This window comes from Quercus lobata, chromosome 2, assembly GCF_001633185.2.
Source record: "Quercus lobata isolate SW786 chromosome 2, ValleyOak3.0 Primary Assembly, whole genome shotgun sequence".
NCBI lineage: Eukaryota > Viridiplantae > Streptophyta > Magnoliopsida > Fagales > Fagaceae > Quercus > Quercus lobata.
In genome coordinates, this window is record NC_044905.1 from 61,794,171 (window position 1) to 61,938,349 (window position 144,179).

Here is a 144,179-nt window from a genome sequence, read left to right on the forward strand (position 1 = left end):
CCCCTTTTTTAAAAAAAGGCCATATTCAAAGTATATGTATAACTTTAGACTCCATTTGTAATTCTCTCTGCACAAAACTAATTACAATGATGATTAATTGACATTTTCTCTATAGTAAGTATGTGGAAGACTGGGAATTTTATTTGTAGAACCCAACAGATGACTTGTGGTTACTTCATGATTGGATCTGAGTTGTTGCTCAATGTGATTTCAGCCTCTGCAATACCAGCACTACTAGTAAGCAGACCCTGCTTCTCCATGCTGAAGGAAAGAAGCACAAGGCAAAAGCCCGAGCTTTCCATGCCGCAAAACAACCACCTAAGCAGGCAGAAGAATCTGCTCCAGAGACAAAGCTTCCAACTGAAGATACTCAAAAAGATGAATTGCTTGACAATAAATGCGCAAAGGAACCAAATTCGCAAGATCCACCCAAATCTGATACTGAGCATAACAAGTCAGAAACAGATAAAGGAACTTCACCATTGAAGAAAAAGAGAAAACTTGATGCATCTGCAAAAGATGATTCAAGAAAGAAGACCAAGGATGATACTCCTGGTGACTTAGGTGATGGGGAAGCTATTCACAGCGAAAAAGCAGAAGCAGATGAAATAAAGAGTCAGTTGAAGAATGATACATTGGCAGAACGTAGCTCAACCAGAGAAGATACGAAACGGAAAATAAAGTGGAAGAAGCTGATCACATCAGCCTTGAAATCTGTATGAATCTTGAATAATATCACTCTTTTTATGTTCATTTACATATTTTCTTTTGGTTGTGTATATATTCCTCTGCTTAGCTACATGTTTTTAGATTGTATAGGTGATATAAAATTGACAGCAGGAAAAAGAGACCCACTTCCTATTCCCCAGTATGGGGATTAAGATAAAAGGCATACTTCAGAGTCCTTTCTGAAACAGCTTATTTTGATATTGCATTTGTGCTCTTTATCAAGTACACACTTATGTTTCCTATTTGTGTTTTAATGAGAGGCAGAATCCTGATGGAGTTCTGAAGATGAGGAAATTAAGAAAACTTGTTCTCAAGGCTCTCCATCAATCTGGCACAACAGAAGATGAAACCAAACTCAGTGATACGCTTGAGCACAAGGTCAGCCCACCTTAGGATTGTGCTTTTTGTCTATTTATTATATGATTTATGATATGAGTTGAACCTGGAACTGGCCTTTGATTATTTCATGATTTTCTTGTTTAATGCCAGATCAATTCAAGCTCTAGATTCACAGTAGAGAACAAGTATGTCCGGCTGGTGGCTAAGGATTGAAGCACATTTTGGAGAGAGCCTAGAAAGGAAGTCCTTGCATCTCTTGGTGTAATCTTTCTAGTCCAGTCTTTGCAGGCATTTGCTTGTCTCATTTAATTAAGAATGAAGCTTAGCTGCTGCTCCTTTTGTACGTGGCTTCCATATCTGTGTCTTGTTGTAGTTTTTCTCTCATTTCTTCTGCTAGAAAAGTTTTCAGAAGAAATATTTTGATCTCCATTTTTTCGAGAAATTGAACTTTGTGATTTTATATTATCTTATAGAAGACAGTCATTTTTTATTAAACTACCTGAGCAAGAGAAGAGTTGTGGTTTTGTTTCTACTAAAATTTTCTCTTTATTTTTCAAACAGAAAAAGGAAACGACCCCTTTCTATGCTGCTCTTTGACATCTGAGTGACATGCTATATGCAAGTATTTTGGAAACGTCAAATTCTTGGCTGTTAACTGACCTCTAATCATATTATTGTGAATTTGTATTTATGGATCCATTGTATTTTCAGCCTCAGATATCCATTTTGAAGACTACCAAAAACAGGTGATGGCAATTTTGGTACAGGCATCACAACCACCATAGGAGAACACAATCTGGTACTATTAGTTAAAAGGGCCCATCACAATCACCATTTGTAAAATAAGATTTTCATATCTTAACATCCAGAAATGGCGTAATTTATAAGTTATCCAAACAGAACATCAGTCTATATCTATACCAGACACAAACTATTTAATTCAGCAAACACGGGGCTTCTGCATCGGACTGGTACATGGTCCCAATGGGCATCCATATTGGACAAAGCCATTTCCCTGTCGGTGAGCCAACCCCATTGTTCTGGATCGTTGGATTGCTTTATTTTTAGGATTTTACTAATGTATGCCCTTGGGGGACACATTAATTTACATTTTTGGAAAAAAATTTCTCGAGAATTGAAAATGTAATGACAGCTTTTTTAATTTCCGAGAAAATGTTTCCAACAATAGAAAGCTTAATGTGTGTCCTAAGGGCACACATTAACCGGACCCTTATTTTTAAGGCGTGTTGATGATTTTATGGTTGGCCATGGATAATGTCTCTGGAAGGTATGGTGTAACTATCATTATAATGGCTTTCTCCTCTGTGTACCATCGGGACCCTCACACATGAACGGGAAATGAATGACATCCCAATTGACCCATTGGGTTCCTTGCCCATGTTCCGAGCTTCAAATGAACTATCAAATATATATTTATGAAAACTTGTGTCTAGTTTACATGTAAACAAATTCTCTTCTATTTGTCCATATAATTCAAAACATTTTGAAACAAGTAGTATTGGATTTTATCATCTAATCTCAATTTTTCTTGGGGGGCAGTCTTGGGACTATCTTTTTTCCCCTTTCTCTTCTGCTGTGTTATCTACATGTCCTCGCAATCCCACTTCAGTTATTGATGCTCGCAAAGGTGTTTAGTAGCATTTTGAGACTGGAGCCACCGGGACTAAAAGAAAAGAATAGCTGCAACGATGAACAACACTACAGTAAAAGCCAGTGCCTGCAATGACGAAAAAAAAAAAAAAAATCCCTTCTTTAAGATAGAGAAACTTAACACCACAAAGAACAAAGAAAAGGAGAAACACAATGAATTTTAACAACTCAATTTAAAAGCAGTTGGATGCTTTGACTTTTTAATATAAGGAATACCATCATAAGGTTGAGAGAGAGAGAGAGTAATTACAGCAATTGCTGAGGCTGCTAGTCCTGCTCGCTCCCTAGGATCCCTGCGGTAGTAATTTCCAAAATAGAGAATCGTCGCATAGTACCAAAGAAGTGGGAACACAAACCCTAAAAGAAATCTGCAACATAAAATAAAGCCATTAGACAACTACATATGCACTATGCAGTTGAAGAAGGGAGAAGGAACTAGATGATATACTTACGAAAACCATCCAATCCCACAGCCAAAGCATGGAAGGGGCTTGTCATAAGTCCCAAGTTGGGAGTGTTCCAAATCTTTAACGAGAGTATATTTGCCCTTTTCACGGCCCATAGCATCTGTTATTTGCCCTAACATCACCACAAAAACACTTCAACAAAAAGAAATGCTTGCTAAGAAGATTTTGTTATATCAACAATCAAGAGATCTCATATTATCAGATCAAGCAGAAATTTAAATGAAAATGACACAAGCAACAAGATTTGAAAAAATTAATGCAATGAAAAATAAGAACTTCCATGTCCTCATAAATTACATTGGGCACATTTGGTACATTGAATGGAGATTATGATAAAAATGGTAGTCTTTATTTTTGGCAATAAAATATGTTATAACATAAAAACTATTACCACCATTCATATGTTTCGTTGTAAAATTAGAATAAAATTAATTGTTTTTATATCTATATTATAATTGTTATTTGCATATGTAAATTTTGTATTTTTAGAAATATATTAATTTTAAAAGTTATTACACCTGCTAAGGGATACTATTACAACCCTTTCAAGAGGAATACATATTCCTCAATCTAAGGAATAACTATGCCCAGTAATGAAGATGCAATCAAATAACCAAATAGTTATTCCACATGAATAACACATTCCATTACCATTACAACATACCAAACATGCCCTAAGAGAAGTGATGAAAGTAGATTCTACTTGGAAACAAATCCAACAAATATCTAAGTCCTTGAGATTGATGGCCCTAGTGTGCTATAGCTAGATTTAGACAAGTTAAGAACAATACCAATCCAGCAGGGGAGCCAACACCAAACAGGGAGAAATTAAAAGCATAATGGAACATGAACAAATTACCCAAAAGAAAAAGGCACAACAACTGGAACATGAACAAATTAAAGGGGAGGTATTTAAACATGTACCACAAGAATGTATTTAATCTCCTAATTGAGTATGCTTTTAGTCCAAGTAGGATTAATACCTTTAAGTAGAGAAACATATCGAGCGGATGATCTCAAAAGATCAAGATGCTTATTAGAGATTGATCTCACCAATTCAAGGCCAGTTCTAGTAGCATCTGTAACAACAAGAAGTGCCAATTTATTGCTAGAAAGTAAAACTGTCATTGCATTTGTTAATTTTTCTGTTAACCATGTTTTACATGCATCAATATTCCTTTTAAAGGTCACAGAAGACTCATGTTGAAAGGCTTCAAACATGGCAACTTTCCAAGTAGAAAGTGCCAGCCTCTGGACGTGTTTTGTGGGCATCATTCGCACCCTCATCAACCCTGGCTTGCATGAGCAAAACCAACATTTCTAAAGGGGTGGGTAAAAACAATGAAGAGGAACAAGAAACAAGAAGGGATAATAGATTACAACTCTTTCCAATGCAATGAACATTTGTCTGGCTATAGACATGCAACTATAAGCACAAAAATAAGAAAACACAAATGGTTAAGAAAATTTGAGTACTTTTATCCATTGCGCAAGCTCAAATGTATTCCACAAGTTGAAGCCCTCAGTTGTATTGTGACCCTAACAAGATACCTGCTTTGCAAGTTTAAAGGAGCATGTCAGATTTAATACTATCATAAAACTTTGTGATTATGCAATCACTCTTCCTCCACTGTGTTTCAGAGAGAATAGAGGAAAATAATTGAAAAGAGGGAATCTTGAATTCATTATATCATTGAGAACTTCATTTGCTTTTTCTTAGGTATTTTATGTAAAATTGTGCCTCATTTCCATACCACATGTACATTAACAAAAAACACACTAGAGTTAATAAAGGGTGCATGAAGTCCATAAAGGGTTTTCCCCAATTTTATGCACAACAATAACAAAAACTTAGTCCCAAGAACCTTCAACAAACTAATCAGGATCAGCTTGCACTGAGGCACAAGAAGGAATGCATATTCTGATGGCATAAACTCTTCCTTTACACTTTGTTTGGGAATTCATAAAGGAATGGAATGGAATGGAACAAGCAAATCATAAAGGAATAGCAAAACTATGAATCATTCCCATGAGATGTGTGTTTATAAGGAGTAGAGGGTGAATACCTAACAAAGAGCTGTGCCTTTTATCTTTATCTTCTTTTCCTTTTTCTGTGGGTGTTAAAAAAGTCAAGTTTATTTACTTATAGCTTCTCACGATTGCAGCATATTACAGAGACACAACACAAACATCACCATGCTCCAATCAACACAAGGGAAATGTTTGACAAATATCTAGAACAACAACCCAATTTGCAGACTAGAATGATAGTTTCCAAATCCCATTAAGTCTTTAAAAAAATCATTTAACTTGATTTGTAGGCAATAAAGTGTAACCCTCAAGCAGAGGGAGCTGAAACAAAGTGTACCCTGATGCCTATCTCATTACCATCTAGAGTAGACTATCAATAAGACATATTTTGTTGTCTTCTGTTATTTCCTTGGCACTTCTTTCAACCTTAAGAGCTTAGATTGCCGCATATAGAGGCAGTGCACACAAATGAATCTATAAAGCCTAGTCTATATTGTAACCAATTAAAGAGATCAAAGGTTAGAAGCAGGTGCATGTATATCTATCTTAGTACTTAGATCCTGATAAATTTAACCCCGCCCAATTTACATTGGAATAACCTTCCATACCAAAACCCATCCAGAGCAATGAAATTTTAATAAGTAGTAGCTATAAATATGCCACACACAACTAGAACAAGTTTCCTTTCAGTTCATAAACCACCCAATATCATTCATAAACAACGAAAACGAACTAAACTGTACATAAATTGCTTACACCCATCAATCACTGAGCCAAAAGTTCTCCAAAATACACAAAAAAGAACAGCAATTCATAACTTAATTTACACTAGCACATATACCCAGAACATAAAAAACAAATTTCCATCAAAACAATCAAGAAAATAAAGAAAAGAACAAGAAAACAAAACAAAGTGCAGCATATAAGAAAGAAACTTGCCTTTGAAGAACAAGAACTGAGAAATGAAACTTTTTTTTGAATTTCTGCTTCTTCCTGCAGATCGGAAATAGAGAAGGACTAAAACTATGGGACCTTTGCAGTTGGGTATAGTTTTATGTGATACATAAGGATCCCCTTCAGCACTAAACAACTGAAAGCTAAGTAAAATTGACTCCCTCCCTCCCTCTCTCTCTCTTTTGTCTCTGGCACAGAAGAGAAAAGTCAAAGCCTTTCAAGTTTACTCAACTCACTATTTTTTTAAAATTCTTACCTCTCTCAAAAAACAAGAAAGCCATTCTTAAAAAAAAAAACACACACCCCCAAAAGAAAAAAAACACTATTTTTTAGGATTATGAGTTTGTTTGGATCTATTTATTTTGCTGAAATTAAAAAGAAAATTATTAAAAATATTATAAATAAAAATAAAAATTAACTAAAATAATATAATAAAATCATAAATAATACTAAAAAATATAACCGGACTTATAAATAATAATAAAAATAAATTAAATAGTAAAATAAATTAAAATTTAAACTAAGCCAAACACGCACTCAGAAGTTAAGGCAGGTAGGTAGGTAGCTGAGAAGTTTGATTGGGTAAAAGCTCCAAAAGACAGGTATACCCTTAGTTTGACTTTCATTTTTCCTATAGACTAGATTTTTATTGGTAGATGCCTCCACTAAGTAAGAAATTATTTTCTTTTGTGCTTTTAATTCCTCTTTCTTTCTCTATTATCATTACTTTTTTAATTTGGGATATTATATTCCTCCTGTTGTTTGTACTTGGTATATGGAAGAATTATTGCCGGCAATGATTGGATTGAAAGTTTGGGTGGTATCCCATATTTTAGAGTAAGGTTAGTGTTACACATTTTGACATAATAAATATCATAATTCGCGATATAGTAAATTGTGGTTGGTGAAAGGGTGATGGTAGGTACATGTGGGGACATCTCTCTATCAACCATAACTCATCATGTGATAAGTTGTGGTATTTTTTGTGCCAAAATGTGTGACACTAGACTTATTTCATATTTTAATCATACTTTTAACCCTTTGTCAAAATTATAAAAATATGGGTCTAGTTAATTGGTATATTTGGGACTTTTATTAATAAACTATTTTAAAAAAATGATACTACTTTTATGATAAATATAAATAATTGTCAAAAAAATTAGTTTTTTTTTCTTTTTTCATAAAAAAATTCTAAAAATATTTTCTAAATTAATACTGTTAGGATATTCATTAAATTTTTTCTCAAAATATTTTTGGAACCCTTTCTTTTTTGGTAGGTTGCTTTTGGGATTTAGTTAATTGAGGCCATTAATCCCATTTTTGTAATAGTATTTTTATTACCGAATGGTTGAAAACTTGTAGGAGAATAATGTACTTAGGAGTTAGGATAATATTTTTATTTTAGTTTTTTTTTTTTTTTTGGGGGTAAAATGGAAACTTCATTCAACAAACTAGAAAAAGAAATAGGAGTCTCAAGACAAAGCTTGTTAGAGTACAATTCACAAAGGTTTGACAAATATACATCCAAAAGATCAAGAGGAGAAATTTTATCTATTAATTTTTATTTTTTGAGAAACAAGAGGAGGAAAATTAAAATGAACTAAATCAGTATGCTGACTGTAGGGATAAAGGCCCAAGATCATATATTGGGCCTTAGGCTTTGTTTGAGGATATTGATAGGTCCAAGGAGGAACAAACAACTATTAGGAGTTCCCAGTTAAAGTCTCATAAGTAGAGGACGAGTGGAGGATGATCCAAGGAGGAACTCCTCCTCGGATATGATGAATGCAGCTTAGATATGTATTTCGGCAATTAAAGTGACCCTCCAAGAAGCTCCCATGATAGGAACGTGCCCTACGAACATACTAGAAAGAAGGAAACCCAAAAATATCTAAGGGAAAGCTGCTACCATCGCATTGCAGCTACTTTTCTGGCCGCATTTATGTGGAAAAGACCTTCGAACAGTGCTGCATTGGTCACCACAACTCACAGAAAGCCAGAGAGGGTGTCTGATGAGACGAGTACTTAAGTAGGGGTTCAGATGATCAACAAGTGTAAGACCAAAATGAACCAAAGAGAGCTATATAATGTGAGAGACCCTCCATGAGAGAAAGGGGGGAGGGGAGTAGAGATAGAGCACTATAGCAATCTAAATTAATAAATTATATTTGTATCCATCTGTGATTAACTTATACAAGGGAGACCTCCTCGGACTGAAAGTATATTAAGATCAAATTCTCTTATTTGTGTTTGATTGTCATTCAATTTAATACTAGCCGTTGTTCAATTCATTAGGGCCTAGTTCTTCGACCCACTATCTATAAATTTATTGTATCGGACTCATTAGGCCAATATCCCATACGTTTTGGGCTTGGACTGTAAATCAAGACCCTACACTGATGACTTCCCATTCTAGTTAGAGCATCAACACATCCATTCACCTTTTTGATAGCAATGGCTCACTTTCTGGAGAATTTGAGGAATCGATTGCCTGCAATCAACTACAAAAGAAGAGTTAGTCATGTTTACGGTAATAGAATTAGTAATTACTTAGGCATCAAGCTCAATCTCAATCGCAACAAGACTAAGGTTTCTGCATATGATAAAATCGTCTCTAAAGGCCTAAGGTTCAGCTAAGAAGCTAGTGGTAGACCCAATACTTTGAGAAAAGCCCATAATGTGGTTTTTTTATTTATTTATTTTTTATAGAAAAAGATTGTCATGTTATTTTATTATGGAAAAAATTAACAATTGTCCTAAGGACATTGATTTAGGACATATTTTTAGAAACTTTTTATGGAAAAAATTGACTTTTTTGACAATTTTTTATATTTATCATGAAAGTGGTATTAAAACTTTCCTAAAATGATCTATTAACAAATGCCCTAAGGACACCTGTTAATAGAATCTGATGATGCTAAAAATCGTCAGTAAGTCGCACAGTCTTCACGTACTTTAGACAACACTTGCAAAACAGAAACAAAGAAGACCTTGTAGAGGGTACCCGTGTGATACCGGTCAAATACCCCCCAAAAGTCAAGTTAGAGAACTTTCACAACTCTAGAATGTCAGAGTTGGGGTAAATTATGTGTACCTTGATTTGTGAGAGTTTTGAGGTTTTTATAGTAGCGTAGAGTTGACATCCATTTATTGGCAGAGAGGGTCTTTCCTTGTAGGGAAGATCCTTGTTAATGCACGTATCTTAAGGGATCCTTTCCTTATAGGGATCTTCTTGATTAGGGTTAACCGTGGGGCACAAGATGTTTCCTTATATACACATGCGTGGAGGCCAAGCAAGGCCATGCTGGACCTGTTACAAGTTTCTTTCTCCCTGTTAGTTTCCTATCTAGGTGTCCTGATTGTCTTACAGATGTCGTCGGGTTGGAGGTGAAGTTGTCAGCTTTGAAAAGGACTCGTCGGCCTTATAATATTGTCAATTTCTTCTCTGAAGACCGAGTATGGCTGATGGGTTCTTTGAGACCAACGGCTTCGCCTTATATGAACAAGTTTAACACCTTTTTTGGAATTACCTTTATCAACTGCCCCCTACTCCATGGCTTCATCGGCTTTAGCTGACGGGTTATGGAATTTAATTTGTAGCTTTTCTTGTTATTTTTACTTATTCAGGACAAGGGGCGTTCATTAATGGTTCCCTGAGTAGCTATCATTAAATGCTGGGACATATGGCACAAGTTGGTTGGTCTCGTTTCTGAACAAAAGCGTTGCTTCGTTTCCCGTGTATTTTCGTCCTATAAATATTTCACTTCCTCCTCTCATTTTTTCTTATTTCATCTTTGCAAACCAAGAGAGAGCTGTCATTCCGTCATCTTTGCTGTCGTCTACTTGCTAATCCCATCACCTCTACAAACTCGTCTATTAATCTTGTAAGTTCTTTCCTTTTCATTCCTTTTCTATTTCCTTTTTTTTTGTTGATCATTACTTCTATAGAGAGACCCGTCAACTTAGGTTCTTAGAATACCTCCATTGCTTGTAGGTGAATAGATGTTAGGAGGTAGTGAAGCAACGAGTGAGCAGTCGTCAGTCTGTGAGAGAGCGAGCTACGACGAAGTCTTCCCATTAGGTCATGGGCCCAAGAAGGGCTTGTCCTGATCGTCAGAGAAGGAATCGTCTACCCATTCTCTTATCAACGAGGAGGAAGATTATGATGGAGAGGAAGTAGAGGAAAGAGAAGGAGATGAGGATAAGTACAACAAGGGTGAAGGAGAGAATGGGGGGAGTTAGAAGGAGAAGATGACGAGAATAAGGATGGAAGCAACGAGGGAGCTTTTGTGGAGGGAAGTTCAGGAAGCCCAAGGGATGGTCATACCCGTCCCTTAATTCTTCCCACAATCTAGACCGTCAATGACTTTAAGCCAACAATGACGACCAAGATTTTTAACAACTTAAGGGACCATTACCAAATCCTTGATAACATCCCAATCCGTCTGCCTGGAAAGTATAAGAAGTGCTACTCTGGGAAGACCGCGGACGTCAGCATGTATGATGTCATGTTCGCGGCAGGATTGAGACTGCCTCTGAAGGCGCTACATAGTTAGTTGTCCATTTTCCTTGGTCTGTCCATCAGCCAAATCGCCCCAAATGCTTGGAGGATATTCATAGGGGCTGAAATCCTTTGGGGTCGTTTTAGTAGAAGGAACCGTCAGCTTACACTAGACGAGTTCTTTTGGTGTTACAGACCGCAACATATCTCCTCGTCTCAAGGGATATATCATTTTGTAGCAAGGAAGAAGACACTTAGGCTGGTGTCTGACATGCCCGACTCCAATAGAAATTGGAAGGGTAGATACTTCTTTGTTCAAAGGACGAACTGGGTTGCCATCAGGAAGAGTGGATGACGATGCCCTATGGTTTTGACAATACTTGGGGTATTGTCAAGGATTCAGGTCTAGTATCGTCTGCATTTTCACTTTTTCTTTTATTTATTTGTTCAAGTGTTTAATGTCGTCTGCTTTTTTCTTCTTTAGCTAGTGTTTGTCCATGCATAACCGACGAGCAGAAGGCTTTCATTCATCGAGTTCTTAAGATCCCATTCGACGAGTGGAAGTACAGGGACCTAATCACCCTTGACACATTGCACGCCTACTGCGGTGGTCTTACGCCAACGCTTGCAGCTCGCAAATTAAACACCTATTCTTGACAGTGTATGCTTGTATTTTTTTTTTATTCCATCCATCTGCTTCTTCCCGTCTGCTTATTTAACGTCCGTCTCTTACCCTTTGTAGAGATGGAGGCAGTGAGGTAGAAAGCCCTGGTAAGGGCATTAGCTGGAGCTCGAAAATAGAAAGAGAAAGAGGGGGCCTCCTCGTCAGCTCCCAAGGGCGTCACCAAAGGGTTGTTCCAAAGAAAGAACGAGGGGAAGGACAACCGCCTACTCAAGAAAGGACCTGCCCTCCCTGCGAGTGACAAACCAAAGAAGTCGTCACCTCCCAAGCCTAGCCACGGAGCAGGCAAGGGTTTAATGATGATGACTAGTCCCATCATTCAGGGAATCGTCCATCGTCTTCTCACGCACAAGGAACACACCGTCGAGATGGTTGAGTAAATCATCAAGGACACGGACTTGGATCCTTATACCGAGCAGACGACAGAGGAGTTGGGAGCGTCGGGTCTTTTTGACCTTTCTAGGGTACGTCTCCCTTTTTTTTATTTTTTACTTTTTTAACTTCCTTTTACTATTGTTTACTCATTTGCTTACGGTTGTCTTGTTTTTAGGCGCTTGTGCATATGAAGGCGCTTCAAGATAGGAGCATCACTTAGAAAGGGGTGATCAGCCATCTGTGCAAGCATAACGAGACCCTGACCAATGAGCAAGAGCAGTATAAGGGGGCCGTCCGCACACTTAATAAGGAGGTGATGACTTTAAATGAGAAGCTAAAGGAGGAGGCCCATCTCTAAGAAAAGGCGCAAGAGGAAAAAACGAATCTAAAGGTGGAGTTGACGGCTATTTGTGGGTAGGTAAAGGCGGCTCGAGCTGATGCCATAACAGAGTTCAAGGCTTCCCAGCCTTTCATCGATGCATGTGCCGTCTACTATGGTGACAGGTTTTGGACTGCCTGAAGCAGGTTAGGTCTATTTACCCAAACCTAGATCTATCAAAGGTCACCATGGACGACCCACTACCGACGACCCCTGTAGGCAGCGACACCGTCAGTGATGAGACCAATGACTCCACTAAGTCAAAATGGGATCCGAAAGATGACGGTGTGGTTCTTGCTCACCCTGCTGTTGAAGGGCCCGTCGTTCCTTTCGCTCCATCTGCTGATGATCCTCCTGCACATGACGCCCCGAACTTCGTTGCCCTGGACGTCCCGAACTCCTCTACTCAAGACGCCTAGGACCCAATTACCCAGGATGCCCTGAACGTTTAACTTAGTTTTTCTTCTTCTCTTTTTTTATTATGTATCCACTCTTATTTCCAAACAGTAGTAAATGCCCTTGTCTTTAGGCTTTGTTTGTAAACACTTATTTATGACGTCTATTTAATATTTTACATCCATCACTTTTAGTATTTTTTGTTATGTGTTGATTTTTACTTTGAGATATGCGCATGTCCATTCATCTTTGTGCATACATGTTAGGATGTACTTGTCCCCTAAGATAAATAATTAGGACGAACCCGTCTACTTTGATGTATTTGTCCACTTATAGACTTAACAATGGATTCGTCCACTTAACAATGAACACGTCCGTTTGGACTTAATAATGAACTTGTCAATAATTTCAAGGTATCCCCATGGGATGAACTCATCCACTTGTGGACTCAATAATGAACTCATCCACTTGTGGGCTTTAATAATTTCACGACATCCACATGGGATGAACTCGTCCACTTGTGTACATGATGATGAACTCGTCCACTTGTGGATTTAAATAATTTCAAGGCATCCCCATTGGATGAACTCATCCACTTGTGGACTTAAATAATTTCAAAGCATCCCCATTGGATGAACTCGTCCACTTATGGACTTGATGATGAACTCATCCACTTGTGGACTTGATGATGAACTCGTTCACTTGTGGACTTAAGTAATGTTAAGGCATCCTCATGGGATGAACTCGTCCATTTGTGGACTTGATGATGAACTCATACACTTGTGGACTTGAGTAATGTTATGGCATCCCTATGGGATGAACTCGTTCACTTGTGGACTTAGTCACAAATGTAGTTTTGTAGAGACATATATATACACAGGTTATATCTAAATAACTCCTCTTATTATGATAAATGCGTGCATAAGTAAAAAATTGTCCTTGAAAAAATAAAAAGCTGCTTTTATGGCTTAAAAAGTATTGTAAATAGCAAAAATTAACTAAAGGGAAGTAAACTAGTAGCAAAAATTAACTAAAATGAAGTAAATTTGAAATGAGTGTTGTTCTTTGTGCCTTTGTCTACTGCTAGTATTTCTTCAAGTGCTCCACATTCCACGGGTGGTACAACTTTTATCCATCTAGCGTCTTTAGGTGGTAGGTGTCTTTCCTCTGCCATGAAGCGATCTTATAGAGTCCTTCCCAATTAGGTCCTAGCTTTCCCTGGGAGGGATCTTTTATAACGCCCATCACTTTTCTTAGTACGAGATCCCCAACCTGGAAGTCTCTTTGCCTAACTCTTGAGTTGTAGTGCTTGGCCATGAGGTTTTGGTACCATGCTAATCTTTGTTCGGTCGTTGCTCTAACCTCATCCACCTAGTCAAGCTGCAGACGCATAGCTTCATCGTTCTTGCTTTTGTCATAGTTTCCCACTCTGTAGCTTGTGAGCCCGACCTCAACTGGGATGATGGCCCTGCTCTCGTACGCTAGTTGAAACAGCGTTTCTCCTATAGGTGTTCTCGCTGTCATCCTGTATGCCTATAGTACACTTGGCAATTCTTCTGGTCATATACATTTTGCTCCCTCGAGCCGAGTCTTGATGATTTTAAGCAAGGATCGGTTTGTGACCTCAACTTGTCTGTTGGCTTGAGGGTGGGCGGGGCAGGAGTAGTGGTTCTTAATAATCCCCAATTATGAGCAAAAGTCCCTGAAAGAGTCATTGTCGAATTGCTTTCCGTTATCTGAGATCAAGACTCTAGGGATCTCGTATCTGCAGATGATGTTCCTCCAGACGAAGCTTCGTACGTTCTTCTCTGTGATAGTGGCCAGGGCTTTAGCTTCTACCCATTTTGTGAAGTAGTTTATGCCTACCATTAGGAACTTCAGCTATCTTATTGCTATTGGAAATGGACCTATGATGTCCAATCCCCATTAAGCGAAAGGCCATGGGGCCATCATTGGGGTGAGCTCTTTTGTTGGCTGTATGATGACGTTGCTGAACCTTTGACATTTGTCGCAGGCTTTGACATAAGCTTAAGCATCCTTCTGCATAGTAAGCCAGTAGTATCCAGTTCGAATCAGTTTGTGCACCAAAGACGGCAACCCTGAGTGGTTCCCGTAGATCCCTTCATGAACTTCTTTCATGACATAGTCTGCTTCTTCGGGGCTTAGACACCTTAGGTGGGGGCGAAAGAAGCTTCTCTTGTACAAGACGTCTTTTATCAGAACGAATCGCACCGCTCAACTTCCTTGCGGCCTCCTTACCATCAGTTAGCGTGTTGTTTTTCAAGTAAGAAACCATCGGTGTAATCCAGTCGCTTCCCGAGTCTATTTCCTGCATATTGACGTCATCTATTAATGGTAAAGGCTGGATAAAAGAAAGTACCTTAATGGGGAGGAGCATGTGTTCCACTGAGGCAGCTTTGGCAAGACGATCATCTTTCTCATTCTCTTCCCTAGGAATTTGGAAAAACTTGGCCTGCAGCTTGCCTACTCGTCTCCTCACCTGCTCTAAATACTTCTTCATCTTTTCCCCTTTGTATTCGAAATCACCGTTCACCTGACTGGTGACCACCTGGGAGTCGCAATACACAATCACACTTGTTGCTCCCGCGACTTTTGCGAGATTCAGCCTTGCTACTAAAATTTCGTATTCTGCTTCATTGTTTGTTGTAGGGAAGTCGAGACGAACCATGAATTCAATCTCGTCCCCTTCTGGGGAATTGAGTACTACACCAGCTCCACCAGCCTGTCTATTAGACGACCCATCCATGTGGATGCTCCACTGAGGGTATTCTTCTACCCCCTAGCCTTCCATATTGGTGAACTCTGCAATGAAATCGGCAACTGCTTTTCCCTTTATGGCAATACGTGGGTAGTATTGTACGTCAAATTCACTTAATTCTATCGTCCATAGTGCCATTCGTCCAGCAGCTTCAGGGTTACTCATTGCTCACCGTAAAGGCTTGTCAGTTAGAATGGCCACAATGTGGGCTTAGAAATATGGCTTGAGCTTACGAGCTGTGGTAACTAAAGCGAAGACGAGCTTCTCCATCGGTGGGTATCTTTCCTCTGCTCCACGGAGTGCTTGACTAGTGTAGTATATGGGCTTCTGCACCCTGTCTTCTTCCCTGACTAAGACAACACTGACGGCAGCCAGGGATACAGTCAAGTAGAGGAATAATTCTTCCCCCAGTTTGGAGGGACTTAGCAATGGTGGGCAAGAGAAGTAGACCTTCAGATCCTCGAATGCTTGTTGACACTCGGCCGTCCACTCAAAAGAATTTCTCAGCGTGGGGAAGAAAGGTAGACACTTGTCCGTTGCCATTGATACGAATCTGTTCAGTGCGACTACTTTACCGTTGAGGCTTTGTACTTCTTTCATGTTCCTTGGTGGTGCCATCTCCATTATGGCCTAGATCTTATCTGGGTTGACATCGATACCTCTTTGAGACACCATAAACCCCAGGAACTTTCCAGCCGTCACCCCGAACGCACATTTGCTCGGATTGAGTTTCATGTTATAGGAGCATAAGGTGTCGAAGGTCTCCTTAAGATCGTCCAAATGGTTATCCTCCCTTCAGCTCTTCACTAGCATGTCATCAACATAGATTTAGACATTTCTTCCGATCTGATGTGCAAACATCTTATTCATGAGCCTCTGATATGTTGCGCCTGCATTCTTGAGGCCGAACGACATCACTTTGTAGCAGATGAGGCCTTGGCTGGTGACGAATGAAGTCTTCTCCTGATCAGCTTCGTCTAGTTTTATCTAGTTGTAGCCAGAAAAAGCATTCATGAAACTAAGCAACTGGTGTCGAGCTGTAGAGTCTACTAAGACGTTAATCCGCGGGAGAGGGTAGCTATCCTTGGGGCACGCCTTATTCAAGTCCATAAAGTCTACATGCATCCTTCACTTCCAATTGGCTTTCTTGACCATCACCATGTTGGCCAACTAGTCGGGGTAGTAAACTTCTCTAATGAAGTCTGCATCTTGCAACTTGTGGACTTCTTCCACTATGGCTTGGTCTCGTTCTTGGGCAAACACTCGCTTCTTTTGACGGATAGGGGAAAAAGTGGGCGACACATTCAACCTGTGCACCATGACTAAAGGGTCAATCCCGGGCATGTCTTCATGACTCCAAGCAAAGACGTCTTGGTTTTCTCTCAGGAATAACGTGATCACTTAACGGATTGGCGGATTGGCAAGGGTGTCGATCCTAGTCGTTCACTCGAGCCTAGATTTATCTAGATGAATCTCCTCCAATCCTTCAACGGGATCTGCGACCGCCCTCTGTTCTTCAATGTTCGTGGTCTACAAGTGGTTGTCTATCTCCAACATTGCTATATAGCACTCTCGCACTGCCACTTACATAGCTCTCCTACTCCGTACTTGGTGGGGAATTTGGTTATCAGATGGTAGGTCGAAGTCACGGCCTTCCATGAGTTGAGTGTAGGTCGACCCAGGATGGCATTGAAAGTAGATTAGTAGTCCATAACAAGGAATGTAACATCCTTAGTGATCTACTGAGGGTAATCGCCAATTGTTACGGGCAATATGACCGCGCCGAAAGGGTATACTCTTATTCCTCCGAACCCCACGAGTGAGGCATTGGTCGAAACTAGCCGTTCTCTCTCAATTCTCATCTGCTGAACGTCGGGTAATAGAGGATGTCAACAGAGCTCTCGTTGTCAACTAAGACTCGATGAGTGTTGTAGTCCCCTACCCGTATGCTAACAATGAGCGCATCGTCGTGTGGGTGGTGGAGACATCAAGCATCTTCCTCTATGAACCTGATTACAGGGTTGTCAATTCGTGCTATCTTTGGGATGAAGCCCATCAGTCAGACGTTCTGTACCATTCATAGGTAGGTTTTGCGTGCCTTCTTGGACGAACTGGAAGCTATGGTTCCCTCTACGATCATCCTTATTTCTCCTAGGGGGCCTAGGACTCTCGTTTTCCCCCCAAGCAGCCTGCTCTTGTGGTGGGTCCGTCCTCTCCTTGCTAACGAACGTTTGCAGCTTTCCTTGTCTGATAAGAACTTCTATTTGTTATTTTAAGTCGTAGCAGTCAGATGTATCATGATCGTAATCATGGTGAAAACGGCAGTACTTGTCTCTGGACATCTTACTAGGATCTTCTTTCAGCTTGCCAGGAAATGCCAAGGCTCTTTCATCTTTGAACTGCATCAGGACTTGGTCGATTGGGGCAGTTAGCGGGATGAAGCTTTTGAACCTCCCAGTAGGGGGTTCAGAGCACCTGTCCTCCCGTCGATCTCCGGTCCTAGCCATCTTCCACTCTCTATCGTGCTATACGTCCTCTCGTCTTTCCTTCTTCTTGGGCATCTTTTCTCAGGCCAGCAATGCGTCTTCCATGTTTATGTACTTGTAGCCTTGTAAAGTACATCCGACATGGTTTTTGGGTCGTTCTTGTATAAGGAAAATAGAAACTTCCCCTTCCATAACCCATTGGTAAATGCTGCCACTAGTATCTTGTCGTCAATTTCATTAATCAAGAGGGTCTCCTTGTTAAAGCGAGTTATGTAAGACCTTAGCATCTCATCCTCACGTTGCTTGATGTTCATCAGGCATGCAGTGGATTTCTTATACATGTGCCCTTGATAAAGTGCGAAACGAATTATGCGCTCAACTCCTTGAAGGTGTTGATGGAGTTTGGCGTCAGCCTGTTAAAACATACCCTTATGGGACCCTTTAGAGTAGTTGGAAAAGCTCGGCATATGATCTCATCTACCACACCCTGCAAGTGCATCAAGGTTTTGAAAGATTCTAGGTGACATAAGGGATCCTTAGATTTGTCGTAGGCCTCTACTTGTGGCATGTGGAACTTCGGCGGAAAGGGAAATGAAATGACGGATGCAGTGAAGGGCGAATCTGTCCAATGGACCAAGTCATCGAGGTAGTTAGACACCCGTCCCCTAAGGGCTTTCATCATGAAATACATCCGTTTCTTCATCATTTGCATCTCTGCGACCATATATAGTGGAGCCGTATTTGTGACGGATGGACAACTTGTATCCTATTGCTCTTGTTTGCTTAGGGCGTTGCTACCCTTTAGCCCTTCTTGGTCTTTTCTCTTAGCGCTGGTACCTTCTTGGTCCTCCTCCTGAGTGTTAAGCCCTACGTTCTTTTGGTGCAGTTACTTTTCTAGGTCATGGTTTTGCTTGGTGAGGCATTCCACGACTACGGCGAGAGTCTGAACCTTTCTTTCGAGGGCGATGGTACATGGTTCGTCTCCTTGATTATTATTGGTGGTCACCATTGACCGAGTAAGTACCATGCAACTCTTTGTTTGGGAAGTGGTAGTATGGCTTACAAGTCTCTTCTCACAGACAACGCCAACTGATGATGCCAAAAATCATCAGTAAGTCATACAATCCTCACGTGCTCTAAACAACACATGCGAAACAGAAACAAAAAAGACCTTGTAGAGGGTACCGGTGCGGTACCAGCCAAATACCCATTGAAGGTCAAGTTAAAGAACTTTCACAACTCTAAAGTGTCAAAACTGGGGTAAATTATGTGTAACTTGATTTGTGAGGGCTTTGGGGTTTTTATAGTAGCGTAGAGTTGACATCCATTTCTTGGCAGAGAGAGTCTTTCCTTGTAGGGAATATCCATATTAATGCGCGTATCTTGAGGGATCCTTTCCTTGTAGGGATCCTCTTGATTAGAGTTAACCGTTGGGCACAAGATGTTTCCTTATATACACATGCATGGAGGCCAAGCAAGGCCATACTGGACCCCATCACAAGTTTCTTTTTCCCTGTTAGTTTCCTATCCAAGTGTCATGGTTGTCTTATAGATGTCATCAGGTTGGAGGTGAAGTCGTCGGCTTTGAAAAGGACTCGTCAGCTTTATAATATGATCGTTTTCTTCTCTGAAGGCTGAGTATGGCTAACGAGTTCTTTAAGACCGACGGCTTCACCTTATGTGAACGAGTTTAATACCTTTTTTGGAATTGCCCTTATCAAAATCCTTTTATTAACTTATTTTCACTTTTTTATTTTGCTTAAAAATAAATTATATCTAAAAAAATGAAGTTTTAAAAGTTGCATTTAAATTTGGATAACTGAAATAAACCAAGAAATATGCTAATCCAAATAGGCAGTACAAAAGGGATTTTGAAAATAAAGATTAAATATATATTAAAAAAAAAAATTCAATAGCTTCAGTAGTTACTTATTTCACAATTTTTACAAAAAATTAATGGAGAAAAAAGAATCTTTTTATGAAATGATGACATGAGTTAGTGAATTTTACTCTCTTTTTTTTGGGAAAATTACAATTTACTGTCCTAAACTATGCATCAAATTACACTTTACACCCTAAATTATCCGAATGCACACTTTGCACCCTAAACTAATACACTTGTCACACTTTGCACCCTGGTGTTACTTTTCTGTTATATTTGACAGAATTTTACTGCATGTGACAAACACATATTTTTTACTTAGGTGGAACAAACTTAAAAATCTAAAATACCATTCTTTAAAATCAATTAAAACAAAAACCAATTTTTTCTACGCATGAGTGCCTCTTCCCAAATTCAGAGCTTCTCAAAACCTCAGGTCCCACCCACCCACCTCACCCATCGTCCTGTCCCTCTCTCTCTCTCTCTCTCTCTCTCTCTCTCTCTCTCTCTCTCTCTCTCTCTCTCTCTCTCTCTCTCAATTCCAATTCATTGATTTTAGTAGCAATATCACTGTTTAATTGCAAAGGAGCACGAGAGGACTTGACAATCAGCATAAACCTTAAAAGATCTCTGATTGTCAATAGCTGGGTTTCACTCATATCTCTGCAATGACGAATTATTTGCTTGATTTCTTTGTATTGATCTATGTTACTAAAATCTTGGATAATTTTGTCAAGTTCCAATGAGGTAAGAATTTCAATAGCTTTATTGTAATTGTGCTCTGTCACTCCAAGCTTCCACGACAAAATCTATAACCCCATCTACCAAACCAAGAATGTCCATAAGCAACCCCATACAACAATTTAAGATCCATTGACCTCTTCTTTGACATCCTCAACTATGATTTTTCTACAAAAGAAAGAAGACCACCCTAAATTTAGAGTTTTCATAAATCAAAAACAGAAAAACCGAAAACTTTGTGTGGAATTTTGGTTACCGAGTTTGTAGATTTTTAAAAATCCTATCCCACAATCAAACAATGCAATAGATGGGTATGAAGATCAATGACATGATTTGCCAAAGGTGTATTCTATGTCCTCTCTCTCATATTTCAAGTTTTGACTGTGCTGTCAGCAAAACGTGCATGTTGATTTCCAACACCAGCAATACTTTTTGTACGGTCAGTTTAGAGTTCCTCTTTTTGTAATTTCTGCCTCTATTATGGTCCTTTTTCTATCTTTGTTTTCTTTCATGGATCTTTCTGGCCAAAGAAAGAAAATTTGAGTCTTTTCTTTCTCTTTGGACGATGGGTGAGTTGGGTGGGTGGGACCTGAGGTTTTGAGAAGAATCCAAATTTGGGGAGAGGCACACACGCGAGACAAGAGATTTGGAAAAATATGGCCTTTTGTTTTAATTGATTTTGAAGAAGGGTGTTTTAGTCTTTTAAGTTTGTTCCACCTAAGCAAGAAGGATGTGCCAAGCACATGCAGTAAAATTTTGTCAAATATAACAGCAAAAGTAACACCAAGGTGCAAAGTGTGATAAGTGTAATAGTTTAGGGTGCAAAGTATGCATTCGGATAGTATAGGGTGCAAAGTGTAATCTCATGCATAGTTTAGGGTAGTAAAGTGTAATTTTCCCCCTTTTTTTTTGTAATAATAAAAAGTGAATTTTACTGTTAATTTGATTACAATGCCCTTATTTTCATCATTCTTTTAATCAAATTAAAACTTCCATAAAATACATGGATACAAACAAACCACAAAAATAAATACGTCGGATGAGAGGATTCAAAATTTTAATTATAATCATCAACTAAAATTTATGCATAAACCAAGTAAAAAATAAAATTATCTATGCCAATAAATCTGACAAAAACTGTCGAATCTTAAAAATCCATTGCAAATAACGTTAATCCGCCATGTGCACCCACTGACCTTTCATAAGGGGTAAAAAAGAAAAAGAAAAAAAGATGTTCAACAAGGTTTTAATTTTAAAATTGCCATGAATTCTCAACAAACTAATAAAAGGCAATTACATATTCTTCTTCACCTTTATTTTTTGATTTGAAATAGAAATTTTACTCAAATCTAATCTAATTATATGTGTATAAAAAAAAATAAAAAAATAAAAAAAAATCTCTTAGAGACTTAAACCTCAGTCATTACCTCTTCACAAAAAACAAAAAACAAAAATTATATTTATAGAGCAACCATTACATAAAAAAATGCACTATAGTAAAAAGCAAGTTACGATTTGTCATAAATAACTAAATAAGTAGGGTATTCATCGGTTTACCCATCATTTTGTGTAATACACTAATAAATGAATGCATTTCTCCCACTCGATAAGGGCATCCCTCATGATAGGTACCTAGATTTTGAGGCCGATATTGCATGTTTCATAATTTCTTTCTTTAACAATCTCATTATTATTTTTTAGTACTGGCAAGCAGTAATTATCATATAGTTGTGATTGCCTTAAGTCATGATTCAACATGTACATGATTTCTGTCGCTTTTGATTTCAACAAAAAAAGAAAAAGCATGTACACATGATTTGATTACTTCAAAACATTGGAGAAAGTTTTATATCCAACCGAACCATTGATTTAGTGGTTGCCTGCTTGCTTGACTGACTTGACTCTAAATCTAATCAAGCCGTGATATAAGGATAACAGTCTATAAGCATATATGACTTTATAAAAAGGTCTTCAGTTGTTATAAATAGTAATTGACCTTTTCTTTCTCAACGAGATGGTGACGCATTCACAAAATGGGAGGTTGCGACGATGATTGCTTAAGTGTTAGTGTCATCTGTTGAATAGCAAGGTGCCAAAGCCAAGGACAAGGTGTTTCTATTAATCAAATCAATGAACCACTTGACCTCCTTGTTACTTTTATCATCTTGAAGCAAAGTGAACCAACCAGCCATACCCTTTGCTTAGCTTGGAAGAAAATATTAGGATACCCCCTCCCCCTCTAAAAACAATATTTTTTCACATACTTGTATATGGTGGGTAAAAGTTTGATATTCCTATTCTTTGGATCCAAGCTTACACGATTAAAACATTCCACTTTCTAGGCTTCTAAGTTCTAATCAACCTGAAGACTGATCAAAGGCACTTCAAATACTAAGTTAATTGAAAGGATTTCAAAGCTTTGAGTAAAAATGTTGAGAATAATTGTTTTGGTGAACATCTCTCTCTTCTTTGAGTTGTGAGGGTCTATAGTATAGTTTTTTTGTTTTCTTAGGGTGAGTTGGTGATCAGCTCCCCATGATTCTGATAATAAACCATTCCCTCAAGCTAGCTAAGGGGACAAGTTGATAGGGTTTTCACCCCAAAAATGTGTAGTAGGGGCACTACCACTTTGCACATAATGCAAAAGAAGTGGCGAGAGAGCAAAGTATTAAATGTTGATTGGAAGGGGGGACTTTTTATCCGATGTATTCAGCCAGCTCTAAAGGAGTTCATTTATCAAGTTGTGGCATGGGGGCTCTTTTGTTGGCGGATGGGTGTGCTCCCTTGGGCAGACAATCATTCGCCTTTGTTCGAGCACTTTCGTCGATGGGTGATTGGCTGTTATCTTTATTATTTTTAATATATGATTGAGTTGCGACAAAAAGGAATGAAAGAATTTCGGCCTGTTTGATAGAAGATTTCATGTATTGTTGTTTAAAATGATGTAAAAACTGTGATTTAAAAAGTGTTGTGAAACAACGTATTTAAAGTGCTTATAATGAAAAAAATGTGTTTGGTAACATATTTTTAAAAGTAAAAAAATATAATCGTGTGTTTGGTATAAGTGTGTATTTTTTTTTTAAAAGTGAGTATTTATCTGACATGTCAGTGATTTACTATTATTTTATTTGATGAGAGAGAAATTCCCTCTCATTAGAGCACCCACAGCAGGTGTGGTAAATGTGCCAAATGCCAAATATTTGGCACATTTATCACACCAAACACAAAAATGATGCTTTATGAGATGTGCCAAATCTCAAAAATTATACAATATAGTTACAGTACCGTTGCAAATTTGCAACGGTACGGACAAATGTGGCAAAATTTTTTATTGTTTTATATTCTTTTTCTCTCTCCTCTCCCTTCATTTTTTCTTTTCTCTTCTCTCTCGCTCTCCGGTTCCCTTTCTTCTCCCTCAAACCCCAATCCTCTCCTCTCAAACCTCACTCTGTCTCTCTGTCTTCCACTCCTTGTTTCTCTTGACGCCGTCGCCCTGCTCGACCTCGGCGCCTCCATGCTCACCAAGACGCTGACGTTCGCCGCCTTCGGAGATCCGATCCCGTGGCTCATCACGCTCGCTTTCTTCTTCGCTCGTGGCTCATCGCGCTCGCTTTCTTCTTCGCGCTCGCTTTCAACACGATCGGGTGGACCGATTAGGCCAAGGTGGCGATCGTGCTTGGGTTGGTATCGTTGATTGTTGGGGTGATTTGTAATGGGGTCCGGCGTGGGGCCGTGGTTGTTTAGGGTGATTTTGTAATGGGTTGGTGTCGTTGATTGTTTGGGTCATGGTGGTGCAGTGGCGGCGTGGGGCCGTGGTTGTGGTTGGGTATTGATCAATCAAAGATCTCTCTCTGCCTCCAAACCAAAACAGATCCAAAACTTAAAATTTTTCAATAATGGCAGATATTAACGGCTGTGGTGGGTTTGTTTTGAATTGTGTTTTGGGTTGTGGAGGATGTGGTGGTTGTGTGGTGGTGGCTGTTGGTTGTTTGCAGTGGCTGTTGATTGTGTTTGATGAGTTGTAGATATTATTTTAATGTGTAGGAAATATTATTTTAATGTATAGAATTGTATGATAAAACATCTGATAAATGGGATGTTGTAAAATGGTGTGATAAAATAATAAAGTAGGTCTTTGATGTTACAAAATGGCATAATTTTTGCCACATCTGCTGTGGATGCTCTAACGTTGCATTCCTTATTCTTTCTCTTCTTTTTGGTTCTCTTCTAGTCTTATCTGATTCATCCTTCTCCTTTTCTCCCTATCTCCCATCTCTTCTGCCAAACTCTTTTGTAGAATCAAATGCCTGTCAAGATTGAAAAAAATAAAGGCTCAGATTTTTTTTTTTTTTAAGAAGATAAGGTCAAACACTGTTACTTGAGGTTGCTTATAGTTATAGGATCAGTGGGCCAAAAGATCAAGGGAATGATAGCGGGATAAATCATGATCTTAAATTATTAAACAATAATCATAAAATCTACGTTCATCTAGAACGTTATACACTCCTACACACCGAAAAATTTTAAAAAAAAGGGTTAGGTAAGTGTGGAGAAAGAAAGAGAGAGAAGATAAAGATAAGTGTGAAAGAAAGATAGAAAAGACAGAGAGAGAGAGCATGAGAAAGAAAGAGAGAGAAATGGTTTAATGTACTGTTAATTCTATGGTTCCCATGCTTTTTAAAATATTTACAATAATGTTATTTAATATTGTTAATTAAAAAATGAAAACTGGTAAGAGAAATTTTCTAAATTCAATATTTAAATACCCTAAAATAAGAAATGTAACTCAAATACTTTTAAATGAAATCTTCTACCAAATGCATTATTTTTTTTTTGGCCCATAATTTTCGGTGTCTAAATATTGAAAACGGTTGTTTGAAATCTTACCAAAGGCCCTTTGTTTCAATTCAAACCAACCCTACAATTGGAGAGAGAGAGAGAGAGAGAGAGAGAGAGAGAGAGAGAGAGAGATAGATGTAATTAGAACTAAGGCCCAGAAATTATAACAGGCCCAAATACACACAATCTTTCCTACCTCACCAAAAAGCCCACAACATCCTCGCTGACACAACATCTTACGCACATATAGTACTAACTGTCCAAGTCTCTGGAAGCGCCACGTTCCAAACCCAAGCTGTAAAAGCAGAGACAAAGTTCGCACCTTTTTCTTTCTTTCTTCTTCTTCATCAAAGTTTACTTTTCTCAGTGTGCTTGCTTGAGTTTCAGGGCAATGGGAGATGAAGTCCGTTCAAACGGTAATGTCAGTCAAAGTAGTGGCAACAGCGATGATCAGAGTCATGCTACTGTAATAGACATATACTCTCTGAGTAACTATTATTTTGGATCCAAAGAAGTCATACCCTTTAAGGATGAGACCTTGGCTGATCGTGTTCAGAGGATGAAATCCAAGTATACCCATCCATACACTCTCACTCACTATGTGTACCCAATTGGGTTTGCTTTGTTTTGGATTAGTTTATTGGTCATTTATTTTATTTTTTTGTTTAATTTGTCTAGCTATGCTGCTCATGGGTTAAGGACTTGTGTGCAAGCTGTTATTCTGGTTAGTCATTTAGTCTTTATCAAATTATCATGATGATATTATATTATTTATTATTATTAATTATTTGGTTTGCAAATTGCAAGTTTTCTGTTAAATTTTATCATAAAGTGTTTGTGTGTTAATTCCTAATTTCTTTGTTTTTATGTTTGTGAATGAGTGTAAATTGCTGTAATATGAGGAAGCCAATTTTGCTTGTTATCAGATTAGAGGTTAATAAATTAGTATGTGTTTATTCATCAGTGACCCCAGCTCTTTTTAGAGTGCTTGCTAATTATGATATTAGTGCTGGTTACAGTACTTGTTAAGCATGATATTGGTTCTGCTTGAAATTGTTGTTTATTATGTGAAGTAAAATGGCCGAGAATATATGAATCGTGAAACACCCACATCATCTACTGATATGGCATTCTAAAAGTGTGACAACAAGCAACTCTTCATAAAATTTTGTGTTATTTATAACTGCTTATCATTGAGTGCGCAAACTACCAGCCATTGATTAGGGTTGATTGGACTGAAATTACAAGATCTGCTTGAATATAATAAAAATTGCAGTAGATAACTGTGTATCAATCATTGAAAGTGTTTATGGATGTTGCTAAATTTGACATTGAAGACACAGAATTATTAGTTGGTGTTGTGGACAAAAGAAATTTTTTCATTTGTATTAGTTGGAAGAAAATTGTAAAAGCAATATGAGTGAATCATTTGAATTACAATTTCATTCCAATGTATAAGCAAGCAGATATGGATCGAAGGAAGAGACTATGAGTTGTTTTATTCGCTATAAGAGAGCCAAGGCATAAGAGTTTTTAAATCTTGGTTAGGATGGCAGCTATATATTGAGGTGGGGCTGGAGGCCTAATTCCACTTTATCTATGCTTTCTTACATATTGAGGCTCTTTTTAAACATGCACAGGCTGATTTTTTTAATAAAAACATGTTTGTTGGGAGAAGACCCACATTGAGGCCTCAATAAGATGCAATACCATATGGATTTGATTGAAGAATTTAATGGTATGTATGAGTTGTTTTATTCGCTATAAGAGAGCCAAGGCATAAGAGTTTTTAAATCTTGGTAAGAGTTTTTAAATCTTGGATGGCAGCTATATATTGAGGTGGGGCTGGAGGCCTAATTCCACTTTATCTATGCTTTCTTACATATTGAGGCTCTTTTTAAACATGCACAGGCTGATTTTTTTAATAAAAACATGTTTGTTGGGAGAAGACCCACATTGAGGCCTCAATAAGATGCAATACCATATGGATTTGATTGAAGAATTTAATGGTATGTATGATAGAACTCTAAATTATAAAGACCATATTATATATTAATCTTCAAGGAAATTTTTATTCACGATTTATCTTTTATTATTCAGCTTTTTCTTCTTTTGAGGAGGGGGTCAGGGATATGGAAATTGATATCTTTTATGTGGATTCTTTTTTCTTCATTAATAGTTTTAAGTATCCTTGAGGTTTCTCCTAAAATAGTATGATTTGTGTAACATTTAGTGAGATATTCTGGCATATTAGACTATACTGAAAAGATGCATCTTTTCAGGTTGAGTTGTTCAAACATCCACATTTGTTGCTGTTGCAAGTAAGGAATTCCATCTTTAAGCTTCCTGGTGGCCGCTTGAGACTGGGTGAATCAGGTAGATGGACAGATTATCATACATCAAATAGGAAAGGTGAATCATGTTCAGTCATGGGTTATTTTTCTAAGGGTTTGCTGAACTGGGAACCTTTTGAATTGAATGTACAGATATTGATGGATTGAGACGTAAGCTGTCAAGAAAGCTTTCTGCCAATGAAAGTGGTGATGAGATTGGATGGGAGGTATTAGAAAGGTCCTTTAAGTTTATCGCTTTCATATCAGTAGTCTCATTGCAATATGTTAATGTGAATATTGTATTTGATAGGTGGGAGAATGCCTTGGGATGTGGTGGAAGCCTGACTTTGAAACATTAGTGTATCCATACTTGCCACCTAATGTAAAATGTCCTAAGGTAGTTGGTTTGCTTTAAACCACTCTGGGTTTTGATGTCTTTGGAAATTTACTTCTTATGATTTTATTGTTTGTAGGAGTGCACGAAACTCTTTCTTGTGAGGTTGCCAGATAGTCGGAAGTTTATTGTACCGAAAAACCTTAAATTGCTTGCAGTTCCTCTATGCCAGATTCATGAAAATCATAAGGTATTGAACTCCATATTCCTTCTAAAGATTGATAATCTCCCATGGCGATTGAAGGCCTGTTTGGATCACGTCTGCATCTGCACATTTCTGTGTTTCTGCTTTTTTTTTTTTTTTTTCACTAACGCCTCTTGCACTGTTCATGGGACATAAACAATGCATTAAGGCAAAACTACAGTAACCCAGTAGTGAACAATAATCCAGAAATTCTTTTTTTATTGTTTTCAGTTTTTATTTTTTAGCAAAATAAGTGATATCCAAACGCACACTAAATCAACATTGTGATTCACATTATATTTGAGAAAATTCCAGCTTGTTATTTGTTGCATTCAATTCCTTTTTTAATTTCTTAGCAGTTTTTTGACACATGAACATTTTCAAATTTCAACAATTGACCTTCTTTCAGTATTTTTTGATGACCTTGCATCACCAACTTGTATTAAGATTCCATCTAAAATGAAATGGAATAATAAGATCTTCTTGGATATCCAACTTCCTGTGTAGAATTTAGTGGAAATAAGTTTATCAGCTGGGTTTGAAGCATTTTTTTGTTGCATTGCAGACATATGGACCAATCATTTCAGGCGTGCCACAGCTGTTATCTAAATTTTCATTCAACATCATTGAATCTTGAAGTTAATCCATTCATCATAACAGAGTGATCTATTTGGTAAGTGTGTGCAACCAGGATGGATGTGTGTGACAGTTTTTTTTTTTTTTTTAATTCTTTTTACTGTGGCATAATTTTATGCAATATGGACAGATACTTGTATATATTTTAGTTTTCTATGGGTAATCTGAGGTGATTAAATTTTAATGTTGAATACAGCAATATAAATGTTATTTTAATTTTTGGGTGTGAAATTTTTATCTTTGAATACATAAATCCTTAAATTAATGAGAGTGATTAAATGTTATAGCTTTAGTACTTCTGATAAATTATATCCACAAAAAAGGTACTTATGAGAAATTTATTTTAATTATAGCAACATGGTAAAAAGTTGGTGAAAACATACTCTTTACTGGCAAAGGATGTTAATGGCAACAGATTGCTTATTCTATTGGAAGCATGTTTACAATGCTTAGATAAGGAAGCATTGAGTGGTGAGAGACTAGGTAAGCGTAGATGGCTTTGAACTCCACTCCACGTGTATGAGCCTGTGTGCACATTTGGTGCACAATTTTATCTGACTTTGCTACCATGACTGATACCTATATTCAAGCATTTCTAGTCTTGCTTGTACTGTACCAATGACTGGACTGAAAATAGATGTTTCTATGGTTTCCGTAAAGGCCAGGAGCAGAAAAGCTGTGTCTCATGGTTGCAGGTGTGATACTCAATCGCAGGCACTCAAATGATGAAGTTCTTGTTGTATATGCATTTCTTGGTTTGTGGCTTTATTTAGGGAGAGAATGAGGAAAACTGTTTCCAGATATTGACTTCTTTTCTTGCAACCAAACGTGGTTTTTTTTTTCTTTTGTTTCAACAAAACATGGGTTTCTTCTGCCTCTCTGTGTGCATATCCATGTTAGCTATTTTCCCTTTTGTGAACTTCTTTCCCCTCGCTTTCTCCCAAGAGTGTGTAGTGAATATTGTGAAGGTTGTTTTGTGGGTCACATCATTCAACGCTAATAATGGTGATTAGGATTGAGAGTGAAGTAATAGATGGATGTAATAGTGGAGGTAAATGCGTAAGTGGTGATGACAATGGCGACATCTCCGACATGTATGGGGGGAGTATGGTGCCATAGCTTTGATAGTATTGCACAATTTTTGGAAGTTGTGGTGGGATGATAGGCTGATGCTAGTGGTTGTGGCTATCCTTATGTTGGCAGCATTCTGTTTTGAGAGTATGATTCCCAGTCTCGTTGCTCATTCTATTCTGTCTTCTTTCTGATGGCAAATAAGTTCCACACTACCCTCCCTAAACTTGCCCATCAAAGTTTTTTTTTCCTCGATAAGTTTTTCTTGTTAGATAGTATAATTGTGATACTATTCTTTATTTTTTATATGGTGGGCTCCCAGTGTGTCAGTCTTTTGCTCTGTAGAATAATTGCAACTTGCTGATTTAGGAAGGTCAAGGTCAAGGAAGCACAGGGTGACCACATCATCCGAAAAGTAAAATATAGTACTGTTGGAATATTATTACAAAAATCATAATTTTGATTAAATGGTCATTCAAGTGAAATGATCTCCCTCAAAAAAAAAAAAAAAAAAGTGAAATGATGAAATCGGTTTTATACATTTAAAATTCAATCAATATTATAATGTCTCTAATAATGGCATTGGTTTTCTTTTATCGTTTTCAAAACTTTTTAATTTGCTCCAACGCATAGCTTAAAATTGTTTTTGACCACAAACTTATATGTCATAGAGCTGAAACTTTTCAAATCAGGATTTTGTATCCGCTTCATTATTATGTTCAAAAAGGCTAGTATCTTAATTATTTTTATATGCAATTCAATAGCCACACGTTGCTATCCATTTTAAGGATAATCATAACAGTTTTCTTCTCAAAAAAGAAAAAAAAAGAAAAAAGATAATCATAATAGCAATAAAGTAAATGTTTTTAAAACCCAAAGTAACATGATTTTTATAGCTTGTTTGGATGGAGAAGGAGTAAAGGGGAGTAGAGTGGAAAGAGGGAGAGTAAGTTAAATTACCTTATTTGGATGTTTTTTAAGGGTGGAGAGGGGGGGTCGGGATTTGGAGGGTTTTAACTACTTCTAATCCCTCATTTTTAATTCCTCCAAATTGGACAAATTTGAAGGAAAAGTAGAGCATAGAAATACTTGACCAAATAAATTACCAAATTTACCCTTACCATATTAACAAAATTACAAATTATGAAAATGCTAATTATTCCCCTCTCTCTTACTTAATTTTAAAAATATTCAAACAATGTGGAAGATAACTATTTCCTTCTACTCTCCTCCCCTCTCTTCCCCTCTATTCTCCTCTCCCTCCAAACGTCCAAACATAGCATTATTGTACGTTTCTTTAGCCTATATAATTATGTAACCTATATCCGGCTAGAAAGAGAGATATAGAGAATAGAAGCTTTTTTCCATATATATTTTCATGTAATAGAAAACTATTCATATATTTACTTTGTTAGTTTTCTCATTTTTTATGAAAATAATATATCCTTGTATATACTATATTTTTGGGGTAAAAGAAAAGTACTATTGAGAGCTTCATATCCTACAGGCAGTATGGATTTGTAAGGATAATCAACGAAAATGGTTGGGTTGTTGTATTCCGAAGGCAGCACATACAATGTTTAGTCTACTACACCGAAAACCCTGTAGATGCGTGTATCGTCTCAAGACAGTGACTTGATCTACACCTCAACCCTGTCATCTAAAAACATATATGAATTTACGATAATTTGCTTTTCTTATTATGAGATTAATTTGAAGATCATCAAGTTAATATCTCTCTATTGTCCTCTAATTTTATGGTAAATTCTAATTTATGTGAATTTTAATCATTTATATCATATGTTGAATATAATGAAATTCAGTTTATTTATCAATTATTGTTCTTAAACAAGAAGTACTCCCACACAGGCATCCAAATTTGACTGTATGTTTGCATTGTGTCCTGTCCACTGACATGACAGTACCGGACTTTTATTTTTCATCCTTTTGTCTTTGCTGCCGACATGCATAGACCCATGCATGGGGACTTCAGAGTCATTTAGGAAACCAGAAAAGATGGCTGCCAAATTGCGAAGGAAAGGTTGATGACGCCCGTTAAGAATGATTTATTGTGTGATTTATCTATTAAAAAATTGATATAAATGGATGAAAAGAATAAAAATAGTATTGAAGTAATAAGAAAAACTCAAAAAATTAACTTTATTAAATATACATCATATAAAATTAGTAAAAAAATCTAATAAAAAGTTGAGTTTATTGATATAAAATTGTTTCTTAACGGACACTTCTGAAGGTAGAGGGGCTATATTAACTAGGTTGTACATACTACATACTCGGTGGATTGGTTTGTATCACAGTGCTATGCATGTAATAGGTGTATTTATTTTTAGTGGGGTCATAGTTCTGACAAAGCTGACACTTCCTATTAATGTTCATAAAGAGTGGTTTGTCAATTCAAAACTCACCTGGTTTATGTTGATCAATTCAATCCACCAGTGACAAAGTTGATCTTCACACTCTCTAGATGCCTGAGAGTTAAGATTTATACATATCACTCTCGTCCATTTTTTATGTTTTACTTTATGTCCTATTAATCACAATTTATTATATATTTAATTATATTTTAAATAAATATATGATAAGATATGATTGGTAAAACATAAAATGAAACATAAAAAGTGAGATGGAGAATTCATGTTCGTTAGAGACACAATGCAAAAATTAAAAATTAAAAAGAGAGAGAGAGAGGACTGCATGGACCATTTAATAATACTGGCTAGCCATTTCTGTCTAAAATTCTAGTGCTTGTTACTGTTCTGGGCCAATGTTTAGGAAGCTTGAGGAAATTACAGTTGGTGTTTCTCATAAGTGTCACTTCTACATGGGTCCCCGTTTTTCTCTTTTTGTGTAGTATAAAGTGATCAACTTCAGCTCCTTTCATTGAAAATGTGACACTTGAACATGGTGGAACCAATCATATAATCCCCATGTCTTTCAGAAATACTCCTGCTTGTTCAATATGCTAAATGATTACTATCGTTAAAACTTTTTACCATTCAAATTGACAATTATGTTTATAATTATATAGCTCCTGCAATGAAAAGTTTCCTAATTAGACAGGACAGGACAGGAGCGGAAAATTCAAAAGCATAGTTTTGGCTTTGGATAAGCATCCAGTGTCAGCAAGGGTCATGATACGCAAACAGATGTACGGTTGAGTGTTGTGCATCGCACTATAATGTTTGTTCCTATGATTTTCCTTTTTCTTTCTTTCTTTCTTTAAGCAATCCGAAAAGTTTGATTCAATGACATAAATTTATGTTTAGGGCCGAAGAGGTTCATGAATTAGTTAGTCAAAAACACGTGCACATGTCTAGTCATTTTCATTGGCACCATTTTTCCATCAAACAAAACCCAAGTGTGAACGAAGACCTCTCACGATCTAGGAAGTTGCTGACTGACTTCGGTGGTCAAGTCCGAGGGTCCAGCCGCTAACTATTATTTTTCTTCTAATACAAATGACAAGCAAAATTTAGTCATTTACGTAGTGTTAGACTGTTTGTTATAGTTGAGGGAAGGAAAGAGAAAGGAAAAGAGGAAGGTAAGGGAAAGAGAAAGGTAAGGTTGTTAGGATAATTAGGAAGGAAAGTAAGTAAGAAATAATCAATATTTTTTTTGCTTTTGATAAACTACAATATTTAAGGGGGCACAAATGTGTCTTTTTACATTTGTGCCCCATGAAAAATTAAGTAGTAAAATACTTTTAGTAATTTCATGAGATAAAAGTTAAAAGTTTTGACATGCATCTCTTCCTTTCCCTCTCTTTCCACCCAATTTGGGCTGACAGAAAATGTTGGGCTCCACAAAAAAATAAAATGAGGAAAATTAGGGAAAAAGAAAGGACAAGGGGAAGGTAAGGGAAAGAAAAAGGAAAAGAGAAAAGAAAAGTTTTTCTTTTGGGGTGTTAGGATAATTGGGAAGGAAGGGAAGTGAGAAATAATCAACATTTTTGTTTTTTATTTTTTATGAACTTCAATATTTATCAATATTTTTGTTTGGTTTACAAATAGAAGGGAAAGAAAAATGTGTGTTTTTACATTTGTGCCCCTTAAAAAATTAAATCGTAAAATACTTTTAACTTATGACAAGCATTTTAGTAATTTCATAATATAAGTCAAAAGTTTTGACATGTCTCTCTTCCTTTCCCTCTCTTTTCACCCAATTTGGGCTAATAGTAAAATGTTGGGCCCCACAAAAATTTCACTCCAAATTAATCTATTTTCTCTTCCCTCATCCAACCAATCTAAGGAAACTAATGTTATATTTACTTCGCTATAAAATGTTTTACAGAAAACATTTCGCAATTTACCGTCTTTGTTTCGTTGTAAAATCTGATTAAACTTGAAATTTTTTTTGGTTGAAAAATCTTTTATAAAATGTTATAAAACTTTTTACTTTTAAAAACTTGGTAAAACATTTTACAAAAATACACAATGGCTCTTTCACCCATCTGGTGGTTGGGTCATCAGATCTAGTGATTTGGTGATCGCAGTCGATAGTCCGATAGCCAGTGTTGGCAGTCCAGTTGCCAGACTTGCAACTCTAGCGACTAAGTTTTTAGTTTTGGTGGTTTGTATTTGAAATTTTTTATATTTTACATTTGAAAACATTTTATAGTTAAACAAACAAAGTTTAAATATCTTCCTTCAAATCCTACATGTATTATGGCTCATCTACCGCCAATTATATTAAATGCAAGGTGATAAAGCCTTCCCCCTTGCGACCATAGGGAAGGTGCCCATCGCTTAGTTCCTCTTAAGCATCATGAAAGGATAACATGATGTCAGATTTACCCCATAACAATATGGGGAATTACATACCTACTGCAACTGAAAAAACTCTACATAAACTCCAAAGAGAAATATATACATTCCATCATCTTGACACCTTGTCATTTTCTTTAACCTTACTTTGTTAACTTCTTTACTAACTAGACCGTCAGCGTACCTCCGACCAACCCGATCGATTGGCCTTTGGCCTAGTGAGCAAAACTTTCTTATTGTAGATTTCTAACTAGTGAGACCTTGAACATCTAATGTTTATGTTCATTGGAATCCTTATTACAATTCTATTAAGCATTCCACTCACCTACAAATATAAAAGAAAATGCAACAACGATGTTCTATAATTAATAAATTTTAAAAACACAATCTTGCCTTTAAAAACTATACACGAAAAGATGTTCACTCTAATATTAAAAAAAGGGTATATTACAAATTACACCCCTAAAGTTTTGGAGTGTTTGAATTTTACACCCTAAAGTTTCAGAATTTAGATTTTACCCCTTGAAGTTTGGTGGTGTTTGGATTTTACACTCCGATGTTTCAGAATTTGGATTTTACCTCCTAAATTTTAAGGGTGTTTGGATTTTATTCCTTAAAGTTTGAGAGTATTTAAATTTTACACCTTTAAGTTTCAAAATTTGAGAATGTAAACATACTGTTATCCTAAAAAAAAAAAAAATTGTAATTCTTTTGAGAGTGCGCCATTCTCTTTGAGTGAAAATATGCTAATCCAAACTACAAATTTGACAATTGTAATTTCATAGGTAAAAAATAAAGATGAGGAAAATCACCTAGAAATTTCACAAACCTACCAACCATCCACTGGTGACAAACCGGATTTTCCACTTCCACTATTGCGGTATTTTCTGATAGCTGGAGATACAATGCTTGCCTTTTGCCAACCTGAGAGAGAGAGAGAGAGAGAGAGAGAGAGAGAGAGAGAGAGAGAGAGAGAGAGAGAGAGAGAGAGAACAAGACTGCATGGTACATTGGTAGTTTGGTACTAAATTTCAGTAATAGACCAAACAAAATCTTCAACTGGATACTTAAAGTTAACTGAGATTCGTGTGCAATATCTTCATAATTGAAGAAGTTCGTGGTCTTAGAGCTACTTTGGGCAACTATAGTAAGTTTTACTATGAATAGGGTTATTTGGTATTATCAAATTTCTATCCAGTTAGTGGATTTAGTTTTGCCTCGGGGTTTTTAGACCTAACCCTCCTAGTGGTTTTCTACCATTATTTTTCCATTAGTTTCCCCTAGGTCACCATAGTGTCATGTTCTCTATATCCACTGTTTTTATTTGCAGGGGTAGAGCCACACATGTCATGCCGCCACCCCCCCCCCCCAAATGTTTTTCATGTTTTTCTAGGAAGTAGCTAGAGAAAAATGACATGGCCTTCCTAAATAAATATCCGCCCACCCCCAAAAAACAAAATTTTCCCAAACTCTTTAGTTCTTTTAGTTCATAGAATCTTTTTCTCAGACCAAAAAAAAAAAAAAAAAGTTCCAATAGACATCTATTATTGTACTGAAATAAAACAAAATGGGCCCAAAACAATATGCAAGGTAGTGGGGGTGTTGCTAATTTATTTTGTTTAGTTGTATTTTAGCCAAAAAAAAAAATATATATATATATATATATATATTTGGTTTAGTTGTATGTTTATACTTTTGTTTAATTTGTTTATCTAATTTTTTATCCTAAAGGGTCATTATTTAATTAATGGTGTATTTATATTTCATGCAAGAATTAATTTTATATGATAATTTATTATATCTTTCTCCCAAGTTCATTTATGATTTTTTGAATTGGATTTGAAATTAGGTTCTAAATAATGAGCAAACAACAAACAATTGATGCATTCTTAAAACAAACAAAAAATAATAATAAAAAATAATCATTCAGAACTTAGGACACTTGTAGAAACAACTATTAATACTTCAATGGCAGATGAGCGTCCCTCCAAATGTGCAAGAATTCAATCCGAAGAGATAGACTGTGATCTAGGATCACGTGAACAAATATATAAATTTATTGTCAACAAACAAAATGAAATCCGATGTGCTTATCTCATAGTCGGTCCATATCAACCTCTAAAGATATAGAGTATCCATATACAAAGAACCGAATAATCATCGTCATAGTTTTCAAGCTTTGTGGTTTAAATCACATTCAAATTGGTCATAATATTCACCTTCAAATCATGCAATCTATTGTCTACCTTGCAATCTATTATATTTAGTATATTGCTACTACAAATCGGTCCACCCAAGTAATAATTCCTGGCTACGCCCCGGATTACACAATATTAGTGATTGATTGCATTAACCAAGGACCATTCATAACATGATTAGGAAACTACTTGTACTTAGAACTTGATTAACAAGGGTTTAAAATCCAACCAACTCACACTTTAAGAACTAAAAGTATAGTTTAGCAAATAAATTTCTTACGGTCAATGTATGTCTAAAAATGAAAAAGAGAACCATGAAATGACAAGTGTGGAAAAAAGAAAAGCATAGTTTGGACTTTGGATAAGCATCGCATCAATTACCATAATTGATCATTGATGCAATGTCTATCTAACATTGTTTTGTTTTGTGAGTTTTAGTTAGCTCAACTGGTAAAGTTTCTGATGGTTGTATAAGAGATCTGGGGTTCAATCTCCACCTACACCAAAAATTAATTGGTGTCTTGATCTGATGATAAAAAACTATCATCAGAAGCGAATGCCATAAGTTGAAACTCTCTTTAAAAAAAAAAAAAAAAACATTGTTTTGTTTTGTTTTTTTTTATGGAAGTACATCTAAGATTGTTTAACACAAACTAATACATGTTGAGTGCATCTCGGAATAATGTTCGTCACCTTTCTTTGTTTCCTTTATTGTGGTCCGCTCCATACGTTTGATTCAATGACGTAAATTTATGTATTGAGCGGAACGGATTTTATGTTATGAAATTCAAATAGATATAAATACTAGTCAAACTCAAAAACACGTGCCCCATGTTTACATGGGAAGTTGATAAATTTTCTAACCAAACAATCTAATCCTAGTGTGAAAGAAGCCCTGTCACGATCTGAGAAATTTCTGAGTGACCTTCATGGTCAAGTCCGACGCTCAAGCCTATTAGTATTACATCAACGTATACAAAATTAATATATTCACACAAAAATAAAATAACAATAGGAATTAAAAAGGTGTAAAGCTGTTTTTTGCTTCACCTTCTAGAATAAAAACACTCCTCCCCGATAATATAAAATAACAAGAACATTAGTTTTTATAATAAATAAGTAAATAAATACAACTTTCAACACCAATCCCACGCTTAAAAACCATACACCAGATAATGTTTTCACATTACTATTTAAAATAAATTTTAAACACAAGAACATTATTTTTAATAATAAAATACATTTTCAACACACAATCCCAATTCCCAACCATACACCAGATAATATGTTCACTTTAATATTTTAAAATAATGTATCCATTCACACACACAAAATCATTCACAACCCTCCACTATTATCATATTTAATATATGGTGAAGAGGTTTATGACATGGCAGTTGGAGACTTGTACTTGATCCAAATTTTAGAATTGATAATATAGTTTTGCCTAAAAGGAAAGGCAAGAAGCCAACATTTGCTTATTTAGGCAAGAAATTGTGTCTATTTCATGATTTAGATTAATATTACAAATTTTAAAGATGAATATAATGCTACATCACTTAAAATTTTAAATGATGTAACATCATGTATTTTGTTGAAAACAAACAATTACCAAACTTTAGCCCCAAAATTTTGAATGTCAACTACTTACTTAGATACATAAAATAAATTAATTCCTTTTATGGATTAGGTTAATTATTATGAGTCCTGTTCTAAAAATAATAATAAATTTAAAAAGTCTATCTAAAGAATGAATAGAATCTAAAAGTCATGTTATTATAGTTTTAAATGATGTGATCACTATTAAATGCAAGGAATAAGATGTGAATAATGGGATACATGACTTTCAATTCATTTTTTTTTTCCCTAAAACATATGATATGTTAATGAATGCTTGATTGCATAAATAAAGAAAAAAATCAAACAGATTCCACCGCATTAAAAGTTGGTATTACAATTAAATAATAAAAAATAAAAATAAAAAATAAAAAGCTTAACCTTAATCTATGCTTATTATTCGATAGACTCTTAAAATTTTTGGTCCAAGTCTTTCAAATTTCACGTGAAGTAGTAGGAATTCCATTTTGCATATTTGGGTAATCTATCATACAATGTGTCGTGAGTGGATTAGAGGACAAGAAAAGGAAGAAAAGAAAGAAAGAAAGACTTTGAAAAAAAAAAAAAAAGTGGAAGTAGAAAAAAAAGGAGGCGCGGGTAAAGGTAAACAAAACAACACTATATACAAATACAATACACAATAGTGAGAAGAAAAGTAAACGGAAGTAAAGTCAGTGTGTGTGTTTATTTTCTTTGCTTTGCTTTTCTTGCTGGTTTCATAGGTGTTAATGATGTTGGTGGTGATTGGTGACTGCCAGCCAATACTTTTTATATAAACTTCGTACTATCCCAACTCCAAAACTGTATTTTTATTTTATTTTTATTTAATTTATTCTCTCAGAACTCTCTCACATTATAAAAGACTCATCTCACAAACCCTTACTCTTCTTCTTCTGCTCTGTTTTGCTCTGCATCACAAAAGTTGGAAGTAGAAGAAAGCAAAAGCAGAGATAGAAATGAAGAAGGGAAGCTTAATCCCTAACCTCAAGCTTTCTCTCCCTCCTCCTGATGAGATTTCCTTCTCCAAGTTCCTGTAACTCTCTCTCTCTCTCTCTCTCTCTCTCTCTCTCTCTTCCACTTTGTAAAGTTTTAATTTTTTGTTTTGAGTAATTGGGGTTGTGGAAAATTGGTAGGACTCAAAGCGGAACGTTTATGGTTGACGATCTACTGGTGAATGGAGATGGGGTTCGAATTGTTACTCAAAGCGAAGTTGAAGCTGTAAGATTCATATATATATTTCAATTTTTCAATTTGGGTTTCTGGAAGTACTTAATTTGAAGAAATTTTTATAAGCTTTCAATTGAGAACAACTGGGTCATCTGGTTTAGATCGGTATTTTAAATTATTTATATTTTGTTCTCTGAATTTTAGCTTCTCTATGTTCAAATCAGCAAAAAAAAAAAAATTTGAATCTTGAAGTTTGCAGTGTTAGGAGCATTGAGGGGTTTTGGTTTATTGGATCCCAAATAGTTAAAATTACAGGCTTTAATTGAATTTTCATTCTTTTTTGTTTAATTTAAATTTGGAAGCCAAGTTAAGTGATTATAAAAATGCTGAAGACTTTAGCACTGGCTTCTCAAAGCTTGTTGTGCCCCTCTCGGGTGAGAAGTTGTTAGTTGAATATTCAAAACCTTCACAAAGCACTAATAACCCTGTTGAATCCATGGTTATATTAGTTTGTGATAGCTTGAAGCTTTATAATGAAAGGCTGATTGTTTTTGGCTCATTCTGATTTGTGGAAAGTTACAAAATTTTCATATAAAACTGAACCTTACATTGTCTTGTCTTCAAAGGGGACCAGTTGAGCTATAGCTTGCCTAGTTGCCTCAAAGAATTGGTATGCTTTGGTTTTTGTGATACCCCACCTGGTTAGAAAGAAATTGATCGTGGCTTGCTTCGGAATATACTTAGTAATCTGACTATTGGGCTAAAGAAAAATGAGATCCACCCACCGAATGTCATTTACTCATTTATTGAAATTTTATCTGTATTTCTAATTTGTCAAATGATAGATTTAAAATATGTTATGCCCTGAGAAATTTCCTCCATGATAGGTTTTATCATCTTGACTATGTTCTGACTTCTCTATGTTTTTTTCAAGAATACCTTGTAATTTGTTTTATGCATATGCCTATGTGTTCAGCCACCCCCTATCAAGCCATCAGACGACCAGTTGAGTTTAGCGGATCTAGACACAATTAAAGTCATCGGAAAAGGAAATGGAGGAATTGTGCAATTGGTGCAACACAAATGGACTGGCCAGTTTTTTGCATTGAAGGTAGTGCAAAATTTAACACTATTTTACATTAATCATGCATTTTCTTACTTCATTCTTTTTTTAAAAATTTAGTCATATATCTTCTAATGCACTTTAACAAAGTCAGTGTCCTTATCGTTTTCCTGTAGTTCTAATTTCAAGCAGTATCAATACAACTGTCATAGTTTTACATGTCTCATCTTCACAAGATAACATATTGAGCATTATCGCTATGGCATTGGGCATCAATAACTTAAAAACTTTGTTTAGTTGGGAGTAGAAGATAGATCAAAGAGTCCTTGAAGCTATATCTATTTCAGTCATAATCTGACACTGGTCTTTACATCATTCATCCTCTTTTTTTGGAGTCAAAATATCATCCTTCACTTCTTATTACATTTTGACATTTAAAACCACATTTTCAAGATGAGTGAGGTTGAGAGCTTCTATATGTTTCTACCACCTGATGTAATCCATTTGGATTGCTTTTTAAAAGATATCAGTGCAAGATTATTTTATCAGAATTTAAGGGAAACAATTCGATAGTTCTTGCAGTCCTTAAAAGAGCTATTTAGTTTTCCCTCTAAATTTTAACAGGTTAAGTTTCAAATCGTGCTATTAAGTCAGGCAAAAAAAAGGGTGCTACTAATAAATCCTGTCAATTGATGTCTCAAATGATACTCTTTTCTTTTGTTGCTATCTGGCTTTGCAAATCAACATTCCTGTCAACCAGCATTAGAGGCTACTTCCATGCAGAATTGTTTATCTCTAAGCTTTCAGATATTCAATCCAACTAACATTTGTTCACATTTTACTATATACATATCTCTCCTTGCTTCAACATTAGTTCTTATGAATTCTCCCATATCCAGGTAATTCAAATGAATATTGAGGAGTCTTATCGCAAGCTAATTGCTCAGGAGTTGAAAATAAATCAGTCAGCTCAATGTCCGTATGTTGTTGTCTGTTACCAGTCTTTCTATAATAATGGTGTCATTTCAATCATATTAGAGTACATGGATGGTGGATCTCTATTAGATTTTCTGAAAAAGGTCAGAACAATTCCAGAGCCATATCTTGCTGCCATCTGTAAGCAGGTGGGAAATGTAAATATCATATACTTATATGAAATTCTATCTATAGCAAATATTAATTCAAACATGTTATTTTCCTGTTCTTCCTTTTTATTCATTGATGCAGGTGCTGAAGGGTTTGCTGTATCTTCATCATGAAAAACACATTATCCACAGGGATTTAAAACCTTCTAATTTGTTGATAAATCATAGAGGGGAGGTCAAGATTACTGACTTTGGTGTGAGTGCAATAATGGACAGCACTTCTGGCCAGGCTAATACTTTTCTTGGCACATACAACTATATGTCTGTGAGTAATTTGATAAATCTTATAAATGTCGTACCTATCTCTTGTTTGTCACTATTTTCTTTTTGGTAGCTGCTAATAAGCGTCTATTTGGCTATATATGACATTTACCAGTTGTTTATGTGCAATGTGTTTTATAGCCAGAGAGAATTGTTGGAGGCAAATATAACTCCAAAAGTGACATTTGGAGCTTGGGATTAGTATTGCTTGAGTGTGCAACAGGCCAGTTCCCATATTCACCATCAGAGCAGAGTGAAGGATGGGCTAACTTCTATGAGCTCATGGAAGCTATTGTCGAGAAACCGCCACCTTCTGCACCTTCTGATCACTTTTCTCAAGAATTCAGCTCATTTATTTCTGCATGGTAAAGATTAAATTTTGCTTGTTTAAGTTATGAAGAATCAAAGACTTCATTATTCTTCATTATAGGCTCAAGATCCATTGGGTGTGTGTGTAACCTACCAATAGTTGGCTAACATATTTGTCATCTGGTTGTTTTATTTTTATCCTGTATGTTTGCAACTTCTGATATCATGAGGTTATATCCCTATCCTGGGGATCTTTTGTTTATTTTAGTGTACAGAAAGAACCAAAAGATAGACCGTCAGCACATGAACTTATGGTATGGATAATCCCTGCAATTCTATTCCAGCTTTATAGTTAATGTTGAACAAATAAAGTAGGATGTTTGTTTAGTCTAAATCTGATGCTATTTTACTTTTTTGAAACACAGACCCACCCTTTCATTGCCCTGTATGAAGACTTGGACATCGATCTCTCATCTTACTTCACCAGTGCGGGATCTCCACTTGCAACCCTATAAAACTTGTATGGTATGTCCAAGTCTTGATTTTCAATGCTGAACTTGAAAGCATAAATCTCTTGCTATTCTGTAATTATCATATGAAACTGAGATTTGAAAGAACAGCTTGCCAGAAGTTTTGAAGACATGGTGAATGATTTTTAGTATTCAGTGCAACTGAAATAAAGTGGTTTCTTGAGCTTATGCCGGCAAGCACTAAGGTAGATCTTTAAAGATTGGCGGTCAGGGTGTCTCATCCAGAAGAGTCGGAATCTGAAGAGAAAATGTATCATAAGGTCAAGGAAAGGCGGCGTATGTGCAATGATACAAGGAATAGGACTTATTGTTAAACCTATAGAAATAATAATTGTATGAAATTATCCTTGAGGAACCTGCCAAGATTTGTTTAGTTGCCTGCCTAGAGTTGCAAATGCATCAGACTTAGTGTTTGAATATTGCAATTTTAACATGTTCTAGTAACTTTTTTTCATGAATGTGCATTTGCAAACAAATATATATATATATATATATATATAGCCTCTTCCCCAAACTTTTGGTTTGGTGGTGGGCTAGGAAGCACATACACTTTATTTAAAGTGTCGTACCCGTGTAGGACACTCGATACGATTGAGACACTTATGCATACATGTGCCAACCGTATCATTTAAATAATAAAAAATTAAATTAAAGGACATATTCGGGACATGAGAACAAGAGGAATCAAATACCATTTCACAAAACAAAAGGAGCATCCATGCTCTGGATAGTAATAGCGTATTTGAAAATTAATAAATATATTTATTCTTTGTTCTTATTCTAATTTCTAAACATCCTTTAATAGTTATGAATTTGCTTTATTATCCATTATTATTCTTAATTTGATATACGGCATCACATGAAAAATAAATGCTTAATAATATATATAAAATATAAATATAAATATATTTAATAATTATTTAATAGATGTGTTCCGCTATGTTCATGTCCTATTTTTTCAAAAATTGTCGTCTGTTATGCATATCTGTGTCCATGCTTCTTGCATGATGGTTTTTTATTTTTTAGGGTATTGGGGGGGATTATTATTTGTTGAACTCTCTTTGAGCTTTTCGCACAAACCTTTGTGCAAGCAGAATTTCGATAATCTTAACTTGGTTTGGGTTTCGGAAAGATTGTGGTGGAATTTGATTCCTGGATAATTTTCCTACTTGCTGCAAGAGGAAACTAAAACATAGGGCAATTAAATTACAAATTAAGTCCCTGCCTGGACAACAATGTGCTGTACGAGTATATATTCATATCAAGATGACAATAAAAACTGCAAATACTCGCTATTAACTTAGTACCTAAACCAACTCAGGAAGGTGGTGCATGACAAATCTAATTAAAATGTACTCTGAGTCTGTATTGCAACTTTCAGCATACAAAACTCTATCGTATCACAATCAGCCCATGTAAAAATTGAAGGGCTGGACCATATTACTGATCTATTATCTCATATCTCAAATACTCCAGTAGATGGGTGAACCTCCTACTAGAGTTTTCTCTTAAACTTCCTTTTAGCTTTCAAGTCTACCACTATGACAGTGATGTTGTCTTTACTTCCCTTTTGGAGAGCAAGCCTTGAGAGGTATTCTGCAGCAGCTTGAGCTGCAGGATCAACGCCATCATTCCTTTCTGCGGGTAGGGTATTACCATGCTTTTTGTGCCACACAAGGATCCGCTTTCTTGCAATATCACAAACCTCCTCGTTTGTCATGACATCCCATAAACCATCACTGGCCAAAACCAGGCATTCATCTTCCTTCGACCGGGGAACAAACATCACTTCTGGATCTGGAATGACCCATGGTTTCATGTAATTATCACCTGAGGACGATAGAGCGAATCAGAAGTCAGATTGATCACCTTCATCAGCATGGAATTAGGACATTTCAATCAAAATGGTGTAGCATGTTCTCTATATAAATTAGGAGGATCTCTAGAGGTTTTCTGATTGGGAAGTTCATTAATTAACTTAAACCAAATGTTCTTGTGCATGAATAATAGTTTCAGTGTTAGTGGCAACTAAAATATAGGAAGCTATCAGCTCAGAAATGCTGGAATAGCCTACATGAAAAGGAACTCTTGTTAAACTGAGCAATGTTATGGCATCAACATGATGTCATTATGATATTGACACTGTATGTAGCCGTGCATGTGTATACAATGTGATCCCTTTATGGTTGTCTTTGGTGTGACGAGATCATTGTTTGCTTTCTGCAGCTAGTTCATATACTTTTTTTGCCAGTCATTCACTCTTACATGTTTATTTCTAGTTTTGAACTCATAAAAATAATCAGACAACTGAGATATTTATAGTTGATTTCTTTGATCTAATAGTATAGAGAATGTGACATGACACTAAATATATATTTAGATTTATAATATTTAATTTAAACAATAAAATGGATCAATTTCAAACGAGATGATCATTTTCCTGAGATCAAGGATCAAAGATGCGTACCAATGGACCTGGACATTGCAAGAACACCAAAAACACGGGACCCTTTCCATTCTATGATCTTGCCTCCTGCAGCTTCTATCCTTGCAAGTTCATCATCTCTATTTGGCTGAAAACAGCATAAAGGTAACTAGAAAGATTAATATCTCAGGGAGGGACTCTCTGTGACCAAGTGCAAAACTACAAAGACATGCCTTACTTTGTGATCTACTGACAATGGAATAACCACTTTTCCACGGGACAAAACTGCTCTTGAATCCCCACAATTTGCAACTATTAGGTGGGTTGAACACAAAATGGCAACCACAGCAGTAGAACCAACAGTTTCAGGGGCAATAGGTATTTGATTAGTCTCAGAGTTGCTTCCACTGTTGCCACGGTGAACTCCCCCAATCTCTTCATCAACTTTGACAAAACAATTGACGAAGGCTTTCTTCCACAGCTCCTGACAACTAATCCCAGTACATCCATCGGACAAGCTCGCTTTGGAAATTTCTATCTCCTCAGTCAAAGCCAAATGAAGACGTTCGTGGCAATAATTTGCAACCTATAAAAATAAAGCCCCTCCAATGAAATCAATAAACTTGAACACGTATAATCTAATGAGAAATTAGAAGAAAAGTGGCATAACCATACCTGACAGCCGCCATGACCATCATAGACACCAAAGAAATGGGCGGTTAAAGGACTTGAATGATGATTCACGCCATTAGGAACATGTTCCTCCAACAGCATTCTAGCAGGAATATGCAAGAATCGGGGTACAACCGCAACATCATCTTCCATCTGTGGCCTCATTCCACACATGGATGTGAAACCCCAAAGGGGATGAGAATCCAGTTCAAATATATTTTTGCTACTTGTTCTACATATCTTCTTTTCCTGCAGCACCCCAGGCTCAGAAGGGTCAGTAAATAATTTTGGATCAGATCCATTACATCCACTGCCTTCCGTACTCTCAAGATCCAACACCATTGCAAAAGGATCTTGTGCATGCTCCAACTCAACATTTGATTCTTTCAGTTTGGACTTGTCAACAATCTCAAAATTCATCACAGTTGTACTTATCTCAGAACTATTCCCATCTAATGACATGAGCACATCTTCCTGGCTTCTCCAATCAATCTTATCACCTCCATTTTTAGTAACGAAATTTGACACAGTGGTTCCTCCTGCTTCCCTGTTCTCTACTTCTGCAGATTGTGATACTATACTAATTCTACTTTGTGGAATATTACTACCACAACCTTCTTTTCCACCTGAAATTGACTCATAAGATGGATTTGGCTTTGTTGTGGGTTTTGACAACAAGAAGGTTGTGTTCGCAAGAAACTTGAGCCCATTGATTTCCTTGTGGGTTGTTATCAATGAATCATTACAGATCATATTATCTAGCCTAAATGGAAAGGAAATGGGTGGAGACATCTCCTTCATGATTCACTTTTGCCTTGTAAAAATAAAACTTCAGACTTTCCTAACCCTCTAGAATCACATAAACTACAATTCTTCAACTACTTCACTTCTATTCTCATATAGGTTGGATTCAGTGAAACATATGATGGTTTCAGTGTGTATGAATTGACTTTGATTGGAAATATCCCTATACTCAACAAAAAGTAAATAAAAGAGTTTACTATAATCTGAGATAAAAAAATAACCCAGATGCATGAGCAAAGTGAAGGAGCTAAGGATGAATGAAATAAAAATTGTTAGACAAAAGGATTTGAGTTTCCATTTTGTGAGGATCTAAGAATATACTGAAACTGCGTGCTAGAAATATATACCTGTAGACCCTATTAAACCTTTCCAGTTCTGGACGCTTCTCTATTTAACCCCATCAACCAGAAGGAGACAAAAGACTAAAAATATGATACAAAATCGTTTCTTTCTACCGCTTCAACCAACCCTTTGATCCATAGACAAAAAAAAGAAAGTGAACCTAATCAGACAGTGAAGCCTAGAAAAAACTTTTCCCACCATCTAACAAACCCAAGAAAAAGAAAAGAAACAATCAAAACAAGATAGTGAAGCCTAGAAAAAACACAGGTCCAAATAAGTTACCTGAATTTGAGGCAACCCATTTTAGTTACTTTCATGTTTCAACTAAAACACCTTCTATAAATCTCAGTGCAACAAAAAAACAAAAAACAAGTCACCACCTACTTTGTCATTCACATCTCTAGAGATCTTTTATTCTAGAGTTTGTCAAAACAGTATCGACTCAACTATCAAGTATCAAGAATATACTAGCATTTGCTGAAACATTATCAATGTATACTTTCCAAAAACAATGAAAACACAGAATTAAAGCAAGAATGGATGTGTGAGTTGCTTTGCTTACTGTTTCAAAATACTGATATTAAGGCATGAAAAAGAAGTGGACAAAGACAAGAAGAGGAACCTTCTCATAAAACATACAAATTACGATTACATTTTTTTTTTTTTTTTTTTATGGTAAAAGATATATATTTTTTTTTAAATCATACAAATCACGAATTCATGATTACGTTAGACTATTATAAAAAATAAAAAAAAATAAAAACAGAAATAATACACGTGTCCAATAGGCAGAGTCATATCTTTGTTAGAAAAATAAAGTAGTTAACCTTTGTTGGCACAATTGGACTTTTAAAAGAAAGAAAGAAAAAACCTTTGAGCAAATAATTTAAGTAATCAGTTCCCCAATTATATTTAATCATATTATTTATTGATTAATGTAACACAATTATATGGATATAATATTGTCTTATATGGTTACTATTTTTTAAGATTATATGCTTGAATTTAATTGAAGAATTTAAAATATTACATATTAATTATTTATTGTCAAAAATCTAACAAGCACATACAATAAAAGATTTGGCTTTATTTTTCTTTGAGGTTCCTTCCATCATAATGTCAAAAAATAAAATAAAAAAATAAAAAAAATCAGCTAAACAGCTATATTCCATGACAATCACAGTTATTCTTATTTTATATATATTTAGATCAATTATACTAGTACATCTTACATGATTAAAATTTAATACTTATTTTTCAGGTTTATTACATGAATCAAGAATAATCTGATGCACTAATTCTCATGGAAGATTCAACCTCCTACGTGTGTGTCATGAGGTTGTGACATCTGTGTAGAATTAATCATAAAATATATCAAATATTATATATGAAAGACTACATAGTATACATGGGGGCGACCTTACAAGATAGTTTGATTTTTTTTTATTTTTTTTTAATGAAAGATGTTTCATTTTTTAAAACGTAATGCAGAATATATCTAAGACAGGTAGAGATTCGAAAGTCACTGTCAACATGTTTTGAAATTCAGGGAGTCGGTGACCAAAGTGACGTGATAAAGTAAGAGTGAGAGTTTTAAGGGAGATGAACAAGTGTATCGTTTGTTTTTTTGATCTCGTTGTAACACCTGTGTTGTGTATCATTTAGGTACATGCATGCACTGACAAATTAACCTCCCAAGTAAGAGAAAACTATCTTTTGTGATTCTTTTCCTCACAAATTTGCATGCTAAAAAGCCTGCTCCAACCTCAATCCTCTTGTTTCTCGCCACATGTTCAACCGACCTTTTTGCATGGTTTTCTTAACCCAAACATTATCCAACAGATCGAGGTCTTAAAAAGTCTAGTCACAGCTCACAACAAAATTTTACAGTATTTTTAATGATCGAAAAAGTTGATGTTATTAATTTAAAAAATATTTTTAAAAATTTTTATAAAAAAAGAAAAAAATAATTAATTTTTTTGAACTTTTTATATTTTTTAAGAAAGTGATGTTAAAATTTTTCTAAAATAATTTATTAGTAATTACTCTAAAAGTATTTGTTAATATGACATTTTATGATATCTTTGTTTTTGAGTTATAAGCATTCATATTTGAGTTTGTAAAATAAAAATTTTGAATAAAATAAAAACTTATTTTAAGTTTTTAACACCCTAAAATGCTTATTTACCTATCTTAAAACACATTATTTTATAACTTACGCTACATTCTATTTCTTATTTTTCACATCAATACTGTTAATTTAATTTCTCTCTCTCTCTCTCTCTCTCTCAACACTTTCTCTTTCACAAAAACCACCAAATCCACTATCGCCAGAAAACACAAAACCCAAAAATCCCAACATCACCAGTGACAAACACAAACACAAATCTCCACCACAACCCACAACCTCCTCCACAAATGCCAATCTCCACACAGATTCGAGAGAGAAAAAGAGTCCAAGATTAATTGAGAGAGAGAGAGAGAGAGAGAGTAAAAACCAAATTATTCAAAAAAAAAAAAAAGTAGGACTTGCTATAGTGAACTCTTACTAGTAAAAGTTCATTGTAGCAAAGTTGTAAAAAGTTAAGACGAAATAAAATACAAAAAGATGGAGTAGGAACCTACAATGAAATATAATAGCACTACAACTCTACAAGGGTAATAAGAAGTGAAGAACAATAAGGCATTATGGGATGTGAGCATCTTAACCATAGATTTGACTTTTATCTCAATAAAGATCATACTGATGTAGAGGTTATGAGTTAAACTAAGTCCATCCCAAAGTCCCAAAAGTTTAATCACCATAGAGTGTGTGAAGCTTATTGTGAGAGATAGAGCTCCCGACCTATTTTGAATTGATTGGTTTGGGCCAAATCCATGTGAATGGGTGAGTTCACGTTGGTGCCTCTCAAAATGGAGGTTCGATTGATTACATTTCTCACCTAGATTAAGGGTTTTACAATAGAGTCGTCATTTATTTAATTATTGGAAAAAAATAAGAAAACTACAATTGAAAAATTCATCATTTTATTGATTTGAGAATAAATGTACATTGATCATAAGAAATTACATAGCTTTGGTCCTAAATACAATCTAATATAAAGTACACGACTTTTTTTCCTAGTTACAATTAGAGCATCACCATCAGGCCTTCTATAAAAAATGTCATTTTGACAAACCAAAAGCCTACTTTATTATTTTAACACACCATTTTACAATTTACCATTTATTAGATGTTCTATTCTACAATTCAATACATTAAAATAATATATACAATAAATTAAAATAATATTAACACAATACCAGTCCAAACAACCACCAACAAAACACCACTGCCACGACCAATTGCCACCAACCGAACACCACTGCCATAACTAGCTGCCACCACCCAAAACTACCAAAATAAAACCCCAAAATCAACCCCCTACCACACACAGCCTGCCAGCAACACAACCACCACCACCATCACCACCCACAATGCACCTGCAACCACCATCACCTAAAACTTCCAAATTAAAGCCCCAAATCAACCCATCACCACAAACAGCCTACCACCACCATCACCACCCACAGCCCACCTGCATGATCGGCCACTGCTGGCAAGATCAACCTCAAGGCATCATCGGCCATTGCTGGCGAGATCGGCCTCGAGTTGAGCAATGGCGGGGAGATCGGCCTCGAGGATAGGCAGCAGCAGCTTGGTGAAGTCTGTTACTCGATGAGATCGACGATAGATGAGGACGGCGGTGTGCTCTAGAGAAAGGAAGAGAGGAGAAGCTGAGAGTGAGAATGAACGAGGAAGAGAGACTCAGCGTAGATGGGAGAGAGAAAAGACAGGTGAGAGAGGAGAGAGAAAAGTAAGAATAAAAAAAAATTAAAAATTTATACTATTTTTGTCCGTACCGTGCCAAACATAAGAGCATTCTCATTAGGTGTGCCAAATGCCAAATATTTGGCATTTGGCACACCAAACCCCAAAATATGAGCCTCATGAGATGTTTCAAATGCCAAAAATTTTGGGACACAGCTACAGTACCGTCTCAAATATGAGACGATATGGACATCCATGCCAAATTTTTTTATTATTTGTTTATTCGCTCAGACTTTCTCTCTCATATATTCACTCAGACTTTCTCTCTCTCTTTTCTCTCATCTTCGTTCTTATCTCTCATCTGTGTTCGTTCTTTTCTCTTTGCATCTTTGTTCTTCTCTCTTGCCGATCTTGCCAAAGCCGCCAATCTCGCCGAAGCCACCGATCTCACCGGAACCATAGTCGTCCTCCACAGCTCCCTCTTCACTCTCATTCTCTTCCTCTCTCATCCTCAAGCCGCTGAAACCGATCTCACCCGAAGCTGCCTGAAGCCTATCTAGCCGCCGATGTCTCCCGCCTGAAGCCGACCTTGCCGCCTGAGTTGTGGGTTTGTTTGATTTGGGATGGGTTTTGAGGTTTGTGAATGTGGTGGGTTGTAGGTTAGTTGTGGCAGTGGTACTGTGGTTGTGGCGGCAATTTGGTGGTTGTGATGGTGATTATTGGGTAGTTGTGGTGGCTATTTTTTGGGTTGTTGTGGATTTCTTTTTTCCTGGTTGTGTTTTTTTTTTTTTTTTTTTTTTTTTTAAAGGTGCCGTTTGTGGACGTGGGTTTGTGCCAGTGGTGGCTATCGGTGTTGTTGCGGTAGTGGTTGTTGGTGACCATTGTTGCGGCAGTGGTGGAGGAATTGTTGTTGTTGTTGTAGGAGTTTAATATATTATTTTAATGTGGTGTAAATATTATTTTAATGTATAGAATGGAAAAATAAAACATCTGATAAATGGTGTATTGTAAAATAATGTGGTAAAATAGTAAAGTAGGTTTTTGATGTGTAAAATGACATTTTTTTTATGAGAGAACTGATGAGAATGCTCTAAGAGGGTACTATAACATGTCTCAAAATTTTGACACATTTAACACACCTGATGATGCTCTGTTTTTTATGTTTGGTGTGCCAAATGCCAAATATTATAGCATTTAACACACCTGATGGTGATGCTCTTAGAGATTGAAAATTACATGGAATATTTGATCTACTAATCTTTGATTTAAGCTTGAAGGCTATATTTCAAGATGGGTAGGTGTTGATTGAATCCTATCCTGAAGCTGTTGCTCTCTTTGTATCTCGTGACTCTTTGCAGTCTTTTTACCAATGAAATGTTCCTCCTCTTGATTGTTTTTCCTTTTTTCTTTTTTTAAACCTGGATTATGAGTAGTTTGGGCCTGATCATTGTTCTAGGCCCAGCTTGGTCTTAAAGTCCAGGTCCGAACCAGTATTTTATGACATAGTGGAGGCTCAAAGCTGGTCCAAACCTGGCCCGGACCATGATTGGGTCAAATAAATACCACTTAAAAAAAAATGGGAATAGTATGCAAATTGCGAAGGACGATGGTAATAAAGCATTTGGAAAAGTGAGCGAGGAGAAACAAAACAAAAACAAACAAACAAAAGTTTGAGAGCATTCTTTAGGTTGTTTAAAGCACCTTGAGAACAAGGGCTGGTGTTGCTTACACGAACCCTCACATTAATTTGACTTATTTATAGCTTGACATATATATGTATTTTTTGATAGGTATGGCTTCATATGAAGTTAAAAGAAAATTTGAATACTTGCGCCTTTGTTGGTGCGACCACAGAGATATTTTTTATTCAATTTCTACTTCATTCTATTTCTTCATTTATTTTGCTAGCTAAATAGGAAGGACAAGAGAGGTGATATTTGAACCAAAGACACAATGGACACGTCATAGAGTGCATCAGTGCAATACCACTGCTAGAGTTTTACTTTTTCATTTTTCTTTTTTTTTGGGAAGTGGACTTTTACTAATGTTATGTGTTTGAATATCGCTTATTCTACTAAAAATTTATTACTAAAAACAATAAAAAAAAATAATTTATGAATTACTGTTCACTGCTGAAAACACTGTAGCTTTATCTTAATATACTGTTCATTGGACGTGAACAATGCAACAGGCGCTGGTAAAAAAAAAAAAAAAAAAGCAAAAACACAAACGTAATCCAAACAGACACTAAATACTTTAAAGCCAATTTATTTCCAAAAACGAATACCATTTCTTAGCCTACATTACTAAATTTCTTTTCACATTTTTATTACATTATTTCTCTTACTCATTTTTTAACACAAAGTACGCGAAAGAAATTGGTTCTGACTGCCAACATATCCAAGCACGACACATGTTTGTGCAACAAAAGAACCCAATGACACGCGTTCACAAAAATATTTTCACAATCAGGCAATTGGCTCACTTCGTCCTGTTTGTTGATATAGTGATAGTGATTTTGTTTTTGTTTTAGCCAATTATAGGGGGAGAGAACTGGCAGGATTAATGCAAAATCACTGCAAGAGATGCTTGAGCCTAGAACCACTGACCACCCCTCAAACCCCAAGCACCCTCAGAGCCCGTTTAGATGGAGGAAGGAAGGAGGGGGAGTGGAAGAGAGTAGAGTAGAGTTGGTTAAAAATTGGCTAATTTTGGACCAAATCTACTCTACTCCCCCTCCCTTCCCTTCCCTTCAATCCAAACGGGCCATTAATCTGTGCAAGTGAAAGCTTTTATAGTATACACCATACTTTATCACTATAACTATATCCCATTGCTTGATAAATCGCAATCGCAATCAACTACAAGCAGGATGAGCACATGTATCCGTGGAGGCAATCTATTCCTATCACCACACCAAAACAACAAAATTACTACCTTTACCATCTTCACATAAATTCAGCACTATTGAATTTGTTTCATCACCTGGGCATTACATGGTAAAACTCAATCTATAAAACATATTTGATAAATTACTAAAATTTATTGAAGGCAGCAAATTTATATTTCCTTAGCCAACAAGCCGAGACATACATAGGGTCCTTGTACAAACGAGACACGCACCAACAAAAATAAAGCATTTGATCTGATTGCTTAAAAGCCAACTTATTTTGGTAAGGGGCAGATATACAGCACTGCATTATAAACTTCAAAAATTACCTACCAGCATAAATGGAAAATGAGAGCAGAGTAAAATACTTCAATATCCTGTGTCATGCAGTGGTTTTGAGATCTCAACTGCATTAACAACATAAAACTGTAATTATGAAATGACTAAGAAAATTTATGTTTTCAATTGGCAACCTATATAAGGCCTGTAAATGAACTGTGCTAAGCTCAGCTGGATTAGAACATTTTATTTTTTTTAGTAAACAGCCAAACTTAAGCCTAGGTTTAGGCTCGATGACTTGACTATTAAATGAGCTAAGCTCAAATATAATAATGTGTTCATGAGACTAGATTTAAACATATAGAATATTATATATGTATATGTATAAATGTATAAATCGCATTAATATAGACTCAATATTGAATTGTGTAAGTTTGTACACAAGTTCATAAGATATTAAAATATTATTTGTAATTTGTTGATAATATAAATAGTCCATTTCGTAGTAAAAATAATATATAATTTTTAACAAAATGTTTTTTTTTTTAATACAATACATGGTTGGTGAATCTAATTTTCATGAGTTTTTAAACAAAAATAATATTATCTAATTTCTGCAAATAATTTAATTTCAACTATAATTTAGTTATTAATTATTAGCATAGATTTGTGAAAAGGTAAAAAATTCTAGTCGTGGTGTTTACTATATATTTACTATATATTGAAAAATAATAAGTTGATCAAGTAGCTCATAAACAAGCTCAAACTTGTTCGAAAATAAAAAGGAATGAAACTTTAACGTGCAATATAGCTTAGTGATGAGCTCAAACTCAACTTGTGTTCCCAAAAAAATAAAAAAATCTATCTTGAACTTTTAATTTTCTAAATACTTGGCTTGGCTCAGCTCACCTCATTTATAGCACTAAAGGCTAGCCTCGTGAGCATCAATGCCATGTGCCAAGGCATCCTCGTGTAAAATTAAATCATAGAATGAATCTTTTAAGGAAAAACAGATAAAATCATTAAAACAAATGAAAAACTTGATTATGTCAACCAAAGGCCAGGGCTGAAGTTAAAAGACATACCTCAGCCATACACAACTGCGTGCAAATTAATCAGGGCTTAGGAAAAGGACACCCTGGCAAATCATTCCAGGTTAAAAATAAATCCTGCCAAGAAAATCCAAGGTAGATGACTAATTCTTGACATGCTCCCTGCAATCATCATAAGGTTTAGTTCAAAAATAAAATCCCTAAAGTCATCATCATTTAAAATGGCATATGGGACTTCCTGCCACTGAGCATGACCACCTACCCTTAAGAAATAATATCACAAAATTATAGCTTATTAACAGTCCATATATACAGTGTATGACTTTCAAAGAATAACAACAGAACAAAGATTGGTAAGAAAGATCTTACCATCTGCTAGCCTGAGAGACTACAAAAAATCAGAAACCTGAAAATACAGCAAAAGTATGAAGTAAAAGAGCAAAAACCAATTTGTTTGATGAAAACTTGAACCTTGATTATATTCAGATCACTACTTAATGAATCCTACTTTCTCAAAGAAAAATCCTTGATGCACAAAACCTAGAATGAGATTAATGCATTACCACAGCATCGACAGTAACAGACAATAGGTTCAAATTGTCCATAAGGAATCATAAACAGAAAGGCATGGAAAGAAGGAAATACCTCAAATTTGAGTAAGCCAGCCAGCAGATAATAGAACAAAAAGCTGATTTTATTAGAAATATAAAATGTATGTACAAGAGGCGTTGTTCTCTCCTTTGTGACAGCTACAGCCAGATACAGTGTTTGCTAAGATATAATTTCTAGGACATACTAACTTGTACCTTGAACAAAAATTTACAGTCGAAGTCACCAACTTAATACAGGAGCAAAATCCAAAACATCCGAAAGGTTCACTCGAAAATCAACTTGTGCAGGAGTCTACAAAAGAATTTATATAACCTAATTGTGAACCGGACAGCCGAATGACCATCCCTGTAACGGGTCATTTCTTGACAACAGCAACTTTGTTTTGTTTGTCAATGGTATAATGAACAAGACTATACAAAGAAAGCAACTTCAAACTATCATATTTAAATCTGAAAGGTCGTCCATTGGAATTTCAAGGCCCATGAAGTCATCATCTTGCAAACCATCTTCATCAATGTTCAGCCATGAACCCAGATCCTGCTCCTGATCATCAAGATCATCAGGCACACCTAATACATCCATTCCCGGTAATTGTAGATGGGATAAATCAAGAGACTCAGAGTCATCCAATACCTCCAAGCCAAACTCATTTTTTGCCTTGACATTGCCACTCTTAGTAAGTTCATTTGACTTTGATACTGAAGGCAACGCTGGTTTAGGTTGCTCTGACATCTTGCCAACAAGACCATTTACAGACGCAGATAGCTGAGTTGTTTTCTTAGGCTTTGTTTTAGATTTCCTTTCCAGCTTAACATTGGATAAAGCTGGCCGACCAATTTTAGTATTCCCATTTCTAGATATGATCTCTCTGCTGTGTCCCTTTCCATCTCTGTCCCTCTCACTTCTCTTTCCTTTGGCACTACTTGATAGAGAACTACCAATGCCTGATGGGGAACTCGAAGTACCTATAGTACCACCGACATCATCGAGTAATAATTCCCTCTTCTTCACCCTATTTGACCATGTATCTTCTCTACTAGTAGTTTGTTCGGATAAGTGATTCACAGGTGGAAGCACATCCAAGGAGTTAATATCATGGTTGTCTGCATTTTGACTAAATTGTGAAGGGCTTTTCTGTGAACTCAAGGAACCTGCAAAAGAAACAAAAGATAACAGTCCACAACTAAATCACATCACACTAACACAACAAAAAAGACGGAATAAATCCGAAGACTGCAAATCCCCACAAAGAACTTTTCCCAAGGGATCATACTGGATGTAAAAAATAAATGTTCAAAGATATATGGAACATTAAGCAGATCACAATTATTTTTCCCATAAGGCAACAGAGAAAATACCAGAAAACCTACCTTCCATAGAACGGATGGAGGCATATGGTTTGGTTGATTCACCCTCTGTGGTAGAATCAGATGGACGTGCACCATTAAGGTTGGAAGACCTAGAAAGAAACATATCCTTAAATAAGGGCTCACTGAAGCAACTCTTTCCTGTATCTTCAAATTGATGACATCGTTCTAATGTCCGTTTAACAAATGCCATCGCAGCATGCTTGGCCACTTTGTTACTGGAACTCTTCCCACCAGTGCCATGAGGACCCCAACATGTCTATAAAACAACAACTGTATTAAATTCCAATCCACCACATATGCAAATAAACTTTCAGAAATAGAACTCCAGCAGCATTTCACCATGTGATAGCCTCAGACATGATAATCAGACGAGGCAAAAATAATTTCCCAAGACAATCTAGATGCCCTCAATCAGAATTATGTTAAATTGAAAAAAGAAAGAAAAGAAAGAACACATGAAAGCAAACAGTAAAGAAATTGCAGGAAAAACATATAATGAAAATCAAGATGAATATACAAATGAAATACACACACACCGAAATCAATGCAGACAGGGAGCACGCTTAAATAGAGTCATCCACCATGGTCAGAATTTTTGGATCAAAAGCTGTTGGTGCAAACTTAGAGACACTCTCCATTTGATATAACAACTTTGCAACTAAACAGCGATTCCTATAATTTGCAAGATTTTAGATTTTTTTATTTACCCCACAGAAAATATCTAAAGAGAATCAAAAGAAGAAATCCTCCATGGAAGCATGTGTTTACAGACCTTAACTGCCAAATTTTTTTTAAAAGTTGGTTGACGCATACAGTTTTCTCATAAATTTGTTACAACTTACAAGTACCACTCCTTAATTGAGTCTAAGAAAAGCCTAACTATAACAAGACTGCCAGCAATACACCATGATCCAGTAGGCCTTGTAACTAGGACTTTTAGGGCCCGTTTGGTTGGAGGAGAGGAAAAGTGGGAGTATAGAAAATGGAAAGAGGATAGAAGAAATTTAGTTTTCTCTCATTTGTGTTTGATTGAGAAGATGGAAAAGTGGAGATGGAAAACTTATTTGTTTGGTTGAGAAGAAAAATGAGAGGATGGAAAATGAAGTTGGTATAAATTTACAATTATATCCCCCATTAAATAAAACAAAAAAAGTAAAAAATTTGTTATTAAAAAAATTGTGTATGGACACTTCTTTTTTTTTTAAATAGCACAAGTCAAAGCAAGATGAGCACCAAAAAATAAATAAATAAAATACTGAGGAGTACAAGAAAAGCCAAAAAAAAAAAAGTAGTAGAAAAAACAGAAGAAAAAAAAAAAAGCAAATGGCAAGAACATGCCCAGAAGAAGAAGAAAAAGAAAAAAAGGCAAGAACATCACCCATGTGCACTGTGCACATGGGCATTTTGGTCAGCCCAAATTGAGCTTTTCTCCCCATTTTGGTGAGAACTTTTTGGTGGGCCCAGGGAGAAAACACCCGGGCCCCACCACTTATTTTCCCTCCTCCCCTCCCAACCAAATAACCACTTAAAATGCTATCTCTCCACTTTTCTCTTCTAAATTTTCCATCCTCCCTAAAATCCCTCTAAATAAACACACCATTAAGGATGGGGCAATGTGGCCATAGGTCTTAGCTCCATATCTTATCAAAAATAACAAAGAAAAAGAAAATCCAGTTGCTTAACACTTGTATACTGGCCCAAGATTCCTCATTATTAGATTTAAATCCACTTAAGAGCAACAATAGAAACAGGTAACAACTTGGACAAAAACCATAAGGTCTTGACCCATTTCAGTGGACATGGTTTTCAATAATAGTCGTCTATAATGACAATCAAACTTGAAGCAAATCTTAAAAGAAGTCATTCAGGAAAGCCATCATAAATCAGAATATTAAATACCAAGGTTTAAACTTTAAGGGTTCCTTGAGACCTAGAATATACTGCATTTTTCACTTTCTCCATCCTTTTTTTATTATTTAATTGATGCACCCCCCCCCCCCTTCTTCTCTCTCTCTCTCTCTCTCTCTCTCTCTCTATCTCTTAACAGTAGAGATTTTCATCTTGAAGAGAGCAAGGAGGTTTTTTTTTTTTTTTTGGGTTGGGGGGTGTGGGGGGGGGGAGGTAGTCAACAATATTGTCCGTCTAAAGAAACACCAAATGGAAACTGATAAGATCATCCTTAGTCGATAATTTTAGGAAACCCTTCCAGTTGTTGATGTTATGTACTTAACAAACATGGACCTGAAGAATTGAGGTGCGCAAACCATTACCATCTCCTATTTTCCTCTTCTTGTTCTGTATGGTCCAGCATTACACCTACTCTGCTTCCTGGCCCTCACTGGAGTAGTTACAAGAAGCTTTAGGGGCTGCTAATATCAATTTTGCTACAGTTTTATTTTATTTTATTTTTTTGTCCATCTTTTTTCCTTTTTCCTTTTTCACCATGTCATTTTAGCTCTTGGTTATGCCCCACCAAAGTCATATCAATATTTTCAAACAAGGAACATGGGAGCTAATTCCAAATTAAAGACAAAAGAGGGGGATACAGAATACTGAACATTAAGAAGATTACCATATACTTCTCATAGGCCATTCTCACAAGTCTGTCAAGGGCACGTTGTTCAAACTCCCTACACAAGAATAGAATGTTTTGTTTACACCATGCTGAACAAAAGCTTAGGTTAAACATAGCATGGAAGATTTTCAGAAAATAAAGCATTAAATCTTACTTTTCTTGAAGATCTTTCATGGCTGAGGAAGACTTCAACAGTCTATCTAGCAAGTCTTTCTTCTTGGAAAACTAGCGCATCAACAAACACATTCATATGATGAGAATCTTATAAAAAGAATCTAGCTCATTGTAAGATGGAAAGTTCAACTATAAATAATGTCAGGATACATGCGAAATGAATATTCCTTTTCCATTTCCAACTCCATTTTTTTTCCCATTATAAATACATTTACTTGAAAAAAATTTCAACTAAAATAGGTATATCCACTACATAGACTATTCCATACTAACCATAAGCGGACAGGAGGTTGTAAATGAACACAATAAAGAAGAGAGAATATAAAGGCTTTTGCAAAGGTTCAAATAAGGAGAGTGATCCACTATCATCACTTTTATTTGTTCTAGTGATGGAGGTGTTGAGTAAGACACTCTCAAAAGCTGTAGAAGGGCGGTTTATTCAGGGGGAGGAAGGGAAAGTGAGCCTCTAATGATTTCACATCTCTTGCTTGCAGATGACACGGTGATTTGGTGTGGGAATGATCTAGAAGAGATTGGCTATTTGGAGTTCTGTAGTGTTTTAAAACTCTCCTTGGGTTAAAAAGTAATTTAAGCAAATCCGAAATTGTTCCCACTGGAGAAGTTCCAAAAATATCAGAGAGCTTGGCTGAGATTCTTGGTTGTATGATATTGACTCTACCTATGAAATAATTGGTACTACCATTGGGGACTAGTTATAAATTCAAAGCAATATGGGACCCAATTCTGGAGAAGATGGAAAGGAAGTTGGACGGTAGGAAGAAGGTTTATTTTCCAACTTCATTTTGCTTAAGAGTAAACTCTCCAACAACTTACCCTAAAGTTTTCCTAAGTGAATTGGACAACAATCTATAAGCCAATTCAATACAGTGGACTGGGGGTCCGAAGCCTAGAATGATTTAACAGTGCTTTGCTGGGGAAAAAGTTGTGGTGGGTATCCTATGGGCTATGGATATTGATACATTATGGAAAACCATGGTGGCTACAAGATTTGGCAATATATTGGGAGGTTGGACTTAAGGGGTCTTAAAGGTCTCTTTTGGAAACATATTCAAAATGGGTGGGGGAAATTCACTGCTTTTATTGGGGTTGAGGTCAGTAATGGCTACCGCATTCAGTTTTGGCTAGACTTATGGTGTGGGGATGTCATTCTTAAGAAGGCCTTTCCGGCACGATTTCACATAACTCAGAATAAAGAGGCTTCTGTAACAGACCATATGAACTGGACTAATGGTGTTTTGCATTGGGATGTTTTGTTTATCTGGGTTGTTCATGATTAGAAGTTGGGGATTCTACAATCATTTTTGGCTCCTCTCAAGTCCGCCAAGGTTACTAGGGATAGGGAAGACCGGATGTGCTGGATCCCGTTAGGAGTGGTATTTTTGCAGTCAGGTCATATTATAAGGCTATTACTCCTGGTAGTTCACAAAACATTTTGTGGAAAAGTATTTGGAAAGTCAAGGTTCCTGCTAAAAGTAATTTTTTTCACTTGGACAGCAGCTAGGGGGAAAATTCTACGGATAATCCAGAGGCCTCATATTTGTACTGTCGAGTGATGTTGCATGTGCAAGAACAGTGGGGAGACTACAGACCATTTCCTTCTTCATTGTGCTTGCGCACAATTTACTCTCTTTGATTTTGTATGTTTGGTATACATTGGGCTTTGCTCAGGAGTGTAGTGAATTTTCAGGCTTGCCAGAAAGGGAGTTTTGGTCAACATTGTTTTGTGGATATATGGGATGGTCATTCCCTTAAGTGCTATGTGGACTATTTGGCAGGAAAGAAACCAGCCTACTTTTGAAGGGGTAAAACATTCATTTTTGGAGCTAAAATAGTTTTTCTTACCACCTATGTATGGTGATGGCTGCATTCAGTGGTCACTCATTTTCCCCCTTGGAGGAACTTCTAATCTATGTGATTTCCGATAAATATTGTGGTATCCCTAGTACACTACCTGTGTACAAGGGGAGCCTGACTGTTTCGAATACTTGATAAAATTTACCTAAAAAAAATAAAAAGGTATCAAATACCTGTCCTTGGGACTTCTCTTCTAATCTACTGATTTCGTCACTGATTCCCTCATCCTCCATCTGTGCCATGTCAGGCTGAATAACAAAGAACATGCAATCAACATACTACAGTTAAAACACCTCAATAACAAAGGTAAAAGAGCATGATATAAAGCATTCAAGCATAACTAGGAAAAAATAAAACCCCATAGCCCCTACACCATCACCCCCCCCCAAACAACACAAAAAATCAGAAAAAGAGCAGAAGCTTCAAGGGGACATATCAGAACAAGAGTAGAAGCTTAAGGGGACTTCTTTTTCATAATGATACAGAAATCAAACATTTGATAAATATAAGCAGCCAATTATGTAACTGTCAAAATAATCTCTGAGATCGTATTTAACAATAAAAAAATCTCCACCATCTAATGGAACAAAAGAGAATGTAAAATTAGTACTAGAGTGCTGGTAGAAGTGACTTACCACAGGTTCTGGAAAAATACCAATACTTTGAATCTCCAGGAGAAGTTTTTCATTTATATGCATATTATCATACAGATATTCTGAACAGCCCATGCTAGGCATCAATGCTTGATCTGAATGTAAACCATTTGGAGAATGACCAAAGTTTGAGTTCATCCCTGTGTTCAGGAAGCCCACCATATCACTTTCGGGTTCATCGTGCTCCATCTTACCAGTTATCCTATAGCCGTTAAAAGCAGTAGGCCCAGCAAACTGAAAGTTAATTAATGACTGGTGGTTCAAACTATTTGATTCCAAATCTCCATCCATCTCATATGCACTAAATTTTAGGTCTTCAATTCCATTACTACAATCCTCCTCGGAAATGAGAGCTGCTATGAGTCTCTGATATAAAGGAATCACACTATGATCCCCTATACCTGGTACTAACTGTTCTGAAAGAAGTTCGATGCTTCTTGCTTCAGTAGCAGGCTCCATCTCTCTCTCATGTTCAATAAACCCAAATCCATTAGGAACGGTACTGCAGCCATTAACATTAGAATGAACTGGGGTTGATGTAGGAACCAAGTAATCAAGCTTTCCCTGACAAATTAAACGAAAATAAATAAAATATTATAATTGCTCTTAAATATGAAAGGATTTTAACTAAGAAAACTACGACACTCCGAACTATATATAGATAGACAGATAAAGACCATACCTTAATTTGCACTATTCAGAAACCACAAAAATTTTAAAACATTATACTCCAAACTACACGAAAAAACTTTTAAAAAAATTTTAAGTGACCAAGAAATATGATACTGGCTAAAAAAAAAAGTACTTAAACATGTAGCTAGTAAGCTTCAAATTCATTATAAAAAGAATAAAAAAAGTGTGTTTCAATTCTCAATATTAGGTTCAAGGCTCTAAGAGTTGATACTCACGGACTTAATAATACAACCTTAGTGCAGTGACACAACTTCATATAATAAAACAAATAAACAAAAGAATAAATAGTAAACTATAAAAAAATAATAATAATAATAAATAAAGAAGATGGGAAGGGAGAAGATAAAAGGACAAAAACAGTAAAATACAAGATAGAAAAACATGAAGAACTCCAAATTGGCAAAAACAAAATCACTTATATGCATATAACCATTTTTCTTTATGTCATTTGAATATCCTATGATTAACAAAGACTGCATCCACAAATCTGAATAGAGCAAGTAAATCTGCCAAAGCAACTACAATGTAAAGAATTTACTTCTTTTTGTCTTATTTTAATTTTAGGGTAAATATCAGGTTGCTTGTTAATTAATTAAAACAACAAATGGATTTCTGATCCTATAAATCATAGAAACAAACACGAAAACCTGATAAGTTTCCACCAAGTCAAAGAGATAACTTGTTATATGAAATGCAATTATGCTGCCAACTTTACCTATACCACTTTTTTTTTTTAACACAGTGAAAACAAAGTCTGCAAGATATGATTATATATCTGATATAAAATTTAGCAATAGAAAGGGTGGGCCATTACTTGTTGCTTTAAGAAAGCAATGTCAGCATCAGATATAAATCCAAAAAGTGACTCCATCTGCTTCCAAAAGGAGCTGGAAAAGGCACGAGCTGCAGCAACAATCAAATCAATTAACCCAACAACTACAAGTATTTTGGCAACAAGACGAATGCAAAATTTTCAGTGAGAACAATACCAGGATTAATGACAGCAGTTGCCGCAGCCAATAGCTCCTCATGCCCATCATCTGACCCAACTAAATAAAATAAAACCAAAAGTGATTAAGAGGAAAAAAAATAAATAACCACAGAAACTTAAGGGTTTATAAATGTTCTCTTAAACAGTTGTAGTTCAACTACCAAGAAAATCTGCTGCATTGATCGCAGTATGCTTTTGACGAGCATACGGCTTACGGTCAGAAAGTTTCCTAGTTGGTGGACGACCTGCCTTGCTGAATGAAAGATTTCATAAAACTATTAGAAATCAATCCAAGTGGCCCAATATTGTTAGACAACAAATTTGGGAGAAATTTATTAGACAACCAGAAAAAAAGATATTTGATGAAAATGTCTAACCTTTCAGTCTTATCAAGACCAAGCCTGGCACTCCTAAGCTGTTTAGCTGTTCCGACATTACCAAGCTTCTCAACTGTCATTGGCATGAGAGATCTTGTGGAAGTAAAACCACGCCCAGTTCTCCCTTGTCTTCGAACACTATCTCCAATTTCTTCCCCAGTAATTGGCTTGTTCTTTCTTGACGGCAGGACCAAAGCGGACACCTTTTGTACATTCTGCCCAACCTTCTCATCTATCTCATCAGACTTTTTGCACTTATCCCTGGATTTAGTTTCCACAGCCCCTGACTCCTCACTTTCAGATAAGGCGGCTGAAGACAAGGTTTCACCTTTTAATTTCACTTGTTGAGGAGAACTGCCAGGCATGCGTCTGGCAAATCCCAACCCAATGTCATTACCAACAACATCAGATCCAGTATCCAGAGCAGGAGTTTCATCATTACTTGAAACAATAGGAACAAGATTTTTTCTTCTTGCAGTACGGGAGATCTTCTGTGGCCTCTGGCCAGCCCAATGGGCAACAGGTGGGGATGAAGACTGTGTTGAGGCCATTCGTTTGCGATTATTGGATCCAACAGCAGCAGGGGGCTTGTTTGTGCAATTAGATAGTTCCCAGTCATTAGGAACATTCGCTCTCTGGACAACAGGGGACAACTTTGGTGCAACACCAGAACCTGATCTTGGAGCCCGAACAGATGCATTCATTTTCGTGTTTGAAGTAGGACTAGCTGAATTGAAATCATCACGAACATTTGTCCTGAGCATTGCACAACACAAGGAAAATGAAAATTATTATTAAGAAAAACAAAAAACAAAAGAGTCAGAGAAAAGGGGGCTTTCAATATCAAACTAAAGGCTCCTCCAACAGAAAATAATGGAACACAAGCCTCCAAAGAAGAAAATAATTTTCATAAGAAACAATTGCAATTATAATATGGTCAAGAAGACAAAGTGACCAAAACTCAAGAAAATAAGGATGCACATACTTATTAATAGCTCTAATGTTCACCCTTTCCTTATCTGAACCAATAGGACGATCTCTCCTATCATTGATCAGGGAACTATTGTCGGCATCGGTCCTAGGGACAGATGAACGCATGCCAAAGCCAGTCTGTTGAGAGTTACCATCTGATTTTCCAACTCCAACAACTCCATTAGGGACTCCTGGCCTATATAAAGACACATTTCAATATTACCTCTCAAATAAAGAATTATTAATGATAAAACTTACCAAAAAAAAAAGAGTTATAAATGATAATTATTAAAATTAAAATTAATTAAAGTTTGTTTCATAAAATGACAGTCAATTCCTCCCCCCAAAAAAAAGACTTAAATGTTCAAAGAAATGTCACTTGAAACAGATGCCCTAACATCTAAGTTTCCCCTACACTTACTTAATTCTTTGAGTTAGGGTAGCCTTTTCCCATCTATACTACAAGGCTAAATCCTAAAGAAAAGTACTCTTTCATTCTTCACAATTCAATTTATGGGCTTGATTCTAATTAAAACTTGCAGAAAGTTAACCAATCAGCATTGCTAGGCCAAAAAAGAAATTACACAATATCTAAACAGAGATTTGTATCCTTAGCATCAAGTGCTTTCACCTTTTAAGCAGTATGTGAATATGATATAATAGACAAAGTGTCAGTTTCTGGATATTTTGAAATATAAAAATGAATATTGTAAGTTCAAAATTGCAAATATATTTTCCTGGACTTCATTAAACTTTGAGTCCTATAAACCAAATATGCATCCATAAGGCAATAGTTGCGTGCCTAATGCAATGAGGTGAAACCAAAGGTTTACTAACCATTAATATCACACATTGAGGTGTTTTCCTTAACTTTTTACCTTGAGTGTAGCCTATATAAGGATAATACAGCATTGAATGATGACACAGAAAAAATAATAAATGAATTTGAATATAAAAGAATGAAACCCAAAAAAAAAAATTTACCATTTATGCGTGTCTTTACTTGCCCTCTTGCCTAGTTAATACATTACTACTTTAAAAAGATGCTAATTTGTACTTCCTTACTACTCTCAATGTTAGCAGTAAACCTATCTCTTAAACCATAAAAATTAAGAATAACATCCAACTAAACCTACATGGTGTAAAAACCTCAGATGCATAAAGCAGAAACTCTACCCCTTTTAAAAGTTTAGATCTCCTAAGAAGAATAAGAGTACATACTATTTAATGGGGAATACGCAGAAAGGAAAAAAAAGATAATAGAAGAGAGAAACAATGCAATTACAGTATAAGGAACATCATCTTTATCAACAATCATATCTACCCCCACAATATTTTTTAAGTGGAGGCTTCAACATATGGACCCAAGTTTATCAGCCATCAACAGCATTCTTTAGTTTTTATGCTATTCAGTAAAGGCTCTTAATGATTACAGAGGACACCTGTATCCTACAAAGTGCTAATTGTTATCAAGTTTCTCTCAGGGAAAAAATAAATAAATAAAAAACTACAACAAAATGGCAACTAAAAGAACCTGCATTGCCAAGTGGGTACTTTTAATAGATGCTATTATTAGAATAGTCACTATGAGATGTATGAATACTAGTAAGAAGTCAAACCTGAAACCATGGGATTCATTACTCAACCTCGACCGGGCATCAGCAACAGGTCTTTGCTGTATTCCCTGTTTAGGTTCCCGGTAGCCATCAATTGGTTTAGTTGACGTTGTACCTGGAGAAACATCTGGCTTAATACCAGAACGCTTCTTCTTCATTTTTGTCTTTTCCCAATCGACACCAATATTTAATGATCGATCCTCAGCCTGAACTGCACCACTATTTGCAAGCCTTAGCATTTCTCTGTCCCTATCTATAGCCCCAGATGGCCTGACAATGGCATTACTCTGCACATCCATCTAGATTTATCAGAGTCTATGTCAGACACCTCTTAGAGGAATAATAACTCAGGCAATGGGCATGTCACACAAAAATTTAGGTAGACCAAATAAAAACATATAGAGCAAGAAAATCCAGCATGCCACCAAATGCATAATATAATATAAGAACAATAACCTGAACAGGTGCACAAACACATATACATATAATGTAAGAAACTACAAAGTAAATAAGTTACCTGCTAGAACTGAAATGAATAAAAACATATAAACAACAATAAATACCATATCGTCTCACACAATCTAGACAAGAAGAAAAAAATTTCAAACTAAGTAATAACTGTAAAGGGAAAATTTAACTGAAAGAGAGCTTTCACATTACATGGCAGCAATGTATATACATAAACACAGTTGTCAAAATGTGAATCATATTATGAATCAGTTTTGTTTTGTTTTATTTTATTTTTTTCATGTATCATATCTTGTATCGTAAGATACACAAACACCTAAAAAAAGTATAAATATATATATAAAAGGTATATTCATTATAAATTTCTAATATATTCAACTAATGACTAATTTAATCATTAATTATGTAATAATATTTAGCAAAGCTAACTAAACAAATCAATTTAAAATGCGTTTATAACATCCATGTTCAAATTGATTTGTAATATATAACATATGAGCCAAAATTATCATTTTTTTCTCATCATATTCGTCATCTTTCCCAATCAATTCCATCTAATTCAATGTTATCATCATGTTCATCATTTTGCAAAGTTATTTCTTCATTGACATTTTCTTCCTTATCATCAACATTTACTATTTTTTCATTTTCTTTTGTTTTAATTATTATTTTTATATCAAGGCATTCTAGCTTCTTAACAGACAACTCAAAATGAAAATCTTAGAGAAACTTAGAACTTTAAAATAGAAGAACAATATGTGAAACCCCAAATCCGAGACCAATCAAAAAGAGTAAGAGCAAACAAATCCTTCAAATGATCCAAGGAGCTCTCCCTATCTTCAAAAGTAAGACCATTCCACTCCTTCGAAACTTATAACAAACATAAGATATAACAAAAATAAATACTAATTATATTTTCATTTAATACCTTATTCATGGAACAGAAATGCAAATATGAAAGTGAAGTGTCAAGTGAGTAGTCCAAATTTTTATTATGCTCAATCAAATAGCCCAATAATTTTATGTTAAAAACAAGTCTAACAACTTGTTGACTTGAATTAAAGCATAAATCTTAACAAAAAACTCAATTTAAGCCCACATAGCTATGTATTGTGCGATTTTACAATATGACACAATTCATACAATGTATAGTACAATTCATGAGCATGTTCGATAAATATCAATGATACAGTACTTTTTCACTCAAAACAATATGTATCAAGTATTGTAAGGTACTAAAAATTATGCATAAACATAAAAAATCATGTTATCCACAAGAACTATAACGTCATATGGTGATCGTCAAAAGGCAGCAACAAACAGAAATCAAAAACTAATAAGGAAAAACTTAGGTACAGTTCCGTAAGTGTGGTAGATTAGATTCCCCAATTGAATTCAAACACATGATTGCATTGACCTATAAAACAAAAATAGTGTTATCTTTTCAAAGGACAATTAAATTCAACTCATAAATGTGTTTGAATTTAATTGGGAAACCTAATGTACTACACCTAAGGTATTGTGTAGTTTTACCCAAAAATAATCCAAAAACCAATATGATAATTATAATAATTGTTGCAAGTTAATTAAATGAGACATTCATCCAAAGTAACATACCCTCACATCCAGCAAAGAAGTTCGAGTGCGCTTGTTTGGGACAGCATTTTTAGTCCTTTCTTCAGGTTTTTGCTGCTCAAGTTCAAAACCACTGGCAATGGCATGACTCTGAATTCCAATCTTACCTACATTTGTCCCCAAGACTGACCGATCATTTGATAACACACTAGACCGGTCATTAGAGAAACCATCTGATCGAGATCTCTTCTTTGATGGTATGCTTGGGAAAAATTTGTTAAATACAGATAAGGCTTCATTGAAAATTTTCATACGTTCCCTGTTAAATATTACAATGTTATAACTAGTTACAACTCCAATCTAAAATGCAAAGTAAATAAAAACTACCTCGCCTTGACAGAGCATTCACGAAGACCAGCCTTTGCTCGTTTGATTTCGTCTGCTAATGGTAGCAGCTTGCCTTTCGAATAAGCAGATGGAGAATCATCTGGTGAAATGCCAAGTGCAACACTAACATGTCGTTTAAACTCCACTTGGCGCATAGACTTATAATCTGCAACCACTGTCTTCGGATCAAAACGCATGCATTGGAAGAAGTTCAGCACATCTCCTTGTGTCACTGTGGAACTGCTTCTAGACATGTTTGGAAGAGAAGACAGAATTGGATTCTCCATGCTCTCACGAAAGCTGCTCGACCTATCCAATTGAGCAGCTATGTGGGATCCACGCTGCCCACTGGTGTATAATGGTCTATCCGGGCTACTAGAAGGCAAATCAAATTTGCTAGATGTTGCCATTGCATTAATTTCCACACATCCACTGTGTCACAAACCCAGAAAACACAGTGGTGCATGACAAATTTGAGATAATATAGCACATAAAGGCTGAATTTATGCTACTAACAATGACCAGCTGATCCAGACAGTTCTCCTGCAATGGAGAAACCAAATATGCAAATTACATAACATATGTAGGGGCTTCACATCCTATGTTTCTTAATGCTTGTAACATATATATAACTTGAAATTACAAGTAGATTGAAGGTCCAGACAAATCACTAATAGTTCATGACAAAACATGTTTGAGCATGCACATGTGCGCATCTCTTTGTGGATACACACAATAAAATAAACCAATATGCATAAACTATAGAACTTTAAAATCTATAATATTCACCCATTTTCACACTTTTGAGATCCAAAACAGAAGGTACTACAATACCCTCCATAGAGAAAAGATTTTTTTTGTACAGATGAACAACTTTGTCGATAAAGTGGATGGATGAAGCCCCCACAAAACGAAACTGCTATTTATTAATTTGTTTCAGTTGGTGTTACCTCTAGCTTCTACAAATTCATTTCTTTTATATTTTCTTGTACTGCCACTTGTTCGTCTCAACACACTCTATGCTTTTTGATAAGTAAGATTTAGTCCCAAGGAGAGGAGAAAGGGGAGATTCGAACTAATGACCTCTGCTTCATGAGGCGTGGTCCCCAGTCAATTATGCTATCACTTGGGGTTACACTCTTTGCTATACACTTTTTTCTTGAAGCATGTCATTTCCTTGGTCAAGGAAATTTAATTGCATCTCTCCATTGTTCTAACTAACTAGTATCCATGAAATGCAAAGCCTCATAATCTAAGTATCTCCCAAAATTATCAATTAGGATCAGAATGTTTATGCTCCAGTGATTTCCTAGTCTTTGCAAGCTTGTTTGAAGATTTTGCCAATCAAAGTAAGCCAACATATCTTTAGGAGAAAAAAAAAAATTAACAAGCTACTGGTCAAAAACCAAGTATCAATATCCTAATATTTTCCTTATCCTTAGTGAGGAACAAGAAAAAAGTGACATGAAATTACAATCTTCCTTGAAAACTTAAGTAACTAGCCCCTGCTAAAATTACACACAGAGAAGTGTTCAATCATTAATGCAATGGGTTGTCATAATTATAAATTTTAATTAAGACTAATATAATCCTTTTTTATAAGTAACATAATACATAATCAAGTTCAGACACAAGGACTTACATGCTGCATTAACAACAAAGTGAATCAACAACCTGGACTCCAACCTTGAACTGTTTTATAATAAATAACATTGCCAATTTACAACCCATGCCCCCTCCTGAGTAAGGACTGCATAGAGAGAGCAAGAATAACAAACAATTGTGCATTTGATTAATATCAGTCACAAAAAAATCCAACTTTGCTTATACTCAGGAATAAGGATCTTCTCCATTTACTTGTGAAATTAATGGATTCCATTTTACGATGAAGACTTAGCTGTCACAATACTAAAGATGTAAATAATGCAACATCATTTAAGATCAGTTATTATCCTTTAGTTAGTCGATTGAGATTTTAGATGACATGACATCATATAAACTTTTAGATTTGTCAAAATTACACTTTATCCTAAAATGGGCAGAAAAGCAAAATGGCTTTCTTAAATAGAGTAGTTAGTAAACTAAGTTTATATAAAAAAATAAAAAATAAAATTTTAAAAGGGACATATATGATATTGCCCGCACCCAAACAATGGCTGAAATTTTACTTGCACATGAAATAAACCTACATGGTAAAACTGTCACGACTAACATAGCTGGTCATACTCTTTTAATTTAAGGTAAAAATTATTGGATTAAGATCCTCTCCATTTCATATGGATCTACTTCACGGTTTCAAATTAAATATTACAAATCTAAACACGTATCTAGACCACCACATTTAAACGTCATCAATTTTTAAATGACGTAACAGCATGCACACTGTTAGACACAATTAGAAAGAAACAAATTATATATAAATATGTGTGTGTGTGTGTGTGTGTGTGTGTGTGTGTGAACAAAAAAATGGAGTCTCCATTTCACTTGGAATGAAGACAATCCGTGTCCAAAATGACCACCATTGATACATTAATTTCAACAGCAACTTTCCCAAAATCACTTGAATAACTTTCTGTAAATACCAGCCAGTAGGGGTAACAATTTTTTTCAAATTACATTCCCCTGTATAAAATTTTTTTTTTTTTTTTTTTTTAAACCCACTCTTTTTTTTTTGTCTGGTATTTCTCTGAAGTTCACTTTCTCAGTTAAATTATTCACCATTAAATTTTCCACCAATGACACAACATAAATTATCCTCTATTATATCATTCTAATTTAATTTAATTTAAATAATAATAAAACACACACACACACACACAAATTAAATAGACTGACACATAAATTTGGCTACTATAAGCTTAAAATTACTGTTTCTTCTTAATTATTCGATTTTTGTCTCAATCTCAGTTCATCAAACATAACCTAAGAGAAAAATCGCAAACAAAAAAGGAAACCCTAGAAGTTGAATCACAAGCAAAAACCCAGAAAAGGAAACCAAAATCCATCTTCAATTACCCAAAAATAAAAAAAAAATAAAAACTTAGAGCAAACCACAAAAAATAAAACCCTAGAAATTAAATCAGCATAGATTTTTTTAAAAATTTTAGAAAATTTTTAAAAAAAATAAAAAAGAAAATTGTATACCTTTCGAATTGTAGTATCAGTGTAGGTGCTCGCTACGATTGAGAGATTTAGGGAAAATTTAAGAGTTCATTTAGGTTTCGAATTTGGTATTTTTGAGGTTTGTTTTATGAGTTGGAGCTCGAAATCGAAGGTTCGTACAAACAAGCCATGGAGGACGAAGCACCCTGTGTTTTGATCGGCAATGAATTTGGGCTGTGTCCGAATTGCCGTTTTTGCCCATGTTTTGTTTTCTTTCTGATTTTTTAGCTGCTTTTTAAGTAGGGGTATTTTGGGAATAACACTAAAAGTGTTGAGCCGGCTTAAATGAAATCCAGCTTCAAGTTTATACTACCAAATCATATGTATTTTTTTTTTGTATATTTTAAGGTCATATGTAGTAAGAGAAATGATTGTGTGTTATTATTCCATTTGATTAAAAACAAAAAAAAAAAACAAAAAAAGAGTGAAATGATTGTGTGATTTGTAACAATATAAGCAATTGTTGATGTTAATTATTCCTTAACAAAAATCACATTAATTGAGGATTAAGGATGTGTTCAACTATTCATTACATAGAAATTTAGTATTTGCGGGTTTTGATAAATTCTCGAGATTTATAGTTTTTGTGAATTTCTCTATTTAGAATTTTAACTTTTTTATTTTAGTTCATAAATATTTCTTTTAACAGATTTTGTTTTCTTGATAATTATATTGTAATGAGGTATGTGTACATTATATTGTAGTGATAATAAATTGGAAATTTTGATTAGCAATGGTTAAAAGCATTGGTTTTCATTTAAAAAGTATAGTTCAATTTCCTTCTAAAAATAAAAAAGTACAGTTCAATTTATGATGTTGCGATTACTAAATGAGTATATATAAATATATGAATTTATTTTAAACATATGATATACATCTAAACATACCCTCTTACAAATTGATAATTTTTATGACTTAAAATTATCAACTATAAAAAAATTTAAAAATAAAAATAAAAACCTTGAATTTTCATGGAGTTAAAGAATCAAAATTCAAAAGTGGTGGTTTGACTATGAGTAATAGTGATAGAGGTCACGTGGTTTTGTGCAATAGACAACAAAAACTGGTTTTGATGGTAGTCGTGAACTTTTTGATTTCCAAATAAGTCTATATACAAGGCAATACTCGTGGAAATAGGAGTTGAAATGTTTGTGCCTTTGCATGATGATAAAAAATAAGAATAACGGTACAACAATGCCAATGATAAATAACGTTAAAAAACTTCTAACTCATTGGACCTAGTCGGTTGACTTTTAAACACATGGTCCTTACTTGTAAAATCGTAACAACTTAACATGCAAAGTAGCACATTAAAAAAAGAGTACTTTTAGGATTATGTCACTTGCTACATTTGTTGTCACATCTTGTTAAAGTGATCAATTATGAGCCGTGAACAATCGTTTTTACATAAACTAATCACTTTTTCTTTGCTAACAATACCAGACATCATGTTTCTCAAGAAAAGAAAGAAAAAAAAAATTGTGTCCCTAATTCCTCTTGACAAAAAAATAAAAGGTTAATAATAATAATAATAACCTATAATTAGTGACGAAGTCAAGATTTGACTCCAAAGAGTAAAATTTATAATTAATATACGTATCTCCATACATTTACAGACATATATAGAAACAAGTACATAACACACGAACACAACGCGAACACATCTATAAAATACTTAAGAACAATCATAATAATAAAATGATGCTTATGCCAATATAAAGCAGTATTTTATGTTAGAAAATCCGTTAAAAATAGCATATTTATTATATTTTTTTATTTGTTAGGATTTTTATATATTAATAAAAATCATGTTGTAATTATTTAATATTCAAAATGCCACTTATAATTCTCATGCAATAACTTTTATTAATTAGGTAAAAATCTCAAGTACAGCTTATGTCAGTTTTGTTACTTATAAAATTATTAAATTATTACAATTTGAAACCAAATAGTAACTGTGAGAGGCTAAGAGTACTAGTGTTATTGGGCCTGGTATGAGGAGTATGAAGGCCCAAGTGATAATCAACTTGATCCAAATAGGCCTAAATGACCCAGAAAAAGGGGCATTTTGTCGAAGAGTTGGATAGCTCGAGGAAGACTCTCGAATAAGGACCACGCGAGAAAAGTGAGATGGAGACCATACGAGGCCAGAATATGGGAGCTGAGGGAGGCAATAGTAACTAGTATGGATAAGGAGGAAGGGAAGCTTTCCAAAAAAGCATTCATCACCTCCACATTGAATACACTGCACCAATCATACCAGCCACATTAATGGCTGAATGACACTTGAACAATGCTAGCACAGCCTATAATCTACTTAGCATGGCCTCAAAAGGGAGGATGGGATAAGTATCCTAAAGGTGGATCCCTAGTGAACAAAGATCAAATCCTCAATTCTAGAAAGAAAATACTTACCTTTGTAATCCATCAAGTGTAAAAGGCTCCTCGACCATTCTGTGGAAAGATAAATTTAACTATTTTCCCTTAATCAACCTAGTTAAATCTAATCTTTCTGCATTTACTTTCTTTTTTTGACATAGTCTATCATTTAGGAGTCCAAGTGTTGGTCCATAAACCCATATTTACAAATGAATTTTAGTGGCCTTGATCCAAGCCCAATCATTAATTGGGCCTCGAATTTCTACACCATACAGTAACCATTTATGCACGCAATTCCACTTATAATTCTCATGCAATGACTTTTATTAATTAGTTAAACTTAGTACAGTTTATGTTGGTTTTGTTACTCATAAAATGATTAAATTGTTACTATAGGGCCCTTGGGCCCAGAAGTTCATTATTTATTCATGTATTGGGCCAATGGCCCAAGCCGAGAACGAGGATTTACCCGAGGAAGAGATGTCTTCGTCAGAGGAGATTGCGCTGATAAATAAAATGTGGGGTTTGGTCATAATGGCTCTGGAGAGTGTGCCGAGGATGAAAACTTCCTCGGCCGAACTTGGCCGAGGTCCTGGAAGGTGGTTTGACAATAAGGATGACAAATCCTGAAATTTAGTTGGGGTGGACAACCACTGCAGAGATATAAGATAAGGATGAGCCTCAAAATATTTGGGGAGAAAGCTGCTACCTCCGCATTAAATGCACTGCAGCTAATCCCCTGGCCGCATTAATGTAAAAGTGATACCTGAACAGCTACTATCTGAGGACTTATGAGAAGTGCTGATGAGACAAGTATCAACCCTAATCATCTAGCATACAAGTGGAAGGTGGAGAGTATAAAAGAAGAAGAAGAAAACAAGATGGGAGATCGGAAAATTGAGAAAATAAATACTGTAGCAATTCGCAATCAAACTTGTAACGTTATCTAAGAGTATTATATATGAACTATTGTCCTCGGATTCCGCCGAGGACGTTCTTTCTTCATTTTATAGTTGTCCATTTTCATCTTTTTGTCATCAAACCTATCTAGCTCGTTGTTTGACCAACTAAAGCCCAGTTTTCCAACCCATTCCTCTACAAATTCATTGTTTTGGGCTTCTTAGGCCTAAATCCATCCACGTGCTGGGCTAGGAACTCATATTGGGTCTTTACAGTTACAATTTAAAATCAAATAGTAACCATTATGCATGTACTTTATGTTAGCAAATAGGGGTGTCCAGACCCAACCATGGCTCGAAAAACCGACCAACCTGCCTGACGTCAACCCGATTACAACTCGAACCGAAATTCCAATTAGTCAACGGTGGGTTTCCGATTCCAAGAATCGATGTCAGCAGGTCAAGTGGCGGGTTTGCTTCTCCAAAACCCGAGCAACCCGAACTCGATTAGAGCTCTATAAAAAATCAAGCCAAATCCGACAAAATCAAGCTAGATCTGACGAAATCTTGACCCGACCTAGCAAGATCTTGACTAAATCCAACTAGATCTCAACTAGGGTTATGGGATTTAGCTAGATTCGGCCAAATCTCAACAATTTTTAGCGGAAAAAAAAATGCAAATTCCTGCAAAAAAAATGCAGATTCTGGCAACATTTTTACAGATTCCAGCGACCAACCGAACCGACCAACACTCACCCTCACCTAAAACTAACTCGATCGATTGATGCCAACGGTCAGTTTTGGGTTCCTCCACCCTCCACTCAACGCCGACAGGTCGAGTCCAATTTGGGTCCAAAACCAACCCAACCCCACCTGTGGACAGGCCTATTAGCAAACAATGTGCATGAACTTTAGAGTTTAATATGAAATTGATATAAAATTATGGATTTTGTTATATTATTGTTTCCAAATTTTATTACTTACTCATTTTCTTATGCAAAAAAATTCATAACATAAAAAAAGAAAGTTCAACACTTTTGAAAGGTAATATTCTTTCTCTTCAATTAAAGTTTAAAACGTTTATTTCTTATGTTTTACTTTTATTGTGTGTGTGTGTGTGTGCATGCGCACGTGAGTGCGTGTGTATTTGTATTGATACAAAAATGTATGTATATGTATTAATCACTTTGGAACATAATTTGAAAATAACATGATCTTAGATTTCTTTCTCCAACAATGCAAAACATTAACAAAAATTCAACTTGAACCACATAAAGTTCAAAATATATGATTGTCATATGTATACTATAAAAAAAATGGGGGTTTGGGTGGAGCCAGGGGGTAATCCCCCCCCCCCCCCCCAATCGACCAAGCTCTGCCCTTGCCATAAGATAATAACAACAACAATATCCATGTCTTGATGATACTTACAATTAATTAATCTTTGTCTTTTTCTAATTACATAAGTATTTAATAGTTGATTAATTTAAGTATGATTCAAGAATAAATATGATATATGTAAAGAACAAGAATCAATTGTAGTACAAGAGTTTGAAGTCTTTTATTGCCCTTGATTCTCTTTTTTGGAGATATTTTCCTTGATACTTTTTGGCATTCAAAAATAAAAGATTGTAGTGCATGAGCCTGCTTACTGAAAGGTTTTTGGTTAAGTGTGTTTTGTTTATTTTGAACTTTGGACACATTAGGATTTAATTAGGTTAAGAGCCATCTCAATTGATACCTCCTACTCTTTCTAAAAGAAATATCCATGATTCAACTCTCCCTCTTTCATTGTATATATATAAACTCAATCAAAAAAAAAAAAAAAAAAAATTCTTTTAAGCCTGAAATCCAGTTGGCTCACACTAATTCAGCCTCCAATCTAGGGTCGAGGTTGACATTAGACAAGCACCCAACCCTCAAGAAGGGCAGAATTCACAAGGTACAAAAATGTATATAAAAAAATTCATTATTTCATGAAACTTTTCTAGATCAATACAATACCAAAGAATTTCATTAAAAAAAAAAAAAAAAAAAAAAAAAAAAAAAAAAACCAAAGATGTCATTTGTATAGCTCATTAATTATGGCAATAAGGCAACATCTCATATTAGACATTGTTCTTGCAGTATAATCAATGAAGATCATATAATTCCTTTTTAATTCCAAATTTTTATCTTTAGTTGTAAGAGGTGTTCACCAAACCGCACTAAAATTGCCTGCAACATGGCATAACCGCACTGCAAGTAATAGTGCACAGCATCGCATGGTGCAATGCAGTTTGCAGTTTTATAATAAGAAAACCGCACAAACCGCACCGCACAGGATCACACCACACCCTCTCTATATATTACTATATTTATTTGTTAATATTAAATATATTATTAATAGTTTAATAACCCTAGTTTTCCCAAAAAAAAAAAAAAGTTTAATAACCTTAGCAAGTGTTGATAAGAAAAGTCAACCCAAAATAAAGAAAAATTAGTTCAATAGTTTAAAACTTGGCTTAAAATAAAGGAAAAAAATTAGTTTTAGACTGGACTAGAAAAACCCAAAATTTGAAAAATATATTGTCTTAAGTCCGCATCTTATACATCGTACCACACATGGGACCGTTAAAATGAGATGCGTTACAATTATGATTTTTGGTTAAACTCTAAACCGCATCACAGTGCACCGCACATATAACCACAAATTTAAGTACGACACACTTATGGTTTTGACTAAACCGCACCATAAAGTGCAATGCTAAAAATAGTCAAAAACCGCACCGTACCGCGAACACCCCTGCCTGTAAGGGTGTGAATGGGTCAGGTTGAGGGGTTATTTCAACCAAATAATGGGTTAAAAATAATCAAACTTAACCCAACTCACATGGATGAGGTTAGACATGGGTTTTACAATTTTTTTTAATTACTATTATTATTATTATTATTAAATTGAATATTAGAACAACACTACAACAAAACTATTTTAAATTTTAACCGTGATTCAAAGTTCAAGCTAACATGTGAGATAAGATGGAGATTGAAATGAAGAGAACTCAAGGTTTGGGTTTTATTTAGGAAGAGAGGCCAAAAAGTAAATAATAAAATTGTATAATATATTATTTAAAATTTAAAAATATATTAAATATAAGTGGATCAGGTCAAGTTAGGCGGATTTGTAAATCTTATGACTCGCACCCAACTCGACCAATTGCAAAAAAAAATTCACAATCTAACCCAACCCACCAACCCCTAAAAACAGACCCAACCCAGTGGATAGGGATGGATCAGGTCTATTTTAGTGGGTAGGTGGGTTGGCTACACACCCCTACTTAGTTGTCCCAGGTTGCCTAGGTTCAAAGAAGTGAAAGATATGAAAATGCTATTTATTTGAAAACAAATTTCTATGAGAAACAGTAGATCACCCCTACATATTACTAATTTTTTAGGGTATGCCAAATATTGCTTACAGATAAAAGACATTTGTCCATTTCAAGAGTTAAAGACATTATTATTCAATTTTTGGAAGTAAAAACTTGATTTCATATCTGCTCACCAGAGCCCTAGGCTGTCCTTTATACAATACCAGTTTTCAGATTCAGAATGTTTATCTTCAATACACCCATAAAGCATTTTACAGGCTCCTAGACTACAATGAAGTAGAACAAAACTTAAAAAGAAAAGAAAAAAGGCGCCAGAAACTGCCGCAAGAGAAGGCATAGTCCGCCAACCTGGGTAGTCAGGACCTGAACATGATTTCAAGATTCCTACTTGATACAAAAACTTTCCAATTATAACTACTACTAATGCTACCAACCAACCCATCGAAGGGTATTCTTCAAGTTCCTCAACATTACTGTACACTTAGAAGTCCTGCAACATTGTGCCAGTTAACTCATTGATAATGCAGAATAGAGCAAAACCTGACTGAAAAGTAAGCAGATATACCCACCATCTTCATAAGAGGGCCTGTCCATCTATTCCACAAGAATCAAGATGTTTTTTCTTTTACATGGTGAGGGTCAGTTACTCTTCACTGTGACATGGAATCCCCAGATGCTGCAAGCAGCTTTGCATCCAAGTCGTCAGCAGCAGAGAAGTCCACTGCAGAATCACCTAGCAAGGAATATTATCCATTAGAAAATTACTACTAGATATGATATACAAAAAGCACACTCAACAATGCTAGCACTGGACTAGGATCTATTACTGAGGAAAGAGTCAGTTGATGTCCGCTTTGGTGATGTGCTCCTCTTCAAATCTGCAATCATGAAATTAATTGAAAATCTTCTTGTTGGCTATGACAGAGAGGCTAAATACACAAGCAGGTCTACCAAAATTAGAGAGTTTGGATTGTTTACAAAGTGAAGTACAGGTTACAATATCATTTATATTTGACACTTGCTATTGTTGATATTATCAGAAAAGGATTTCATTTGAAAAACCAGGTACAGATCTTAACCAAGATGGGGATGTCAAGTACTAACTTAATTGAAGAAAAATTGATAATCCAAGCATGCACCATTCTAAGCCAATATACAAGCATCTTTAACCTTGTCAGTTAAAATTTAAGGTATAAAACACAGTGAATTAATGTCCTTGTTTTAAACATTACAAGTTTGGCAAGCCCCACAAAAGCCACCTTTGTGTGCTTATTTTGGCAGGCCCCACACGCAAAAAAAAATTCCCCCTCCTTTTATACTGTACTTTCAGCAAATAACAATTAGTAAAACACATACAAATACACTTTTTTTTTGGAGAAACAACCAAACGCATGCTAAATGTATAAGACTGCTAAATGTTGAGCATATTAGATAAGCTTATAATTTAATAGCTTCTGTCTCATGGGCAGTGCACAAGCATCGTATAAGCAGAAAATGATTTAAAATTAGTTAATCATACTTGAAAGAAAAATGTGACCACCAAGTTAAAAAGGTAGCAATGCAGTATCATGATATAATTTCGCTAATAGCTTTGTTTTATCAAGAAGGGAAAAAGAAAAGAAAGAGAAATTTATACTCAACTAGAACGAATTTACCATACCAAAAGTATTATGCAACCCTTTGACAGCATCAAAGTTCTTGTATGTATAGCCAACAAAATTAAGATCTTTAGGAGTCAAATGCATCTGCCAACAAAGTCATAGCACAATAATAAGATGCCTAATGATAAGTACACAAAAGCATTAAATCAGAACATATTCAAGTAAGCATGACTCTTATATGTTATGCATATACTGGCCAAAAAAAGTTCCTACGCAGATAGGCAACGTTAGTGACAAAGTTATGATGTAGCCTGAGGAAGAAATGCACTGGAGCTTAAGGGCTGAATATATGTCCACCAAATAAGAACAGATGGTTTACAGCTTTAGACCAAAATTCCATGCCCCCATGCTGCACACTAATTGTATATGTCTTATTCTTCTCTCTCTCACTCCCCCCTCCACCCCCACCCTCTTTCTCTTGAAGAAGAATGGGTTCTTTTCACCAATATATCTACCGTATATAAGGAGAATATAACGCCAAAAGGAAATCTATATAAGGTAACATTTGAGCCAATATTTGAATAAGGCAATTTCACAAAATGGGGACCACACCAGACTAATTTTATGGAATCAATTTTAGGTTCTATTAGCACCGTTTCAAGTTCTTGTCATAAGTAATAGCATGGCTATGCTTTGTTCCATTTACACGGATGGGCTATTACCATATAAAACACTGTCACACAGAATGGGGCCATCTAATTTCATAAGATAGTGCATCCTTACCTTACATGTTCATGATGTTTGGACAACATAGTTGGAATGACTAGAGAACCTTGTTGGGTTTATTTCCACGCTTTCCTTTTCATTAACTTCCTGGCACTCTTTTATTTATCTATTTATTCAAACTCACCCTCACTCCCATGCCTAAAAAGTCTAATGACTGTCCGTCATTGGCTGAAGCACATTTTATCTCTTGTTTTGGTTTTTTATTTAAATCAAGAAATACTTAACAAGCACATGTATAAGTTATTTTATATTTGCCAATAGGATTTTATCGTCCTTTTGTGCAAAAGATTGCATACCTTCCTCATAGGTCCGGATCCAGCTCTTGATGGTGTTGGATTTTTCACCTATGCCACAATTAAAATTTTTGTCATGGCCATGGTACAAAAGGCATCATACTGAACATAAGCAAAGATCTAGAAAGATCCATTTAAATAGAAGAAAGATTGCAATCAAATATCATAAACTTGGTGACAATTTTTTTTTTTATAAAAAAGCATGCAAACAAAAAGGATTGATAAACTACCCCTCTTGTTCCAAAAGCTTAAGTGAATAAAAAAAGTGAATCACTTAAACATTATTCTTGCACTCCCCCTCACATTTGGGCACAAACTTCCCCTCTATAAGTGGCACCTAACACATGGAATTTTTTACCTTTTAAATGGGAAGTAGAGCAAAGGCATGGTTCAAACTCAAGACTGCCTGCTTTGATATTATAAACTACTGTCCAAAAACTTAATCTAAAAAGAAATGGTGAATTTAATCACTTAAAAATTACTCTTAGAAGGATGATAACAAGCTATTTTTTATCATGTAAAGCTTAATTATAGCGTTCAAATACCAAATCCATTAAGTACCCAACCAGCATGCACCCTGGTCCTAAATTTTAAACATACTAGTAAGTTACCAGTGTGATGCACGGATAATGTTGTAATGTGTTATGTAAGATAATTTTGGAGAATGTTGTATATATACTATAGCATAATTGTTATAGAAATTTATTAAAAATGAGTTCATCATAAAAAGAAACAATTATAAATTGCACACACATATTCATTATAATTATTCAATTGAAGTAAAAAAAAAAAAAAAAAAAAAAACCTTTGGAGGAATGTTATAGAATAAAATTTGATATAGAATGTATCTTTCTCTTTCTCCTTAATTCTAAAACAAAATACACATACCAAACACCCACAGTCAATAACATTATTTACAAAACCCACAAATCTACAAAGTCCAACCTTAACATCAAAATCGTAATTGCCATTGTCACTCAATATAAAATGCAACCCTCCTTCCTTGGTTATAGCCAACTCATACAAGTTAGGATTAGATGAAACAACAATGTTAGAGCTAGGTAAGTGTTGTTGAAACATTTAAGGTAAATAACATCGTTTTTGGTTTGTGTGTATTTGACACAGGATGGCATGAAGGGCAGCCTATTTGGTAAATAATAATTTTTTGTTCTGCAATCCATAAAATGGTGGGTTCCACACTTGAATTTATTGTTTGGCTAATATTTTCTAAATACAGTTTTCAAAAACTTGTATCCTATTTTCCTAATTTAGAACATGATTTTGAAAACAGCTAAAGGGGTATTTTTAGGATACAAAAAATATTTTTAATGACATAGTTGGAAATAAATTAAAAACAATGGACCCCACACATTTGTCCAAACTCTTTTATCTCTTAAATTAAGGGACTTATTTTAACACAAAAAGAATTCCTACACTTCAAATTTGAAACTTATCATTAAAAAAAAAAATTGATCAGCTCTATTCCATTATCATTATCCACCCAAAAAAAAGTAATCTAAAGATTTTACACATTACTTTTTGTAAATATTTAAAAAAAAATTAAATCTCAAAAATAGAAATTATTTTTTGTTTTTAGTATTTTGAAAATTGTTCTTAAAAGTGGGAGCCAAACACGTAAAATATAAAAATTATTATCTGAAAACTAGTTTTAAGTTCAATTTTTTTTTTTAAATTGTTTTTATACTGTTTTAAAAACAAAAACAAAAATCCTCTTACCAATCGGGCCCTAAAGGGGTAGAAATGCAAGAGATTAAAATGGTGAATTAAAATGCAAAGAGTTTTGTGTGTATATGTGAGGGATAAAAAGTCTTGAAACATTGAACCAAATGACACAAAGAATATTTATTTTTTAATTAGAAAAATCTTGAAACATTGAACCAAATAAAACAAAAAGTCAATATTTAATTTGTTCTTATCTCTGATGTGGCACTTGAGAATATTTCAATTCTTTTTGCACAGAATGCGCCACTTGGTAGAACCTCGTGCTCTCCCGCATGAGGTCTCTGCTTATATATATATAGCTAGGTTTAAAATTTTATATGAAAAAAAAAAAAAAAAAAAAAATCTCATTTAGAAAGAAAGAAAGAAAGAAGCTTCATTACCTCAATACCTCTGTAAAGAATCCTTATCTTAATAAAATTTAAAAAAATAAAAAAAATAATAACAATAAAATCAAATCTACTGAAAAGTAGAATGTCAACTCCTTGTGTGACTACTGACTATGGAGACAGCAAAAAGAATAGTGATTTCCTTTTTATGATCAATAATGGAAAAGGCCTTATCTCATTTAACAAATAATAACACATAACTACGCTTCGTTTGTTTCGATGGAAAACCTTGTGTAAAGATAGTTTTCCGTGTTTTCCAATGTTTGGTAGCGTAAAAAAAAAAAGATAAGTCAAAAGAAAACTGTCTTTGGTCAACGTAAAAAGTATGGCTTATTTTTAGAGATTATTGTCCGCTAAATTTTTTTGGAAAACAACTCTATCAGCAAACTAAATAAGGGAAGTTAGGAGGTTGTTTTTCAACTCATTTAAAGTTACTACCAAACATTGAAAAATGAGATAGTTTTATTGAAAATGATTCTTGGAAAATGACTTATTTTCTAGAAAACATCATTGTTGAAACAAACAGAGCTACAAGAAACTATTGCATTCAACAATTCAATTGAAAGTCAAACACAACTACACAACCAATGGTCTCTTCCCAATGATGAAGGATGAATTTGTGACACATTACCTCATCGAATTTCATAAAATTTTGTGTATCAAGTTCCCCATTGACCTCTGGCTTAAATGCTGCCTCCATTTCATAGAGTTTGTCCCATACCACATCTTTGAACCAGGGATGAGCCTGGTAAAGGTACCATTGAATTTTTTTTTTTACAAGTTAGAACGATATTAGAATGAAAAGTTTTAAATATAATAGAGTGAGAGAGAGAGAGCACACTTTAATTTGGTCTGCCCCTCCAGTGCCAAGCCTATGTTCAACATCACAAAGCAATCTACAGATCAGATCCTTTGCTTCAGGTGTCAATCTTGCCTCATCTGGAAATTTTAAATGATGTTTCCAGTGCACAATCTAACATATATTAAGCAATATGTCAAGGAACTCATCACATATAACTTAACTTTAAACAATTAACAACAGAAATAGGAATATGTTACAAACTTTACAATAATTAATAGAGAATGACTTAATAAGGACTAGGGGAAAGACAAAATGACCACAAAAAAGGAAACGTGGGAAAATATCTAATCAATGATTTTCTTAAGTAACTCTATGATTCACATCTACCAAAACTCCACTATGTTGTGTTGCTAATAATGCAATTTCTTTGAAGTTTAAATTTAGTTCCTCATGCCCATTTTGTCTTGTCTTGAGTTTGAAGGGGTCATGTTCCTTTCCCTTCCCCATATGATTGTACTCTACATATTAATGAACCAGGCAAGTTGTTTATTCACCTCTAACAAAAGAAACATTGATAAAAAGGAACAAAAGCACATTCTCCTGAAACATCAATTATAGCGCAGTACATTATTATAGAAAGTTAAATCTTCACTAGGCTTCATGTAAATTCCAAAGTCCAATTTTGATGCTAAGGTTGAGAAATTAAAAGTCTTTGGTGTCACACCAGAGTTCTTCAAATCCAACCCACCAAAGGGATTTAAAAGGGAGAAAAACCACCTCTCATTGTGTAGCCCATAGCCAATGGCCTTCCAAGGGACGGAAAAGAAAAAATAGCTATTTATTTATAATAAATTATAATTAATTATATCCAAGAAAAACTATATAAATCCATCTCAACGTGATAATAAGCACTTTAATATTATTAAAAGAATTGATGAATGATTAAATTCACGATTTTCTATTAGCTTAATCTTTTGCAATAATACTAGATGCTAGAACACAAGTGTTCTACATTTATTAGATTTTAGTTTTTTCCTTCAAAGAGGAGAGGAGATTAGGGTAGGGAGAGGACTCATGGTCAATGGCTAGCCCAGCCTTAGGACTGAAAAATACAAAAGGAGGCATTAAATTAATAAATAAATAAAACATGTCAGAATAGGATAATTATTAAGTACTCCCGGAGTACTATAAATACGTACTCCCTCCTCTCACATGAATAGTGGGTCCTATCATGAATTTAATTAGTGAGACCCACCATTCATGTGAGGCATTTATGGTACTCTAGGAGTACACAATAATTTCCCGTCAGAATAAAGCAAGAGGAAAAATAAGTAAGGCATATCAAATAGGATAACCTACAAGCTAATTAGACATCATATGTTTCAGCTGAAAAGTTAAAGTCAAAACAAGTGCTTTTGGCAAATTAACCTTTCTGCAAGCTGTTACTGGATCATCGGAATAAAATGGGGGATAGCCAACCAGCATCTCATACATTATTGCACCAAGCGACCACCTGCAACCAGGCAACTAGATAAGAATTCAGGGAAGGCTTAAACAAGGAACAACACTAGTTTACTCGTCAAAAAAAAAAGGTATTACTTAAATCTCCATCTGTAAGTGTGTGAGTATTCCTCTATACTTCACAATAATTTGTCCCTATAATGATATAGAAGAGCCATCTTCAACCTCCAAAGCAAAAGCAACCATAAACGATCTTTTCACTAAAAAAAATGTGATTGCATTATCCAATTCTTTTTAAAAAGTGCAGGAAACATCTTAGAACTAAACAAAATTTAAGGTATAGAGCCCAAGAACCCAAACTAATTCTGCAATACTCTCAATCCCATCTTATGTTCTTCTAGTGCTTTTGCATACATCAAACTAGATGGTTTCAAATGCCAAATTTCCACAAATCAGATTCATTTTGGCATAATTTAAAAAACTCTTTTGAAAATATGACTTTGTTTTTGGACATTTTATGTTGGGAATATTACACAAAGTAATAATGGAAGAATAAGATTAACGAAAAAGACAAAAGAAAATAGATAACTTGGAGGGACTATATCATTTTCCTTAGACAATATTTGCCCCCCACACTTTTGTTGCTAAAAGGTTATCGCAAATTTGTCTCCAAGATACAACCAAGTTGTTGGGTTCTACAGATAGCAATTCTGGAGAATGACCACAGGATTTCTTGTGTTTCTTGTGTTTCTCTCCAGTTTTGATTTTGTGAAGTTAGTTTTTCAAGAGAACATAAGCCTCTATTTATACCCATAGGGTTATGTTTCATGAAAAGGCACGTATGGAGAAGTTAGTTATTTCATAAATTTATACCCATAGGGTTATGTTTCATGAAAAGGCACGTATGGAGAGTTAGTTATTTCATAAAATCTCGTTATGTTTCATGAAAAAACACGTATGGAGAGTTAGTTATTTTTTCATAAAGCGGTTAACAAAGACTGAAATCTCGTTATGTTTCATGAAAAGGCACGTGTGGAGAGTTAGTTACTTTTTCATAAAGCGGTTAACAAAGATTGAAACCTCTTCAATCTTTCTCAATAGTCGCCAGAAAATTCTAGAAAATTTCAGAAAATTCAGATTTCAAATTTTCACTTAGAAAATTCCAGAACTTGAATTTTCATTTTATAAAACCATATTCTCCAAACTCAACCATCATTATTACAACCTATCCTTATATATACCTATATATACAACATTTTAAACTTTAGGTTATGTTTGATTCAGATAAAATTGGGAGGATAGAATGGGAGGAAAGAAAACTAAGGAGAGATTGCCTTTTTCAACTGCTTAATTGGGTTGAAAATAGGGAAGAAAGGGAGGGTTTGGCCAGGAATTTTCCACATGGGCCCACCAATACAAATTTGACCAAATAGGTGGAGAAAAGATGATGGAAAATGGGGAAAGAAATTTAAATGATGCTTTTACCCATATCCAGATTACCGTTGCCAAACACCTGTCTCACCAAAAACCCTTTTTTTTTTCCCTCATAAGATCCATTGCTAATAATGTAGCAGAAAACTTAGTCATGTTGCTGATCCTTCTTCTCAGACTCAAAAAATCACTGTATAGTCTCATTTGAGGCAGAGCAAAACCAGAAGCCCAATCCGAATTGGAAACACCTGAAAAATGGGTTGCACTCTAATCTAAACCTGGATCCATTAGGCAGAGATGGGGCCATAGAATGGTGAGCCGACTTCATGCCCCCACATTAAGCCAAAATCAGCCTTTTGAAAGAAATGGTGCCATGGCCATATTGTATTTCTGTTTCACAGAGAGAGTTTTTTTTTTTGGGTTGGTTTCTTTATTTAATTTGTTGATAATATGAATAATATGAGGTTGGGAGAGGTGCTGTGATTGAGAAGTTGCCATTGGTTGTTTACTTGTTTTTGGTTTTATCCAACACATGAGAGTTTTCTTGCATGGGAGATGTGCCAGGTTCTTGGGTATTTTTTTATAGTTACAATAAGTAAATTTTAATTATTGTTGAAGATCATATAAATTACATAAAATTCTTTCCAATATTGACAACTGAGATAGATATTGAAATAACAAATGAGAAGAGATAATTGGCAAAGGCAATGTAAGATCATGTTTTAAGTGCGGATTATTATTTGTAAACAAATGATAATTACAAGCAAGATAAAAAATGGTTAGCAGGGTAAAGATCATGGTTTCCTTTTTATTTTTAGAAACAAAATGGATGGGTAAAGAATGAATCTTAAACTAATTTAGCTATTCATATTATTTTAATGGAAAAGATTAGTTCTTAATTCTTATATACTAATGGAAAAACTACACTTATGTAATAAGAGCATAGTAGTAAATTCATACAAACTACATTTTCTATCTTCTTATTTTTCTACAATATTCATTTTCTATCTACCAACACGCATGAAGGAAAAGAACTCTTTTCTTTCCTCCAATGTTGTGATCCTCTCTAAACTCTCCATCCTCCCAACCAAACAGGGCCTAATTGCTATTTATACTCTGTTTTATAATAGGTGCATCCCAAGAAAAAATAGTCCAAATCCAATTAAATCTGTTTTGCTTCTTACAACATACCTATACTGACAAATCATAATGTTTATCCTACCATTTTTCAACTACCATTGCAACTCAATAACACAGCATTGTGAAGTGAAACAGAATAACTATTGCATTCACTTAATAACATGAGAACAAAATTTTAACACCCACAAAATGGACAGAAACCAATCACATTGCATGAAATTCAAGAAAGTAAGTCATTTTTTATAAATAAACTGACCAGTCACACTCCACACCATATCCTTTCTTTAGCAATACTTCCGGAGCAATATAATCTGGAGTGCCGACTGTTGAATAAGCCTGTAATTAAAACAAAAAACATATATATAAGAAAGCATGAATGTAAGGACCTTTAAGAACATTATTCCTCATTAATCAACAGATACAATTAGATCTTCAATGGGTTATGAACTAATCCAATGGCCCAGACGATAAATAGTGTTCTGGGTGGTAAAGCATTGGAAATAACCAGTATGACCAAGTTTTTGTGGGTAGATACAAAGCGTCCCAAGGTCACTATGTTTCATGCCCCACTAAAACCATATTGTTTGTCTTATATAAAAAACACTTCATTGGGCCACAGTTGCTCATGCATATGCAATTGTTATTCTTCTTCTGATATTAAATATTGTATCTAGAAATTGTTAAAATTGAAATTGCAAGCATTTTTGTCTGCGCATAATTGAGTACAGAATATAGTGAAATGCCACATCGGTAAGACACTAAAAAATGGATATTTCCCTACCAATGTCCTCCTGTTCATCTGCCAATGCTGAAGTTGTTCAAGGGGGCTTTTCCACCGTCTCCCAGTTTTAGTATCTGAAAAGCATCCATCAATATCCATTGTATCATTCAAGTTCTCATCATCCAGGACTTCATTTTCATTTATAGAAGATAAATTGGAGCAGTCAAGAGGCTTGCAGAGGCCAAAATCAGAGAGCTTCATGTGACCATATTTATCCAACAAGAGGTTGTCAGGTTTTATATCTCTGTAACAATCATGGTTAAATATGCAAAGAGTAAGTCACAGATATACCAAATTAGACTCTCCATTGGCTTATCTTTTATTGCTTGAAAGAAAAACTCTCCATTTCCTTACAACTTGGTAAAATGTCACCAAAATATACCGACCTGTGAACATAGTTATGTTTATGAATAGACTCTATGGCCAGAACACTTTGAGCAATGTAAAATCTAGCAACAATTTCAGTCAAAGTTTCTTCTCTCATGAGCAAAGTCATCATGTCACCACCAGGAAGATATTCCATAATTAGATACAAGAATTCAGCATCTTGAAAGGAATAGTAGAGTTTCACAATGAAGTGACTGGCAACTTCTGCAAGCAAATTTCTTTCAGCTCTAACATGTTCAACCTACATTGTGAATAGACAATCAGTGAGCATGAACAAATTATGCCAGTAATATGTGAAGATAATTTGAAGTAATTAGGGAAACATTGAAAAACTACTCTTTGATTATTTGACAAAAATACAAGAAAACCATATTTGTTGCATAAGGAAGCTGCTTAAATGTTGAATTATTGAGTATTAATGATACTGATTCTTGAAATCAAATGTTATCACTTCTCAATATGAAAAAATCATACACCCACTTTACAGCAGAAAAGCAGTACCTAAAAGATTAGATGGCACCTTAAATTTTCATGAATTCTACTATTTCTTCTAAATTTGAGAGAACAAGCTAATTATTGACATTGAAAAAGAGAGTTATATCTCATAATAACCACTAGTTCTAATGTATGTAGTAAATTACAATCCTTTTTTCTCTCCTAGAAAGCATGTATATAAAAAGCAAGTGAAACAGAAAGAAAAACAGACCCTTTGCCAGGTCTGTTTTTTTGCCAACTCCACATTTTACAGAGAAGGGACCATTTGGACAGTTCAACTATCTCTAAGATCACCAAGAGAATTTTAGAAAGGCCATTATTTAGAGCTTTATAGAACTCAAAATTCTATTCCAAGGCACTCAAGAAAGTTACACGGGTAGAAGAAATACAGAACAAACGTTTCATCTGGTAAATTTAACAGTAGGAAGGAAAAGATACAGTTAAAGTTTGGAGAATAACAAGAAGGTCTTATATATATTTAGTGGAAGAATAGTATAAAGAGTATTACATTGAAGTTTAATAGCACCTTTTAAAAGAATTTAAAACTTCTTCTTTTTTCAATAAAACTTTATTACCTATATTAAATTAAACTTTTAATAATACCAGATCTCACCTGTCCCCTGCTAAGCATTTCTGACTTCTTTAACTTCTTCATGGCATAGATGTTGCCTGATTTCTTCTCTCGACACAGTCTAACCTGTAAAATAGTCATGTATAAGCATCAAACAAAAATGTACGAAACCTCCCCAGGACAAATAATCAAATAACCAGCATAATAGCATATTCAAACCAAAAACAAGGCAGTTGAAATGTACTCAGAAAAAACAAGATAACAGGAAAACATTGAACTAAATACCTGAAGAAAAATTTGGATATCCTATCAAGAACTACAGTAAACAGTTTGTCATTTAGTCACCACAACTTTTTCTTTTTTCACCAGTCAAATTGTAACTTAAAATAGAGAGAAAATAATTTGTCAATTCTTACTACCTAAGCTAGTGGAGCTTTTTTCTCAAGTTTAAATAAGAAGTCCTGATCTTTTTCATGGGAGTCATTTTCTTTTTGGGAAAAAAATCCCATAAAATGATACTGAAATCCTGCAAGCTCAATGGAATCCATTGTTGGTTATATGTTTCTTTTGTAAGTAAAAATTTATTGGAAAGAAAAGCGCAAAAAGAGTGCAGCAACCCTAGTACATGGGACGTATACAAAAGAAAATACAATATACATTAAAGGTTAACAAAAGTTCATGGTATCCAAGAATTCTAGGAAATCCACAATTGAAAACGAATAAGAGGTCGAAGTCCATTCATAAGGTCTTCAAAAATAAGAACTTCAACTTCATTGAGTGCAACTCTTTTCTCAAAAAGCAACAAGCATTTTTTTCTCTCTAAAGACACCACATTAAGCACAAAGGAGCTTTCCAGTTATAAAATTGGAATTCCACTTCCAGGAAACTTTTATATCCTCACCAAGGATAGGAATTTACTCCTTTTTCCACTATATGTTGGGACTACTTCAGCCCAAGTTCAATGAATTACCCATCTCGATTAAAAGTTTGGTTCCTTAACCTCTTCTTTCACCCAAACTCTTCTAGCAAATTAAACACCACAGCCCTCACCTTGATCTATAGTGCTGTCACACACACCACCACCACCTCCATAAGCCAGTACTACCTATTGTGAGCACCACCACCACCACACCCTTCCAAATCATCCACCAACATCATGCCTCAACTGACAAGTGCCAAGATGTGTCTACTCCTGGATCACCATAGCTTCCAATGATTGGTCATCCCACCTTCACTTATGCCATAATTGCCACTTTTATTAATGCCATCGCTACTGCCTCAACTGTATTACCAACAAGATTAGCACCAACACATCACTATCATCAAAAACATCTTTGACAATACCTTCATCACCACCAGTACTGCACCCTGAACTGTCACCACCACAAGACTCCCACCATGGCTGCCTCCACCTCCAACTTCATTTCCCTTCAGATTTTCCTTCACTAGTGGTGTATAAAGATTTCCACTGCTGTAAATTATTACCTTAAAATTTACTTTGATTTCCTGTGTGGGATTGATTAATGAACAATTAATATTATTTCTAAAATTATTTTAATATATATAAAATGTACAATTTAAGTAATTTTAGACACCATGACCATCTGAGTTTAACACAATAATTCCCAGATATGAACCAAGCTTAACACTGAGAATTAATATCTTAGCAATGCTTTTTTTTTTTTGTTATATATATATATATATAATTAATAATTTGGTACTGCTACAATGTTAAAGAAAATAATAACAAAAATCTTCACAACGAAGCTTGTATATAGTTTATAAAATATCCACATCTCTAACCTCTCCAAAGGCCCCTCTCCCAATGATGGTCAGAAGGTCAAAGTCATCCACACATATCTTGTGCCGTTTAAGTCGCATGTACTCAGTCTCTTTACGCTCCAATTCCTTCAGTATATTGACTTGCTCCTCTTCTGAAACATCCGAAGATGCTAACTTCCTTTCCAGCACTGAGCGCCTGTAAATAATAAAATCAAGATAGGAAACATACTAAGATCAAACATTAGATTGTAAAGTTCATCATCTAATAAATACTAGTTTTGCTTAGAAAACAAGGACCAAAAAATTTAAGCATAGACAAAGAAATCACAAGGTTTGCAATGCAATGCCAGTCTGTGTACATGTGCATATGTGCACATGCACATTTATGAAGCAAGAACACAAGTATAGACAACAAATAAATTTCCTAGCAAGCATGAGAGAGGTTGGAAATGAGGCATGAGGGTTATACGTGATGGCAAGAAGATAACAATGGTAAACAATTATAGAATAGATACTTGAATTCCCCAAAGCCCACACCTATAAGTTTTTGGAACCTATGACAAATGTGCCTTGTTCTTTGAGATACAAGGCATGAAGCTTGCATCTTATGCTTTTAGTCATTCTACGTGTATTTCATATGTTGTTAAAACAAAGAGGCTCGTTTACCAAGCCAAAACTCAAAACTATTTAACCTTTTTTTAAAAAATCTTTTTGTAGTTACTCAATTTGTTCGCCATTACACTTCATTAATTACATTTTAATTAATTAAATTATGACAAACCCTTTACAGAACTTTTTCTGAATAAAGTCTAGCTGATAATTACGCAATGGGATTCAGAACCATTAATATACAGCTAAAAAATACATTCCTTCTAACTTTCTTTCAAAATATCCATTAGCATCCATATTCCTAGAGCTTTTAGACAGTTTGAATACACAAAATCACAAAAATACAGACGTTTAACATTCAAAGTCCCACTTCAGACATGTAATTTGCCTATTACTTAAATTAATGTGGTCCCCACTTCTACCCAACAACAGCCAAAACACATTAATTCATAATTTCCTTATAAACCCATGCCCCCTTTTACCAATCAAAAATCCAAAGCCATAAAACAAAACAAAAAAAAACACACAACCCCCATCTCTTATTTCTTATAACATGCCAAGATTAAACCCACCGTCTCTCTTTTTATTGGCTAAGCACATAAAATAATTGCTCTAGCCCACAAAAACATAACATATGACAATCACTCCAACCACAAAAAAAGAAAAAGAAAACCAAACTATCCGTTTCATGTTCGAAAATGAACCAAATTATCACAAACCCATTGTCTAGAGTTACCTCTCCTTGCGTTCTTGGATGTGCTTCATCTGAGCCTTGTAGTGGCTCTCTATATACTGCTTAGCCGCAGCCACCCTCTCCATGGTCAGGCTGGACCCCACCTCCTCCTCCTCCTCCTTAGCCATGGTTCCCACCTTGTCCTTCTCCTCTTCTCTCCTCACCTCGACCTTAACCACATCATTCTCCATACCTCTCTCTCTCTCTCTCTCTCTCTCTCTCTAAAAATGGGTTTGGGTGTGTGTGTGAATTTTGATGATGGTGACAACGAAGCAAAGCCCAAGGAACGAATGGGACCTCAGAAAAATAGACAAAATTAAAAACTCGCTTTTTGTAATTTTCTCTTTCTTTCTACAGTTTCTTCCTTCAACGTCTATTTATCTATTGACACGTGGGTGGCTTTGATTGGTCAGTCCCATGAGTTCCTACAGTTGTGTCTGAGGACTCCTCCAGGAAGACACCAACACCTGGAATTTAACGTGGGACCACTATTTTTGGTATTCCAATCCAACGGTTTGGAACTCTCTCTCTCTCCCCCTAGTTTTTTTTAAGGTGGTTAGACCCATACATGAGGCTCATCCCTGAAACACTACTCCAATCCAAGACTACTTAAGTATTACACATATTTTTCATTGATTGTTATAACAAAAGCAAAGATTATGTATAATGTTCTGATTAGGGGTGACATTTTGTTTTGCGCTATCATATCAAGGTAAAGGTATTTAAATACTTTTATTTTATTTTTTAATGTTGGTATTCAAATACATAGATCAACATGACCCAATCTGTCTAATAATCATGTTAACTCCCTTAATTTTAACACAACTCTTTTATTAAGTAGATTGACACAACACAACTCATTAAATAAACAACTAAGAAAAATAAAGCAATTTTTTTTTTTTTTGTGGGTAAAATGATGCCGCATTATTTTTATTTAAAAAATGGCATGACGTGATTTTATTAGATGAACTAAATACACGTAACAAATTTATGTGACACTTAGTGAAAAATATGGACGGAGTGATTGCTAATATAAACAAAATATACCTTAGGAATGCTAAGATCACAAATTTTGTTACAGTTTACTCATATGGCAAGTTGTAAATGGTAGAGTTGTAGATCTACCACTTTTATTTCATCATTCATGACTTGCCATGTGAGCAAATTGTGGTAACAATTATAGTAAAAAATTGTAATCCTAGCATTATTTATACCTTAAGGGGGTAAAACTCAAATTTTAAAATTTTAAGAACGTAAAATTAAAGATTTCCAAACTTTGGGTGTTAAGCCAAAATTTTACAACCTAAAATTCACTATTGAATTTGAGGCTAAGTCAACGGTCAAAAGGTAAGGAAACATTCACACCTAGGATTTGTGCTTTGTAGTAGTTTTATTGGGTGATAATGTGATATGACCAAATGGGCCCCCCAACTCCTGTGTTGTAAACGTCATGCGTGAGATCTTCTTTTTTTTTTTTTTTTTTTTTAAGTAGACAAGTAGAATTTTCTTTTTTTTTCTTTTTTTTCTTTTTTTGAGAAGAAAATGTATAATTTCATAGACACAAGAAAAGGATTACAACAGGTCCAAAGCCTACGAAATCAACCAAGACCTGATTGAATTAGGTGATCTAAAAAGGGTGGAGTAACACCCTTCTAGACATTACTGACATAATTACATTTGGCAAACTGGGCTAAGCTCATGGGTAGCTCTGTTATAATCCATTTTCACGTGACGAAAAGAGGAATTTAAGAAAGACGATTTCGCAAGCTGAATCCCCTGAATTAGATGACTTGTTTCGCTACCACGGAAATCCTGGGAGATTGCCTGGATGACTAAGATAGCATCTAATTCGAAGATAACCTTGGAAAGGGTCATTTCTTGGGCCAAGAGAACACCCTGCTCCATAGCAAAGAGCTCTGTCCAGACAGCAGGGTAGTGCAAATGCAGCGCTTTGCTAAGGGCTGCAACCACTCTTCCACCATCATCACGTATGAACACACCCACACCCGAGGTCCCGAGATCATCCGTGAGATCAACCTCATAAACAACGTTTAGATAAATTATACCAAAGAAAAATATTACTAGTTCTGTAGTTCACTGATTATATATGCTAAGAAACTTGATTCTTAAAAAACAAAAACAAAAACTTGAAAGTTGTGTTTGAATACTTGAATTTGAATTTAGATCTGGAATTTAAAATAATGCTTTTGGAATGCCTTGATTCCAAATATATATAAATATTAAAATTCATTGTTTGAATGCGTTTTATATTTATGATAATTTGAAATTATAAATTTTAAAATTTATTGAAGTTTGTCTTTAAAGATTTCTAAACTTCTATGAGTTTATAAATTGTTTCAAATTTAAGGATTTCAAAGCTTAAAATCTTTTGTAAATTTGTTAAATCCAAATTCTTGATATTTTTTTAAACTATCTAAATAAGGTATTTAAATTTTAATCATCCAAATCCTGCCATCCAAACATACTAGAAAGGTAATTACTAATTACTAATTATATATGGTAGGTTTAAAATAGTAAATAATTTTAGGGAAGACATTAATAAACTATAAAAAATTTCATGTATATATAAAGTCATATTTAGTGTATAAAGCTTCCACTTTTATAGAATGATAAAGTTTGGCTACAAACTAGTTTATAGTCAATAGTTACAACATTTCAAATAATAACTGTTGGATTATATGTTCTTTATGTTCTTAATAGTTAACATGAATGTCAAACTTCATGTCAATCATATGTTATTTATTATTCGATTCATACACTTATTTTGTATGCAAATTTTATATCACAAAAACTAAAAATTTTAAATATTGACATAACTATAATCTTTGATCTTTTGAAAATTTTGCAATTACGAAATATATAAAAAGAAGATGTAATTTAATGGACATTTAATAAAAAAAATATTAAGGAGAGTTATAACTTTTATAGAATTTAAGAGAAGTAATTGACAAACAATTTTACCTTTTATTTATTTATTTATTTGAAGAGACAGATTCTTGTTGTATTTAAATATGTGGTTTGTTGTTTTTGATAAAAAAGAATTTGCCATCGGCATATCGCATCAAAGTCCGGCTTCTTTTTCTTAAAAAAAAAAAATCAATTTTCAATTAAACTATGTGAGAAGGAATTTGATCATATAAAGTAATTCAAACATTTTTGCCCGAAGTGGCCTCTTAAAATGGGTAAATGGTTTTCACCTTTCTACATCGAGAGCACAATCGAAGATGGAGAAAAAAAAATTAGGCAACGTGTGGGGACCCTTTCGTGAGCACATTTCCAAAAGATAATTCTAATTTTGAGGAGACTAGGAAATTTCCAAATTCAATTCCAAGAAATGTTAATCAGTGGGCGGATTTTTTAGCCAATAGAATGAAACCACAACATACACTAGTTCGAGAATATCTTTGGTGTCTATCTTTTTTGTATCAAATTTTTGAATGGGACCTTAAAGGTGTCAAATTTTTGACTGGGACCCTAAAGACATGTGTCGCGTAGAAGGACCACTTATCTTTTAGTTTTATTTTTTATTTTGAGGAAGCACTTATCTTTTAGTTTTTTTTTTTTTTTTTTTTTTGAGAAAGCACTTATCTTTTAGTTGAATACATATTCTTCCCCAATAATTAAAAAAAAACCAACTATATATTTTTATCTGTTTGTGACATAATCTGATATAAGGCATGAAATCATCCTTTTATCCTAAAATAATTATAAGAAATATACAAATTACTAGAGTCTTTTTTCTTTTTTTTCTTTTTTAAATCATGATCCTTTGACAGCATTGTTATAATTTTAAAGAAATATGGGAGGAATCTTGTGAAAGTTTAGAACTTGGATTTCTAAATTTTACTTGACTTACAATTCAGAGAGAGAGAGAGAGAGAGAGAGATTTTATTGGGTGGAGATTAAAACAAAATAGAAATGAAAGATGTTCTAAATTTTAATGTTGTTGAAAACCATCCAAAAATGAGAACATAAGATGATAAGAAATCAAATCTACCAAACAAATGCATACAAAATCGTCTTGTTCCATTTAAAATAATAGATAATAGGGCGTACATGAAATGTAAAATTGAATACAAATCTTATGTCCCACCTTTTGTGTATTATTTTATACTCCACTAATTATGGTATGAATTTTTTTTTTCTATTTTAAACTTTGATACATTTATAAGGAAAGTCAAATGAATACATTTTAAGTTATAATGAGTAGAACATAAAATGAAACACAGAAAGTGAGGCAAATCGCAAATGATTTGCTATGAAATGCTAAACCGATCCGATCAGAGTGGTAATGGTTATTACTTATTAGTTCTCTAGAGTTACTATTAACCAGATTATTGTCACTTTATTAAACATTACTTATTAACACCATCTATGCAATATCCTCTGCAGCTGCTACTCCAAGGCAGGTCAAAGGCAAAAAATTCATTCCAAATTTTAAAACCAACTCTTTTGCACCTAAAAATATAATTACAAAGCATAATGGAAAACCTCCATTGGATGACTTGGAATTGTTTTTGAACGCCCCTATTTTGAGGACAGACCTTATAAAATAGTGCAGAAAACCAAACTGGTGTCAGAAGAAAGATACACATTACACTGACTAACATACAATAAAAATTGTCTGAAATTCTTCTGAAGGCATAAGACATTGCTCATTTGCTCTTACAGAATCTTGAAATCTTCCATCTAGTTCTTATCATCCAAAAAGAGAAAGAATGAAAAGTTTTCCATCTAGTAGGGGTGACTGGTTCAACAGATCAAACCATATGCATGGTTAACAGATGTAAAGGACTGATAATTGAGTCAAATCACTTTCGACTCTCGCCCCTATCACTGCCAAGAAAGGCTACCTTTAAAGTCAAATGACATTAAAAAAAAAAACAATTTGCTTAGCTCAAACAACAAAACTAAAGGTCAAAGATAGTGAGACAAAAGAGAAAATAATTACAATGCATCTGCAGAAAAAACGCGTTGCAATCAGACATAAAAGGTAGGACAGAGCTCTTGATAAATGCAAACAGCATCTGTGGAACTGTTACATCAGAAAACAATGGGGCTCAGATGTTTCTTGACTAATAATTTTGTCAAACCTAGTTGTAGAGACCTGCAAATCTGCAATGCATATCTCTTCTCTAATGGGGTCCCATGGACTTGAAGCAAATCTACACAAAAATTGATAAAAAGGAATTCTCTTCTACTTCTACAGTAACATCGTGTCTATTAGATCAGACAGAGATTGCATCGTTTATAACAAAAGCTATCAATCATATATTTAGAGGGCAATATACACAAAAACCCGATCCTTTTATTGTACACATATGACTACGAGAAGCCATAGCTAAAAAGAATGACAACAATCAAAGACAAAGCACAATACATGAAACTCTAACTAACTATAACCAACTATAATAATGATCAACTATAACGAGTGCCTGCTTGGCCATGATGTAACAAATCATGAGCAATCTGATCTCTAGCCTGTAGAGCATTCGCAGACCTCAAACCATTCTCAGCAACCATTTCATCATCAAAAATCTCATACCTCAGCTCTGGTTCCAGCCCTTCATTTCTCATCTCACAGATATTATGCAACACACAACAAGCCCCAAGAACCACTGGCAAATCTTGGAGTTTCACCTCTGTTCTCTTCTGCAAGCAAGACCACCTTCCTTTCAACCTCGCAAATGCCTCCTTAGCAACCCTTTGAACCTCCCCAATCTTCTCATTGAAAGCATGCTGACACCAAGTGAGGTTTTGGTGTGTATAAGGAACCAAAACCCAATCCGTCAATGGGTACCCAGAATTCCCAACAATCCAAACATCCTTCAAAAGCCCCATATTCCCTCTCTGACTCAAAGCAGACTTCTCCAACACCTGGTCATCAGACATAGAACCAGGATAACCAATACAAACATCAGTGAACACACCTTTAGGATCAACAATCCCTTGAACCGTAATCGAATACGATGTCTTCTGATTCCTCTCCGTATGCCTCTTATTAAAATAAGAAGCCACGTTATTCTTGGGCGCTATAATAGGAACATGAGTAGTGTACATTGAACCACCAACATTTGGTATCCCCGAAATCGATTTAAACTCTTCCTTATCAATCTCAACCTTATTCTCATCAGGCCAGTGAAGAAATTTCGACATCATAACACCCTTAATAGCCGAACAAACCTCGAGAACAAGCTTGTGGCAAGTCGAAATGCCTAACCCGAATCGCCTAGACACAAGCCTCAATGGCTCCCCAGTAGCCAATCTCCATATGCACACAGCAACGCGGGTGCGGACAGGAATGGCATCACGCAACATTGTATTTTTCTTCATGACAACCGAATCCAATTCATCACAGATCATTTGAAACGTCGCCTTGCTCATCCGAAAGGCGCGGCGAAACTCCTCATCGGGAAAATCAGGACTGCTAAACTGATCCCACCAATCTTTAGACCTGTCCTTCACCCACAACCTGCGGTGGGGTGTGGCCGCAGAACCCGGCTTCGGCGGAGAACTCGACGCGGAATTATCAGCAGTAGTAGCTGCAGCTGCTGCTGTTGCAATTGTTGAAGTAACAGCAAAAGCAGAGCGACGAGCTCGCTTGGCTTTTCTTGACACATCAAATTGGTCTAACTCAGAGTAATGACTTTGCATTTGGACATGGTAATCGTCCATAGCATGAGTCTTTTGGTCTTGGTTGAAGTCAAATAAGGCCTTATCTTGCTGATCCTCCATGAACCACAGCTCTTGCTCTTGCTTCTCCTCCTCATCAAGCAACATGATTGAAGCGAGTATATCCGTAAACGCGTTGCTCTTCTTCTTGGTTTCTTCGTCGTCGTCGTAGTAGTTGAAGTCTTCGCTCTTTCTTCGCCGCTTTTTATTGTCATTGTTGTTGCTGTTGTTGGTGCCGTTCACATTGACACTGTCCATTTCTTGAAACGAAGTAAAGAAATGCGAAAAATCCTCCTGATTAAGAAATGGGAACGAGGTAATTTCCATACGAAAACGAACGAAATTGAAACAGTAGTATGAAAGTGTTTGAAGAAATGACTGAATTAGAACACGAAAATGGGTTTGAAAGTTTTGTTGTTGTTGTAGTAGTAGTAGTAGTTGTTGTTGAGGAGAAATGAAGATGGGGTTGGGGGGGTTTAAATATTTAAAACGGGTCGAAGGAAACGTGTGCGTAAGTGTGAACGCGGTGTGTGAAAGGCTTTGAGTCTTAGACGGTGACTTGACTTTTCTGATTTTAAAAATAATTCGAAGAGATTGGATTGTCGTGGAGGCCTACGCGTTTGGTTTGCTTACTTTGCTGATGCCGATGCTGATCTATGCTATTGGTTTTTGTGATTGCGACTTGTTTTGTTTTTTTCTTTTAGTTTTGTTTTGTTGTTTTGGGACTGTTTTTACGGCTTTAAGCAACACGTTTGGGAAAAGGTGAAGGTTACGAAGAAGCTTCATCTAGCGGAGGAAGGAAAGGCTGAAGCAGCCAAAAAACGAGTAGGGGAATTTACGGAATATATGTAAAAGAAAAGTAATATATTTTTCAATAGTACTAGTCATTAGCTAACTTTAGTTGGCAAATTCTGGAGGAATTAGAAGCCTAGAACTAGAAGTTTTCCTTGGAACTTTTTTTTTCCTTGTTCTCCAATTAATGGACCTATTTAATTGACTTTTTCCTCTCTCTTTTTTTTTTTTTTCGTTTTAGGCACTGCTTAATTGACTTTGTAGATAAATTAATTACATTGTTGACTTCAATTTTAGTAACATTTGAAGCACAAGTGGATTCTTCCATTAAACTATATGAGATTCATTGTTGATTAAGTATCTCAATACAATGATAATTTTTTTTTTTCATTATGGAGATTTTAATCATCTTGTTCCTTAAGAAAGTGGATTTAATACTCATGATTTTATTATAATTAATTTGTAACTCTGTGCATATGCACGGGTACAATTAAGAACAATCACGATTATACTTTTTTTTAGAAGATATTCAAATTATACATAGTACTAACTTACATTTTTTTTAAACCATACATTTCTAAAATGTGTAATTATTTTTCCTCATTACATATATATATATATATATATAAATGATTTAGAATTTAATTGGATTTAGATTCTTTGGTTTTTTTTCACCCAATAATTCACTTGCCACAAAAATTAAAAAAAATAAATGGACACGTGGTGGAAAATTAGACTCCAATTGAAATCCAATTTAAAATTTAATTGGATTTGGACTGTTCGATTTTTACATTTAATAATTCATTTGGTGCAAAATCAAAAATTAAATAAGACACATGTCACAAAATTGAAAATCCAATTAAAATTTAATTGGATTTTCTTTGAGTTTTGGCTATATATATAAATAAAATAATAATAAAATTATTGGAAATTCGCTCATATTCTTTTGTGAACTCTTGTTACCTATTTAGCTTTTCTTGGTTGGAAAGAACGTTTACTTTGTTGCTTTTGTTTTTTGTTTCTGTTTTGTTTTTAATGTTTCCTATGTGGGAAAAACATAATTATTAAACACATACCAACTTGGCTAGCCGGATAGACGATACAGTGCTTGCATTGACTTGATTCTTTAATTAGATTGTTTAAGTATATGACCCAATTAAATCTAATCAAAATTGATGAGTTCCTTCTTTTTTTTTTTTTTTTTTTTTTGAAAAACAAACACGCACACGCGCGCACACACACACACAAGAGAGAGGGAAATGGGTCCTTTGTAACACCTTCAACTAAGTTACTTCAATTTTAATAAATCTAGTTCAACCAATGACACTCATTAGTTGAATAGGTAACTAAATGACCCAAAATTTACACCAAATCAAGTTTCGGTTTGGGTTAACAACTATATGAAAAAGTCTCTTCATTAGGCACTGCTTAATTGACTTTGTAGATAAATTAATTACATTGTTGACTTCAATTTTAGTAACATTTGAAGCACAAGTGGATTCTTCCATTAAACTATATGAGATTCATTGTTGATTAAGTATCTCAACACAATGATAATTTTTTTTTAATTATGGAGATTTTAATCATCTTGTTCCTTAAGAAAGTGGATTTAATACTCATGATTTTATTATAACTAATTTGTAGCTCTGTGCATATGCACGGGTACAATTAAAAATAATTACGATTATACTTTTTTTAGAAGATATTCAAATTATACATAGTACTAGCTTACACTTTTTTTAAATCATACATTTCTAAAATGTGTAATGGTTTTTCTAATTATATATATATATATATATATATATGATTTAGAATTTAATTGAATTTAGATTCTTTGGTTTTTTTACCCAATAATTCACTTGCCACGAAAATAAAAAAAAAACTAGTCACTAACCCGTGCGATGCACGGGATAGTAAAACAAAATTTATACATATTCACCTTTATTGGTACAATCATTTGAAAACAATTCTAACTAATACCCAAATGTAAAAGACACATTGACTTACTATTTAAAGTAGTCTTCTGAAGAATTTACACATATTGTGCAATTGAGCCTTAATTTCTCATCAACGGTTAGAAATATAAACTGCAAATATATAAATAAAGACCATGACTTGAGAAGGACATTAAACTTCAAATTAGAGTAGTAATGTTACTTTCTCAATCTTTGCTCAGTTGTAATAATAATATAGAGGAAATTCTAAACATGGAAATAAAATAAAAATTACAACAATTAATTCCATTATCTTTCATGCTATACTTTGTAATTGTACGGAATTAAGTCAACTCAATTTAAGTAGTTGTAATAAAATTGGCTTCTACTATTCTCTATTCTATAGAGATATGAACATATTGGATTTCTCAAACCCGGTATTGCAATAAAATGATTTATTATTGAAAATAAGAAACAATTAAGCTCATCCCTTAAAAATTTACCTCTTGTACTTGGTAATTTCCATTCAAACTTTAAAATAGATTATTTGCCTTACCTAGATGTTTTTCTTGTGGTGAGGAAAAATAAAATGAGACAGGTGTTGCATGATCTTCAAAGCAAAAAAGTTTTCTTCTAGTAAAAAACAAAACTCGTCAAGAGGAGTAAGAGAGAAAGAAATTACTCAATGAAAAACCATGGCGAATGGAGAAAAGATTTTTGAACTTCCAAAGATCCACACAAATTTTAGCCATAGGTACAAAATGCCAAGTTAAGAAATATAAATATTGATCTACAAGTGCAATTTTTAAATAGAAAATAGCAATTTCATGAACAAAAACCCTAGCAACCAAATAGAAAAACTATAACCTTGATTTGATTTCTCATTTATCAATGATGGTGACTGGAGAATAAGTTGATTTAGTCCATAAGAGTGGCCCTGAGTAATTGCCAATGGCAAGTGCCAAAGATAGTAAGTAAATCAAATCAAAGAAGGAGAGAGTATAAATTATTTCACGAAATCAAAGATCTCTTTGCATCCCATAAAATTTAAAATAAAAAAGAAAATCTCTCTATAACTTAAGAAACACAATATAATAAAATTAAAGAGAGAAAATTTTTGGAGGACAAAATATTATAGATAATTTAAAAGAATTTTGGTTTAATTCCTGAACACCACAACTCCATAAAATTCATACTAATAATAATATTTTATGATTGCACAGACTATTTTTTTAGAGTGTTTGATCTCAACATTAGCGTGCATTTAATCTTTCACTAAAAGCAAAGGGTAGTAGATCATGTGCATACATCTTTATGAGCAATTTTTGGCAGTCAGGCGTAACGAACGAGTAACCATTTTGTCCTATTCCTACCATCTAAGAACATATCATCTCTTATAAGTTGATGATGCCAAGTTTTAACATATCCTCTCCTTTTTTTTTTTCTTTTTTTCCCCAAAGAAATAAAAGGTCTTTAAAGACATGTCCAATTTGTTAAAATGCAAGTGCTATCCTCTCTTATAAGTTGATGATGCCAAGTTTTAACATATCCTCTCCTTTTTTTTTTTCTTTTTTTCCCCAAAGAAATAAAAGGTCTTTAAAGACATGTTCAATTTGTTAAAATGCAAGTGCTTCAAGCCATAGAATGATTTAATGAAAATTGCAACTCCATGAATTGAGTTTGCAAATGGTATTAACTATTGGCTATTAATGCGATTATTAAGCCGTACCACATTGAACATGTTTCTCTATCAAAATATATAAACAAACTAACCTTACAAAAGTTGAACTTTATAAGCTAAAATCTATACCGTGAGTTGTAGATCTTGAATGCTATACCGTTCGTTTAGGGCTTCCTACATCTGGAGAGAGAGAGTTTGCAGAAACCAAAGAAAATCTCTCTATAGCTTAAGAAACACAATATACTAAAATCAAAGAGATAAAATTTTCGGAGGACAAAATATTATAGATAATTTAAAAGAATTTTGGTTTAATTCTTGAACACCGCAACTCCATAAAATTCATACTAATAATAATATTTTATGATAGCGTAGTTAGAATTTTGGTTTAATTCTTGAACATTGAATTGGAAATTGATTATATGAGTATTCAATGGTGAACAAAGTACTATGTATTAATTAATATATAAACAAAACTAACCTTACAAAAGCTGAACTTTATAAGCTAAAATCTATACCATGCACTGTAGATCTTGAATGCTTTAGGGCTTCCTATCGTAGCTTTATATTTCTTAACTTGAGAGAGGGGTAAGGTTACTAGGGTTTTGTAGATCTTGAATGCTTTAGGGCTTCCTACGTCTGGAGAGAGAGAGAGTTTGCAGAAACCGTGGCTTTATATTTCTTAACTTGAGAGAGGGGTAAGGTTGCTAGGGTTTTGAGGAGTTATAATTTTTTTATTTTTTTTAATATTGTGCTAACGTGGAAAATTGTGGTGCTTTTTTTTTTTTTAAATATTGTGCTGACGTGAAAAATTGTGGTGCCAGTAAAGGCTTCGGTTTTATATATATATATATATATAGATAAATGGACACGTGGTGGAAAATTAGACTCCAATTGAAATTAGACTCCAATTGAAATCTAATTTAAAATCTAATTGGATTTGGACGGTTCAATTTTTACATTCAATAATTCATTTGGCGCAAAATTGAAAATCCAATTAAAATTTAATTGGATTTTCTTTGAGTTTTGGCTATATATATAAAATAATAAAAAAATTATTGGAAATTCGCTCATATTCTTGGTTGGAACTCTTGTTACCTATTTAGCTTTTCTTGGTTGGAAAGAACGTTTACTTTGTTGCTTTTGTTTTTTTGTTTCTGTTTTGTTTTTAATGTTTCCTATGTGTGAAAAACATAATTATTAAACACATACCAACTTGGCTAGCTGGATAGATGATACAGTGCTTGCATTGACTTGATTCTTTAATTAGATTGTTTAAGTATATGACCCAATTAAATCTAATCAAAATTGATGAGTTCTTTGTAACACCTTCAATTAAGTTACTTCAATTTTAATAAATCTAGTTCAACCAATGACACTCATTAGTTGAATAGGTAACTAAATGACCCAAAATTTACACCAAATCAAGTTTCGGTTTGGGTTAACCACACTATATGAAAAAGTCTCTTCATTATCAAATAAGGAATGCGTTACTTATCAAACAAGTGGTTGACAATAATTGTCCACCAATAAATAAGATTTGAAATCTTATTTATAGAGTATAATAAATGGTTTGGTTGACCCAAGGGTCTTCTCATGTGGGGAGTGAAGGAGTGAAGGTCAGAAGAACATGGAATAAACTTGTTTGAAGAGTAGTTTGATATTTATTTTGTGTTTAAATGATGCTCATATGTGAGAGTAGATGAATATCTTCACGTTAAGTCTTATTGGATTCTTTTTATATTTAAAAAAAGTATTATTGAATACGTGAAGCTCGTTGAAAGTCTTTTTAAAATATTTATTTATTTAATCCAATACATTATAAAAAAAAGGTATTATTGAATACATGAAGCTCATTAGAATTTTTTTTTTTAAAATTAATTATATAATTCAATACAATGAAAATGGGGGATTTGAACCCGAGTATTTGCCAATTAATATAAAAAACTATTGGCTACCAAATTTATTCTTTTTATCAATTGCAAGTTATAATCGCGTTACAATATCTTGGGTTTATCACAATTTATATATATATATATATATATATATATATTTATAAAGTATTATTGAATAAATGAAGCTCATTTGAAATTTTTTTTTAATATTTAATTATATAATTCAATACAATGAAATTGGGGGATTTGAACCCGAGTATTTGCCAATTAATATAAAAAACTATTGGCTACCAAATTTATTCTTTTTATTAGTTGCAAGTTGTAACCGTGATACAATATCCCGGGTTTATCACAATAAATAAATAAATAAATATATATATATATATAGAGAGAGAGAGAGAGGGAGAGAGAGAGAGAGAGAGAGAGAGAGGGAGAGAGAGAGAGAGAGAGAGAGAGAGAGAGAGAGAGAGAGGAGTGGGTCAAGTTACACTTGATGTAACTCTAAGTAATATTACACCACCTAATAACTTGTTATAGAATTCATATTTTGAAAATCCCACCGTTGAATTACATGTTCTATATACTTAACATTTGTGCCAATTTTTATGTCAATTAGATGTTATTAACCATTCGATCCATAAACTCATTTTTTATACATTATTTTAAACAACAAAAACTTGAATTTAAAAAATTGATTGATGACATGACTATTAATCTTTGAACACCTTAAAATTTTGCAACTATGGAAAATATACAGAGATAATGTAATTTAACGGTGGATTTGTCAAAATTTATATCCAATTAAAAAATATTGAGTGGTTTAATATTACTTAAAGTTACACCAGGTATAATTTGAACCAAACCCATATATATATATATATATATATATACAATATATATTATGACTGAAATTCTGGCACAAACTTTAATTAATGCCATGATCAAATAAAATAGTGTAGTTAATGCTGGTAATAGAGGTTTTCTTTTTTCCTTTTTCTTTTTGACTTTTTTTAAAGAGGCTAGTGGTAGTAGGGTTTATAATTAAAAAAAAAAAAACTGAGGAAAGTAAAGAGTTTTATTCTAATCTTTCATGATATTGTTATTATCCTATAATGCTTGATTTTTAATTTTTAATTTTTTTACAAAATCTATGAAGCCAAATCATCATAGGTAGGGGTGTTCAGACCCGACTGCGACTCGCCGGACCGACCAACCCGCCCGATCTCCACTCGATTTCAGCCCGAACCGACGCTCCCGTTGGTCGATTTCGGGTTTCTACGCCCAAGGCCCGATGCCGGCAAGCCGAGTGGCGGGTTTTCTTCTCCAAAACCCGAGCCATTCGACCCGACAAAGGTTATATACAAATCAGGTGAAATCAACTCAAATCTGAGGAGATCCAGCGAGTTCTCAACCATATTTGGTGAGATTTAGCTAGATTCAGCCATTTTTAGCAGATTTTAGCAATTTTGGTGCAGATTTTGACGATTTTGATGCAGATCTTGTGAGTTTTTACATTTTCCAACGATGATTTTGCAGATTTCGACAATGATTTTGCAACTCCGGCAATGATCTGAAACCAACCAAACAGACTTGATCTCCACCCGAACCCAAAACCGACTCAACCGATTGACACCGACGGTCGGTTTCAGGTCACTCTTCTTTCCACTCGACGCCGGCGGGTCAAGTTCAAGCTGGGTCGAAAACTGACCCGGCTCGACCCGTGGACACCCCTAATCATAGGTTTCAAACGACACTCATTAGTTGAATAGGTGACTAAATGACCCAAAATTTACACCAAATCAAGTTTCGGTTTGGGTTAACAATTATATGAAAAAGTCTCTTCATTATCAAATAAGGAATGCATTACTTATCAAATAAGTGGTTGACAATTATTGTCCACCAATAAATAAGATTTGAAATCTTATTTATAGAGTAGAATAAATGGTTTGGTTGACCCAAGGGTCTTCTCATGTGGGGAGTGAAGGTCAGAAGAACATGGAATAAGTTTTTTTTTTTTTTTTTTTGTTGTTTTTTTAATTTTTTTTTTTTTTTTTTTTTGTTTTTTTTTTTTTGTTTTTGAGAAACTGGAATAAGTTTGTTTGAAGAATAGTTTGATATTTATTTTGTGTTTAAATGATGCTCATATGTGAGAGTAGATGAATGTCTTCATGTTACGTCTTATTGCATTCTTTTTATATATAAAAAAAAAAGTATTATTGAATACATGAAGATTGTTGAAAGTCTTTTTAAAATATTTATTTATTTAATTCAATACATTATATATAAAAAAGGTATAATTGAATACATGAAGCTCATTTGAAATTTTTTTTTTATAAAATATTTAATTATATAATTCAATACAATGAAAATAAGGGATTTGAACCTGAGTATTTGCCAATTAATATAAAAAACTATTGGCTACCAAATTTATTCTTTTTATCAATTGCAAGTTGTAACCGCACTACAATATCTTGGGTTTATAAATTTTTTTTTTTCTTTTCCTATAAAAATTTTTTTTAACTGGATTTTTAACCAGTGCCCTAAGGGCACTCGTTAGCATTTCACATAAATAAATATATATATCACAATATATATTATGACTGAAATTTTGGCACAAACTTTAATTAATGCCATGATCAAATAAAATATTGTAATTAATGCTGGTAATAGAGTTTTTTTTTTTTAAGAGGCTAGTGGTAGTAGGGTTTATAATTATCAAAAAAAAAAAAAAAAAAAAACTAAGGAAAGTAAAGAGTTTTATTCAATCTTTCATGATATTGTTATTATCTTATAATGCTCAATTTTTAATTTTTAATTTTGTTTTTACAAAATCTATGAAGCCAAATCATCGTAGGTTTCAATATGAGCAATATAGAGGGGATTGATCTTCTCTATTTCACAAGAAATAGAGATAATTCATTTCAAGGTTGAAATTTTAATTTTTAAATGTAACAGTATACAAAATGTCTTGTTATTAAAATTTTTAAATAAATGTGACATCGAATACATCTTTAGATGTGTAATTTTTAAATAAATGAACTATGCTAATTGATTAATTTCCAATTAATGGAGGGGATTTATATATGAGAACGTACTTAAGGCTAGAGATTATTTTTCACGTGGACAAGTACGGTCACGCGTTGATGTGGTAGCGTAGCTCGTCAACGACACAATAAGCTAATAACTAGTTTCATTTTTGCTACACAGTAAGTCAATTTACGCATGTTAGAAATTATATTATAAATCATTATAAACTGCATGCATATTTGACTTATTTCTTAAATGATTGTGACAGACTAATTAAGAGAACTGTCTAAAGATACAATGACTTTAGATGCTATAATAAAGACTTGAATTTTGCAGGTTTAATTAACTCAATTGATAAAAAAAAGTTATGATTGGATAAGAAATCTAGGATTTAATTTTTATCTAAACAAAAAATCGATTATGGACAAACACTATAGACTAAAACTCTATTAAAAAATAAAAATACTTGAATTTATAGTGTTCGATATTAACACAAGATGAAGATATTTTGTCATTATATGACTATGAAGTGGTCAAAGATTCAAGTTTGGTCTACAATATACTGTTATAACCCAGAAAGCCCTGTTCCAGTGGGCCAAACTTTAAGAAAAGAGTTTAAAGCAAGTTATTGATAAATTATTGCAACTGTACAAACCGCAAACATTAAAGAAGTGTCTAGAGTCTAAGCCGTGGCCGTGAATCACACCAATAGTCAACTTTTTAGGGTTTTGATTTGGACGCCCGCGTATGAATATGATCGATAACGTTCAAAACAATCCCAATCACAGGACAAGTCTTCTCTTGCACCATTAATACAATGATAGGAATATCGATGTGAAAATTCCATTTTTTTCTGCAATCAAACTAAATTCATAATAACAAGAGTCAACCAAAAAGTTAGGGTCAGATATAAAGATATCTTTTCTTTTGAATCCAATTTCACTTATGTTGTTGGAGTCAATTATGACTATTATTTTTTAATAAAGTATGACTTGGTTTTTTTTTTTTTGGTTAAGAAAATATGTAGGAAATCAATCATGGAGGTCTTAACTGGATGAAAAAAAAAAAGAAAAAAAAAATTTAAGTTACAACTTTTATCATAACTATCTTATGTGACAAATTGTTATTGACGGCTTGTTATTTTTACAGACCATTAGTTTTTCTCCACCACTCACAATTAGACATGTGAATAGTTGTGACTTAATTTGTGGTACTATAATTTTTTTATCTTTACTGGTTGAAGAATTAAAATCTAAGAACTCATTAATAAGATGATTGTTAGATAATTTGGGTTGGGCCGAACCCAAATGAGTATGCTTAATAACATATATATATATATATATATATATAATACAAGATAAAAATTATATTCTATTATAATCTAAGTGTATTGGAGACTTGAACTTCAGCTCTTACCCTCCACATCTTACAAACACTTATACTTATGGAGTGACTATTGCACCAATGATGCATAGTAGTTTTTTTCTTTTTTTCTTTAGTAAGTCTAATTCAGTCTATACCCTAAAGCTGTACCCCTTTGTGAAATGGTGTGACTCTTTGGTGAAAATGTGTGACATTGAATGGGTGGATATGTGTTATAGACACTAGACAATGAGTGATAATGTTGAGAACATCTCTCTCTCTCTCAATTTTTATTAGTGCATTTGGCCTGTGAATACTGTGTGATTTCTTCTTAGTTCTTATAACTATTATCCAAATAAACCTATTATTTGTGATTCTGTAAACAATCTAAAAATCAATTAATAAGGAATATGATTTACCATGTAAATCAAAACAAAATTAAACAACAATGACTTACAACACGAATGAATTCAACAAATAGAAATAGCAATTGATAAAACAAATGTTTGACACTGTGTTTAAGACAGAAATAGTGGTGCAGCTGTGAGCATGTTGGATGTCTCTCTTTGACATACTCTGTATCGACGAATGATAAAAAAAATAAAAATAAAAACAACAACAACAAAAGCCAACTTCCTAAATGTAATAGGGACATATATTTTATAAACAGAATTATAACTGTTTGGAACAAACAGGGAAAAGTTATTGGAGAATGGAGATAGCTCAATAAACAAATACAATATTCCAATGGTACTAAGATCGAAACATTCGTCAGCAAATTTAAACTTCAATTAAATTTTGACCAAAACAGCAGTGTAAATATATAAGTTTAAAATTATTTTGCATATAAATGACAATAATATAATCTTTTTTTAAGCTCGTAGTTTTGTGATATTTTGTTCTTTTTAGATATAGAGCACTCAATTTGAATTTTTGCTAAATAATTAGATTTTATTTGTTGTTATACATAATTACATATCTATAAGATTAAAGAAATGCAGATTAAGCTTATGTTCAGTGCATTAGACAGGGGTTGTGTTAAAGAAATGTTATATCCACAATATTTTCACAACAAATTCTAAGTGGCAGGCTGTTATTCTCAGACAAAAGAGTAATTTAAGTGGTGAGTTTAAATTAGAACTAGTAACAATTTACCACTAAATATTTGTTATGAAAATGTTGTGTATATATCACTTTAAGTAACGATAAAGTTAACTGTCGTCCCTGAACAAAGTTTCCCAAATATGCTACTAAATCATATGGTATTATTATTCCCATGAGCACTCGTATTAGTGTTTGTATAATTGAAAAATGATCATATTTTATTCAATCAAGCCTAAAATTGACCCACATCAAGCCACGCAAAATTGTGTAAAAATACATTGCTATTACAGTAACCATGTAAATTTATACTGACATTATTTATTTTGCATTTAATTTTTTATTTTCCGTATTATGATGATGAAGGAAGATAGTAGATGATTATTATGTATGAAAAAAGATAAATAATTAAAAAAATAATAAAAATATTTTAATAAAATGTAGCGTAAAATAAATATTCTAATGTAATGTATTTTGAAAAGTGTGTATATAAAATAAAAAATTAGGTTCTTAATATCAAAATAAACCAAAAAAAATATATATATATACAAATTAATGTGAACGCTCAAATGAATAGAAATAATATATTATATATCTAATCTGAGACATTAGTCCTCCCTATCACATGGGTGGACACCATGTGAACGCAACTCAGTATTGACCCACCTCAAAAAACGTGTGGGTCCCATATTCATTTTGACTCAATTTTAATAGTATGCAAGAGGCAAGATATTCTATTTGTGACAAACAATATGAGAAAAATATATAATAATAAACTTATATAGATAATTTTTTTTTTTATGATTATATATATCATGCGACATGCTTATTTGTGAGTTTGATTAAATAAAAGATACATTAATTAAAAAATATATTATTTTTCTATGTTATTCGTTTCCGCTTTCTAAAGAGCCAAATATGACTCTTTTTTTTTTTTTTATATATTTATTTTTGAGGGTCCAAATATGATTTTTTATTTTTATTTTTTTGTTGAGAATTTTAATACACACAGAGAGAGAGGAAATAATATTTTTTAAAGGAACTTACAGTAGTATATATTCAAAAAGGCCTAATTTTTAGATACACAACATAGACTTTAAACCTTTTAAACTCACATTCATTTTCCAATTTAAGATTAACTCATTATTTTTTCTTTTGAAAATACTAAATATTTTTAATACACACAAAGAGAGATGAGAGAAAGTTTTGTAAAGAAACTTACTATGTGTATGGTCTATAGTATTTCACAACTGTTTTTGAACAATCAAACCTAGGAAGTAGGAACTAGTTTATGAATTAAAAAATCAAACCTCGGATGTGGGTACTAAACATTCAGAGGGCTAGGTGTGAACCCTTTTTATTTTATTTTTTGGGCTCTAAGAGGGGTAAGTATGACTTGTTGCGACTTGCTTGACGTGCTCTTTGAACTCCAAGCTCTTCTATGTTCTGGAACAATCAAACCTAGGAAGTAGGAACTAGTTTATGAAATAGGAAGTGGGTACGAAACATTCAGAGGGCTAGGTGTGAACCCTTTTTATTTTATTTTTTGGGCTTTAAGAGGGGTAAGTATGACTTGTTGCGACTTGCTTGACGTGGTCGTTGAACTCCAGGCTCTTCTATGTTTTTCTTTAATTTTTTATGGGGTCCCTATTGTTTTTCTGGAAAATGTTAACTGGCACAATATGATATCCGTTAAAGATGATTTATTATGAGATTTACTTAATAAAAAATTGGTATATATTGATGAAGTGATTAAAAATAGTACAAGAAGTAACAGGTAAAACTTAAAATTGGCTGTATTGACTTTGCGGACAAAACTTAGGTACAATATCTTAGGTGCTGTTATTTAAGTTTCTCTCTTAAGATTCAATCATGTGGTTACTTAACTTAAAAATACACTAAGTTCCCATGAGAAAAAATCTATATAGCAAGATTTTAAAAGTAGAACCTAAAGAATAACACATAAATACTGTACCTAAGTCATGTTTACATTATATAAAATTGGTAAAAAAATTTAGGGTAAATTATATGTTTGGTCTCTATCCTATACACCATATTTTAATTTAGTCCTTAATCTTTCAATTGTATCAATTTGGTCCTTAACTTTTCAGTACTATGTCAATTTAGTCCTTACCGTTATTTTTTAGATGAAAATTGATGAGGCGTCTAATGACCAAAATAAAAAATTAGCTTTTTTTTATGTGACAATACACTCAAATTTTATTTTGGTAATTTGACATGTCATCAATTTTCATCCAAGATATAACAATAGAGACTAAATTGACATGACACCGAAAGGTTATGGATCAAATTGACACAATTAAAAGGTTAAGGACCAAATTAAAATATATTGTAAAAAATAAGGACCAAATATATAGTTTATCCAAAATTTTACAAAAATTTGACTTTATTAACAACCCTGGTTTTGTTTTTTAAGAATCCTGTTTCATTGTACTTGACCAGTTGACCTTCAACGTCAATAGAACACTCCGAAGCAACATTAAATGATTAAATGCCAACTGTAGTTTCGGGACATTCTAGTTTGATATGGTTTTAGGAAGTATGTATTAAACATTATCACCTTTTGTTTTATTTTTTTTGTTTTTATTTTTTTATATAAATTACAGTTGACCCTGGATCGAATTAGTGCAAGTACAATTCAAAACTAACAAATTTAGTCTCTAATCATCAAAACTTCAAAAGAGAGAAGAGAAAAATGAACAATTGTTTAAGAAACCAAATTGGTCAATTTTGAGATGCTTTAAAAGTGGTTGATATTGCTCTATTTGTTTGAGCGGAAGACATTATCTGAATTTTTATTTTCCTTTTTTTTTTTTTTTTTTTTTTTTTTTTTTTGCATTTTTAGTATTTGGCCGATTGGAAAACTTAGGTCAACGGAAAACGTACATTTTGATCAATAGAAAACATTTTTTATTTTTTCCTTTGGAAAACAAGCCATAGAAAAGAGACATGGGACACTCCATTAGGCACTAATGCCAACATTAATTGGTAAGGGTGTCCAAGTGGCTCGCCCAATCTGGCCAACCTGCTGGCATTTGATTTGCCGCCATCCGATCTGACAACTCTAGCATTCGAACACGGGTTCCAAACTCTCTAACCCGACCCCCATGGGTCGGTTGTGGGTTTTCCTTTCAAAATCCGTGAAATCGACCCGCTCGTAAGGAACCTTTTTGGTGATTTATTAAGCATTCAGGACCAAATCCTACGAGATCTCGTCTAGATTTGTTAAGATCTAGTCTAGATCCTTCAAGGTCTAGCAAGATCTTGCTATTATCCGATGAAATCTAGGCCATATCTTGATAGATCCGGCCATATCTTAGCCAGATCTCGACGGATCTGATAAATATCGGCCCTAGTGATAAAACCCGAGACCAACCCAATACAACTCGAAACTGACGAGACTCGAATTGGAAGATCTGACTAGATAATCTGGGTTGGATTGGGTTATATTTTCATCCACCTAAATTATTCAGGACAAGTTCGGGTTGGGCACAAACCCGACCTGGCCTGGCCTGACCCGTGGACAGTCTCATTAAGCGGATCTTTCTCCTTAGTCTCTTCTGCATCCTTGCCTTTGTCTCCCCTCTTTCCCCCTTTCTCATCGTCAACCTTGTTCCTTGTCCCACTCTTTGTTTGATTGTATATGTCTTGCAAAAGGAGTTTGCTTCAAATAATTGTTTTGAATTACAAGATAGGTTTTTTATTTATTTTTTATTTTATTTTATTTTTATGCATGTACCAAACATCAAAAAATGTTTTCTACCTTATTTTCAAGATCACAACCAAAGTTATCAAACATAAGAAAATGAGTCTGTTTTTTTAATTATGTTTTCTAGAAAAATGTTTTCGTTGAAACAAATAGAGCGTTAGTCTAAATTTTAAGGATATTTTATTATTTTATTTTTGGGTTTTGTCAACGGATATCTTTAGAACAATTGTTAATAAATAATTTTTAAGAAAATTTTGACACAACTTTCATAAGAATCATAAATATTAAAAAACCATCAAAATAATTTAATTAATTTTTTATTTTTACATAATTAAAAAAAAAAACTTCTTAAACCAATTTTTTATTGGATTCGTTGACTTTTCTTTTAAGTTTTTGTTTTGGGCAACGACCTTTTACTCCCGTCTAAATTTTCTGTTCCACTTTTCTTTCTCCACTCTATGCTCCACTAATAAAAACTTACCACATGTTCACCTAACTAATTAAATACTACAATTATTGACTTATTAATACTACCATTATTAATTAATAGTAGTAATTAATTAATTAGGTGAACATGTGACAAATTTTATTGGTAGAATATAGAGTGAAATAGAAAAAATAGGAATACATCCTTTTCACACGTTGTCCTACCATCTTTTGTCATTTTACAGAATTACACGAGTATGGCAGTAGTGGCTCCTGATGATTTGGAAATGATGAAATATTGTCGGCCAAAAATTATTTAATTTTTTTTAAAATTACTTAAATTATTTATTTTGGGTGAAAAATTGTGAGCCAAGGCCCAAGAATCAAGAATGAGTGGTAAGCTAATTACTGATTTTTTATTTTATTTATTTATTTTTTTGTGAAGGAAATAATTACTGACATATGGGTTCACAAAAAATACAACTCATACCAATTTATAAAAAAAAAAATACAACTAATAAAGAAAACCCAGATGAGTTATTGCTCTTCCATGGCTTCCCTTCTCAGTCCATCTCCCACTGTTCTTCTGCAACACAAGGTAATTTGATCATTTTTCACTATTTGAAAGTCTCTAAAGAACCAATTTTTAATCAAAATCTATGATTTTGTTGATTTTTTTTTAAATATTTATTTATCTGGGCAATTATGCATAGAGCTTAGATCGTTGATTGTTTGGTAATCTGATAGCAAGAGTTTAAATTCGGACCAGGAAGGTATTTTCTTGAATTCAAGGTCATAAAATTGGTGTTTTGAGTTGAAACTGATACGTGAATTGGTCTCAAACAAATCCCCGAGTGATAATATTAGCTTAAATGGATATTACTACTTTTAACAATCAAAGACAACTTTTTTCTATTTTGTTTTGTGATCTATGAATTGGTTCCTGTTAAATTTAGTGTTGTTCTTCTGGATGCTAACCCCATGGATTCTGCAAATGTTTATGTTACTCCTACTTTGGACACTTGAAAATTTTGATGTGGAAACAGTGCATTCTTTATGAGGCCTGAGTAGCCAGTTGTAGGCTTTTGAGTTCTGCCTTCAATCCCATATATGGAAATGACTCAAATGTGGGGAGTATTTACACCTTGTGCTGGAAATGAAGGAGTGTTTGTGTGTTATTCTTCCAATTGTTAAAAGTTATTGGAGGATCTCTGGCTTTACATGCTAATCAAGTGGGGGAGAATATCATTACAAAAATAGAATCCAGTAGCATTTGTAACATTTGAGCCTTGCTGGAAATAAAGAATATCAGTTATTTGTAGTCTAGCTTGTGCAGATATTACTGGAATTCCAGAATTGAATTATGTTTTTTTGGTTAAGGTTCTGGTGGGATTTTAACATATTTTGTCTCATTTCTGATGGTCAATTGGTCATTGCGTTTTGATTGGACTCCCTCCTGCCCTTTTTGCAGGTGAATCGTGTCTGTGTTACTGTATCTACAAACATAACTTCTAAAAGTTACTGGACTAGTGTGAGAAATGGTAGATGGCATGACCTTAGTTTTGTGACAAAAGCTAAGATGGCTGTTGAAGGAGATGTACTTGAGAAAGAGTCTGTTAGTGTCAATGAAGGTGCTAATTCTTATTCTGATTTTTCACTTGGAAGTCAAAACAAATGTGATAGTGTATTGGCTCATTTGGGTAATTGCTTGGTTGGAACGTGATAACATTTTACATAACCTAAAAATATACATGAAATTCAAACTAAAGCTCCTGAAGGAGCATCTTTGTTCTCTTGGTAAAATGTTTCTCTGGATAGTTAAATTTATTCATTTTCCTTATCAGAATTACTTTAGTATTCTCAACACACAGGCGCGCGTGCACACACACACACAATGTGAAAAGCGTTAAACAGATGGTAATATGAAGTCTAGAGGGGTGGGGGTGGGGAGAAGGCTAAGCTGTTGCTGTTTCACTCATGATCCACTATTCCCCTTCGATGGTACATAATGCACTTCTTTTTCTCCTCTATGGCTTAAAGTTTGATTTGTCATCTTTTGGCTGCTATTGGAGCAGATTATGGAGTTGTTAGTGTTCACCATGTTGGAATTCTGTGTGAAAACCTTGAAAGGTCGATTGATTTCTACCAGAATATTCTAGGTATGTTACTTTTCCAAACTAATGTTGGAGTCATATGCTTTAGTTTGCTGAAGAACAACAAATCATGAATTTTTTTTTTTCATTTTATTTTTTTTTTCAATTGTAAACTAGGTCTTGAAATAAATGAAGCAAGGCCAGATGATAAGCTCCCTTACAGAGGTGCTTGGTTGTGGGTGGGTTCTGAGATGATTCATCTGATGGAGCTTCCCAATCCTGACCCCTTAACTGGACGACCTGAACATGGGGGCCGAGATCGTCATACTTGTATTGCAATTAGGGACGTGTCTAAGCTGAAAGCAATCCTTGATAAAGCTGGTAATTTTTTACTTTTCTCCAGTTTGTCAATTTTTCCATGTAGACAATGTCAGCATGTATTAGTGGGTTTTATGAGATAGATTTTTCAAACCGCAGTTACACTTATTTAGGGAATGTGTTTGCAGGTATTCCCTACACACTTAGCCGCTCTGGGAGGCCTGCAATCTTTACACGAGATCCAGATGCAAATGCTCTAGAGTTTACTCAAGTGGATAACTGAAATTTAAACATTTCCAGCATACACTTGCAATATCAATGTCGTCAGAATTCTGTTGCCTCTAGGGACCAAAGCTACATGTACAGATAACTGAGAAACTAAAATGTCAATGACCGTTGTTTCATAAGCCACTCGTGTTCAAATTTGCTAGACAGAAATGAAAATGATTGTATGTGCTAAACTGACTTGTTTAACAGAAAATATGAACATATTTCCTAGGTGGGACAGACTTTGATTACCATTGACTACACATTCAAGCCGGTCCTCAAATGATCTTTGCTATTAGTAATAGAAAAGAAAAAAGAAAAAAAAAAAAGAATACTGTAGGAGACTTTAAAGTTCACACTAGCAGTTGAGAGAAAAATATAAAAAAACCCAATGCGGAACAATTCCATACCTTTTTCTTGGTAGCTTATGAGCCACTGTTTTATGATCCAGCGGTCTGAACATGAGCATTTTAGTTAGGGAGGTATAAAGGTACTTGCAAAACTGTGCAACTGACACTCGGTTGCCGTATCAAACGGTGTAAAGGACATGAATTTTATTAAAAGGTGTAAACGACATGCCTATCTTTTGAATCCAAGTGCATCAATGTGTCGGATCATATTGGATGGAATAAACCTCATGGATTTGATGTAATAGGAGGGTAAAGGACATGCATTTGATTAAACAGTGTAAATGACATGCATATCTTTTGAATCCAAGCAATTCATATGTCAGATGGTATAAACCACATGGATTTGAAGTAATTGGCGGGCCAAAAGGTCCTACAGTTTCTTCTGAGAATAAGAATTTTATTCATTCAAAACAGAAGGATACAAAAGGAGCAGCCTCGATGCCTACCTGGACGGGGCATCATTATGATAGAAGAATCATCAGAGGTATACATATGATACACAAATTCACTATTCCATTTATATAAGGTATAATTAAGCAATTTATGTCCTAGTAATAATTCAAAAGGCACCTTAAGTTATCCTAAACTACATTATATACTTGCATTTCCCCCAATCCATTTCGTATAGCTTTTTGAAATTCTTTGCTGGAGGCACAATTCAATACATTCTTCTAATCTAGGCACTCGAAAATGTCATACGTGACCTCCACTCCTGAATGGCAGAACGTAATGTGTGGTTTGGTGTTAACATAGAATGCTGCAGTTTAAGCTTCGTCACTGGTGATACATTATGTTTCATGAGCCATGCCATGATTGCTTCATACTCGTAAGTAAAACCATCAGCAGCAATGTGTGGATCACTCATTATTTCCTGCAGTACCAATGAAATAATGTATGGAGGCAAGCAATACATAAAATTGAACTTTTATCTAATAAGTGCAATTTTTTTACCTGTAGGATTGGACAGAAGTAGTGATTTGGTGCGTGACTATTATATCTTTCCACTTTCACACTAGCATTTGCAACTTCATTGAGTCTTTTGAGGACTGGCAGAACATCAGTTTCAAGATCTGGTCTATCCCTGCATCTAAGCTTTGAACACTTAAGTGCAATTCGAGCTAATTCCTCTGTTTCAGCAAGTGGCCAATCTTTAACCGACTTATCTAGAATGCGAGGGAGGGAGCCATTCATAATGGCGTTTTCTACAGTCATTATAAGTCCATTTGGGTGACAATCTGTTAACAATTGGAGGATTATAATTCCAAACGCATATACATCTGATTTGGGTCGGACGGTGCCGGTTCTCTGATACTCTGGGTCCAAGTAGTAGAGTGTACCAACAATAAGTGATTCATTGTATTCAGTGATGTTGTCAGGCACAACATCAGAGATGAGTTTAGCCAGCCCAACATCAGCAATTTTGCTCACATAATTTCTGTCTAACAAGATATTAGCCGGTTTTAAATCTCGATGAACAATTGGATCTGGCTTTGAGTTATGTAAGAATGCAAGCCCACAAGCTACTTCAAAAACTATTTGGAACCGAACAAACCAAGGAAGTGGTGGTTTTCCATTTTGGTGGAAAAGATATTCCTCCAAGCTTCCATTTTCAAGATATTCATAGACCAGGCAACCAGTCTCAGGACAGGCTCCAAGCAGCAACACCAAGTGCGGATGGCGTAGCTGGCTTAGAACTTCAACCTGCAAACAATTGGGAGAGAACGGAAGGAAACACTTGCATCATACAGCAACAAACTATGGATCAGGAAAGTTAGCACCAAAGTAATTTGCAATCCAGTATTCATTGAAAAATGGCAGGGAAGCACACTTGTTGCCAAAATGCAACCAGAATTTTATGATTGAATAGTAAGTTTAATTATTCACCCAAAAAAAAAAGTAAGTTTAATTGAGAATTGTTTGAGTGCTGCCATTGCTGTTATGATACAAAGTCATAAACAAGTGCCTGAAACCCCAAAAAACAAAGTTTCAGGGGGAGAGGTCAACCATCTCAACTAAAGAATCAGATATACACCATGTTTAGTTGGGGAGAAGGGGGAGGGAGAATGCAGAGAGGATAGGCATTTTATGGGATTTTAGAGAGTTCAAATGACAATTTGGGAACTTCCCGTGACATTCATGATATTGTTAAGGGCCTTTGACTTCAAATTAGTCAAAGAGGATCCTGAGCACAGTGAGTTTTTGTAGGCTTCTGAATTTCTAAAACAAAACTTCGATAGGGTACCCATGATGGTAGAGAGACCAAAGAGATCAATTGAGTTTAGAAACATTGTGACTGAAAAGTGAAAAGGATTACAAGCTAAAATTACCTCTTTCAGAAACTCCTCTTTCAAAAACCCCTGCTTCTTTTCAATTGCATCAGGCCTTAGAACTTTAACAGCTACTGGGGTGTGATGAAGGCTGCACTTGTAAACTTTCCCGTACCCACCTTCGCCAATCACATTACTCTCAGAGAACAAATCTGTTGCTGCCTCTATTTCATCCCTTGTATACCTCCTGTACCTCCTGTCACTAGAGAATAGTGCATCAACAATTTTCTGTTTCTCCATGGACTCTCTTAAGGCATCCACTTCGGCTAGCTTCTTTTCATAAGCCTCTTTAGCAAGCAAGTTTCTTGCCTCCTCAACCTCTTCCATAGCTTTCAAATACTTGGCTTTCTCTTCAGCAGCAATTTTCCTCAAAGTTTCTTCTCTTTCTAGGGCATCATTCACTCTTCTAGCGTCCTCAAGGCATGCAGAAGAAATTATCTGGACCTGCAAATTGAAGAACCGATGGTAAGAAGTCCATGAGAGTCATAACTTCCTTTTCTGAGCAAATCAAAACAATGCATTCTTCTGCAAGATCATTTTGATAGGTTCACTATATACGTGCAATTTTGTCAATATAATGCAACAATTTTGTGTGTCAAGTACATTAATTTTCATTTTAAGGCATATTGCAAACCTGGTTGAAACATAAAATCCTAAAACACTGATTTTCATATCCTTTGTTTTTTCAAAAGGTTAGAAATAAATGAGAAGGTACATAAAGTTTACACTGCAGATATCTGTAACACCATAGAATAATAAAACTCACACCATAATATTAATTTACTAAGAGATCAAACTCACTTTGTTTTGAGCATGAACCAGCTCTTCACAAGCTCGTTTGTACATGACAACCGTATTTTGAATTTCAATTTGCAGTTGTTCTACTTCAGACTGCAGAAAGGTACTTCATGTTACACTCACACAGAAAAATTCTACAAATGAATATGCATGTGTTAGAAAATTCTCAAAAATTTCACCTGCTCAGATTTTGTAGAGAAGGAATTGCAGCTCTTAGTGTTAATAGATTCAAAGTCACCTACTAAGTTGAGAAGATTTCTTTCCTGATCTTCATTAGCATATATTGAAGAATCCACATGTGCGAAGTCTAGAGAATTTTGGTAACTAGGTAGTGATATTGATGTTGCTTCAAAGCTGCCGTGAACATTGGATTCTACGATGGGAGAATGAAGCAAAGATATTTGATTATTAATATCACTGGAACCTTCTCCATAATCTCTTTGAGTATAACTTGTGTGCATACAGCTCTCTGTAAGAGGAACAGATAAACATTTAACAACATGAAATTTTTTTACCCGAAATAGCATGTACTTCCAACTCACCATTAGCAGATGGGGTGTCAGCTGGTTTATTGATGATTTCGTCTCTAGAAACAACATAAACATTGCAAATGCTGGTAGCACATTTTAGGATAGTTGTTGGTATCCCTGGCCCCTTTAATCTCCTAAAGAAATTGCGATAAATCTCATAAGAAGCACAAAAGAAAACAGTATGAAACTGGATCCACTCCCCACCCCCCAAAAAAAAAGATAAATGGAAAGAAAAAGAAAGAACTACAACTATAAGAACATTGGGGGAAGTACAGAAATAAAACCCCCAAATTTACCATAGAAAATGCCAAAGAAGGGCTTCACCATTTTATATTGACCACATATATAGAGTTTAGATGTCAGTAAATGACACCATTTGTCACGACTTATAAAGCCTAACTTGATCTTGTAAGCTCAATGTGTAATTAGTTATCCAATCCAATTCAAACCACATAATTCAGATATCACACTATCTATGTAGCCAAAACTTGCAAACAAACTTGTGCCACTACATGTGTAACTCCCACGAATTACTATGCACTCCTAGGTGTCCTCAATAATGTTGATATTAATTGTACAAAATAGTCACAACACAACTGTTCTGACTATTTGTATCTCTCTCTCTCTCTCTCTCTCTCTCTCTCACACACACACACACATATATTATTCTAACCATATAGCATCATAAATATTTACGAAAAATGAATGTGTAATACTCCGAGTACAAAAATGATGCCATACCTCGCTATGAAATTTGAAGAGCAAGAACCCAACACTAAACTCGTAATCCCCGCCTCAGATATATATCTAAGAAGTGCCGCTGCAGGATCATCATCTTCCAGCACCAGGGTTTCCATCTACAGAAGTTCCATAATAAACATTCATATTTCTTTACAAGGTCAACATGCACAGAATCTAGCTTGATCTAGAAGACAATCTCACCTTTCTTGTCTTGCATAGTTTCTTGAATGGTACAAAGACTTCTTCAAACTTTACTCTCATATCGTCCACGTACATCGCCACCACATTCTCATCCAGTTCTTCAATAGGCATAGGCTCTCCTGCTGTAGTATATAAGTAGGTCAACACAGCACAGCCAGTTTTAAAAATTTATGTCCAATTTCAAACACATTTGGCCCATAATTACTTATTTTCTATATTATTTTATTGGTTAATTGCAAATATAGTTGATATATACTGTAGAATATTGGAAAATTCACCTCAAGTAGATCTATAGCAATAACATGAACCAATAATTAGTCTAGGAAGCACGGACATGGACACGGTACAATACTGTGATATGAGCAATTTTAAAAAAATTATAACATGAAATGGCCAGTACAATATCGGTTAGACAGGAGAACAACACCCTAAATGAAGCGACTGTGCTTTTTAGGACGGACTTAGTCCCAGAACTTTGAGGTCGACTATGGGTTCTCAATTGAATAATCAAGGTTGACTACGTGTATTCTTTCCGCCATTATATCATATTATCCAAAACCATACTCATAGTTACCTAACTTACCTCTGTCCTTTTTTTTTTTACTACTTCTACTAATGTATTTTTTTAATATAGCAAGTAATGATATTTGGCACAATTACTTATAAAAAAAAAATTGATATTTGGCACAATCGAGTACACAATTTAATTTTCTCACGCCTTTTATTAAACATATATATATATATATATATATATATATATATTTTTGAAAACATGAATCTAAGACCTGTTTAGTTCATGTATTTAAAAACATTTTTGAAGTTCACAAAAACAGAAAATACAGCAAAAACGTGTTTCTAAACACTGTTTTCAGGGAATTACTCTTGAAAACATCGTTGTCGTTTTTTCATAGAACATCAAAATTATGTTTTTGAAACAATTTTTTTTTTTTCGCTGTAGAAAAAAAGACAAGAACACAAAACCATTAAAAAAAAAAAAACATCATGTCCTTCTTTTCTCTTGGGGGTATTTTCTCAAAAGTTTTAATTTTTACTAAACTATTTTTCTCGGGAACCAAACAACAAAGCAGAGAGAAATGAAGAAATAAACATACATGGAGTCGGTATATAAGTGATTTTGGGCATGACGTGGACCAATATGAACCGACCGGATTCGGGCATGAGATTCTCGACCGCCCAACGAACGGCGCGTCGGCTTGCTTTGCCACCAGCTCCGCCGGCAACGCCTTTGACGGCCACCACCACTGAACTCATAATCGCAACTGGGCGAGGCTCAGGTGAGGAGGTGGCAGTGTCAATTGGGGGAGTTTTGAACTTTGAAGAGCGTTGTTGTTTGACTCTCCTGTAGCTGTAGGTTGGGCAGAGCCAGAGCCTGAGCCTGAGCCTGAGACTGAGGCCAAGCCAGAGCCTGAGCCTGAGACTGAGACTGAGGCCGAGGCTGAGCGAGCACGAAACAGAAAATTAGAGTCTTCTCTTCAGAGTTTCAGGTCAACGCATGAAGATATATAAATGGATAGATAGGTAGTTCATGCTTTCATAAAGTATTTCAGCTGTTTTTTTTTTTTTTTTTTTCAAAAGATGACGATTATAATTTCGTCCATACATATCCCAACAAGAATTAAATAAAGGATAATTCTTAGTTTACATGTTGAGCTAAAACATGAAAAATGGTAAATATATATTATTATACACATTCTATAAAAGTACATTTGTCACATGGTTTATTTTTTTATTTGGTAAAAAATGTAAATTATACTTATCAAATTTAGTCAAATGTCATTTTTAGTTTTTTAGGTTTAGCTTTTATTGTTTTAGTTATTTAAGCTAACATTTGCCGTTAATGTTAGTCTTTCCATCCAGTTTTGAGTTAACTATTAAATAATAAATTTTTTATATTAAAATTTATTTAATTTTCTTTTAAATGATAAAAAAAAAATTTTAACAAAAAAAAGACATGAACCCATATTTGACAATCTGGGTACATACTAATATTCACAACACAATGAATCAAATTAGCTCCATAAATTCGAATCAACGTTTAGCAAAGGACAACGTTTGGCCACAAATTTTATTACAGTTTAAGACTACAACTTTATTCAAAATTTTTTTATTAGATGCAAATTTCAACAAATTTACCATTGGATTACATTTTCTTCTTATATTCTCTATGCTTATAAAATTTATAGAAAATTGAAGATCAATAGTTATGTCATCAATTAGTTGTTTAAATTACAAGTTTTTGTAGTCTAAAATTACGCATAAAAAATATGTTTATAGATCATATAGTAAATAACATTTGATTGACACAAAATTTGACATGTGTGTTAAGAGCATAAAGAACATGCATTCAATGATTAGATTTTAAAAATATGTAGTCATTTTTTTAAAAAGAAAATTAAGATATAATCAAGTTTGTAACCAAACTTTATCTTTCAGTAAACTCAAAATTACTATTAAAGAAAATCATTTTTATCTAAATTTTCTTGATGACGATATTGTGAGATCCAACTTTGGGCATGGACGATAGATCTAGTGATTCGGCAATGGCTATGGAGTCCCACCACATTATGTTCATGGATCGAATAGCAAGTTTCTTGACACTAAGACCGACCTCAACCTTAGCCACAGCCTATAATCAGGCTTGGTGTCACTGTGCCATCGGTGATGATGGGTTTATTGTGGAGGTTTGGTGGTTGAACTCAATGATGATGGGGGCTATTAGGGTGGCCTTAGAGCATTGGTAGTAAGTTACCTAAATAGAAAAACTCAAAAACTTACTGTATCAACTTAGATCTTATTCCTGCCCAATTTGGATTTCAGTTACAGTTGCTCCCTATATCTTTAGGGAGCACTCTTCATCCCTAAACATTTGTTTATTGTTTCTGTTTCTTGGTAACTATGATGAAGTAAAGTGTTGGGTGCATGACACCAAAAGTCCAGCTCACGTGTAAGCTCATTTAATGAGTGTGTCCAAGCTTAAGAAGAGTCCTAACTCAAGTTTTATTAGGAATCCATATGCTGCTTGGGAAAAAGAAGTGAGGCAGCTAGCTTGCTTATAAAAGTAAGGAGTAGGTGTCGTGTAAGGAGAATTAGTGTGTGTGCCAGAAAAAGAAGAGCCGCATAGAGAGATGAAGAAAATAAAGATGAGAGAGCAAAGTGTCGCAGTCTTTGAGCTAAATAATTAGTGTGGGGCCAGAGAACTTACGACCCGGCTCACTTTCCACTAGGGCCCAGGGCCCGTACCGAGGAGGGTAGTTATCGAGGACGAGTAGGGGAAGACCAAATAGCCTAGAGGCACAGCCGAGGATGACCTTGTCCTCGGCATCCCAAGACTTCGAAGGGAAGAGCGACATGTCATCAAAGGCAGCCTCCAAAAGCCCCTAGAAGAAGAGGCGAGTAGAATGGGACCCACGTGGGGGTACGGTGTGGAGGTGGTTCAAGGTAAATATATCCCCTCCGCATTGAATGCGTCCACAAACGTCCTAACCATATTAATGAGAAAAGATGCCTGAACAGTGTGGCTTCGGTTATTACAACTAACAAAAAGTAAGGGGAGGCAGCTGATAGGACAGGTACTTGAATAGGCGCCTGCCTGATCAACAGGTGGAGGGCCAGGATCAGCCAAGAAGGGCTATATAATGTGAAGACTTATGCGCCTAAAAAGGGGCTGGGAAAAAAGGCCAAGAACCAGAGCTTCCCAGACCGTATCGAGGAGATGGACTCCTCGAATGAACATGGTTTAATTTTGTATGAACACCATGACCAACCACCGTTCGGTGACCAAGGCCTAACCTTTCAAACCCACGCTCTACAAATTATATTGTTTGGGCTTTTTTTACGTGCGAACCCAATATCATTTTGTGGTCGTTACAAATCGAGTCCTTACAATTGGCGCCGTCTGTGGGGAAAGCTTGTGTGTCGGCACAGGCGATAGGTCGAGAAAGTCCCCCTATCACTTCCAACAGCCCGTGGTAGTGCCCTAACATAAAGTTCCACTAGGGGCTATGCTTTTCCATTAGGGGCTACGCTTCGAAGCGCCAGTAGCGCGGATGGTTCTAGGGGCTTGGCCGAGGGGTTAGTTCCCCCCAAAACCAATGTCCCACACCTTGGCCGAGGGGCTAGTCTCCCCAAACTTAATGAAAATATCTAAGTTTTGGACAGAACCAAGGCATTGCATGGTCCTCGGGCTCAAGCCTATGGGGAAACCAACTACTTAATGAATATATCTAAGTTTTGGACAGAACCAAGGTATTGCATGGTCCTCGGACTCAAACCTATGGGGAAACCAACTGCTTAATGAAAATATCTGAGTTTTGGACAGAACCAAGGCATTGCATGGTCCTCGGACTCAAGCCTATGGGGAAACCAACTACTTAATGAAAATATCTGAGTTTTGGACAAAACCAAGGCATTGCATGGTCCTCGGACTCAAGCCTATGGGGAAACCAACTACTTAGTGAAAATATTTGAGTTTTGGACAGAACTAAGGTATTGCATGGTCCTCGGATTCAAGCCTATGGGGAAACCAACTACTTAGTGAAAATATCTAAGTTTTGGACAGAACCAAGGTATTGCATGGTCCTCAGACTCAAGCCTATGGGGAAACCAACTACTTAATGAAAATATCTAAGTTTTGGACAGAACCAAAGTATTGCATGGTCCTCGGACTCAAACCTGTGGGGAAACCAACTACTAAGGGAAATCTGGATACCAATTTGGTCCTAACAACACACAGGATATCTTGGATGATGTCTATATCTCCACTGAAGTAGGTTCAGACACGATTTCAACATCCTATTGGTGTGGGTAAGTTAGAGTTTCGGGATATGATCTCAAATATCTCATATGCACAACCATTCATATATGTTAAAGATAACTAGTTCAAAAATCAGGAGATTCGCAACAATAGTAAGCATCAGCAAGGGTAGCTAACATGTAGTTTAAAGAAAGAAAAGAATTCCATATATATGGTTAATGAGTTCAATTACCATCAAACTACAAAGTTTTCAAAACAAAAGGGAAACAAATTAAGTAATTAAATGGGAAACAAATACGAAGGTCGGGCAGGGCTGCTACTTCTTCAATATCATCTTGTTCACATCCTCGGAAGGCAGAACAGGACTAGTCTCGAGACCCAGGGAGACATCCCCTTCTAGGGAAGGCTGAGCGGGGTCGGTTTCGACGCTCTTGGGGACCTCAGTGAGGGGAATTGCCTGTAGGGGTTGAGCAAGAATGGCTGGTTCCTCGGCAACAGGAATCTGAGCTTCAACCGTAGGCTCGGTAACCTCCTTGGGCATCTCAGGATTAATAACTCCAGGTGCTTCTATCGCATCACGAGCCTCTTCCCCTTCAAGCGACTCGCCAGGAGGGACGCTGATCTGTGCAGCTTCTAATTGAGTAACCCCTGACTCGTGTTGATCACTCACAGCCTCGGAGCTGGCGGAGGCGGTCTCACGGATGGCTGGAGGATAAAATATGCTCTCCGCCTTCCACAAATTAGATGAAGCATTCACTCCAGCTCGTTTTAAGGCCTCTTCCCAAACCTGAGAGCAGTATAGCCTGCACACTCCGGGAATTTGGGCTTTAAGGGAGGCTTGGGTCTCAGCTACTCTCGCGTCGTAACCCTCATCCTCGGCCTTGTCCCTAGCAGCTTCGGCCTCGTTTCTGGCAAACTCAGCCTCCTGCTTGGTCCTCACGGCTTGGTCCCGGACGTACTCCACCACACCTTTAGCATTCTCTGCCATGATCAGTTTTTTCTTCAAATCACTTATCTGATCCTTGGTTATCTGCAACTGATCCTCGGCTTCGAGTAGACGTTTTGTCTGTTCCTCGGCCTATTTTTGGGCGCCATTTAAACCCACCGAGGCATTATCCCTCTCTCGGATAGCCTCCTTTAAGGCCTCCTTAGCCTTTGCGAGGTTGTCTTCGGAAGCTTTGAGGGTCCGCCGGCGTCTATGCGTTTGGCGTGTTCATTCTCGGCGGCCTTACTCTGCTTGTTAACCTTCTCCTCCATCCTATAGATGGTCTGGAGAGCCTGTCAAGTGAGATAAATACATTGTGAGTGAAAGTCTGGGAGCAAGAGTTAATAGAATTTTAGATGTCTAGAGTCTTACCATGCCCAAGTATCTATTTGCACTGAGGAAAACCTCTTGCATCCTCATGTTCTGCAATTCTTCCACATCGGTGGGGAGCAACATGGTTCTCCCTAATGCATCGGCCACATAACCGCCCTCGCCGTCTCCGAGGTCCCTCATGGATGTGGTTTCCAGCAATGGCTCCCCGTGAAGCATGGGGGCGGGAAGCTAAGCACTCGGCGCGGATTGAGCTTCGATCCCTTTCCCCTTGCCTTGGGTGGATTGGGCTTCGGTCCCTTTCCCCTTGCCTTGGGTAGATTGGGCCTCGGTCCCTTTCCCTTTACTTTGGTGCCTAATCTTTAGCTGTTTTTGGGCTCGCGAGGTCTCATCCCTCTCCTGAGAGGATTGGGACTTTCCCCCTTCCATGGATTCCTTCCCCTTGGGACTCCTCTTTCTCTTTGAGTCGGTGAGTTCCGGCAGAGGAGGCAAAACTGACTGAGGAGGAGCAGGAAGTTGGAGACGAGGAGATTGTGGTTTTAGCTTAGTAGACGAAGACCTCGTCTGGATGGGTTGAGGCTGAGACGGGGAGGAGGGAACACTGGACTGCGGTTTTCCCTGCGCACCCTTCCCCGGTTGACCTTCGAGGAGGTCGAGTAGGCTGGTCGGAGGCTTTCTCTTAAGTCCCATCCCGGCTCGGGAGGATGTTCCCTTTGACAATAGCTCCGCTTCAGACAAGGCTGGGTCACCCAAATCACCAGAAGGATCCTCGGATGGGTTAGCTTGGTTAAATACCCCAAATCCCTTCTCGGTCTGACCCAACTCGCCTTCGTTCTCCATTACTTGGTGAGATGGGGAGAGGTCCACCAATGGGATGCCCTTTGGGACCGAAGATCCCTCGGAGATTGAAAATCTTGATTCGACTACGGTAATTTTTGGAAGCCGAGGATGGCTAGCGTTGATCACGTGCTTTGGATCGACAAACGACTTTTGATGGGGAGCGTACCCTAAGATTTTGTGAGCAGCTCTGACTTGACCATCATTGTCATTTACAAAAACTGCCGCTTGAAGAACAGTCTCCAAGTCCACTCGGTTAACTAGGTGAAAGTGCCGATGAAAGGCGTTGGGATCTGCAAGAAAAAGACATGCACATGGTTAGTAACCGAACCACATCAAATTATAATGGCGCAAAGGATCGGTACCCTTCCACTCTCTATACCCCACCTGGTTCTCCCTCCACCATTGGGCATGGAACGCCGTCGTGCCATTCCCCAGATACAATAAGAAAGTCTTTGTTTAACCCCTTGTTAGAGTCGGGGAGGCACTGAATTAGCCAAACCCTTTCGTCTCTGGTCTTCATGTAAGAGATTTTGCCCTTTAATTTTTGGAGATTGTAGCACCAATTCACGTCATGATGGGTTAGTCTTAGCCCCATTTTCTCATTTAGGGCATCCACACAACCCAGAATTCTAAACATATTGGCGGCGCACTGGGTGGGAGCTAACCGGAAATGCCTAAGGTAATTCTTCATTACTGGCCCCATGGGGATTCTCATACCCCCCTCTACGAAGGTGATAACAGGAATTACCACCTCGCCCGTATTTCTCAGAATATGCCACTCCCCCATCTTATAGTGCCTCAAACTCACGTTGGGGGGAATTCTATAATCGGCGATGAACTTTTCCATCGCCTCTTCGGTATCAACCAATTTCCTCAATCTCATTTTAACCATCTCTAAGAACTACTAAACAGACTTAACCAACTACGGGAGAAGGAGAGGAACAAGAGAAAAATAAACCCAGAAAAGAAAAAGCACGAGTTAGTGAAGGCAGGAAACTTACAGAAAAGAGGAAAGGTGCCTCGGACAGGCTCTTTGTGTTGAAGATAGACTTGAATGTGGATGAAATTTTGGATGAACCCAGAATATGTGTGCTAGAACTCTTAAGCACAAAAGTGACGAGACCAATCAGTTCCAAAAATCATTTGTACCTCTCATCGAAAGTAACTGCACGAATTTTCCCGCCTATAAAGGCAAGGAGATCTCAACCGTTAGATCTCCATCACGCCGTTGAACGTGGGAAGCACTGAGCCGCCCGCATTTAATGAGGACACGTTTCGCCTTCCAAAGGTTCCAGGAACGTGTCTCGGGCAGACGAAGAGTCTCGGGAATCGATAGGTGACAAGGATTGACAAGCTTTGGCAGAGGCCTGATGTCATCAAAACCCTCCTATCCGATCGAGGATCCGGACAGTAGGATTTTGAGGGGCTATTGTGGGGCCAGAGAACTTACGACCCGACCCACTTTCCATTTGGGCCCAGGGCCCGTGCTGAGGAGGGTAGTTGCCGAGGACGAGTAGGGGAAGACCAAATAGTCTAGAGGCGCAGCCGAGGATGACCCTGTCCTCGGCATCCTAAGACTTCGAAGGGAAGAGTGACATGTCATCAAAGGCAGCCTCCAAAGGCCCCCAAAAGAAGGGGCGAGTAAAATGGGACCCACGTGGGGGTACGGTGTGGAGGTGGTTCAAGGTAAATATGTCCCCTCCGCATTGAATGCGTCCACAAACGTCCTAACCATATTAATGAGAAAAGATGCTTGAACAGTGTAGTTTCGGTTATTACAACTAACAAAAAGTAAGGGGAGGCAGCTGATGGGACAGGTACTTGAATAGGCGCCTGACTGATCAACAGGTGGAGGGCCAGGATCAGCCAAGAAGGGCTATATAATGTGAAGACTTATGCGCCTAAAAAGAGGCTGGGAAAAAAAGTTAAGAACCAGAGCCTCCCAGACCGTATCGAGGAGATGGACTCCTCGAACGAACATGGTTTAATTTTGTATGAACACCATGACCAACCACCGTTCGGTGACCAAGGCCTAGCCTTTCAAACCCACGCTCTACAAATTATATTGTTTGGGCCTTTTTTACGTGCGAACCCAATATCATTTTGTGGTTGTTACAAATCGAGTCCTTACAATTAGTGTGTGTGAGAGTAAAGAAAATAAAGATATTTTCTTTAGTTGTGAGACATACACAAAATGAGTTACTATTTTATTTGATAAATCTCAAGTTAGGCATAAACTTGAAAATTATTGTAATTGTTTTGATAATAGTAAAATTATTCAGAGCTTATTCTGTGGTTTTTCTCTTCAAGGAGAAAAAGTTTTTTTCATTAATATTTGTGTTCTTTGGATTGATAATTTTGGTAATAATACTATTTAGGATCTTACATATAGTGGGTGTTTTGAAAAGTGATAGAAATAATTAAAAAATTAATGAAAAAATAATATTCTAATTGAATATGGTTTAGAATAAGGAATATGCAAGTGAAAAGAAAAAATTAGTTAACTAAAAGTGTTTTGAAAAATGATAGGAATAATAAAAAATGAATGAAAAAATAATATTCAAATCAAATATGGTTTAGAATAAGGAACATGCGAGGGAAAAGAAAAGGTAGTTAACTAAAGGAGGAAAAATATGTTTTTAACCAAAAATATGGTGTAAATTTAGGGTGCTACTAATGCTCTTGCATGGTTTATTTGTGGTAAGTTATTTGTGATCTTCATTTTTGGGTTACTTGGTTTGATTTTTTTTGGGTTGGATTTATAGTTGGTATAATTTTTTTGAGTGTTTGGCATGTTTGAAAATCTGGGAAAATTGTGTTACCCAAAATTTCAAATATTTTTATAATCAAATTATATTTTTTAATAGATAAAAATGATTTTTTATAGTAATTTTGAGTTTGCTGAATGTGATTTGAATTTATAAAGCTTCATTTGAGTCCTTCTATTGCTGAAAATTTGGAAAGTCTTCATGGTGAAGATCTGTGTGTGCCAAATTCCCAAATATGGGTTCATGTTTTTTGTTTTAAAATTTTTAATTATTTCAAACAAAATTTAGTGATTTTTACTAAAAAAAATTTAATAACTAATGGAAAATCGAATAGAATGACTAATGGTGATTTTATTTTTTTATTAGATATGTAACCCTATATAAAGACAAGCAGTCCATCCATTTGGATTCCTAAAATTTGTCAATTTAATACAAGAAAATTCACCATTTTGGTAGTTCATCACTCCCCAATGGTGATTGTAAATTGCAATGTAAACTTACATTACTAAAACGATAAAAGTAAAACTTTTAAAGAACTAAAATAACAATTGACCAAAAATAATGGGTGTAGTTTACAAGTTTACATTTTTAAATAAAAAATAGAAAATATTGTGGAGTATTCCATATCACAAATTAATTTTTTACATAGAGAGTTTGGTTCCTCCAATGCTCGAGTGGCAACACAAACTTGATAAGTGATTAAAAATTATATCATGTCATTTTAAAAACGGCAATATGCTATTCATGTATTTTTTTAGTGTATTGGACTGAATGAAAGTTTTACTCTTTTATATTAGGGCAAAAGTAGTTTTTATGAATATTCAATTTAAATAAGTACTGTTAGAGATATATTAGCCTATTAGCATAGGTCCAAGCTATGATATATTCTATGTTGAATATGTTTGAATAGATGCGAAAGAGGAAAGCATAAAATAGGAACATAAGAACACCGGCCTACATCCACGGAGGAAACCCTTAAGGGCTACATCTTTATTATATAAGGGTGTAGTACAAAATTTATGTTACAATGAACCATAATATGATTATATATAGTAGACTAAACTCTAAATTAAAATTTTTTTAGTACAAGTAGAAAACTTGAGGGCTGTTTGGATTAAAAAAAATGCTCACTCATCACTTATCATTGAAATATCATCACTCATCACTTATCACTGAAAATACCCCAACTTCCTAAGGTGGCATGTTTGGCACTTGTTTCCAACTTCTAATAACTCAAAAAATTTTACTTTTTGTGGGACCCACTGCCTGAGCACCATGTTAGGCTCATGGTTAGCATACCCGCATAACATAGTAGCACCAAAGCCATTTCATTTATTTTTTCCCTTTAGCCTTGTTTCTCCTAAAACCCTTGACAAACCCAGCAAAGGAAATCCATTGTCACCCAGCACCGATCTCCACCGTCACCCAGCGCTGCCTACCTCATGCCCATTGTCACCCAGCGCCGCAAGATCTCCTTTGACATGCAGCAGTAGCGCCGATCTCATCCATCGTGACCCAGTGGAGCCGATCTCTTCCAACGTTTAGATTTTTAAGTTTAATTTTACTAGGTTTTGTTAGTTTTTGTTTGGTGCTCAATCTAGGTTTTCTGGGACCTAAAACATTAAAAAATGGCCTAAGCTGGGGGTGGCGTCGTGAAGAATGGTTTGAGCTTGGGGCAACGTAAGTTGGCTGAGGTGGGCATGGCTGGGTTGAAGGTGTGCATGAGGAGGTATGATGTTGGATGGTGTTTTGTGCTTTGTGTGGTTTGGAGTTGTAGTGTGAAGTGATCAGGTGTTGTATTCATTGAAGGAGTCGTTGGTGGGTTTGTCAAAAGTTGCGGCTGGACTTGAGAAGTGTTCTAATCGCGGGTCCTACAACATGTGTATATTTACAAAAATGCCATCATAACTCAATTTCCATAACTCAAAAACACCCAAAACTTGTTTTCAGTTTTGCTTCATTACTCAAAAATCAGAGAATTGAGTAATAGAAACAAAACTTGAAAACAGGCCCAAATAGCATTTCTCTGCGTGGGTCCCACCATTTTTGAGTGATGAGTGATGGAAACACCAAAATCCAAATAGCCCCTTGGCTTGCACACAAATTAGAATTAGGCTTGGGCTTATGCTAATGGGCTAATATATCTCTAACAAAGACAAAGTTTAGCTACAAAATTGTTTGTAACCTATGGCTACAATCTTAATATCTTTTTATTGGAGGTGAATTTTGATAAATCCACCATTGGATTACATCTTTTTCTTATATCCTCCATGCTTGTAAATTTTAAAAAAAAACTTAAAGATCAATAGCTATGTCATCAATAAATTGTTTAAATTGTAAGTTTTTGTTTAAAGTTATGCATAAAACATAAGCCTATAGATCATATATTAAATAATATTCGATTGACAAAAAATTTAACATATGTATTAAGAGCATAAAGAACAAGCAATTCAACGGTTAGATTTTCAGAATATGTAGTAATATTTATTTTATTGAGTAAGGTTGGGCTACAACTAATTTTGTAACCTTAGGCTACAAACAATTTTGTAGCTAAAATTTGTCCTTTAAATAATTAGCTTTTTGACATATGTTCATGACAAATAAAACCATTCTTTGCTGTTTTTAGTTATAATCTAATAGATTTAAGAATATGAGATGCAAATGACAATAAAACATGTGTTTTTCTATCCAAATTCTTTATTCAATTTTCCGCTTCCATTTTGAGATCTTCTTAAATATTATATATACAACAATCATAGGAAATTTTGTTAAAGTGAAATTCAATTTCACTCCAGCAAATGGCAGTTTAATCTCCATATTGAGTAATGAGGACATTCATTCTATTCATCCATTAAAGAGGAGAATTTAAAAAGGGTCGCCTTGGATTGTGGTTCTCACAGAAGACTCCAAATTATGATATAATTAATGGGCAATAGGTTCACTTTGGTTGCCCTTTTTTCTTCATTGCTTTAATAACTACCATGTTTACTAGTTTATAATCTGTGTTTACGCACAAAAATATTCAATAATGATAATGATGAGAGGCTTTTACTTAATTGAGTGAGGTAGTTGTCTCGACTTTAGTGCCAAGTAGAATAAATAAGTTATTTGACATCAAAATTAAGGAAATTCAATAAGTTTTAATGAATAATATATATATTTAGAGAACTTTTTTGAAAAAAGTCGGGCCAACAATTTCACCTAGAGACAAAACAAAACTAAAAGGAAAATATGAAGGGAGGTCGCCAAATAGCTCATGGCCCAAGGCCCAACCTAAAAGACTGATGGCTCACTAGGCTAATGGGCGGCCCAACCCATTATTATTGACGCCCGTTTATAGCCCACTAGCCTAGTGAGTCAGGTCGTGAGCTAGTTTTTATGCCCATCGGTACCTGGTGGGCTAGCCCAGTAGCCCAGCCCATTGGCACAACCAATTGCTTAGCTCAATAACTTAGAATTCATAACAAAAATATATAGAATTAGTATGAAGGATTGATCTTGAGACATTATACAGGAATTTCTTAAGAGAACTCACTAAACTACTAAGATACTTAAAGTGATTACGTTAACTTAGTTTACTAAATATATATTTTCCTAGTAGTTTAACAACTTTGAATTAACCATATGACATTTTTTTTATTAAAGATAAAAATTAAAAACAATTTAAAGCCTTAATAAACAAAATTAAATAGGTTTCCATGAACAAAACAAAAAATTAAATTGATTTGACCATAATTTTTTTAAATTAAGTATTAAATTCTTTGATTCTTTCCATTAAAAAATAATAGATTGATTATTCCCTTATAAAAAATTAATTCTTTTCTTATAAAAATAATAAAATAAGATGCTAACACAAGCGCATGGGTAGCCTAGCCTGCTAAAGACAAAATGGGCCTTGCCCATGAGTAGGTCATGTGCTGGAGTTTTCTCTTTCGGCCCAGCCCGACCCCAACCCATGACCCGGCCTGTTATTTAGTTAATATCCTACTATACCCAGCCCATTGTGCCCATGGGCCAAGTAAAAATGGGCTAGGCTGGCCCGACCTAGCCCATTAAAGACCCTAGAAACATATAAAAATGATTGCCCTTAATTGAGAATTTGAGATTGAGGTTATAGATATTGGAATCAGACCACATAAATGCCAACACTACTCCAATACATATATCACACTAAATCAATAGGCAATATTATTTGGGTAGGGATATTGCTTCTAATGCAAGGCCTATTGAATCACAACATGAAACATACAAAGAACTATATGAATCTTTCATATTTAACTTTACAAATTCTTTAAACACATGAAAGTCTGGCTATGTAAATTAATACCCAAGCACCACTAATGGAACATTTGGATGTTGGAGTAAAAAAAAAACCACATCAATTTACTCAAAATTATTACAAATTTCCTTTTATATTCCATGATACTATATAGGGTTCGTTTGGATATTGCTAATTTTACTGAAAATTGAAAACAATAAAAAAGTTACTGTTCATAAGCCTAAATGCACTGTTCATGAACAGTGCAAAAGGCGCTGAAAAAAAAAAAAATGCAAACGCAGGAGAAATCATTTCTATCCAAACGTATACATAGTCTTTTTTTTTTTTTTTTTAATCTTAAAAAAAGAAAACCATGATTCTCAACAACCAAAAATTACATAAAACTGAAATTCCCAAAAAATTCTAATAACATCATTTTTTATTATTATAATCCAATCATAAAAAGTAAATGGAGATATAGCAGGATATCTTTGAATTTAAACGTCGTTATAAATATAAATTAAAAACTACTGACCTTGGCAGACATGAATATCTTTTCCGAATATCATATTTTGATGAAGCCAAACCTTGGTAAAGAAAATATGAAACAAAATATAGAATCTTTGCCCATTAAACATATGAAATAAAATAGAGTACAGATTGTCTGAAAATATGAAGGATGAAGGAAACGTTAGAGAGAAAGAGAGAGAGAGAGAGAGGAGCTTAAGAGTTTACCCATATCAGTGTGCTGGTAAGATGCTCTTGCTTAAGTTATTCTTGTGGTCTTCTTGGCTGGCATATTAGGTGTTAATGTATCATTTACTTTTGCATAGAGATTGAAAATTTTAGATAGGACCTAGCAAAACTAGGCTTCAAATTTAAAATTTAATTCGATTTTTTTTTTAAAGTTTTGACTTTTAATATATATATATATACACACGCGCATGCGGACACGATTCATGCATTGCACTTGTATGTTATTTGCATTAGCTATGCGTTTGGCCTAGAAGTCATTGAAGTAGTCGCCTTGTGTTGTGGATTTGTGGTCTCTCTCATATTAGGGGTGTCAATGTTCAACCCAACTCGCAAACACGACCCGAACCCAACATGTGTTTTTTCGGGTTAGGGTTGGGCCTTAATGGGTTTGGGTCATAAATGGGTCAACCCGAAAGTGACACGATAAGAAATGTGTCATAAGTGGGTCAACCCACGTAACTCGCAATAAACACGTTTGACATGCCAATTTATTTGTGTCAACCCGAAATGACCCACTTAACACAATCCGTTTAGCTCGTATAACAAATAAATATTTATTTTATTTTAGATTTGTCAAATACCTTTTATATCCAATATATATTTTAAATTTAAAAAGAAAAGTGAGTAATTACAAAAATTTACAAGGGATATAATTGGAAATTAAAACTTTACAGACCCTAGAACTACTAATACCTTCTTTTTTTTTTGGCATAGAACTTGTACAAATGAAATTGGATGAGCTTGTGAAAGATGTTATGAATTTGGACATCAACAAAGAATCTATGTATGATAATCGTGGTCATAGTTAGGATTAGTGTACTATTTGCTCAAATTCTTTCAATATTGATACTTAGTATTTTGCGAGTTCGAAGGATATTATATTTTTTTTGAACTATGTTATTTTATTTTTGTTAAACTTTGTTATTTTGAATTTGGGTTGAAGTGTATGCACATCTTTTGGAGTGTAAAGAACTTATTTCTAGATGAATGTTATATTTTTGTTGAATTATATTATTTTGAATGTGAGTTGAAGATTTGAAGTGTATGCACTGTTTTTTGGGATGCAAAAAAATTATTTCTAGATGGATGTTATATTTTATATTATGCAGGTTGAAATGGGTTGTGTTACATTCGTATCAACCCAACACGACTCGTTTATTAAGCGTGTCAAATAGGTTGGGTCAGGTCAACCCATCTTATTAACAGGTCGAGTTAGGGTTGAAGGATCATGACACGATTATTAAATGGGTAGGGTTAGAGTTGAGCCATTTAGTCGAATACCCCTACCTCGACACGACATGAACCCGACACACTAATTCGAATTGACATCCCTACCTCATATGGTGGTGCATTTTAATATTAAAAATTGAAAATGATTAAATGAATTAATTAAATAATGAGTTGACAAACTAAATGAGAAGAAGTGAGAGATTTAGGTCCTGTTTGGTACATGTGTTTAAACACATGTTTTCAGTTTTTAAACAACATTACACATATTTCCACATACTTTTTCATTCATACGTATTTCCAAAAAAACTGAAATCTGTTGTTTAAACACACATACCAAACGGGCCCTTCAATGATTCATGTGGTTGCTAAGTCTTAATTGAGAATTTCATTAAAAATCTTAATTAAGAAGTTGATTTTTTAGTAATTAAACCAAATTCAAGGAGAGAGTCCTTATCAATTTGATAAGTATTTAATGGTTATTGGATTTAAATGGCTAATCCAAAGAAATTGTTCCAACTCATGCGTACCATATCTGGCCAACACAATACAAGCAATTAATACACATCACAATGACAACATTGAAACAGTCATCCTAATCTATCCCATACACTTCACATTTAAATCTAGGATACAAGGGCCGGGATTCAAGTCTTCAAGAGGGAGTTTCACACACATATACACTTAGATTAGGTTAGAGTAGAATTCTATCTTGTATAAAAAAAAAAAAAATATCTAGGATACAATTTCTATCTCTATCTAAAAACAAAAAAAATTAAAAAATTAAAATACAAAACTCACATTTTAAGTTTTACCTTTTGTTATTTTAATCCTCTGAGTCTGACTTTTGTTATTTTAGTCCTCTAAGTTTCAATTATACTCAATTCAATCTTCGATTTCCGTCAAATTGCACTGTTATTGCAATGTAGCATTATATTTCGATCCTGCCTTGCTTTCCCTTGAGCCCACGGTAGATTTTGACTCTCCAAATCATCTTCCAAACTGCCATCACTGCTTAAAAAATTCATACTATTCACCATCAAGTTTTACCTTTTGTTATTTTAATCCTCTGAGTCTGACTTTTGTTATTTTAGTCCTCTAAGTTTCAATTATACTCAATTCAATCTTCGATTTCCGTCAAATTGCACTGTTATTGCAATGTAGCATTATATTTCGATCCTGCCTTGCTTTCCCTTGAGCCCACGGTAGATTTTGACTCTCCAAATCATCTTCCAAACTGCCATCACTGCTTAAAAAATTCATACTATTCACCATCAAGTTTTACCTTTTGTTATTTTAATCCTCTGAGTCTGACTTTTGTTATTTTAGTCCTCTAAGTTTCAATTATACTCAATTCAATCTTCGATTTCCGTCAAATTGCACTGTTATTGCAATGTAGCATTATATTTCGATCCTGCCTTGCTTTCCCTTGAGCCCACGGTAGATTTTGACTCTCCAAATCATCTTCCAAACTGCCATCACTGCTTAAAAAATTCATGCTATTCACCATCAAATTCTCTGTGTTGTTACTTCTCATTGAAATTCCAATCTAGGTCTTTTAGCCCACAGCCTTTGATTGGAGCCACAAGTGAGTTCTGTTGCCCACCACCAATTCGTGAAATCAGGGTCTTTGATATCGCCCTTTGTAAAACCCGTATGAGTTTCCCCTTTGTCACAAGAGGCAGAGATTGGAATGATATCATAGTAAATTTCTGTGTGCTGGACATAACCATTATTAAACTGTAGCATTATATTTAATTGATGCCAAAGGCAAACCGAAAATATTTAGCAAAATTCCAAACCGTGTGCAACTGAGACAAATCAACAATTGAAAAACAATATGGAAAATGTAAGCTTTGACTAGACCTCTTAATCCCCAGTAATTTCCAATTTATGTTTAGTTTAAGTTTTTTTTTATTAATGTTTTGGGTTTAGTTTATGTTTTCGGGGTTTCTCAGACTTTGGTTTTGGGTTTAATTTATGGTTTTTTTTTTAATTAACGTTTTTTCTAAAATTCAGAAATTAAAAAAAATTAAATATTAATTAAACCATAAAATGGCTTTGTTTTATGTAAGTTAACAATGTAATTTAATAGGTAGTAAATTGAGGATTAAATTGAGTATAATTGAAACTCAGAGGATTGAAATGATAAAAGTCAAATTTAGAGGACTGAAATGACAAAAATATAAAACTTAGAAGTTAAGTTTTAGATTTTGGCCAAGAAAAAACTTCGGATACAATCCAATTTCACAACATTGGCAATGGCATGAAGAGAGATTAACTCATCAAATTCCCACTAAAATAGACTGGCCTTGGTGCAGTACATCATATAAACTTACATGCAAGTTTCTTTACTTCAGAACTCCCATAAATGGGCTTCATATAATTTTAAAATAAAAAATCATTCTTATCCTTTAAAGAGAGCCAGCATTGCAAATTACAAGAAAGGTTCTGACATAATCCATGAGTTGCAAAGCTTGCTAATTTGAATACCAAAAAAGTTCTCACACAATCCGTGATTAAGTAAATACTCAAGAGTCTATGATAACTTACTCTTTTTTTTTAATAAAACATGATAAATATAATCTGAAATTATTTATTTCAACCACCATGCTTCTTCTTATAAGTTTTTTTGTAGTATTAGTTAGGTCAAACCGCTTGCTAGATGAACTTGGCTTGCTCAAGAGTCTCACATAATCCATGAGTAATTAAGTAAATACTCAAGAGTCTATGATATAATCTGAAATTACTTTTGCTCATCAGCACGCTCCTTTTTAGATCAAACCTCTTTACACCAAAGCGGTTTTCCATCAACGTTGAACTTGGCTTGCTCAAGTCTCTGCCAACGTAGAACTTGAACTTGACTAACGTGCTGATTGAATTGGATGCGAAGATTGTGGTGGACCTGTTACTGAAAGGTGAAGAGAAAACCCATGGAAATGACGTTCTTATTGCTGATTGCAAAGAGGAATTAAAGAAAATTCCGAGAGTCCAAATTCAACACTTTTATAGATAAACAAATAAGTGTGCCAATACTCTTGCTAGGAGAGGTGCCTTACTTCCCATCCCCGGCTGCAGCTGATGTTGCTCTCTTAGTTGGTCTTGATGCTGTGGGAACCATGTATGAACGGTTCCAATCTGTTGTTTCTTAGTTAATCTCAGTTGCTCTGTTTATCAAAAAAAAAAAAAAAAAATTGATGATTTTTGGTATCTAACATGTGTTGAAGACAATATTCCAAATAGTGCAGGCATATTTGGATTCAACACTGGACCATCACTACAAAAAAAATGGGTCTATAGCCGCGTTTTTTAAACGCGGCTATAGGGTAGAGCCGTGTTTCCTAACGCGGCCTAAGTAGTGCAGCAATAGGCCTATAGCCATGTTTTTGTAACTGCGGCTAAAGGTCTGCACTATAGCCGCGTTTTTTAAAAATGCGGCTATAGACCAGCTTTAAGCGCGGCTATAGGTTTTTCAAAAAAAAAAAAAAAAAATTCTGGGTTTTTTTTTTCCCCCCAGAAAATTCAAAATTCAAATATAAAAAATTCAAAATTA

General features: G+C 34.9%; 10 protein-coding genes across 14 annotated transcripts in view; 4 read left to right on the top strand and 6 right to left on the bottom strand.

Annotated features, from left to right (window-relative positions):
• Positions 1 to 1,702, top strand: part of LOC115976071 (UBP1-associated proteins 1C-like) — a 3,833-nt gene extending 2,131 nt beyond the window's left edge. The window contains exons 4-6 of the mRNA XM_031097164.1: positions 215 to 716; positions 994 to 1,107; positions 1,219 to 1,702. Of these exons, the coding sequence (XP_030953024.1) occupies positions 215 to 716; positions 994 to 1,107; positions 1,219 to 1,281 (679 nt within the window). The 3' untranslated portion in view covers positions 1,282 to 1,702. The remainder of the gene's footprint in view (positions 1 to 214; positions 717 to 993; positions 1,108 to 1,218) is intronic.
• A 772-nt stretch (positions 1,703 to 2,474) lies between these two features.
• On the bottom strand, positions 2,475 to 6,383 carry LOC115976073. The gene is made up of 6 exons (XM_031097166.1): positions 6,177 to 6,383; positions 4,683 to 4,757; positions 4,190 to 4,285; positions 3,192 to 3,318; positions 2,990 to 3,107; positions 2,475 to 2,806 (listed from the first exon to the last, which is right to left on the bottom strand). Exons 2-6 carry the CDS (start codon positions 4,690 to 4,692, stop codon positions 2,753 to 2,755), a joined length of 405 nt encoding a protein of 134 aa, XP_030953026.1. The 5' UTR covers positions 4,693 to 4,757; positions 6,177 to 6,383; the 3' UTR covers positions 2,475 to 2,752.
• A 19,140-nt stretch (positions 6,384 to 25,523) lies between these two features.
• On the top strand, positions 25,524 to 29,006 carry LOC115976076 (pre-mRNA cleavage factor Im 25 kDa subunit 1). The gene is made up of 8 exons (XM_031097169.1): positions 25,524 to 25,565; positions 25,639 to 25,821; positions 25,930 to 25,975; positions 27,534 to 27,627; positions 27,738 to 27,811; positions 27,895 to 27,981; positions 28,058 to 28,168; positions 28,728 to 29,006. Exons 2-8 carry the CDS (start codon positions 25,643 to 25,645, stop codon positions 28,797 to 28,799), a joined length of 663 nt encoding a protein of 220 aa, XP_030953029.1. The 5' UTR covers positions 25,524 to 25,565; positions 25,639 to 25,642; the 3' UTR covers positions 28,800 to 29,006.
• A 10,139-nt stretch (positions 29,007 to 39,145) lies between these two features.
• LOC115976077 (mitogen-activated protein kinase kinase 2-like) lies at positions 39,146 to 43,401 on the top strand. The gene is made up of 9 exons (XM_031097171.1): positions 39,146 to 39,501; positions 39,602 to 39,686; positions 40,612 to 40,746; positions 41,598 to 41,822; positions 41,926 to 42,108; positions 42,246 to 42,469; positions 42,682 to 42,727; positions 42,839 to 42,938; positions 43,034 to 43,401. The coding sequence occupies exons 1-8, from the start codon at positions 39,425 to 39,427 to the stop codon at positions 42,926 to 42,928; spliced, it is 1,065 nt and encodes a 354-aa protein (XP_030953031.1). The 5' UTR covers positions 39,146 to 39,424; the 3' UTR covers positions 42,929 to 42,938; positions 43,034 to 43,401.
• A 755-nt stretch (positions 43,402 to 44,156) lies between these two features.
• Positions 44,157 to 47,756, bottom strand: LOC115976078 (protein phosphatase 2C 77). Its single transcript, XM_031097172.1, has 4 exons — positions 46,044 to 47,756; positions 45,607 to 45,954; positions 45,411 to 45,516; positions 44,157 to 44,773 (listed from the first exon to the last, which is right to left on the bottom strand). Exons 1-4 carry the CDS (start codon positions 46,839 to 46,841, stop codon positions 44,439 to 44,441), a joined length of 1,587 nt encoding a protein of 528 aa, XP_030953032.1. The 5' UTR covers positions 46,842 to 47,756; the 3' UTR covers positions 44,157 to 44,438.
• Positions 47,757 to 55,891: 8,135 nt separating this feature from the next.
• LOC115976079 lies at positions 55,892 to 72,898 on the bottom strand. 3 transcript variants are annotated; one of them, XM_031097174.1, is made up of 16 exons: positions 72,701 to 72,898; positions 71,199 to 71,306; positions 69,557 to 70,099; positions 69,212 to 69,488; positions 67,130 to 67,425; positions 65,524 to 65,706; positions 64,539 to 65,294; positions 64,323 to 64,414; positions 64,160 to 64,219; positions 63,985 to 64,073; positions 62,460 to 63,041; positions 61,998 to 62,072; positions 59,930 to 60,000; positions 59,773 to 59,830; positions 57,201 to 57,456; positions 55,892 to 56,981 (listed from the first exon to the last, which is right to left on the bottom strand). In XM_031097174.1, the coding sequence occupies exons 3-16, from the start codon at positions 69,964 to 69,966 to the stop codon at positions 56,260 to 56,262; spliced, it is 3,927 nt and encodes a 1,308-aa protein (XP_030953034.1). In that variant the 5' UTR covers positions 69,967 to 70,099; positions 71,199 to 71,306; positions 72,701 to 72,898; the 3' UTR covers positions 55,892 to 56,259. The 3 variants fall into 3 exon arrangements, with proteins under 3 accessions (XP_030953034.1, XP_030953035.1, XP_030953033.1); XM_031097175.1 differs by lacking the exon at positions 71,199 to 71,306 and having other exon boundaries at positions 67,130 to 67,413; XM_031097173.1 differs by lacking the exon at positions 71,199 to 71,306.
• Positions 72,899 to 79,471: 6,573 nt separating this feature from the next.
• LOC115976080 (serine/threonine-protein kinase tricorner-like) lies at positions 79,472 to 94,679 on the bottom strand. 2 transcript variants are annotated; one of them, XM_031097177.1, is made up of 14 exons: positions 94,369 to 94,679; positions 93,045 to 93,219; positions 91,284 to 91,367; positions 90,175 to 90,416; positions 89,789 to 90,032; positions 89,264 to 89,343; positions 86,404 to 86,488; positions 85,015 to 85,146; positions 84,805 to 84,918; positions 82,048 to 82,095; positions 81,025 to 81,109; positions 80,192 to 80,242; positions 79,934 to 80,085; positions 79,472 to 79,854 (listed from the first exon to the last, which is right to left on the bottom strand). In XM_031097177.1, exons 1-13 carry the CDS (start codon positions 94,554 to 94,556, stop codon positions 80,015 to 80,017), a joined length of 1,599 nt encoding a protein of 532 aa, XP_030953037.1. In that variant the 5' UTR covers positions 94,557 to 94,679; the 3' UTR covers positions 79,472 to 79,854; positions 79,934 to 80,014. The 2 variants fall into 2 exon arrangements, with proteins under 2 accessions (XP_030953037.1, XP_030953036.1); XM_031097176.1 differs by having other exon boundaries at positions 79,934 to 80,097; positions 94,369 to 94,678.
• Positions 94,680 to 99,548: 4,869 nt separating this feature from the next.
• On the bottom strand, positions 99,549 to 101,521 carry LOC115976081 (protein ALP1-like). The gene has a single exon (XM_031097178.1). The coding sequence runs from the start codon at positions 101,383 to 101,385 to the stop codon at positions 99,805 to 99,807; it is 1,581 nt and encodes a 526-aa protein (XP_030953038.1). The 5' UTR covers positions 101,386 to 101,521; the 3' UTR covers positions 99,549 to 99,804.
• Positions 101,522 to 117,478: 15,957 nt separating this feature from the next.
• LOC115976083 lies at positions 117,479 to 119,912 on the top strand. The gene is made up of 5 exons (XM_031097183.1): positions 117,479 to 117,601; positions 118,475 to 118,634; positions 119,079 to 119,162; positions 119,274 to 119,477; positions 119,603 to 119,912. Exons 1-5 carry the CDS (start codon positions 117,536 to 117,538, stop codon positions 119,695 to 119,697), a joined length of 609 nt encoding a protein of 202 aa, XP_030953043.1. The 5' UTR covers positions 117,479 to 117,535; the 3' UTR covers positions 119,698 to 119,912.
• A 559-nt stretch (positions 119,913 to 120,471) lies between these two features.
• Positions 120,472 to 126,226, bottom strand: LOC115976082 (U-box domain-containing protein 34). Of its 2 annotated transcripts, none has more exons than XM_031097181.1 (9): positions 125,801 to 126,226; positions 124,689 to 124,810; positions 124,488 to 124,603; positions 123,759 to 123,880; positions 123,396 to 123,685; positions 123,220 to 123,309; positions 122,419 to 122,862; positions 121,043 to 121,792; positions 120,472 to 120,962 (listed from the first exon to the last, which is right to left on the bottom strand). In XM_031097181.1, the coding sequence occupies exons 1-9, from the start codon at positions 125,958 to 125,960 to the stop codon at positions 120,768 to 120,770; spliced, it is 2,289 nt and encodes a 762-aa protein (XP_030953041.1). In that variant the 5' UTR covers positions 125,961 to 126,226; the 3' UTR covers positions 120,472 to 120,767. The 2 variants fall into 2 exon arrangements, with proteins under 2 accessions (XP_030953041.1, XP_030953042.1); XM_031097182.1 differs by having other exon boundaries at positions 120,507 to 120,962; positions 123,396 to 123,589.
• Between the last annotated feature and the right edge of the window lie 17,953 nt (positions 126,227 to 144,179).

What these genes read in the sequence shown, in the direction of transcription:
- LOC115976081 (XM_031097178.1), bottom strand. Translation starts at nt 101,385, where the DNA reads ATGGAAATTACCTCGTTCCCATTTCTTAATCAGGAGGATTTTTCGCAT.
- LOC115976076 (XM_031097169.1), top strand. Translation starts at nt 25,643, where the DNA reads ATGGGAGATGAAGTCCGTTCAAACGGTAATGTCAGTCAAAGTAGTGGC. An exon ending in GTTCAGAGGATGAAATCCAA is followed by an intron (nt 25,822 to 25,929) that starts GTATACCCATCC and finishes TAATTTGTCTAG; the next exon opens with CTATGCTGCTCATGGGTTAA. An exon ending in GTGTGCAAGCTGTTATTCTG is followed by an intron (nt 25,976 to 27,533) that starts GTTAGTCATTTA and finishes GCATCTTTTCAG; the next exon opens with GTTGAGTTGTTCAAACATCC.
- LOC115976079 (XM_031097173.1), bottom strand. Translation starts at nt 69,966, where the DNA reads ATGGCAACATCTAGCAAATTTGATTTGCCTTCTAGTAGCCCGGATAGA. An exon ending in AACTGCTGTCATTAATCCTG is followed by an intron (nt 64,074 to 64,159) that starts GTATTGTTCTCA and finishes TTGTTGCTGCAG; the next exon opens with CTCGTGCCTTTTCCAGCTCC. An exon ending in ATGAAAGATCTTCAAGAAAA is followed by an intron (nt 59,831 to 59,929) that starts GTAAGATTTAAT and finishes ATTCTTGTGTAG; the next exon opens with GGAGTTTGAACAACGTGCCC.
- LOC115976080 (XM_031097176.1), bottom strand. Translation starts at nt 94,556, where the DNA reads ATGGAGAATGATGTGGTTAAGGTCGAGGTGAGGAGAGAAGAGGAGAAG. An exon ending in AAACATAACTATGTTCACAG is followed by an intron (nt 90,033 to 90,174) that starts GTCGGTATATTT and finishes TGATTGTTACAG; the next exon opens with AGATATAAAACCTGACAACC. An exon ending in GAGGGGCAGACCAAATTAAA is followed by an intron (nt 84,919 to 85,014) that starts GTGTGCTCTCTC and finishes TACCTTTACCAG; the next exon opens with GCTCATCCCTGGTTCAAAGA.
- LOC115976073 (XM_031097166.1), bottom strand. An exon ending in ATATGTTTCTCTACTTAAAG is followed by an intron (nt 3,319 to 4,189) that starts GTATTAATCCTA and finishes TGGTGATGTTAG; the next exon opens with GGCAAATAACAGATGCTATG. An exon ending in TAGCAGCCTCAGCAATTGCT is followed by an intron (nt 2,807 to 2,989) that starts GTAATTACTCTC and finishes TCGTCATTGCAG; the next exon opens with GCACTGGCTTTTACTGTAGT.
- LOC115976078 (XM_031097172.1), bottom strand. Translation starts at nt 46,841, where the DNA reads ATGAAGGAGATGTCTCCACCCATTTCCTTTCCATTTAGGCTAGATAAT. An exon ending in ATGGTCATGGCGGCTGTCAG is followed by an intron (nt 45,955 to 46,043) that starts GTATGGTTATGC and finishes TTATTTTTATAG; the next exon opens with GTTGCAAATTATTGCCACGA. An exon ending in TGCAATGTCCAGGTCCATTG is followed by an intron (nt 44,774 to 45,410) that starts GTACGCATCTTT and finishes TATCGTCCTCAG; the next exon opens with GTGATAATTACATGAAACCA.
- LOC115976077 (XM_031097171.1), top strand. Translation starts at nt 39,425, where the DNA reads ATGAAGAAGGGAAGCTTAATCCCTAACCTCAAGCTTTCTCTCCCTCCT. An exon ending in CTCAAAGCGAAGTTGAAGCT is followed by an intron (nt 39,687 to 40,611) that starts GTAAGATTCATA and finishes CTATGTGTTCAG; the next exon opens with CCACCCCCTATCAAGCCATC. An exon ending in TTGCTGCCATCTGTAAGCAG is followed by an intron (nt 41,823 to 41,925) that starts GTGGGAAATGTA and finishes TCATTGATGCAG; the next exon opens with GTGCTGAAGGGTTTGCTGTA.
- LOC115976082 (XM_031097181.1), bottom strand. Translation starts at nt 125,960, where the DNA reads ATGAGTTCAGTGGTGGTGGCCGTCAAAGGCGTTGCCGGCGGAGCTGGT. An exon ending in CACTTATATACCGACTCCAT is followed by an intron (nt 124,811 to 125,800) that starts GTATGTTTATTT and finishes TATATACTACAG; the next exon opens with CAGGAGAGCCTATGCCTATT. An exon ending in TCTTCAAATTTCATAGCGAG is followed by an intron (nt 123,881 to 124,487) that starts GTATGGCATCAT and finishes CAATTTCTTTAG; the next exon opens with GAGATTAAAGGGGCCAGGGA.
- LOC115976083 (XM_031097183.1), top strand. Translation starts at nt 117,536, where the DNA reads ATGAGTTATTGCTCTTCCATGGCTTCCCTTCTCAGTCCATCTCCCACT. An exon ending in CTGTTCTTCTGCAACACAAG is followed by an intron (nt 117,602 to 118,474) that starts GTAATTTGATCA and finishes CCCTTTTTGCAG; the next exon opens with GTGAATCGTGTCTGTGTTAC. An exon ending in AGCAATCCTTGATAAAGCTG is followed by an intron (nt 119,478 to 119,602) that starts GTAATTTTTTAC and finishes ATGTGTTTGCAG; the next exon opens with GTATTCCCTACACACTTAGC.